Raw genomic sequence first — 144,179 nt, 5'->3', positions numbered from 1 at the left:
GTCCAAATCAAAACACCCTTCTAGAAGTAAGGTGAAAGCAAATATCTGATTCCCTAGGCAGTCCCCAGAGATCAGGTGTTAGTGTCCTGTGGCCTTGGAGTAATCCAGGACATTTCGTTTCTCTCTTGCACCATGTGGACATTGTGGAAACGGGACACCTAATGGGAAGCTGGGACAGAACTAATAAGGACCGTTGTGGCAAACAGTTAGGAGACCCAACTGAACCTGTCATAGCCCTCCACAAAGGCCTGCAAAGCAACACCAGTTTTTGCCCGAAACAGCAAGACCTAAAATTTTACTACTGAGTTGGACAGATTTCTATAACATGTATTCCTCACTTCCCAAAGTTGTCTTACTACTCTCTGCCAAGGCCCATATAAATTCCCATGAAATATGTAGAAAATAGGCTGGTTACTACATTCAAGCTGGCCCACCAAGTGCGGAGTGCCGTCCCAGAGGAGTCCTTCCCTCTTTGAAGTGTACTTCTGAGACATTCCCACAGACCAAGCTGCTAGTACCTGATGTGGGAAAGATACCTTGCCTCTCTTCTCCATGCAGGCATTACCATTTCAGGCTAGGTAACTGAGTAGCAAGGGATACAGATGAGATGGGACGAAGAGGGAAGGGGTGAGGGGGAGCCACACAGTGCAGGGAATGGTTTGCATGCACATTAAGCCCCATTTCTCTATTTGAGTAGGGTTTTCCATATTAGTTGTGGGCAGTACTGTCATCTTTTCAAACCAGATCAGCTGGCGTGCTGGCTGGTAGGAAAGGGAGGAAGAGGCAAGCTGAAACAGCTGCAGGGCACTATGTACAAGCTACCAGGAGGCTGGGTATGTAGCAGTGTTGAGTAACCTAGAACATCTTGGCATCAGCTCTCTGCACAGGAATGGGGTGTATCTGACAATGAACTACTCAGCAAGGTACTCTGCAGCCTTCTTTCTGATGTAACAAAGCTCAAAGCTGTATCAAAGAGCAACATGGAACAGTGCTCCCTTTGTTTTTGTCCCTATAATCAAAGGAAAAGCCTTTCAGCAACTAGGTACAGTGAATAATATACAAAAGGAAACCCCTCTGACTAGAAGGCATTCAGGCTGGACAGGATACCTTCAGGGATCACTATATTCTTTGGAAATTGGGTATCTTTATGTATTTAGGGATTAGTTTTCCTGTTCATGCCACTGTTGTGTTGGCTATTCTCCAGACATTTTTTTTCTTTTCTTCTTTTTTTTTTTCCTAAGCTATCATCATCATACAATGACATGGTCACCTTGGATATGGAAAGACTGATTAAAAGCATTTCTGAAGTCAGAGCCATTTCCTTTTAGTATTTAAAGAAGTGGAATAAATTTGTTTCCTGGATGCATGAAAAGTGAGATGAAAGCCAGTTTTCATATTATTTCTATACTGTGAATGCACATTCAAAGTATTCAGGTTACCACAGTAGCTTAACTCTGAAGCTAACACAACAACCACCAGTCTTTAAGGGAGAAAAGACATATTTTTATGTGCTGTGACATTTTTAAACTTGTACAACATTGCAAATGTAGGTATTAGTTCTCACAGTCTGGTGTATTTTTAGACCTCTAAAAATTTTGGGTTCAGGAATTGCCTTCTTTCAACATCTTGCCATGTCATGGCCTCTTCTCTATAACTGCAAATGTTTAAAAACAAACTTTATTCTCTCTGATTTCTTCTTTCTGTTGAAAAGGTAAAATGAAAAGTAATGGAGAGGGGGGAAAAACCAAAACTGTACATGTACACATTAATAAATACAGGCAAAAGAACTTCATGTTCATTTTTCACCAGGGACTACCTTGATTAAAATTTATTCCTGAATTTCTGCTAGCATTTCTAATTCAGACTATGACTCTCTGTGACCTGCAGTGATAGCAAGGCTGCAGACCACTTCAAACTGTGAATTACTTTTCAATCCAGTGACGAGACTTTACATTTACACTTAAATATGATTGTTATGTAGTTGGATTTTCCAAATGGAATTATTAAAGTTGCATAAATTTGTGTTGTGTGTGAACATCCAGGACATATTTCTTGCCGTACTAGAATTTCAGTAACCTGTTAAAATAGCTAGAGAATGTATTGTCTGCAGTATATCTTGAAAAAGCAACAGAAAAGCAAAAAATCTTAGAATTTTAGAGATTAATATATTTTTAATGTTTTAAGTCATTATTTATGGTAAACATTTTCAGATGGTTTGCATTCACTTTAATAGCTAGTTAAAAGAAGGTTTCCAGCTGAGCCTTTATTAAGCATGTTTTTGTTTGTAGCAAGATTTCTTCTGATTTAATATTGCAACTGAAATTGCTTGATATCCTTCAGTGTCTGTGATTGAATACAATTTTGAAGACAGGCTTTTGTATATGTTTTAAAAGAGAGGAGGGATACCAGTGATAGTCTGGGAACTGGAGGGTGCAGATGAAAGAAGGAAGAGGGGAGGGATGCGAGGGAAGATTTTATTTTCATAATTTATTTTTAATGTCTCCGGCATGGTTAGTTTGATTTTTCCTCTTGTGTTCCAGACCACAGGTGTTTCCCATTAAGACAAGTGAACTGACTTTAACAGTATCCTGCAGAGCTGTGGGCACAGAATACCTTCTGTGAACTGCCAATAATTATTTGTGCTGGCTTTGTTTCTGGAGATTCTACTTAAATTGGTTCAAAAGCTGGTAATCTGTTTCATCCCTGAAGATTAACCCCCTTGAAAAAAAAAAAGGAGGAAAAAAAAGGTAGTGTGCTCCACATAATTGAACAGAATAAAAGAGCACCAGTAGTATCTTTGTTAAATTAGGGAATGATTTTTAAACTGTGATAAAAGGAGACTTTGGAAGAGCACTCAATATGTAGCACCACTATTAATATAGCTCTAGCAATTTCCTCAACTGCCTACACTGCAGACAATGGGACCGGTGATAAATCTAAACCTGACAGGACCTAAAACATTTATTATTTACAAATGCTTATATTATAAAACACGCTGACTGCAACATCAGCTCCAAGTAGTTACTTAAACTATAATTAGGTTTACAAACCTCATGCAGCCTGCCATCTCTAGGGCAAGACCACATGGACATTTGTCCACTTATTTCATGGGTCTTTGCATCATACCTTTCATGCACTTCGAACGCCTATATATAGGTGTGAGTTCTTGCACTGCAGGTTTTGTATCCAAGTTACAAAATGAGAAATCTTTCTTATTTTCACTACTCTCCAACCACAGTCCTGATGATAGTTTCAAATTTCTCCTGAAAGCTTCAGTTCAGCAAAACACTTGAATGTTTTGCAATGTCAGGGCCTATGAGAAGTGCTGCTTCATAGGAAATTCTCAGAACCTTCCAGGATAATTGTCAGAAGACCAAAGAGGACAAAAATTGATTGCCTTTATAAAATGCATATTTAGATCTGTGTAAAGAGCTAAATCTTTTAATTTAACTGCCTTTAATATTTGTCTATGACATCTCAAACCACCATATAAATGAACTTGGAAGATGAAACCACATTATGAGCCAGCCATTTAAAAATCCTCTTCACAACCTTCTCAGTTATACTTTCACTTTGAGTTTGGCACACATTATCTTGCACAGATAATGCATCTAACCAATACTCAACAATCAATCTGTCTTCTACTATAACATGGGCTACTCTGCATGGACATGCAAATTCCTTTGTCATCTGTATGATTTGCAATGAATAGATTAAAGAGGGAAATTCAGCCAAATCCTGATCCCATTGACATTGAATTCAATAGGAAAATAGGTTGGAGAAAAATGCTATTAGCTGATATCTATTGATATGTAAAAACTAATTCAGTCCACCTCTGCTTTGATGTTTCTCCTAATAAATTTGAGTGCACTTTCCACAGACAGATAAAAACAGAGTGTATTTTATCTTAGAATTAACTATTTTGCAGTCATTTAGCCCATATATCGCATACTTTTGCAACTTTTAAGAACTTCTGCAATAGCATAACTTCACACGAGCACATACAGCATAACAGAACCCACAAGTGGTATTACCTTGTTGGTCTCCAGAGAACATGAAATGAGCGGTTGACAAGCACACTGAGTTTTAAAAGGCAAAACTAGTCATGAGACATCATTTAATAATAAGGGGTTGAAAATGTAAAATAACATAAAAAGTGTCATTGATTTCCTCTTTTCTCTTCTACAATCAAAGAGACAGAGGTTATGGATACGCTGCTGTCAGTTTTCAAGAGTGAGATAGCTTCAACCGCAGGCTCAGACATGGCGACATGTCTCAAGAGCCCAAGGGCAAGGCTGTCTTCATGCTGTCAGCAGTGTAAGCATTTAGACAAGATGCTGAGGTAAGACTTGGACAGAGAATAAATTGTATCGCAACGTGGCCACCCCAAACCATACAAACACAGACCAGGTGGGACAGGTCACCTTGGAAAGCCTGAGCTATCTGTAATCACACTAATTAAGATATTGCAAATAATGTTGCTGCTAGTAGTGCTAGTACTATTGTCCACAGCAGTGTCAAGCCTTTTATGAACTCTCAAACTCACTGAAGCAGCTGGGTAAATGCCCAGATAGTTTGCCCAGAAGAATACCTGTGTCATCATTCTTCTCCAGACTAGCATCTTTAAAGGTACTCCAGATACATATACACAGTCCCCAGCCATCACTGTCGGTATGGTTTAATCATACCGATGTATTTCACTGCTAAGATCCTCTTCTAAAAGGTGATAGTAGTTCTTGAAGAACACACTGTGTGCAGTATCTACTTTGCAGAAAAAGAAAGCTTTTTCAACTAAGCATCAGACATTTTTTACAAGGACCTGAAACACAAATTAGAAAGGCCTATAAGGACATGACTATATATTATGTCCAATTATTAAATGCTTTTTCTGTCAGGTTGAGTGCACTTTCATTGAATGATTTCATACATTCCAGTCCATCCATCCATAAATTCTTCATATCTGAGGTAGATTACATTTAACACATTTTAAACGGTACAGCAAAGACAGCTAGTATCTCTATAAGGTAACAAGAACAGATTCTGTCAAGCCACAAACATACTGATATGAGCAAATAGTCCCTCTGTGTAGCACTAGGCTCATTTCAGAGTCACATCAGCTTCCACTTGTTTCATGGTGAATACTGCAATTCTAAAAGTAAAGGGTCAAGTCCCTGATGGAGTCAGCTGTCATTCTAAATATAGTACAATTGTGTTTTATTAAATCATGATAATAAAACAAAGGGAAGAGGAGAATAAAGGAAAATGAGAAAACCAGTGACATGGGTTTTAGAGTGAGTCTACACTGCCATTTTCATTTGACTCATGAGAGAGCTTAGGAAGCACACATGTCCCTCAGCCCCAGCCACTGTGCTTTGGGTCACTTCTCAGAGAGGTCTCAGGATGTGCAAACTTGATCTCTTTCAGGGGAAACTCATCTGGAAGAGACAATCCAAGACTGAAGCGAATGTGATCCACATTCTCATTCAGTTCACAGGATCAGTCTAGACCTAGTGCGAAACAGTTTCCTGAAACACATTCAGGAGTTTTGTTCTTCAACCCACTCCTGCTGGGCTGCACTACCTGCTACTACTCACGGAGCCTTACTAACATCTCTGACTCCCCCGCAAAGGAGAAATCGGTCAATTGCTCTGTAAGTTTTCTGATTTTCATTTTCATGGATACAAGTCCATTCAGCCCATGAAAAAATATTTCTGAAGCTGAAGAAGACAAAATATGATACACCAATGGGTTAATAAGCAGAAAGCAACAGGATACCTACAGCAAGCTGGGTCTTCTGCTGCTGTAAATCAACTTCCCTAGGTTGACTTTAGTGGAGTTACGCTGATTTACATTATCTAAGGATATAATGCAGGATATTCCAGTAATTCAGATGCTGATTTTATCTAGAAGTATGCATATTATAAACACATGTCAGGGCCCTGAGGGTACTTCTGGTAACATTATTGATTCTTTGAGAAAAGCATGCTGGGGTCGCTATAGTTTGCACACACATACATTTACATTATTAGAATTTAAGACAGCTCATCTGGAGCTGAATGTCTTTTCATATCTTGACGAGTGTCAATCACAAGTAACAAACTTCCAAGTAGTATCTAGCAGCTTATAACAACTGATAACCACAAAAGTAATAAAGAATGAAACACAAGGAAATTAAATTCAAATAGTTTTTACTACTACGCACACTATTTTTATTACAGCAGCAACATCCCCAACCCCTTCCCATCACTTTTTGCTTCTGCTTTTCTATTCACCTACAACCAATTTAACATCTTTTTAAGCAATATACCTGCAGAGGATTTATATAGACACCACAATATTAGAGCTTTAAGTTCTCAGTCAAAATCCACTGAAGTCATTGAAATTTCTTTTAACTTCTCTAGGCTTTGAATGACTTACAGTACTTTACTATGTGTAAACCACAGCTGAAGACCTTTAAATTTGATGAGGACACCTCATCTTGCTGTTATAAATATGCTGATATAACATATTTTAAAGTGTAGACTTATACCAATAAATACCACAATGTAAATGCAGTTGTATTGTGTGAAAGATTATACCATTATAGTTATGTCTCTTCTCATGTAAGCCAGGTTGATATTAAATACCTTTATGCTGACATGATTGTGCCTGCAATGGTGGTGGACCATGTTGTCCCCTGTGCCTCGGCCCTTTACAGCCATCCAGGCTGGGGATTCAGCTATGGCAGAGTCCCTGCCTCTGGTTCCTGGCTACTACCACACCACAACACTGAGGCACCTGGAAATGTAGAAAACATGCTTAAGTGATTTTTTTTAAGATGAAAGTTGAATAGTGTTATAAGAAGATGAATATTCCAATTGAGGCTATAGGTTAAGGAGCATATTTGAAGGATTTTTGGAGAATCAGTTACTGTGGTAAAAGAGCTATTTAACATAACTTTATCACTATTCCGTTATCAAAAGACCAGGAGTGTGATGAAATAACTCACAATATGATTTAAACCCCAAGTAAGAGATCTCATATAAAATGAACAGAATAACTATTACAGCTTTGCTAGCATGCAAAGTTTCTGTCACTTAAGTGACTGATTTCCCAGGGCTTTCTGGTCTTAAAAGTTGGTAGAGACATTATAGTTTTATTCATTTAACTATCCATCAGCAGTTGGAAAATTTCAAAGTGACACTTATTTTGGCTCCTATTGATCACATTCTTTTCACAGCTATTACTTGAATTTCCTTTACAGATTTTAATAAATTTATATGAACATTGAATCTGTGTCAAATGTGACCTGGGAATGACCCTAAAAATAATGAAAATCAAAACCATTTCCCTATTTTCCTTACTAGATTTTAACCAATTACTTCAAAATGAGCTCCCTCCAAATGTTGGGGTTGGGGTTTTTTTTCAGAGTTAAAAAAAAATATCTCTTTGTGTCATAAATGATGAAATGGACACACAGTGAAAATGAAAAGGGCACAAAGTGCCAATAGTAAACAGAAAGCAGGTAGCATATTAATTTTGTCCCCAGTAATATTTTTCAAGTACTTTTTCAGGGATTATATATCTTAAAGGGCAAATTCTTACTTTTTGCATATGAAGCTCATTACATAAATTGAGTTTCTGGCTTGTCGATTATAAATAAGCTAGCAGAGAGGAGGGGGCAAGGAAAGAACAGGGGAGAAGGAAAGGGAGATTGGCAGAAACGTGCATATTTCCAGAGCCAAACATTTGAAGGAGTGTTTTTTATAGTTCATCTGGGACAATACTGGTCTGTACACTTCCTTTGGTGTTTGGTGAATTGTTTTTTTTTTTATCTTCAAGATTTACACTCTCAAACAAAATATTTATAAAAGGAGTCCCACTTGTCTGGTTTGAAAAAAAAAATGCTAAGAGCTCGGTTACCAGAGAACAGTGTAATGAGTTCAGAAAACATATGCTTGAAATTTACTTTAGGTTTGCAAATTTTACATAGATTTTTACCCTCTGGGAGTAATGCAAGTACTTCACCTTCTGAATTAAAAGGAGAAAAAGGTTGCAAATTTAAACTATACAAGCTGATAAAAAAATTGTGTTCATATAGGAGCCTGACAGATGATGTCTTGGATCCATAGATATCCAAAAAACTGATCAACATTTAAAGTTTTTAATCTGTACACAAAATATGTTTTTTTAAGTCATCCACCAGTCCAGTTTTCTACTTGGAAGATGTTCTCAATAACATTTCAATATGATTGAGCAGGACAACCAAACCTGTTTTCTTTCCCGAGTTACTATAGCACCTCAAGCTCGTGCTCAAACCATCTACTCAACTTGGCGGGTACTAAAGCAAGGGCAGGTCTCAGCTACCATACTTTCTCTAGGCAGAATTCATGTAGGCATGCCAGAGGTGGTTTTAAACCAGCTGGGTGCTCAGTGGTCAATTGCCATCAGTCCAGAACTCAGACTATGCCACAGCCTTTCCTCCCCAGCCCTCCAAGAGCTGAAAACACCCTCATATCATCAGCCTGAGCTAAGCTCAGCTGAAGTACCCTGCTGGCAGTTCCCAAGATAACTAGTTTAAACTTCAGATATAACACACAACCAGCAGCCTCTGCCATGGCTGCATGATGCAAATATTCAATAAAAATACATCTAGCTTAAGCACATGCTTAAAATTAAACAGGCGTATAATATCTGCAATGAATTAATATGTAAAGGTCTTAGTTTGTATCCTTAGCTCAATAAACAATGACATCATGTTTTCCTTCTCCTTTAGAGTAGGAGGAAGCTCCTAGAAGGACAGTAATTAGAAACAACTGAAAAGCATCCCCAGCTGTAGTTACGATGACTGCTCAGTCTACTGTTGCATGTTTCTAAGACTGGAGAACAAATCCTCATCCAAAGGTTAGGCATTATCTTCTAATGGTTTTCAATCTATTTTATATCTTTCATCAGCTGAAAAGAGAAAACCTGGAGGAGTCAAACAGAAGAAAAAAAGAAAATAACTATGTGGGAACAGCTAATCTGAGGATAAAATGGAATATTCACAATGCAGGGTCAGCTATCTATTTTTGGGAACAGACCTCAGGCATATGCTACTAAAAATGTGTTTGCAAATTATGGACTTTGAAAAAAATAGAGCAGATTAAATGTACAAGTGATAATTTCTAGTGTGATTCTCTGTGAGAAAAAAAAAGGCAGAATTTTACACAACTAGTAGGTGTTGTATTTGCCCATGGGGAGACCAGCAGTTGAGAGAGAATTACAGTAGTCTAGCTTCCAAAAAAAAAATCCAACTGAGCTGTTTGCTGCTCTTGGCATTTTAGGTTCATTGGAAATGTTTCATACCTCATCATCAATAATGACAGCAACAGAAAACAAGTTCGTATCATAAGCCTTACTAATGACTTTGTTGTTACTGAAAAATAAGGGAAAACTGGTTTTTATAAACTGGCACAAGCAAAGCTGGACAGAGCAAAAGGAAAATGAAAAATCATCAAATAGATAAATTAATTTCTAAAGTGCTAAGAGTTTACAGCTATGCATATATACTATTTTCATTTATGTTAAGCAAATTAGATAATCAGCACATATCTGAATAGTATAGATGGAGCTCCTACGGTCAAATGCCAAAGTTCCTCCAATCTTCCTTGTAAGGATCTCTGTCCCTTTAAGGCTTTCGCTGAAATGAAATGCCTCTGATGCCTTCTAACAAACATTTTGCCAATCAGCTGGATATGTGTTAATCAGCCTTAGTGAAAGCATGGCTTCACTCTCTCACACAGCCTCTTTCCTCTGATGTTTGTAAGCTAACCTGTTGTTTAATTAAGGACTTGTCTTAGTTATAAGCTCAGACACTGACTTCTCATTAATCACTAGCTAACGTAAAACAATTCTCTAATCATTCAGTCTAGATTCTTTGTCATCAAAGGACCTCACTCTGTTATGATAATGAGTTTTTAAATAACTTGGAGCTCTAACACCAAGACTAAGCTGAAGACCACCCGAATGGTCCCAGAACTGTCAGATGATAAGAGCATTGGGTCTCATTAGTAATCAAATTGCCATTAACATTTTTATTTGTATTTATATTTGTATTTTTGTCCATTCAGAATAGTGCAACATTTCCAATGGGGCAACAAACTCTTGAAGCGAGTTACACATTTCCCATCCTGGGCTGAAATCAACTATAGTGTGTCCAGGATTTCAGCTCAGTTATTTTGCTTCTGATTCTCCTGAGGTGCTTGCATTTTCCAAAGAAAAGTAACTTTTGTATAAGTGGTTAGAAGAATTATTGCTTCTAAGGGTAATCCTATCTTTTTGACATAGCACAAAAATGCCCTACATCCTTTAATATGCAGGTTTTTAGATCACAGAGGTTTTTAATATTCCTTCATAATATTTCTGATATTTTGATTTCAGTAATTTACCTGTTTAAGACCTAAAAGAGAATTCAAAATACAGGGCATTTATTGATGCTAGCATAAAAATAAAACATAATCAGAGAAATAGAAACAAGAGTTGTCTAGTATACTAAAATCCAGCATGTATAGTAAAACTTAAACACTGGTGCTATGCATAAGCTATCAAATCTAATTCCAAGGCAAGCATTAATATCACAGCAGCTGTTACAGAATACAGACAAAAAAGAGACTGCAGTACAGGATAATGCAAAAATGTATCATTTGGATGAGCTAATAATATATTTATAGCCTGGAACTGCTATGGTCCTGCAACCCTAGTTGATCACTGAGAAGTCTTTTCTGATGCTAAGATGTGATCCTTCAGATCAAGACTTATCTAACCTTTATGCTACTTTTATTCCTAAATTTTCCTTAAATAAAGGAGGTATTTTGCTATATTCTATGTGACTGTATTAGACAATGTGAAATTATTTTATTTTTTAAATTTGATTCACACAAGAATAAGTAAGGAGGAGAGCCTCCTAAAGCTGTAGGACAATATCAGCTCAAGTCTATACAAGTGGTGTTAGCAAATGATACATTTTCATACTATCTTGTGAGACAGTACAGATAAAGAATGAATATTACATGTTTCTTAACACTACAGATTTATAATGTCAGAATTGAAGGTCAGTTTCTCTTTCCATTATAAAAGTCATAATTTAGGAATTTATAATAGCTGTGCTTTAATTTGTGTTGAACTGCAATTTTGCAATCAACTTCTCCAAGATGTTGCAATTAACTTCTCCAAGATGTTGCAATCTTTGGGAGTTTTGCAATTCTTTAGACTACTTTCCTCAAGACATGAAACAGTTAGGATACAAGGCTGATCATCTGAAAGCACCGTTTTGAAGGCCTTCAGTAACACAGTTACACAAAATTTATGTAATCGTGGCAGCAGCTGGTTCTGTTTCCAATTTATAAAAAAAAAATTAAAAATTATAAAGGGAGCAGAATACTGTCTCTCTAAATGAAAGACCTGCCTATGTCAAGTAGATGCTTTTCAGTACGTTAATCTAACAGATGAATGGTAATAGCGCATCACACAGATTCATGATTCCATTCAATGAACAGAAGCAGTAGTCTAGAACCATTTGAATTAGGAGAGTAATGCTGGAAATACTGACCACAGAATCTCACAATATTTCTTTCACATCAAATTCAGGTAACAGTGAACAAATCCCTCTTCTTGCCTAAGCCATGAAGTAAATGTAGGATCCCATCCTGCAAGCCATGCCCACAGCATTGCTGAGGGCAGGGTCAGCAGGATGAGCACAGAGGAACTGCCAAGAGAAGGACGTTTCAGTAGAACTGGACCTGGGGCTCAAAGGCCACAGCCACTCTTCCTGTGTCTGACTGCAGAATTCGACCATACGCTATTGAAGTGAAGGTAATGTAGTACATAGGCTAACAGCTAACTCACATTCAGCACTCTGTTTTGGTGATGGTAAAGGAAACTTTGACCTACACACATATGTAATGCTCACATGACATGCAAACCTTCAGGCACCTTTAAAAAGTTATAAACAAAATATATTTTTTTATGCCTTCAGGCAGTTCAGTAGAGAGAGGCACAATAACTACCTTTGCAATAAATTCCTAGCAGTGTTTGATTTCCTTCACTGGACAAGATACCCCATTCCCATGTGAACACAAAAGATACATGTACATTTAATAAATGACTTTGTTCACTCCTACAGCTATTGGCATTTACTCTTCCTGTTGTAAAATCAGAATGGAAATGGGAAAAGGGGCTTGAACTGAAATATTAAATGCACTTTTTCAGGGGATGTTTTGTTGGCTTTGGTTATATCTCCATATACCCTGATGTTTGGGAAACTTGGTTCATATTATTGCAAAGAGTATTTGTTCCCCTTCAATGGGGTTCAGATAGAGGTTCTGTATTCTCTTAAGTACAATAAATGTCATGATGCTCTTGGGTGGTTTTCCATTGTATGTGGTCCTGTACACCTCTTGCCAAGTTTTGACTGTACAGCCAAGATTTTTGGACAGGGTTGCTGGGAGGAGGCTGACTGGATAACTCTCTTCTGCTGTGTGTTTTCGGAAATCAGTTCTAGCTTGTTCAGTTCAGGCAGCAGAAGGGTAATCTATTATATTTGTAGCTGGAAAACATAGTCTCATATTACCAAGTATGACAGATTTTCCACTGTGCAGTTGTAGTTCCTTTACCTACCTCAAACACTTCTGATAAAAGACTGCATGTCATGTTTCAAGACTAACTTATTCCATTATTAGCAAGCACATTGTCTTTAAAATGTAGAATGTATGTGCTATTTGTCACTTCTAATGAGGACTGAAAATTAATTCAATTGTCTGTCTATATTCTGTAATTACAGAAATATGTAGAGTTTTTACCAAAACTAATAATTTTGGAGTAAAATAATTTATTTTAGAGTATAGCAATACTTTCCTCTCTTTTACTCATGTATGAAAAGTAGCTATTCTCCTTAACAGTGTGTACTTGTATGGATCTGCTGACTTCATAGTTCCATCATAAATTATGATAGCTCTGATTTGTCTTCACTTCAAAATTTAGTCTGTAGTAAAATGATATGGTTATGTACTACTGGCTGCACAAAATGTAATTATGTCTAAATTCCCACTCTTGAGATTTTAATGAAAAAGCATTCTTAATCTGTTCTATTTTATGCTAAAATATTTCCCTAATGATTGCAGTATATGCAGAATGTAATGTAGATACACATGTATCCCATTGTTTAACCATGAATGATGTAAATAGATTGGTAGTATTTACAAAAAAGTGATGCAGGAAATAAATTTGTTTACTCCAGACTAAACAGAAACAAGGAGTCCCAACTTAGTCCCATATACATACAAACGTGCACAGATGTAGAATAACTTGAGACAGTGCACACAAAGAAAGGGCTTTTTGCCTTGATCTATTTTATGTGCTATTAGGATTCAGTTATAAAACTATGTATTAATGGTCTTCACTTCATGAAAGCATATAAAAGAAGTTCGATGTACATGATATTTACCAAAAAGTACACAGAACATAGAAACATACAAATATGAAAACACAATGGGAACATAATGTAACAATGTGAAAACATCTGAAAACAATTATAACACTAGCAAGCAGGGAAATGTGTCATTCCTGCCTCAGCATGTCTAGTGGGGACTTTTTGGTTAGCACTTGAAGATCCACAGACACATCTGTATGCAACATTCCATGCAGAATCTACTGCTGAAACGTACAGGAGAAGTTTTGTGTAGGCATGTCTTTCCACCTGTCTGACAAATATCTGAACTTCGTCCCAGTATGCCCACCTTAAATTATGCTATAAACATTTAATTAGGGCTTTAATGACAGTATACATCTCTAAAACACTGTTTACATGTCTCTGGAAAAAGCCCATCCATTCAGAAAGGTCAAATAATAGGAAATCCCACATATGTGATGATTTAGTCTATTTAAGTGCTGATGTCCCATTTGATCATACCGCCTTTTACTTTCTCCATGTTCATTTGCCCTTCAGCATCCAACCCCTCAGCTCTGCCTCAGACCATTGCTTTGATCCCTGCTGCTTCCTGCATGCACCCTCCCAGCTCTGGGTACCTTCTTCAAGAACAGGAAAGCCAAACAGCTCGCAGAGTCAGAAAACAGCGAGCAGCCAAAGGCCTTCCTTGTAGTGAACCTTGCTGAAAAGATCTGTACTTTTTTACTCTTTATATATTTTGACTAAGATGTTCTAAGCCACCACGTGGCCACACAATATTAGCAATGAGAAGGAGGATTTATTAGGTACTAGACATGATCTCAGTTTCAGGTAATCTGAAAACAGTGCAGCCATAGTTCTCTTGCTATTAAAATCCAGGTCATAGCAAATAAGCGGTGGAAGGAAGGGCAGCAATTTAGGTGAGGGGAACTGAAAGAAAAAGGCATAAAGCAGAAACAAGAGCCAAAATTGCAGATTCCAGCTGGAAATTTATTTCAGAAATCCTGCTACACAAACACTGATTCTTTCTGACACTTGTTAGTCACAGAGCACTTTAAAAGATTTTTTTTTCCTCTCTTTGCTTATCTGAAGTAATATTAGCTTTAATTATTATAATACCAATGGTGAATCATTGCTTATATTTTAGAATTGGTAATTTTAAAGCATATTATTTAACATCTATTTATCTGTACTTTTGAAACATACTTCCAAATATTTTTAATGTAATTTAATCTTCCCAAATCTCAGTTTCACAGTTATCTATAAAAAGACAAAGAGTTATGCTACCACCATCATGTTCTCATACAGGGCTTGCATATATAAGGATACTAGGCAAGTTAATATGAAATTACCACAGTATAAATTCAGAGTCTGATAACAATAATGCCTTATTTGGACCTTTTGATTCCAAAGCAAAGATGCCTTTATGCAGATTAGGGCAATCCACTTCTAAAATCCACACACTAAGGTAAAGAAAAATAGCCTTTCCTGAATAGCTATTCGACACTAGCCATACTCTACTTTTCCTCACATTTGTAAGCTCTCAGAAGTCTGATCCATGCTTCTGTAATAAGGGACATTAGCAGAAGATGTATTCACCAGCAGTGCAGCCTGACAACATCACAATATTGCATTAAATGCATTCAGAAATTAATTAGTTATGAAAATGGGTTTTCACAATTTTTTTGAATGATGCTTGTAGCCACACAGGTGCATAAATGCCTTTAAAAATCTGTCTTAAAAACATCTACTGCTGGTTCCTCTGAAGTAGTCATAATGCTGTAAAAAATTGCTACTGAATTAGCCTTCAGAGTTAATAAAGATGAATACAGCCCTGGTGGAACACTATCACATAAAAAGGGGTCTACCTCTCATAAATAGATATATATTCTTCACCCTCAATACAACAGCATCCTTTAGAGTAATACTATTGCTGTGCTATTAGCAGGTGTTTTGCATGAAAAGTGAGCATAATAGGCATTAAAGTAATTGGATCCCAAGCAATCTCATATTATGAAGAATACTCTCCCAGGGAAACTTAGGCGCACATCTACACCTAATGATGAGCTCTTTTTAACATTCTGTTGCATTCAAAGCATTCAAGTCGAATACAGTATAATGGCTCCATGTGATGAACTTCTTAATGGCTTCCATGCTCCAACTTCTCTCCAATATCCTCTGGAGTTGGAAATTTTCAGCCTCAGTCTAAGCTGTAATCCATGTGTCTGTTCCTCTACAAACGTAGTGTTATCCCACTCCGGTTGTACCCATACAATTCCAATTGTTGCTAAACTTGCAGGAAGGCACTGATGTTGACATGAAATGTTTCAAATACATTTGGCAAAATCCAGAAAGATCTATGGGTATAGGACTCAGTGTTTCCTACTATTTGAATCTTTTCAAGGTTGATTAACAATGATGTCAAAGAGTGCTCACATTTAAGCTTTTCCTCCAAAGTAGACTTTTAAAGAGATTTCTTTCTGCATCTGCTATCTTCCACTGTGAGATCATACTGCAGCCTTTCCACTCAGTCAAAACACTACAGAGCCCTTATCCCCTCTTAGTCTATTTGCTTTCATAGAAGTTGTGAGAACTTACAATTTTTGATTCTCATTTCTCTTCTTAATGTGCTTGAAATTGGCTGGTGATTTTAAAAGTTAGTAAGGGATCGTACATAGATATACACATCGAGTGATTGTGGATACATAGGAAAAGAGACTAAAAGCAAAGCAAAGGAAAGAAGACATACAATATACAGATGGACTCAATGGAGAAACACAAACTACCTTTCTATATGCAGATTTTGACTTTCCTTTTTGGACCAAAGAGCTAGCAGTTATTAGGAGACTACTGATAGAGCTCTAGAAAAGAAATGGATCTCTTGAATGAGAAGCAGATAACCTTAGCAGAAGAAGAAATGTGTTTCTATGACCATACTTACATTAAACTGAAAATATTTCTAGGCATCACAAAAATTAGATAACAGTCTGCTAGTAACAGCAGTAGTAGCAAAACTGTAAGAACTGCAAGAAAAAGAAGCAGCATTAATGAAGACACTATTAGTAAAACAAGTTCAGAAGGGAAAAGAAAAAATGAGAATGGGGAAGGAAGTGGCTTGGAAAGTCTAAAGTCCTATTTCACAGAACCGAACAATGACAGAGAAGAAATAGTTGAGAGTGATGGAAAAGTCACGGTGATGGAGATCACAGAAAGAAAGTAAGCAATATTGTACAGGTAAAACTATGGCTGGAGAAAGTGAAGTGCTTCAGGACGACAAGTTTAGGAGTATGGAGTTTCTGACTACAAAAAATGGCCCAGTGTTGAATGCAAATGAATGGAAGGGAATGTGTGAGATTTATGAGTGAGTATTGATAGACATGCACAAGACAAGACTTTCAGCTGCTATAAATCCAGGAAAGTTCAAACACGTGTCTTAGGGCAGCTCATAGCTGAAGCTCCAACAGCACTGCTTGCAAAGAGGTTCGTGCACGCTGTGAATCCACAGTTACCACCTGGAATGGCAGGTAGCTGAATGCATGAGAACAGCCTTAACCCAGGGAGAATAAATATAACAAGGTCCTAAGTGTAGAGTGACTCTTCTTCCACACTGAGTTTCATAAGGCACTTTTCAGCTGAGAATCCAGGCCATTATTCTTAATTGCATATAATATAGAATTTTGTAAATAAACTAACACTTTTCAAAATCCATAGCGCCTGAAGTTTAAAATAAAAATATGCTTGACTTACCAAATCATTAAAGAAAGCTTGTGAAAAATTAAACTAGTTTTTATTTATATAGTATCATAACTGCAGTCTAGATTTTACTGCAATAAAATATACTAAACATAAAACCAAATCCCTGTCCAGAAGAACTTATAATATAAATAACAAATACAATAACTGGTGAAACATACCAATTTTTCATGCTTAGATATTTCAGAAAAACAGCCAAAGTAATTTTATAAACTTTACAAAACAACCCACCTCTGGGATTAAGAACAAGCATGAGAAATTTCAGCTGAAAGAATAATTGTTTCGGAAAGTTAGTGGCAGCTGAAAATGAAACCAATAATGGAAGTGCCTTGTCGACCATAACTATTATAATGGTAGCACAATGCTATAATGAGAAAACACCTAATTGTTTCTTTGTCTATTTGTTTCTTAAAAGGTCTCCGGAAAGATGGATGAAAGACAGGAATCCAGCACCTTGCCTTGCATAAACCAACATAGATCCATGTTAAATAAGGCTGTTTGAAAACCATATTGCAAAATTTACCTAAGAATTTTTTCAAGCACTCAGCTTTAGTACTCCTAATAAATATTTCCTGTCCCATTTTAGATAGTCCAAGCTTTCAAAGCAACATGCTGAAATTAACTCAATTTTTAACTTGTTTTATATGACTTAGGGATTTAATCAGATAAACACTTGCTAATGAGGAAAGCCAAACTGATGAAATCATATCACCCAGAATCCCAACGGATAAGCTTCTCAATGCTTCCCAGATCTGGTCTCCTTAAACTCTCCTTAAAATGCCCAAGTTTCTCCACATTTTAAACAGTTTCAAAAATTTCCATACAAAAGACGACCAGTTAGCAAGTTAGCTAACCAGATTGTAGTTAGCACAAGTTCATTTGTAAGCAGAATGACATGGTGGAATTTCTTTTCTGAATTTGCCAAGGTATATTCTCCAATATTATGGTTGCCTTAACTGCTTTGTTTTTGCATATAATGTGCACTTATTGTCTTTTATTAATCTGTGTATGTTCTGTTCTGTAAAGGTTAAAAACAACCTTTTCCTGCTCTGTTAGCTTTTCTCCTTCACTTTTGCAATCAGCTTACACTAAGATGTACAGATATGGAATTTCTATAATAGACAGGCTTTAAATGTCGCCTTTTTCTTTGTCCTTGAAATAAGATTGTTTTTTAAACTCTTGTCAGTTTTGAAGGAATAAGCACTGTATTGACATTGCCTCAGCCTAGAGCCTGTCACCTGCCGCACGTGGGTTCGAATGCCAGGGGTGGCTGCGGAGCAATGCTGCAGCTGAGGGATGGGTTGCCCCTGAGCACCAAATCCACAGATCAGCTGTCCAGGCACCACATGGGATTGTGGCACCACAGTTCTCTGTATTGGTTCAAGTGGTGATGGACCTTCATGAACAACCTCACTCTTCAGTAAAATAAATGTTGAAACTTGCAAAACAAATGGCATTCCAGGAAAAATTCTTATGCATGAATGTATTTCCTGATTTGGACAAAGGTATGGATTGCTTTGACATTTTACAAAAATTTCTTAACCAGGATGGAAAGCCCTTTGGAAATACCTCTTTTTGTACAGTAACTAAGTTTAAAGTAGGTGCTCTATACTGGCAAAAATATGTATAGACAATAAAAGGACAACATTCTGGAGATACGGAGAGCCTATGATATTCACAGATTTCCATAGAACTTGCAAAAATCAAAAAATTTCAAGACTAAACCCTGACTAGCTGCAATAATGCAATAGGTCTTGAAAAAGAACAGAAATTCCCAAAAGCATATCTACATTAAAATGTTGATTAGATTTCACTTTTATTTTTAAATAATGTTCCTGAATCAAAGAAAGTCCTGAAGCATTTTAGTGAGAATCATTACCAGAGTGGAAGGACTCAGTGTTATGCAAGAACTTAACATTTTCTTTTGTCCAATGAGATCATAGTGGATTTACTTACTGTTCCTAAAATTTAGGGGAAAAAAAGTTTAGCCAAAACTAAATGTAAATGCTTTACCAACAAAACATATTATCCCTTAGAAAAAACTATGCACCTACTGTGGCATTTTAAATTCTGTATCCAATCTGCTTTTTTTTAAACCTTATACTATTCTAAATCACTCTGATATTGTTCAGACTGTGAGCTCTTGAGTTAGAGACTTCCATTTGTAAAGAATCTAACTCAGAATGATTATATGTTGCCTTTAGGGCCTCATAGAATAATAATAACAAGAACAACAGCAAAAATAATAGCAACATTGACAATCAATCTGAAATCTAGAGTAGGATATATAAAATTATTATAAAATGGTTTTGACACCCAGCTGTAAGTAACATTGTTTTTAAGAGTATTATCAGCTGACGCATATATTTTTATACCTATAGCCTATATCTCTGCTGCAGTGGGCAGTCACAACCATTTGTTCTCATCATCTCCCCAGCTGAAATAAAATTTGATAGAAAACATTTCTTCGGGGAAAAAATAGAGATACAACATTGTATGTACAATTGCATAAAGTTCATAGGGAATTTGGTCTGCTATGAGTTGCTTAAAGAATGGATGGTCATTTTATGTAAATCTGGCCTTTTACAGAGTTCAACTAGTAAATTTCATAATGAAAGATGCGTTCCTACAGGTGTGAAGAAACAACTACATGTGCACAAGGTCAAAGAGAGGACAGGTTCTTTATACTACCTTAGTAGTACCTGCTTCATACTGGCAAATTACATCTGCCTGGCAACAACAGTGAACTGTAAAAGTAAAATACAGCACATTAATGTGATGAAGTTTATGTTTCCACCATATCGAACATCTTCATTAACACTTCTTTTCACTGTGTGTATCTGAGGGAAGAAAGCAATTAGAAAGCTTCAGATTTTACGTTAGAGCGGGGAGTGTTTGATCAATGGTTTTACCCATTGAATAATGCAGATTTATCCCAGCCCAAACTATTTAAGAAATTTATGTCAAAGTCAGTTAATAGTTTCAACTAAAAAGTAGTAATTAGTGAACAATTTACGTTTTGTTTCAAAACAGTATTTTATGAGAAGATAAAATTTTTACTAAAAAATGCAAATTAGACAAGATATTACATTCAAGCTATTTTCTCTGCTTTTCATTTCAAAGAGAAATCTGGAAAAATGTCTTGTTTTAAACATTCAGTTCAGCCAGCAAAGTGAAACAATCAATTATTCACACAACTCTATTTACTAATACTCTGTGTGGAGGAGTAGATTGGATGACTAACCTTGTTTGTTCCCACATGACGCCTCCACTTGCTTACATATCTGCTGAGAAATAGAAACCTTGAGCTTCCAACGTCTCATAGGTTTTGACCTGACTGTCTTGCAGTAGCAGTATGGACTTTGTAGAGAATGTGGCTGTACTGAAATGAATCTGTACTCTTCTCACTTGCTGTAAATACTATTAGAAAGGAAGGTTTCCATAGTAATGAAGATAAGCATTTGGAAAGACACATCACCATTTCTGAGGAAAAACACTGAGTTTGACTTGTATAAGTCTTTTTAAGTTATGTTGAAAGCCAGTTTTCTCTACAAATATTTCTACTTCATATACTATGAAGGCACATGAAATTTAATGATTTTTGAGGGGATGAAGATTCCTTTTTGTGCAGTTTCTGCATCACTTCACACATACATGAACATTGTATGGCAAGAAAAAAAAGAGATCAAAGAAATCCAGCTGTAGCCCAAGAGCATGGACACAGATTTGACGTAAATGTCTGGGATGTAATATAGTGTACCTGTGCAGTGAAACATTAAACAGAGTAACTAGATAGTAACACAAATGTGAAGACTATATGGAACTGTCATAATTAATAAATAAACTTTGTAAAATATAAAATAATTCTTAGAAATCCAGACAAGATCCATATGGGGGACAAATTAGCATATGACAGGTTTTCTAACCTTTACTTTACTCTGCTTCTGCTCTTGGCCACTGCTGTATTCTGGATGACATAGTCCTTGGATCAGATCCTATATTCCTATTTTACTCTCATCATACAAACCATGTTTCACAAAGTGAAACAATAAAATAGAATTGACTGCTCAGTATGGTATCATAAAGCCTGTATAGCTGTAAGACCTAACAAAGATCTCAAGATGTCATAACTTTAGTTGTTTACCCAAATATAGTCCCTTTGAGGACACATTTAATTTTTATACCTTATTTTTCCTCTGTCATGAAAAGGCTTTAAAATTATCTAAACCTAGAGGGATGGTATGAACATCAACACACACCCCAGTCAAAATGAACCATAGAGAAGACTTGCTGAAGTAGCTTTGTACGAGTTCGGAGCCACAGGGCATTTCTTACTCATTTTTTTATGTAAGTGTTTGTGTAGTTGCTTGTTACCCACTATCACACAGTGCATGAGCAACTGCACGTGGGACTGTCCAAGAGGTATCACTGATTATTGAAGGTAGGTACCTTCATAAGGAAGATATTGAAAAGCCAAACCACTGACAGCTAACTGAAGTATAGTTAGCTTGTGAGTTCAAATAAAACCATTACACTTTTTAACACCCATTATACATAATATGGGTAATCACATGAATGTTTGTAGGCTTAGTAATCCTGATCACTAAAGACTGCCAGTCTATATTATCATTATTTGAGCTGTGGCAAAGAGTGTTTTCAGTCTTAATAAGTGATTGTATCTCTACACACAGAACAGAAAAGGCATTTTAAAGTACTCTCTATTCTTTTTTATTCCTCAGACTATCTGGTATGTTAAATAGGCTCCAGACACTGCTTTTTCACCAAATTTTCTACTGAATAGAGGAGTATGATATCCTACTGTCCAGGAAAAGTCATTCTTTTATATATATACACACTTAGTGAAAAGCCCAAAGGTAGGACAGATGAGATCTTACGAAAGCAGGTGCTTGTACCCTTTCTATGGTGACACTAAATTTTTATAGATGAATAAAAACATGTATAGAGATATGAAGAAGCACACGAAAAAAAAAATCAACCTCACTGGAAAATTATAACAACAGTGAGGACATAAGGAATGAGGACTCAGAGAGGCAAAAAGGTGAAGTAATTGTTCCTAGCTCACGTTGTAGGTCTTTGTCCAAGGCAGGAGTGATGAGTTCTGATTACTGAACTACCTCTCACTCTTTCTTTTCCATTTTAAAGCCATTAGTACTAGGAATATGTCCCACACTTATCAGATGAGTCTCTGCTTATCTTCATAAGACCTGTTCTAATTTCCCAGTCTTAGGAATACTTTTGGACAGCTGCTACTTTTCTAAAAATCATCCTTTTAGGAAGCCATGTCTGTCTTTGCTACACAAGAGTAATATTAACATCTTCTTCTCCACCCTGGGTGCACCTGTGGTTTTTAACCGTGAGTATCCTAGTCAGACAGAAATTTTTCCACATGACCTGAAAGCCCATAGTTTCATGAGCCACAGTTTTTCAAATGACACCTTATATTGCTGGAAAAAAGTTAATTTCCAGCACTCACTTTCAGCTCTGGTATGTCCCAAAATAACAGGCTTTAAAACCATGACAAGTTTATGCCCAAAGAAGTACGGATTAGCGTGTCATTTTTTACAGCTCCCTCTGAGCTCTGCCCTGGTGGGCTTATTGTAACTAAGGCACGTGGCCTCCCTAGCAAGCAGAAATGAAAAATAAGTCTCTGCAAAAATAAAAATCTACATAATTCATTTTAAAAGATTTTTTTTTTTCTGGATTGGAAGTATTTTATCTGGAATATAAAATGGCATGTTGCTGTAAAATGTATATAAAAATATACGTTTGGGACAAGCTACACAAATGTGTATGCCTTCACCACCACAGAGACAAATCTCCCTGGATTCTTCCATATTCCTCATTTGCAGTATTTGGTAAATATTTACTTAAAACTTTTAATATCTAGAGGTACTTTGGGACATAACATATCTGCATTTAAACTTTAATTCCTGCTGAAATCACTTCAGGAGTGTAAGAACCTTGAAAAAAACATTGTCCCTATTTTGCAAAAGATGCAGAAGAAATATTTTACTGGGATCCATGAAGATTTTACTGTTGACACCAAAGACAGACTGTCAGGGATTGTGTGCGGCACTAGTATGAAAGGAAGATGGACACAGAAGAGAAGCAAACATGAAAAGAGGAAAACCCAAAGAGAAGTAGAAGAGAACTTACAGAAGAACAGAACGTAGAAAAAGAAGGCAAAGTGGAAAACTACAGAAAAGTGGATAAGGGAAAGATAACGATTGTGTTCCTGGCAGAGAAAATATCCTTGCCTCTGGAGTTTTAGAGATGAACAATAAAATCATTTCCCAGTAGCCTTCAGAGTCCTATGCAATAATATGACATTTTTCACAACAATACATTTCAGGATGCAGTAAGAATTAACGTTCAGCTCCGCTTAAAAATATGAAATCGAGGGTTGGGAGCATGGGGAGAACTGAATGCCACTGGACCCAACTAGCTATTCTTTTATTGCCTTTGGTATTCAGATGACATTTACTCTTACCCTTTTTTAAAATCCTGGGGGAATAACTGAATTATATATGCACATATATATCCAGTACAGAGAGCTGAAAAGTACAGTTTGCCTTCAGGGCCTGCAATTAGGGATTTGCCAAGTCAGCTATATGCTGCCGGGGAATCAAGGAAATCTCCATTAGAATGCCATTAGGACCTGCAGAAAAGGTCTGCATTTCTTAGTCCCCTTGCTCTATATACACTCTATTATACTCTGGAAAATTTCCATATTTTTGCAGAAACATTCCTCCTTAATGAATATTATTGCAAGTTCTTATAGGTTTGTTTAGATCAGCATAAATGCCCTTCAGTCATCCTACCTAAGGTGGCCCAAACTGGGCAGTCATCTAATGGGTCTGGCAGCCTTCACTATTGGCATGTTGAGCCCTTGGCAAGAGTGGGTTGAGGACGGTTCACGCCGAACTGCTGAAACAACCATCTGATAACATAGCAATTTTTCAAAAAATGCCAGTGAACAGTCAAATCAACATTAACGCTTATGCTAGATTTGCCTGGTTTGCTCTCTGACCTCCAAATAGAAATATTTGTTCAGAAACAGCTGGTTGTTCTAATCTCCACATCACTGTTGTGTGAACCTTCATACAAAAGGCATAAAGGGAGCAATAGAACAAGAGGAAAAGAACAGAGCTTGATCATTTCTTGAGAATTTTTATAGTGATATTCTTGGTAATTGTAATCTGTGCTTGGTTTTATTTCACATTAAGATCTAGGAACCAATAGGAAAGATTGAAATTGCTGCCATAAAGTATAAAAGGAGTTTTTCATTAACTTGTAAAATAAACTTGCAGAAAGTGCCATGTAATTTTTTACTCACTTGGAAATTTTGGCAGCACAAATAGGTAGTATGAAGTCCATGTGTGGTAACATGCATGCAAAATCACACATGCATATGGATTCTATGTACATGTTACATCTGCACAAGTAAAAGTTCCCATGTGATCAGAAAGGGTTTGATTAACTGGAACTGGTGAAAGTACTGACTGACCTGAGACCTCAATGCTTTTTTCCCTTGATACAAAAGGGGTTTGTAGAATAAACTACTAAACTTTTGTAGAATAGACTACAGGGGCTAGACATCCCTGCTGTTGGAGGAATCTCCTGTGGGAGGAGGTATCCGGACATACCAAACTTGGTATTCAATCTATATGAACATTTTTTTTCCGCAGCATTATTTCAATTCATCTACTAGATATTGTTACATAATATATTTCTATCTTATTTAGTGCTATTGTAGGTAACACAATGCAACATCCAGGGACTTTCAGCTATTCTTGCAGAGAATTTTGGAGCAGCAGCACAACTTGGATCTGGCTGTTCTAGCTGCTTTAGGAAGCCTGCCGCTCGTTAGGAATAAACCAAAACACATGAAAGGCACTTGGCATAATCTAGGAGGATTCCTGGGCACAATCTAGGTCTTCTATGAATACTACAAGTTTATCATGGGGTAAAGAACAGTGCCTCCAAAACCTGTCACTTCAACAGTTCTTAGGAAAGATACAGAATAAAAGAGTCAGCATTTTCTGGTCACTTACCAACCGCTTTCCTTTCAGGGTGAATCTAACCTTTAATATATAATGCGTATTGTGCAATCTGCAGAGTTTTTTCTTGATAGCTTTAACGATTCCCTTCAGTACTCACATACCTGCCAAGATCTTTAAGAATGTGGAAGGTTTGTGGAAAGGTAGAGGATGAATTTCATGTAAATTGTATAACAGATTCAAGCCGTTCACCTGAATCATGTAAAATGTATGAAACTGAGAACTGTCTTACATAAGTGATGGCAGAGCACGGCACTGCATCTTGGAGAAAGTTTGGCTGAAAGAATGGAGTGTACCTAGAGATCAAACATCATTATAAAGAGGTAAGAAATCAAGTGTTTTTATATTTCTTTTTCCAAGTTTCCCAAATGCACTAATCCACAATTCAGACTAACGGCTTGTAAAGTTTCCCCTTAAAAAAACAAAGCAGTTTTGAGTTGTAGCGGCATAAAATAGTGTCTGAAACCAATACATTCCATTTTTATACTTGCATAACTTAGAGACAATTAAACTGACTTTTTTTCCCATAACCTAATAAAAAAAAAATCCAGTCTCAGTTTAAAATCTTTGCCTGCCAAATGCAAATCAGAAATTTTTTTAGGACTGAGTTATGAATCCATGAAAATAGGATATATAACAGAAACCTTCACAGTCCTGTAACTACAGAAGTGCTGAAGAGGCACTGGTTGGAATAGAAAACATCATCAGCTAACTTACTTCTTCATTCATGTCTCTTGCTAAGTGTTTGGTTACTGTAAATGCTTTAGATTTTGTATAATTTATGTAAATTATTAAACACCTGTTCTCTTCCCATAAAAGAAGGATATGGAACAATTTCTTCGGTTTAATTGATTCTTGGCTTGAGTTGTCATTATTTTCTCGGCAACTACAAAGAAACCGTAGTTCCCTAATGGTCAGATTTTGTTGGCAAAACACAGATGTTCAGAATCTACCATTCTAAAACTGATCTATTTTTGGTAATTTTGTTGAGAAAATATCATTAAAACACAATTAGTGAGTCAGTGGTGAAAAACAATGACAGATAAGTTCTCAGCGTTTGCATTCCCCTTCCTTGCAGATGTGATACTACTGGATAACACAGTTTGGTTGGTTGTGTCCTACCTATCTGAGTTTTATGATGCATCTATCAGTAAATTGCTTTAATGTGTCCCTACCATAAGCTGTTATCTGCTCTGTTTCCATCAGGACAGTGCTTTTGGGAAAGTACTTAGGAGAAGGGAAGCCTGTAGGAGAAGGTAAACTCTTAAGTTGGAGGTCATGTTATTAGTTAAGAAAGAAGATGACATGTTTCATATACAACAATTACTTTTGCCCTTTCTTTGTCAATGAGAGAAATTATGATTCTGTCCATATCGTCTTGCAAACTAAAGTAGTTGTATGTGCTCCTCTCTGAGCCAATTTTGAGAGCCTTCTTTTCAGAAGTGCATAGCTGCCAATTGCCACGCAGCACAGGAAGAAGAGTGTAATCATAACCTCTTCACCAATGGGACCATTTCAGGCGGTCATGACCGCTAATAAAATTCATCCTACCTGCTTACTGGACCCCTTTCTTTCATTGTGTTCAGCTACATCACCTGAGATGGGCAAACTACCCTTGTGGCATCAGCGAATGGGGAACTGTTGTTTCTCAGCACTCTGCATGGTGCCGGCATGAGATTTGCAGTGGACTCCCTGTAACTCTGAAATACAAAATGCACAGAACAACAAACACAACTTATTAAAGCAATTAGATCCATTCACATTCTAAGAATTGTGATACTCATAATCTTTCTCACAAGCTTTTAGCTTTGTAAGTTCTCAAGGATGAGGTCAATTTCTCATTTAATTACTCAACCAGTTTGTTCTGTTCTTTATTTCTGCATACTGACATTGGTTTTGTTCAATTTTCTAAACTTGCTGTAAGACATGATATGTTATAGTTTTACTAATAGAAAAATAATGAATATTCAAATTAAATTATATTTTTATTACACTTGCAAAGTTCTCATTTGGGGGTTTTTAAGTTTGAAGATTTGAACCAGCTTGTAAATGTCTGACCATTTGTTGATTCTGGCCTCCCACGCTGTTAAGTACTCTGTGGGAATGTACAATCTGGAGTTCAGCTGAAAAGGGGTAATTTTCATACCCATACATTACACTTGTCTAACAAACAGAAATCAAATGGAATGCACTGCACTCAGAGAGAGGGAGCACAGCGATTCAGTGTGGTGATGAAGGCTGGCACATGCCAGTAGGCTCCATTATTAGAATTAACCTGATGTAGAGGAGAACTTGGCCTGCCTTACTAGAGCATTGCCAGCCCTTATGTTGAATACAGAGGGTAAGATATGACTAATTTGAGCTTTATCGAAGTTTCATTCTGCTCTAGCTGAAGTGGACTGAACAAGGGAAAGGCAGAGAGGTTCAAATGAAACAGAAACCACCATATTTATTGCAGTAAGCCAAATTTAAATTTTCAAGTGTTTTCACTTCTATCACTTCATGGCCACTTAATTTCCTGAATCCAAGAGGGACTAGAATAAGAATCACAATATTGTAAGAAATTTCTTTTACTAAGTCAAAACTGTGGTAGACATCTGAAATTTTGCATTAAATGTAGAGAGGAGAGTCCTGATCTAGCACTGTGTGGCATTCATTCTCAGGGACACTAGTTTATCTTCCTACAGCTGTGCTTTTATGAGTCACTGTGTCCTGAGCACAGAGCCTAATATAGGAATTTGGTCTTTCTACTCTTTGCACAGCACACAGAATATGTTCAGATCTCAGCACATATGTGTAGACTCTTTTAAGCTTTCCTCCCATGCCAGCTGATTGTCTTCAGTTTGACAGTAATCCCCTTCCCTAGGACTTAATTCCTGTCTTTAATGTGGAATGAACCTGAAAGCTGGAAGACATCCTCTTTACTTCTATAAACAGCTGTGGATGAATACAATTTACCCTGTTCGACAGTTTTTAAAAAGGTTCTCCGTGGTTTTTATTAGCATTATTTGAGTAACGATGACTCCTCAATTTTAGCTAGCTTTAATGTTTGCATATTAATGTATTTGAGATGGTAAGAATATGTTAAATATATCCCAATAATCATTAAATATAAAAAATGTAAATATTGTATCATCAGAAAAGACTCAAGGCACAGTATCACGTATGTAACACTTAATGCAGCACATAACAGAAGACAAATAAGATATTCAACAAACATAAAAACCACAAATGTAATAACATGTGTTGCAAAAACTAAGCTAATAAGTAAAATTAAGGACTCATTTTGGTGCAAGTTTTACCTGTAGCCCTTGCGAAAACCCCTCTTTGCTTCCACTACGATTGGTATTTTTCTGTGTAACTCCACTTTCTGTAATTTCATTGATGACTTCTGCCAGGCTGAGAAGGGGAAGGAGACGAAAAAAGGCACTTGCTGGTATTTCTAGTATACAAAACCTGCTCCTAGCTAGTGGCCTCTAGCATCAAACTGCACCTGAAAGTATATTGCCAAAGCAATATCTTTTCTCTTGTCTAGCCATTGGAGGTGACCCAAAAATAAAATATGTGCTAAACAAGATACATTTTTTATTGTAATGAAAATTATTACCTTTCTTCATATCTGGATGGCATGGGCGATGTTATCTCTTGATAGGCAGAAATCTTTCCTACTTTTCCAAATGAATTTGTCTGGGTCTGCATAGTCCTTCATTTGAGACTGTAGAGGACATGCGCTGGACAAACATATATGAATCACTTTGCTTCACACTGAAGCAATCTCGACTGAAACACAGCAACTGTTTAACAGAGCACAACACTATCCATTCTCTCTGACTGAAAGAATGAATTTTGTATTCATCTCTCTCTGAATACAGATCTCTCACACATACACGCAGCTGTGTGCGTTATGTGTGTGCACACACATCGACAGCTCTGCAAGTGATCTTAACAAGAATCTTTTTAACACACTCAGAGTTTGAACCAGAACCTCTCTGGTTCTCAGCTACACTAGAAGTACGCAAAGAGCTAGCAATTTAGCACAGTATGCCTTGTAATTAGTTTAATCATTGTCAGCATGTAACTATAAACCAAATACCAATTAGTTGTCTTAGCGCATCGATGGTATTTTTCTTAGTTGTCTTTTGAGTTGAGTTTTCTGTGGAAGTAACCTGGGGTCCCCTGTGGGAAACAGGAAGGCAACTTACCACATTTGTTAAGATGTGCAAATACGGGAGCTACTAGGTGCCTGTTATCAAAAAGCAGGTATGGCATCATTTACAAATCAGCAAAAATGGAAGGATTAAGACATTTAGAAGGGCAATTCTGCAAATGTTTGACAGCAGTGAGTGAGAGACAAGGCTGACTGCAGCACTTGCTGCAGGATCTGGGGTTGGAACTGCTCCAAAGCTCAGGGGTTTTCTCATGCACGGATCTGATTCAGATCCTTCTCCGGTTTTAAGTGGCTGAAGGTGATTTTAATAATGTTAGATTCTCTGGGTAGAACAGAATAGCAGTGCTTAAAAGGGTGAGAGAAAGAGAGATTGAGTCATCTTCTTACACTAGTGTAACGTACGACTGGAAATAGTTACCATTCATTTCCAACCTGAGCCTGTCTCCTCAGGTACTCTGTCACATCTTTCTTTTCTCAGGGTAATACAAGATTATTGCAGTCTGCTAAGATAAACAATGCAAAGAGATTTACCCAAAGGGAATTTGACCGAGCGTAGTAGCAGTCTTTGGTGGCACTGCCAGTAACATCCAGGCACAGCACAGCTCTTCGGATGTGAGAAGCCATCCCAAGCGCAGCAGCCCGGTGAGCCACCTTGGGAGGATTAAGCAGCCCCTGACACCTCTGGGAAGATCAGCCAAGCAGTGGAAGCGGTGTCAGTGCTTGAAAAACTGCACAGCTGTCTTTCAAAGGACAAGGGAGCTAGAGGAAAAGCTGCAAATAGAATAACTATTCAGGGATAGATTGATGGGGAGTGAAGGTCACAAAATGGTTATTAAGAATGGAAGTTGTAACAGCAGCAGCAGAAGCAATTTTACCTGACCAGAACAGATCCAAAAATTGGCCTTTATGTGTACCAGCCCAAGAAATTCTCTTTACCTCCTTCTCATTTGATGGGCAGAAGTTAGGAAAAAGAAATGGAAGGGATTTCCCTAGAGACCACATGTTTCTTCTCCTCCTACAGCAAAGGGAAGAGAGTTCTTTTCATTTTGTTGTGGTGCAATAAATGCTTAAAAGGACCAGCATTAGGAGAAAAAAAGTCACTTCCAGTCATTTATGATTTATGCTGAGACAGTACAATGCCAGCATTTCCAGATGTTCAGAAGCCTGCTGGAAAACAAAACAAAACATATTTCCAAAAATTCCCGGGGCTACAAGTGCAAATCTCATTCACACTCCTGAGATCTTACATAAACAGGACCTTGGTGCCACCACAGGGCTGCTCATAAGCACTCACCTAAGTGGAGGAAGTTGCAGACCTGCATGTCCTTTAAGGCTCTTCAAGCTTTGTAAACCTACAGGCCAGATACACAGTCCATGTCAGTGAGCTGTAGCTCCCACGCTGCTCTAAACCTGCTTGGCTCTAATTAATCCTCAGTTCAAATATTCCCTAATTCAACTGTTCCCACTTACACCCACTAAGGATCTGCCTCTGTTCGTCAATGGGGAAAAATTCCTTTAGGCTCATCTGTACTGCAGGTTTTATATTAAGCCTCGCATTTTCGATCTGTAGGGAATTTTGCCTGTGTCCTGCTTTATTCCAAGAAAACTACATTTTGGTGCCTAATTTTTGTCTTGCAAAATGAGCTTACCGCAAGAAATTTGAGACAGTTTGGCCATGAATTTATTTAAAAGCACTACTAGGTAAACTTAGATTTTTCAGTGGGCATATACACCGGGCAGAGATAGTTCTTCTAGTATGTATGCATGTGAATTCACACATACACATTCGTGCCTGTATATAAAGATATACTTGAGGTCAGCACAAAGACCACAGAGCACCTATCGTTAAAACCACAAAGTGAAATTAAGCTTAAGGTAGTGCTTATAACCTCTTGCAGTCAGGCTGTTTATTTAGGTCCACATGAAGGCCCAAGTCTGAAAATTTGTCACCAATATATTTTCCTTTAATACTGTCATCCTTATTCTAAAATATTTAGATGCATATTTAAATGTGCCTTCAGTGGCCACAGAGAGAACAGGAATAATGAAGTGGTTTGAAGGTTATTAGAAGCACTCTTAAAAGCTAGAGAAATGACAGGACTATTCATAATCATCCCCTTGCATGAAGCCATTTGATTTTGTGGTATGAAAACTACAAATAGTGTTTGTGAACAACACATCCTCAAATTTGGCACAAGAATATGTTCATTATTCCCTGTAAGTAAGACCCCATTATGAGTGATGATGTGTCAAAAGTCACAAAAACGTTGAAATTCTACTTCAGCTGAAAAAAAAGTAGTGCACAATGAATCTATGTGTGAAATGTATTAAATCCAGACTAGAATAGTATTTCTGTCTCCATTAGCAACAAGCACCCAAGAGGATGCAGTGACTGACTTAAAGAAAAGATTGTTTGTGATATGAATGACAATTTCCCAGAGACACACCAAAGTGGTGGCACAACTATTCAGCCTGAGTCTCCTCCCTAATTCCCAGTTCAAGTGGTGTTTCAAACCAACGAGGCAAGTACTGCCAGCCAACCATCTTCATATTATTTATTACTCTATTTTCACATATAGAACCTTTGCGTTAGGTATTAGCAGTGATTCAGTAGCACTGCAGTTTAAAAGTGTATAAGGGAAAGTTCACTCCAGAGACTTCACTTTACCAGCAGTTCCTCTGCACTTTTTCTCCTCTCTAGTAGCTGACCCGCCTATGATCCTTCTCACTATACTTGCCTCTTTTACGAATTTTTACACAGTTGTCTGACAATTTGGGTTATCCAAGGATTCATTTTCAATAAACAGTCATTTGAATGGGTGTAGGTTATCTGAGAAAGGAAAGTATAGTTCTCTTGGGGAAAGAAAAAAATAGAGGTGAAGTTTCCAGCTACAATAAAGTTATTACTTAGAAGGGAAGCATAAGAAATTAAAAGTTTCACCATACATAAAAATCATTGATTCCCTGTGCCTATACATACATGAATTACTTTTCATGGTACTGAAGTTCACTAACATAGATATAGGTCACTTGAATAAGTAAACAGTCCTTCTAACAACTCTCTGGAGGGACTAAAACCTCTGCTTCATTTAGGACCAAGGAGTTTTCATGTGCTTTTTTTTAAATCTAGCTTTAAATGTGCTTATCTACATGTATCAGAAAGCAGTCATGCTATTAATAAAGGATGTATACAACACTAGCTTATTTGTTCATTTATGTTCCATGCATACATGTTAAATAACTTCATTGATTTCCGTTTCTCATTTCTGTTTCCTCATTTCAGTTAGTTTTATAGCCATAACAAATTACATTTTCAGTTCAAAGTCAGAGTTTGTTTTCTTCACCCCCCCCCATTCTTTTCCCTTAGGTTTCCAAAAGTTTGCTTGTGATGCTGCAGATAAGCATTCCTAACATGTAAGGCCCTATTAACAGAAGTTCAGAACCAGAACATAAAAACTTTTTGTGAAAAGGTGCACTATAAATATGAACAGAAGTTTGACCGTTTATTTTGTAGGGAAAAAAAAATCCCAGATTGCAACTACCTAATATTTTGGATGCATAACTGTGGTAATGACTACATTTGCTTCTATAAATTGGAGTCAAATGATGGTAATTTCCATTTTCATGTGATCAGTCTTTCAAATTTGAAAGTCTGCGTTAGATAACTGCTTCAGTTCTCCAGAGTGAGCAAAGTAAATTACCAGAGAAGACTCCAAAATTGGGCTTAAGAACAACCCTGTAGTCACAGAGTAGCACTGAGGAGTGTCTTCTGAGGTACTTAACTTTTGGCATAGATGTGTGTGTATAGCAAAGGAACAGGGCTTTTGTCTAATCCACAGCATATATTTTATTTGTGGCTGATCCCTTTACTCCTTGTAATAGGAGCTAAATCTTCACACCTGACAGACCCTGACAAAGGCCAGGGGACTGAGCAGCGTTCAGGCTTAGCCTCTTCCACCGTGGTCTGAAAAAGCCCTGGCAATCCAGTGTTCTCACACTAAACCATTGCAAGGGAGTCCACCCAGAAAACCATGGGGAGTTTTTAGTCTGCTTCTCCCTTTCCACAGTTAGACCTAAAACTGTTGTTGCCCCAGGACTCTGCATCTTTGGGACCCCTGCACAAGTCCTTTTTATCAAACCAGGTTGAAATGGGCCCCCTTATAAACTTACAGCAACTGGGAACCTGAGCCAGAGAAGAACGGCAGTTAGTTATTAGCAAGTTCTTCCAAGGCAGCCTAAAGGGGATTGTCCACCAGTGTTTGAATATCTAGCTATCAATTCACTGCAGTTCTAGCAAGAAGGGTGAAAAAACCCCTAGTAAATGACTAACACATGTGCATAGAGCAGGACCTTAGCTCTAGATGTACTAATAACTGTGACTTTTTGTACAATTTTTTTTTGGAAGAGGTCAGAGGAATTTAACAAACAAGGTACTACCAGGCTTCCTGTTACTTGTAATTACAAGAATGGGCAATCTTTCATTTTAATAGGTCACATACTTTTTTTTTTCCCTTGCTAGCATTTCTTATAAGCTGACAACGGTGTTAAGTTAAAAAAAAAAAAAAAAGGAAACCATTGCCATTTAAAACTTTTAGACTAAACATTAACACTGCTGGTATGCTAGCAGAAACTGGGACAAATCCTGCCCTAACTCCAAGAGTGCAAAGGGCCAGCTAGAGCAGCATGATGCATAACAAATGAGCTGTCTGGAAAAGGTAGGAAAAGGATAGCAGGAGAAGGGGAGGCATTGCAGAGATGGGGAACGGTGTGAAATACAGTTCAAAGACTCATTGTACAGGGGTGTCTGAAAACCCTGTAGGTATTCACAGCTATTACTGCTTTCCCCCAGCAGATCTAGGAACAATAGAAATACAGAAAAATTTGCTGTTAGTCAGCTGGAGTAGTTTCTTTTGGGAAGTTTTATTGTGTTCTACTGGCTGTCTTCGTTAATCTTTCCATATTTTTTCCATGGAAGATCTGTCTTTGCTAAGCAATGAGGGGGTGATTTGGTGCTTTAATTGTATGTATCTCTAGATGTCAACTGAATGTGCAATTTAAGATGTAGATTGAGACACAGAAAAAAGACATTAACTTTCCTAGAAAAAAAAAACCTAATCTTTACTTTTCTTTAAGTGTTGATACATTCTATAGGCAAGGGAATACTAAGAGAATAACTGATGATCAGCACAGTCTTTCCTTGGTTATTACCACAGAAATACTGAGTATGGATGCTTCAGATCACACTAAAGATCTTAAGTTCTTCCTCCTTTTATTAAGACTCACTGATTGTTATTATTACTACTATATATACATAGAGCTTTGTTACAGTTATTTTTCACCACACAACACCCCCCCCCCAAAAAAAAAGAGATTATGCTGAAAAGCAGGGATAAAATAAAACTAGAAACATAGCAATTGTTGTACATTAAACCAAACAGGATCTTGTTATCATTGTGTTCTGTTCTTATGGCACAAACTGGTAGAGAAAACATTTTGCAAGCAATTGTACTTCTAAAAACTGTCATTACTTAGTACTGGTACTGAAACAATTATGAGAAAATATGTTACTGCTGTAAATAACTTTTAAAAATATCAAAGCTTTATTAGTAAGCCTTCAACAGTACGTTTTTAACAGGCTAACGTTAAACTCCTCACCTCAAGGAGACTGAGCAGCTCGTGGGATCACTAGACAGCTCTGTACGGAGCCCTTCGTTCCCCCACTCCCACCTCCAGCCTGCAGCCACCTGGCCCTGGCAGAAGCCCCCACCTGACAGCCCTGTGGACAGCTCTTCCCATCGAGCACAAGCGCTACCACAAGTAATTAGCACCCTCGTTTTCTGCATAAGCGGAATATGAAAAGACCAAAATGTTATTTAGCCAACGCCTGCTACAGCAGCAACCTCTGTTCCCTGCCCAGGTGTGTTTGAGGTCTCCAGGCCGTGAGCACCAACCTCCCTGCAGGTTTCTGCTCCCAGCCGACTCCTCAGCTCTGCAGGGAGGCTGCAGCCTGCTCAGCTTGTCCACACCATGAAGTCAGGCTCCAAAGCATGCTGGTCAGCTTCCAGAGGCTGGCTGAGGTGTTAGACCCCCAGCGGTTTGAGCATGGCTAGCGAGGGAGCTGTTGCAGGAGCAGTGGGGCAGCAGGGTTTAGGAGTACTGCGCTTACAGGGTCACTTCGTCTAGTCTCCTGTCATGGCAGGCTCTTGTGCAACAGATAATTAATTTAGCAGGGATGGCAGAGGAAACGGTCACTCACAACGGACCCGAAGAGCGTGCTGCAAAAGAGGGTGGGACGTGTGGGGTCAGGCTGACGGTAGTAACCTCTGCAGACAGGGACTGCCCCCCATCCCTGGTGTTTGCTGGCTCTCACGCTGCCGTTAGCGGTTCTGCCGCGGGCAGGAGGAGATGGATGTGTCGGAGGTCCTGCTGGAGACGCTCCTGCGTGACCCAGGCTTTGGACAGCTGCCCTGTATGCGAGCAGGCCTAACGGCAGTAACGAGCCATTCAGCTGGAGCGGGCTGCTTCTCATGGGCATGCCGCCACTTTTCTACCAGCGCAGACTGCCCCTACCGCCTCATAACTGGCCCTTCTGTAGCACTTTCTTTCTCAGTGCTGGATTTTTAGAATAAAGAGGCACGCAAACTCTGTGCTCTAAGGATTCCCGGGCTCTCTTCACACAAGTGCTGGGAACCCCGCTACCCCGCTGAGCATTTTATGATGTGGCCCCATACAGGTTTGACTGCCAAGAACAGCAGTGACAGCTGGTTCGGTGCTTACAGTGTCAGTACCGATTGCTTCAAACCAGAGAGGACGCTCACCACGAGGGCTGAGACGGAGCGGTGCGTTGCCTCCGCCTGCACACTACGCAATGTCAGTAAATCGCGATTTACTAGCGTTTAAGGCCTGATCCTACAAGGTGCTGTGCGCCATATGGCACGCACAGAGCAACCTCTTTCCACACGTCTCCTAAGAAGTCAGCAGTTTTTAACTTTTACTTTTCAATGAAAAATACTGCTGGTATAATAGACTAAATTTTGTAATAAAAAGTGAAAGGTAGCAGCTAACACAGCACCATTTAAAGCTGCATCTGGAATACAATTGCTGTCTAAAACCAATGGGGAAAAGCAAGATATGGAGCATCAGAAGAGGGTTTAGAAGGGAGACCTTTAAAAAAGAAGAATGTGTTATAAATAATAAACACCTATACAGTTGTACATGATATAAAACAAATTCTATTTCAGTGCCTTGGTGGCATTAATAAACCTCTCAGCTTTATTCTCCTGGTTTATGAGATCACCAGCACCCCTCTATGGAATTACATGCTTTTCCACCACAATGTAAAAAATCATTAAGACAGTTTTTCAATATTTTGTTATTGTTTGACCTACAGATTAATATGCCTCTCTAGAATTTGCATCTCCCCTATTGTCTTAGAACAAATTACAGCACAATAAATGCTGTCTGACTAGAGAGTATTGTGTAGCGTTTTGCTACTTGCAGTATAGTTATGACTGGCTCCTGCATCAGCAAAAATGATTAGAATAAAAAAGTTAGGTTTTAGGAGCTCTGAGATTGCAATGAGGTTATAGATCAGAAGATATTTTCTTGCACTAGTGCCCTTGGGCTCGGGAAAACAATCTGGCTGTTAAATGTTAATTGCTAAATTAGTGAAGCCTAAGCCAAATGGAGGAGGATTCTTTGGGCTGGAATGACTATGTTCATGAAAGAAAATAATCAAGGAGAGCTCTGTAAAATATTTTTTGCAAAATCTGAAAGAACACAAAATTACCTACATTCAGTATCAATTCAAGGTGCATTCACAGAAGGGTTTGCTTCTTTCTATTACTCTCACTTTGGGAAAAATGTTAGGAGTGCTTTGTAGTTATGCACTGAAATCAGGAAAAACTTGCTGTTTCACCTGGTTTTCATGTGAAACCCAGTAAACTTTAGCTCCTCTGACTTGGCTGTTGCTTAGAAAATGTGATCCTTTGTATGTCAAAATCATTTTCAGCCTGAGGATCATCAAATAACAGTTAGGAATTCTAGGAAGGGGAGACAAGTAAGTGAGAGCCTGGGAAGAAGTGATGAATAGCTGGGATTGTTCAGGGGAAAGAAGCAGTGCAGGAAGGAAGCCCAGGGTGTTTATATGAGCAGAGGAACTGGAACAAAAGCCAGAAGAGCTGGGAGAAGTTAGTCAGTGGAGCAGCAGGAGAAAAGAGAAAAATATTAGGGATTCTGTGAAAGGAAGGAAAAGGTGACAGTACCAGAGACTGTGTGCAAGAAGCAAAGGCAACTTGCACTTAGGAATCGGAGACCTGTCAGAGAGTTTGTGTGAGCGAGTGATGCACCAGCTGTAGTAGTGGGACAGGACTATTGTCACTAGGGACCAGATGCTTGGGGAAAGTGATGAGGAAGAAGCAACACATCTACATTTTGAGCCAAAATCACTGGTAAGTCTACAAAAAAAAAAATTCAAAAAAGTTTTAAATAAAAACAGGGGCAGCAAGCAGGATGCCGTTAAGCTGTTTGCTAATTGTAGATCTCTCTTTTGTGCTACAGCTGAGATATAGAAATAATAAGGAAAGTCACTGAAAAATTAAACACAAAGCAAGAAAATGAAACATGTATGGATACACAACAGTCCTTAACTACACGTGTTTAATGATCATAAAGATTTATGTATATTGCACACAGCTACAGTCATGCTCATGGGATGAATGATTTTCACAAAATAAAAACAGCTGTGGGGAAATTTTCTCAAACTGTAATAGTAACAATAAAAGCAGTAAAATTAAAAGACGTACCTTAAAATATTATTCAAGTTGACAGTCTGTATGCAACTATCTTTTTTATACCAGATACAGCTCAATTAAAATGCAATTATAAGTACAATATTTGCTCCATATTTTGTGCATGCTCTGAGAATAGCACCAAATACTCTAATATAAGTTTATCTTTTTAATGAGCTTTGGGTTATTCCATGAACATGTGTATCTTAGTAAGGACTGTGCATTATACCCTCTATGGGACATCGAATAATGGTTCAATGTAGAGATGGCAAAATAACTTGGATGGAGTGAAAGGAAGAAAAGTGGAATAAGAATGATGGAAATTTACATACAATAAAGTTTCCCAGCAATGTGATGGTGGGAAGCAATGTGACTTTCAAGGTCTGAAGGGAGGGGAGTTCCATTCCAGAGGTCCTTGGAGGCAAACAAAAGTCTGATTCCTTTCTACGCCAGGCTTGGCAAGGAAAATGATTTTCCTGCTTGCCAAAGTCTCTGAGATTTCTAAAATTCCCCATTCCTCCCTGAGATGAACATAAACCAGTTGGGGTGAAACAACGTGTAGCAGTGAAGGCACTTTCCTTACAGTAAGTACATGAATGTCACTCTTCCACTGAGTGACATTCACCCACTTTAGTGAGTAACTAAATCTCAAGGATTTCAGTAATTTGAGGCTTTAACACTTTCTTATTGGAGTTAGTCAGTCTTGCATATGTTGTACATATTTCAGGGCCATTAGGCAAGTATAGAACAGCAGGCAGGGTCACCTACAGAACAAGTCACCAAGGTCTGACTCCTTGCTCTGTGAAATTCTGACTTGAATCTTAGATCTTACAACTCTGATGCTTGTCCTAATAATTTGTTTATTGTGAGGTAGTTCACTTTTTTCTTTTTCCCTCTCTGTCTTTCTCTCTCCCTCTTCTACTGCTTTTCAAAGCTGGTAGGTTTATTCTCAGTAATCCACTACATTTTCACAAGAAATTATTTTGTCTTAAAAATCAACCATCTGAAAAATATTGTGATCATTATGAGGAATATAATCAACAGCAACTGCAGGAAATATCACTGTGATATATCACAATTATTTCTGTCTTCTCCTCTTATTTTTTTTGAAAATACATAGGGAACAAGATGCCTTGCACACCTTTGTTACAGCAACTGTCAGCAAAGGTTAACCTTTTAAGGACAGCCACTGCCTGTGTGTCATGAATTTTTCAATATCCTTTCTTTTTGTAGTAGTTCTGATCCTTTCTTTGTCTTTGTTTCCATCATTATGCCATTATTATAATCCCATTGAGGCCTTCTCAAGTAGAATTAGAACAGCACTTAATTACTGGAATTAGAAATGACAAATATCACAGTTTTTATCCGGTTGATCTTATCTAAGCTCTTCTGTTTATGAACTTGAATAATCTTGAATCAATAACTTCTAACATTTTCCAAAGACTTAAAGAGGGTTGGTTTTTTTCTCTCCTCTGTGCTTACTTTCTCCTTCTTTGTTCAAAGTAAGACTTTTTTTGACAGTATGTGCACTAGCTGGCAACTATGTCTAATTCTGCATTACTTCGTCTCTTCATTTTTCCTAGCCCTCCATCACTAATTCCTCATTTTCAACTTGCAGCTAACAATATGTTCATCCACCTACAATAAAATCATGCCAACTGTCTACTGGAGTCTCTCTTAATTCTACCTGTTTAATTCATGGCTATCTGGAACTTTTTATTTAGCTCTGAAGTTGGCTTACGTGGTCTGAATGGTTGCAAAGTTGTTTAAGCAAATATAGAAAAATATTTTCATCATTTCAGCAATTTTCATCATCGCTGCATGTGTTGCTTAGTTGGATAAACATGACTTGAGTATGGAAAAACCTGAGTGCTTATCTAAACTAGGCCCTGTACATTATTCTTTGATACTGAAATTGTGTGGGAGAGAAAAAAGACAGCACTGACCTAACCAGGTTTTTTTGTATTAGACATTTCTCACTTTGCTGCTTTCCATTCTTAAGTTGTCCATCCAGCATCTCTGGCATTAGCATGCAGTGATGCTATCTATTATTGTAAAGAAAATAACAGCAAAGTATTCTAAGTCTCTTCAAAGGAGAGAAATAAAATTAAAAAAAAAACCTCTGTGGTGAGGCAAAGTATAATATAGAGCTAAAACCATAATCTCTAAGGCTGAAACAGACTTCCTACTTTTAGATACCAGGGGGCCTGTTCAAATGACTCCAAGCACAACAGTAGGTCATAATTTAGAGCATCTGAGTTGCTTTAACATGCTGAAAAGCAGAGATGTCTGAGCAGATGTGTTGCATCTGTACTGTGTATTATTTCTGCTATTTTAAAACAGTTGCATTACAAACACAACTATGAAAATAGTCTGACTTTTTTTTTTCCTAAATGCTTCCAGTCTTGCATGTGTTTATTTCTTCTCAAAGGATTCTCTGAAGAATATCATTATTAGCCTTGCACTGAAATATTGTCTGTGTAACCCATTGTTTAGGAATATAGAATAATTTGAAGATGGTCTTATTTGAAAGCTTCACCTTCCTTTTGTTCTGGTCAGTATACTCACCTCTAGACTTTGTCTTCCTTCTCATTTGGCATGAAGTAAATTTCACAAAGTGTTAATTTAACAACTTATCAAAATCAAGTGATTGCTAGAGAGAACAACTGTATGGAGTACTGTGAATCATACTGCAGTGTTCTTCATAGTGGTTTCTCTCCTATTCAGTTTCACAAATATCTACATGATTTCCACTCCAGTGTCATTTTTTTCCCAGTTTCAGGAGCCATTGCTCCCTTGCTTCTAGACTTAAGATTTCTGTCCCTGCAAAGAGTAATTAAAAGTAGTGGTCTCTCTTTGGTGGGACTTTGGAGTTTCCATAGTTACTTTCCCCATTGTTTTAGTTTAGTTTATCACTTCGTGCATCCCAAATTCTGTTGCAGTCCAAGGCACACAAAATATTGAAAAGAAATAGTTATAGTTCATAAATATTCACAGCTATATGATAAGTGGGTAAAAAACACCTTCACATCATTTGTTTATGACTGATGGACAAATACAAAAAGGGGGCAGAAAGTAACTGGTTTAAAGAATTAATGCTATAAGAGAGGATGTTTAAATGAGCAGGTCATTAGCTGAAGGTCTGGTTCCAGCTCTCCCTCCATCACAGTCACAGTTTATTTAGGTAACTCTTACTGATTTCAGAGGGAATTAGGTACCTAAATACCATTGCAGATATGGTTCTGAGTCTTTCTTTTTTTCAATTATTGAGCTATAAAATGGGCATAATAGTACTTCCCTTGCTTCTCATACAGTTACACTTGGGTATTGTAAGGATGAGTACAGTGGAGAATATGAACTGCTCAGATACTACAGTAATGGGAGCTGTAAAAAAAAGCCTAAAATAGAAAGAAAACGATAAGAGTAGATCATGAAAGTCTAGTGAAATGGAAAAAGGTGGTGAGGGACTGCCATGGACCTGGGAAAAAGGTCTGGGTAGGCTAATGGATATGAATTAAGGAAGCTCCTGTGATACGGAAAAAATTTAAAAGACTAGGGAATGCATCTGAACTTCTGGCTTCTTATCCAAAATGAGTCCCAGACCACTCCCAAACTACAGAATTTTTTTCTCTACCTATTGCTAGTTTTAGTGAATAGATGTTTGCATCTATAATATTGCTTTTTATTCTACACCAACATATTCAAGTATAGAATCATATTACAATGAGAAATTCCTATTAAAGGATCACATTCTAAACTGAAAACATTATTATTTTCATTTTTTTCTATCTCAGAATCTTTTGTACGTGAATGTATTCTAGTAAATGTGTATATTTGTGCACAAAAGAGACATTTGTGAGAGACAGAGAACATTTCCTCTGCGTTTTGTGCAAAGAGAGGCATTCATCCTTCAGCTATAATGTATTTCCATTCTTACACATAATTGGCAATTTATGCACGTATTTGAAATTAATTTTTAAAGCATACGTATCAGCTTATAGAGTAAAGTTGCAGGAAGACCATTTGCACTTCTAGATCAAAATTAAAATGTATTTAATTGTTGGGGAATATTTTCATCAAGTTTAGATGAAGGAACTTTCCTATGAATATTCACAGTAAGTGACTAATGTATTTGTAATGTAGCACATAAAAATAATAAGACTTAGGTGATGTGTTTCATTGATATATGCAATTTGAAAGTGAGGCTTCATTCTGGTCAAACAAGTATGGAACTGGTTGATTTTTCCTTTGGCCAGATGTTCAAAACCCTTGGAAATTTTTTAAAGCAGGCTTTTACCAAAGCAGACCAAAGTTGCTGCTACAGCTATATTTTGGAAGAAGGCTTTTGGCTGTAGTTTGTGAAGTCCTGAAGGAAGAAATCTGGAGAAAACAATGTTTCTATAAGATGCAGGGTGAATTTCAAAACAAACTCAGGTCCCATAAAACCTTTGTGCTTATCTGTGAGACTGACAGGGCAGTATAGTCATCTATGATGACCAAGACACAATGATTCCTACAAAAAACTGCTGAGATATCACTTTTTTAGAGAGGGTACACCACATCTGCCAGTCATAGCTCACTTCCAATGCAACTGAGAAGGGAAGGCAGAGGGATTTACCTGCACTTCCCTTGTCCCTCCAGTTCTCCCTTTAGGAGTGGGGATGGGGGACATCAGGACATGATCTCTGCCCAAGTTCCCCCTAGGTATTGTGCATTTGCCTTTACAAGGCTGAAAATAGAGTGCCAGAAACAACCTGGCCTTAAAATGTTTGTCGTTATTTTGTGTTTAATTTCTGGTAAGTACACAACAATATTTTTGGTCTGCTATTACCAGTAAAAAGTTCCTGTGAAAAATCAGTCCAAAATTGTGTTATATATTCTCTTCCTAATTCTGTACTGCTCAGTCATTTACAGGTTGTCAGCAATATGGCAATCTGTTTTTGAAGGACTTCATAAGGTGTTGTGGATTTACATCTAAAGAACAGAGAAGCATTGTCAAACGTCTCCAAGTGCTTTGGTGGATTTCATGAGATCATGCATGGCAATTTGTCATTGCTGCATGTCAGCCATCAAGCACTGCTTTTGTATTGTTTTGGCTATTAATATAACAGCTTCCAGAGGCAATTTACAATCTAAAATAATTCACAAAGCAGCAGTGCTTTGTACCATAAAAATAGATGCCAGAGATAATTGGGCAAGGTGGTGTCATGTCACATGTGTGCAGTTCATTAATTAACTGCTTGAAACTGCTATAAAATAATAGCCATGTCATCAAGATGAAACTACAAAAGTGCAAATAAAATAAAAGTGCACTAAGAAAGAAAACAGAGCAGCTGTTATTAAAACATCCTCAAGTTACTGTTCATTTTTTACTGCCCTCTTCTCTGGTCTTTCTGGTGCCAAACCTGAACCTAAACTGGTACCCCAAAGACCCTTAGTTTATATTGTTTCTGGTGAGGCCCCTCTCCTCTGTGTAGAATGTAAAACCAATGTGAATTTACACTGTCGTGTTTTAAGTGCACAGTGATCCTGATCCACAACTGTGCAAAGCTTATGCTTGCAGATAATGAAACTTGTGCCTGGCAGTTGATGGACAACCTTCACCAAATATGACAGGGAAGTCTGGGATTTTATTCTTTTAAGGTCCTTTCTCTGGGGTCAGTTTCAATTTTTGGTCAGCAGTTACAAAGTCTTCTTGCCTGTAGATTCCTCCTGTGTCACATTCTTCTACCTTTTAAATACACAAAGCAAGAAAATCCAAGATCTCTACAGCCTGGTTTTGCACCCTGATGCTGAATGCTGAAACAACCACTGCAGAATCTACAGCAGCCCAAAGGCTGCTCCAAAAGTGCAGAGGCAGCAAAACCCCATGGGGGCTCAGGTCTGTGTCTCTCCTGTCTCAGTACCTCACTCACAGATCCTGACATACTCCCTCTCTGTTAGCAGGTTAATTGCTAATACTAACTTTGTATGCTGGAATGATGCCTCCCGCCTCAAAAGTCTGTGTTTGTCAGGGTTAATCTTTGGTTTATGGAAGTTTATCAGCTGCTTTAAAGAGAACAGCTGGAGTCAGAGCCTATGAAGAAAGCCTAATTTTTAATTAGCTTTTCCTACACAATATAAACTTTTTAAAATATTATAAACAGCCATTAAAGACAGAATATAGTCAAACTGTAAGAGCTACATATGGACATGAATTCCAGACTAGTATAGAGATTGTTTCTATTTTTATAGCACAACCGATGCACTGGCTGTGTTTAGGAGCCATAGCACTCATATTTATCCAGAATACTGTGAAGATTTTGGGTACAGGCACTGGTTTTGATGCAGAGCGTGCTCTGCCCAGGACTCCCCTGGGGAAGGAGCAGTCTGATGCTTCTCATCATCAGGACTTTTTGGAGTCTGTCATAAAGAGTAAGTGCACTGACATCAGTGGTCTTTGCCAGTGTAAAACACTACAAAGTAATACTGGCAAAGAGGAATCAGCCCCCCAGCCTACACAGTGACTTCTGATCTCAACTCCACATCATGTTTCTCTTTGCTAGCAAATTCTTATGAAATAAATACCATGTCTGTCTAATCAAAGATTTGTAGCATGTATGAGGCTTTAAGTACAAAGCACTCTATTTTTTTTTTAAATTCACTATTAACTTGAATTATTTGGATTAACAGAAGGGAAACGAATCTACAGTGACACATGATGATCTGAGAGTGATTATGCAGTACATGTTAAAGAAAAGTAGATAAGTGGGTTGTTAGAATTATTAAATGTATTACTAAATGAGACCTGGCACCGTGTGATGGAAATGAGAATATCTGGGTAAGCAACAATGATGAATTTCTCAGAATTATGCCATACTTTAGCCTGTTTGATCTCTTTTTATCTTCAAATTTAGCTTTGTAGAGAATGCTTCATGAGGCAACCCATCATACCATTATTGAATATTTGGAAAAAAAAAAAAAGTAGCCTTAATAGGAGCCAAGGTTTTTCAGTGATTGTTCATGAGCTTAAAGAGATGAAATATTTCCTTGTCAGTGCTTATTCCACACCTGACATTTCTCATATTTGATCAGTTAATGGTTATTGCCCACTATGCTACTTTAAAAGGTCAGATAAAAAAGGGTTGTTAAGTCTCCTTCAATTGAGAGACATACAGGAAAAACCTGTTCAAATCTATATATCTCTCTTTTGAGAGGCATAGATATCAATATTAGCACTTATCAAGAACATACTTAAGATAATACTAGCAACATGTCTGGATGCTCTCCAAACAAAGATCTATGATGTAAGATTACCACATGTAATATTTTGCTCTAACTCATTTGAGTTAGAGTAAGATACTGAATTCAACTACAAACATTTCTTCTGAATTCATTTGCTACACAGCTACACAGAGGCTGTTCTAGCCAGACTATTTATAACAAAGCTAGAGAAGAAAAGGCTTTCCCAAAATTACAGAAACTTTTCCAAGAAAGAGTTGTTGAATATATTTGGTGGTTTTCCAGTTGTAAAGAAAAAACACAAAGATTTGAACATTCAAGGATCTTAATGCAAAACATGTATTCTTTCTGGAAAATGTTCTGACCATTTTTAAGAAAGGAATATGGAGATGATTTCTCACACAAAAATGGATACAGCTTCAAGGGATTTTTTTCATTCTTGTTGGCGCTGTTGTTCATCTGCATGCTGCATTTTGTTCTAAAAGGAACAAAATCAATATTTTTTTAAACTTACTTTGGCCTACATGCAAGGATGATAAGCTCTTCAGAGTCCTCAAATCTACGCAAGTGCTGAGAGCCATTCTGTCCCAATAGCTTCTTCCCAAAGCCTTAAGGACAGAAAATAAACAAAAATCATGGAACCAAGTGAGCAAGCACGTTAACTCTCACAATTCAACTGCTTTTCGTGCAAGCCATCTCTCATATTCATTTATAATCTAGCTATTTCCATTCAGAGAAACATTCATATTTATTGGTGAAAGAACTTTTTCCTGGTGTCATAGATTTGACAGAAAAGCATTTTGCTCTCACTGGCAGCCTTTTCACAATTTTCTGAGTAACATTAATTGACTAGGTTTCCTTGTGGCTTTGCCAAAAGAGCTGCCCTAGTCTGGGTCCAAAAGACCCAGTATTGCTGTTTAACTCTAGATTCTTATCAGAATAGGCTAAACCAGCTGTGAAATAAAAAACTGAAGTAATTATCAAAATACACAAACAGCAATAATGAATATTGAGTATCGAAAACAGAAATACAGCATCTGTTCGTCAGTGAGATGAAGAAGCAGAGCTTTTTGTGAGGCAACAGGGCAAGATACCCCAGGTCGCTCTCTGATGTCAATGATGCATTTTTCAGCAAGTCATTGTCTTTGTGGATCCCATCAGCTCCCTCCTGTGTATACGTCTGTCCCTGATGTCCTTCCCAGAAAGGAAGTTTCATTTGCTTACCTTCTTTTGAAGCCCACTCAGCTATAGAGTTCGCTGCTAAATGCTGATGTTGTATGAAGAACTCCCCAGTGTTGCTGTCGCTGTTATTCCCATGAGGATCTTATGTATATTGTCTTAGTCAATTCTGAAGTGTGACTGCATTGCATGTTAAACTGATAGGGTATAAACCTCCTCAGATTTCTTAGGTTTTGACCCAGGTAGGATTTTAATCTATATCCTCACCCAAAAATAATGTATAGGAAGTGTAAAAACTTGGAAATGTGCAGTGAATATGGAAGTATTACAGAATACTTTGCAAGCTCTGGGTTCAGCAGAATTTGCAAGTATACTATGGGGTTTGTGTTGTAGTTCCCCAGCTGAGACACCAATTCCTTTAAACTGCAGACAGACCTCTATTTTATGAATATAAATAAAATGGTACATTCTCACACTGGATTAGAAATTTTGCATGTATGACCTGCTACATACGTATATATGGATGAATCCACCCACTGCTAACATCTAGGTGCTTCTGGAGAGAGAAAATGGCTATAATTTTGCATTTATAGCATTGAGAGAGTTTCTTTTTAAAAGCAAAATTGAAGAAAAAGGCCAAGAGGTCAATTTGTAGTATTAGCACAATTTTATTATACTTCATTATTTCATATCTCTCCATGATGCCTCCTTTCATCTATCTCCTTTCTCAACTAAATAGGTATAATTGTTCTAATCTGTTCTTATATGAAAGCTTTTCTTTTAGCTGTCCTTCACTGGTACTTTTCTTACTATACCCATTTTTAAGATGGGTTAACCAAAAGTGAACATAGCACTGCAGGTAAGTACCTTCTTTTTATGTACTGGCATGTGTAATGGTTTAAGGTTCATACAGGATGTGAGTAAGTCAATCAGTCACACATTTCCCCTTGTTCATTTTTTCAAAATTCAGTCACTTCAGGACTTCAGATATTCTGAAAAGTGTGGAGGTAATGGATTAGCCCCAGCTCTACCAAAGGGCTTACTGAAAGGTAGATAAATCTTGATCAACAGAAACAGACTTGGTCTGTCATCTGGCTAATTTCTTTTCCCTATTGAAAATTGGGAATATATGTATATATTACATATACAACTTAGAATATATGTATAAATGCTAAAACCAAAACACAAGTAATGTGAGGTTATAAACATCATGTACCTAGTTTAATAATTGGTTTATTTGAAATATATTCATCTGCTTGCATTAACCCCATCACTTTCCTTTGCAGATGTATGGCATCCCTCCTCTGCACAATGAAGTATGGTACAAAGGCACATGAGCAATACTGGCCTGCCCCTACCTACATTAATGAGTCACTGTTGTGCAGCTTACTGTAACTTTGAGAAAACAACCACAGTTCAGAAATAGCTTTGCTTACTGGTTAGGTCTTACTTGCCCACATGCATGACATATTGACAAAGGGAAATTTTTCTGATTCTGGCACTCAAACACTCATCAGGCATTTCTCACTTCAATATGCTCCATTGCAAACAGTCCTGACTCTGGACCTCAGACCAAGTACTGAATGGCTTCCACTTTACTGTAATAGCTCGGCTTTGAACATCAATGGACTTCCAACTTCTTCTGTCTTCCTGTGAATCCTTCTCCAAATCTTCATACTACAACATGCTCTGATGTCTCCTGAGAGACTGTGTTTGAGCCGACAAGTCCTGCATTACTTGGAAGCCTGGCTGTAATGTATTGCACTTCCACGGTGCATTAGCAGAGTATTGCTTTCTGAACAGGGAATGAAGCAGCTGTTAGGAACATGAGTTTCCTTTAGTCCTTATTCTGTAGCTGGTCCTACAAAGGCAGGCATGAAGCCTGACCGACGTCTTACTGAAACCAAAGGTAAGTTTTTTTCCCCTAAATATGAGTAATAGTTCACTGAGAGGCTGAATACAATGCATACGGCACAAGGCTCCCATAAAATAGTACTCATAATCAACATCATGTGAAATATGCTGGAGTCAAAAAGACTAGTTCATCAGTTGTGAGCCAATGTACAATGCAATCAATATTAAAAGCAAGATTTCGCAGGGAAGTATCCAAATCCAATCATAAAGTATACCAGGCAAAGAGGGCATCATGATGTTTGCTCAAACCCAGGACCTAGAGCCATGTATGGTATGATCCCATGCAGCAGGAATTTCTCACTTGTTTCTCTGTACTTCTTAACTGTGGAGCTCACAGCCTAATTCCTAATCAAAGGATCCTCTTTACTTGACATGCCACTTTCTCTTTGTCATTGTAAATGTATAAGCATACATGGCATTCCTTAAACAATTAATAACCATCTAAAGCCTCACTTCAGCCTCTGTGGCTGGTTGGATTTGTTCACATTAATCTATATTGCTGTCCAGTTTCCATCTCAAATTCCCTGTGCTTGTTCTGTCATCTTTTCTTTACAGTTTGAGCCCATACATCCCACTGGTACTATTCATCTTGGTTCACAGTGAATGATGGTCTCAGCATTACATTCTTCTTGCCCAGCTCTTTTTCTTCAATGCAAAACAAAACAAGACAAAAATCCCTTTTCTTCTATTAGGATTGTGACAAACAAATGATACAACAATTGGCGCTATACTTCCTTTCTGGCAAACATCAAGAAAGTGGGTGCTTGTCAGAGCTTTTGAATAACAAGTTACCTGTCACACTTTCAATAATAACCCTGATTTCCAGAAATGAAGCAAATGCATCTCATTTTTTAAGTGAGGTGTATTAAGAGATCCACTGGATAACAACCAACTCAAACTGGATAGCGGGACCATATGAGACCTTGTGGCACATAAAGAAGAAAGTAAAATGGTGGCTGTAGTAGTTTGTGATCTAGTTCAGTACAAATTCAGTCTTCTCTCTAGTTCAGATGAAAGAAATATGCTCTGCGTTCATTATCTCATGTCTATTCATAGTTGAGCGCATCATCTGGAAGAGATGGCACATGTAAGCATATCACACTCTAGTTTATACAAACACAGTACACAGGGCTATTTGACATTAATTGGATCCACCCAATCCTCACATGGAGGCCAATTTGGCACAAAGAAAATTTGTGCACTTTTCACATGCAAGACTGGAATTCTACATCAAGTTGATACAAACAACATTCACTAATTAGCAGCTTCTGCATTGTCACCTCCAAGATAAAAGTTGCCAAGTGCCCACCCTCTTGTCTCAAATTACTCTTTGGCAGGCAGCGTTGCAGGCAACATGAAAACAAAATCCCCCTCCAAATTGCTCCAAGGTGACTTGTACCTAGAGCTCAGCAAAACTGCCAGTTTAGACTACAGGGAATCTCCATCTATGATGCCCTCATCAGTTTTACCTTGCAGAATTCACTTTAAATTAAAATAGAAAGTGAAAGAGACGTGCATATGAACTAAAGCTTAACTAGCCAGTTTTATTTTAAGTAGCACAGTGTAATGGCTCTGTAAAGGACAGAATTGCTGTAAAACAGTTTCAGATTATTACACTTTACATAAAAAAAAAACAAACCAGGAAGAACAAAGCTAATTAGTTTGCAAAGACAGAGGCATGTTAGTTGCTCAATAAACATTCCCTTAAATAACATTCACACAGACCTTTTGACATACCATATCAAACAAAATGTAAGAAATACAATAATTAGGAAGAGATTCTAAATATAGTGATATTATCCCTTCTCTCAATTATGTCCAAATTTTTTTCCTTCGATGGACAAATTACAATGAGTCCTGAAAATTTCCCTGAAAAAAAGCATATACAAAATCTTACACAGAAAAGACAAAAATGGGAGAAATATAAAGGCCCTTGCTTGTTCTCCACTTTAACTGTAATCTACTTGTAGGGGAAGGGAGATTCTACCTTTTTATAATGACTGTGTAGTAGCTACACAATGGTATCATAGTCTGGGATTGGCATTTTTATATGTGGTAGCCATCATTATTAAGTCACACAGAGGTGCTACTACCAACTCAGAAACTACAGAAAAAAGTAGAAAGCTACGCTGCTTCACACAGTCACTGCTTGTGTACACCAGCATCAGCTACATTCCTTCCCTAATAAGACAAAGCAAAAAGGCACCTAAGGAATATAGTCATCTTGCAGAGACTGTGGGCAGAAGTAAAGGCATAAAAAGTTCAAACACATGCAGATAATTCAAAGGAAAACTCTGTTTCAGGAGTCTTATGCAGACAAATTTATCAGACAGGTTTTTTTATAAATTAACTATTCTGACAAAGCTGTGGAGATTCTGTATGTCTCCCCAACATGTTATCAAAGGTAAACTTGTGTTCGATCATATATGGCAATTTCACTCTCTTCTGGAAAAGGACAAAAAATGAAAACAAAGAAATAGTCATGTGAAAATGACATTATCTGGGCATACTAAAGTGTTGATTTCTACCTACCCAGAGATTTCTAAGAAATGAGAAATGAGTTGAGGTTGAATCATCAAGGAAAATGGGGTTATGCAAAACAGAAGAAGAGAGTTCACCAACACAGAGGATATTCTGCTGTTCACTGAAGAGTCTCTTCCTGGATATGCTCATGCTTATGGAATACACCAACATACTGCATAAAAGTTTTTTGCAAGAATTGGAAGTAACTGTCATTTTTCTATTTCATTCTATTAATATGATTTTTTTTTCATTTCTCAAGATGCAAGTGTATTAAAACTCTTACCATTGCCAAAAATCACTTTAACAAGACTGTTGTTAATAGTTTGATGATTTTTTTAAAAAATCAGTAGCTTCACAATGGCAATAAACTTTTAAAATTGCCTATTTTTTAAAACAGTTTAAAATACTTAGCATTTCAAAAGTATCATTTGTACTAATAATACATCTCAACCAAAAGCGAAGAATAATACAGGATTGCCTTGGCAGTTCCTTTTCATAAGAAACTACCAGGTAGGGCTAGACTGAAATTATTCTACCCAAAACAGTTTCTTAAAATATCTCGGCAAAAAATCATAGAGAAAATCTTTTGTCTTTTTCAACTGACTTTTACTTCAAGGGCAATTCTGAAGGCTCATAAGCTTTAGATAGTTCACTTACAGATACGCTTTATCCTAATGAAGGTAAAATTAGCTATATTCAAGGTTTTAACTGATAAGAATGTCCTTTGCTAACCTTACTCAAAGTTAGCCCTATGCAGCTTTAACAAGGTAAGCAAATGAGGACCAGGGCTCTTTCATGGCTACCAGGGAAGGAGGATACTTTCCCAGGGGATTTCTACAGTCTTTCCCTGACAACCGGACAATGTAGGTGCTATTAGTTGTGACCCACAGAGGCAGCATCTATAATAGCAGTGCCTCAATTAGCACTATCAGGGTATGCCAGCTGTTTTCTAAATCTGGAGACTGATAAATGTCTAGATATAGTTATTTTCCTGCTCCCTTGCAATTCTCTAGATGTGTTTTTAAATGTGAACTTTTGCATATGTACATATCATATAGCTACCTGCAAAACAATAGTTACGTACTACTGATTTCGTTATTCAGAGGTGGAAAACAATTGAACAAATAATGTATATTTCTATGTGGTGTATGAATAAGTGTCCAGAGGAATGGATGGATAGGTGGACGAGTGGATTCATGAACAGATGGGTAGATACCGTACAATGTACATTTCTATGTGTAAGTAAAATAAAATTGAATTGCCTTCTTAAGGAAAAAAAAATAGAAGAAATGGACTGAATGTCATCTGTCTTCAACCAATAACAAAAACCTTAAATGAAGCCATCTCTACAAATGTAGTGCAAATAATAATAATAATAATAATAATAATAAAAAAGACATGTTTAACCTAAAAATCTCCATGATCTCAGGTGATTAGATGCTTAACAGACCTCGGTTAATCCAGCCTCCTAGCTGTACTTCTTTGTTCCACGGCACTTTTATTCCCTACTGTTGTATGAGGGAACTTAGGTTTGATTTTCAGCACTTGACTCAACAAACTTTTCCCAGAGAGAAAGCCATTCCATCAATATGGAAGAAATACAATAAAGCCAAGAAAGAAGATGGATGATCTGTCAAGCAATGAGAGTCTCTTCTCCTCTGGGAGAGTGTACCACTTCCACAGTACTCTCCATCCCTTCCTGATCAGGGACCTGGTGTCTGGGTCACTTGAATCCAGTGTTATTTAATATAAAGAATAATAATAGGTATTAATCTCATGTGATTAATGCATATGAAATCTCACATCATATTTATTAGGAGTGCAAATCATGAATTTCTAGCCTAATAAGAAAGATTAATTGAATCAAGTGTTTAATTTCCTCTCTTCAAATCATATCTTGATGATTCATGAATTCCATAGCAAAGTCATTTACATTATCATATCATCAGGAAATATAGTTAGTTGTTAGAAAGATAAGATTGGGAGGTTAAATCCTTAAATTTCAAAAGACCTTATTTTGTTCAAATGCAGGGAACATGTAATGGGCACAGTGAGCTGACCAAGACAAAACATTTGATCCTATCAGAAAAGCAATATCACTTGTATTTTCTGTAACATGAAAGTATGGCTTTTTCAAATCACTCTGACACTGCATTGAAGTCTCCTTGTTCTTGTACTGTGCACACCAGGAAGTTTAAAATGTTAAATAATCTCTGAAACTGCCCTAGAAACTCAAGTTAGCTTATTAAAGTTTTTTGGTTGGTTGTTTTTTTTTTTCCCCCCATGTTTGAAAAACTTCTTTGTTTCACTAAGGGCAAATCTCTTGTGTTTTGTAACGTTGTTATTGAACAAGTTTAATGATTTGCTGAGGACCTCATCTAGCGGCATTACCAAGCAACATGAGATTAGAAACGTATGGTGATGTAGGCTCTCCTAGAATAAATGAAAATATTTTATTCAGCTACCAAGAAGGGTCTCCTGAGATCAAATTAGAAGCTAGCTGTGAAGGGAGATGTTTAGGCATGCTCTGGAATTATTTATCAGCATTTTCTGCTTGTGTGAGAATAAGCAGACATTAAGTTTAAATTAAACAAAGGAGAAAGAAAACAAGGTTTTTTTAAGTAATTTGACTGCTAATGATATTTCTGAATTATTCTCAGTTTAATAGTTTAAGTAATTTGCAATGATAATAATTGTTCCTGCTAAAGCTCCAATAGTGTCAATTCTATCCTTGCTGAAATGAACTTTCTACCAGACCCTTAATGGACAAGTAATTGCAAATTTATGGTGGGCTTTGTTAATTTCAAATTTGTTTTCTTCTTGACATTTCTTTTAATTTAATTTAATTTTATTACATTCATCAACAACTAGAGAAACTGACTTAAAAGTCCATTATAAAAGAATAAATGTTTGGGGGTTTTATATTGCACTTGTTTATCTTTATTTATAATGAGTCTGTGCTTCCAGATAGAACAGAGGTAGTTTAATTACTAATTTTTAACAGTAATGTGTGCTTTCCTCACACTTTTTCAAGATAAATATGTTTTAAATTCTTCTCACCCAGCTAGAAACTCTTACTGTGATTTTATTACTCAGGTGCTATAATCTGCCCCGCAAAATATTTGGAAAACTATGAATGTGTTTAAAAGGGAATACTCAGGGGGCTAAACTTAAGCATTGTTAAGTCTGTAAGACAAATGAGTAGAGAGGACAGCTGGTCCCTAAAGGAAAATACTGCTGTAATTTATATTGCAGATACTCATCATGAGTGAAATGCAACTCTCTGAAAAATCTTGTTCTAGCTAATTGCAATTAAAATTTCACCCCACACTTTTCCACAGAGGACAGCTATCTCAGAGTTGTAGCTTGCTGGTATTGTCAGGCATGACACCAATAAAACTATTTGAGCTTCTCGGTGAGTCTCCGTTGTCAGGATTTGCTGATTTGCCCAGTCAGGACGTTCCTTAGGGTAGTGCCACCTCCCGCACGGCTGTAAGAGCCCTGAGATGGCTGGCGGGGCACAGCAAGCCCTGCCAAGGGTCCCCTGGAGGCAGATACCATGCCTTCTCCTGCAGGAATGGGACACCAGTTGGGCACTGCTTTCCTTGTCCTCTCCAGCCACGGCTTAACAAGTGTTCATGTTCCGTGCCTTTTTTTACAAACTACCGCTGGATGAAACAGCCTTCCCAATCACATAGATGTATATTTTTTTTCTCATGCGTTTGCAAATAGCAGTACAGGAAAAGAGACCTCTCTGATACATGTAGATGTCACATGGCATGACAAGGGATTCGCTGTACAGCTGTTATTCTCAGCTTATTCTTATCTTGCTGTAGTCTCTTTTTGGTTCTGGCCATGGATTAGGATGGGTTGTGTGCTCCAGTAGAATGAAGAGACTGTTCTTGCTCTCAGAAACTTGCAGTCTGACACTGGTCAAGATATCAGAGAGACATCGATTTGCTCCATAGAGCAATGTGCTATTAGAAGCTGTATCATATCTTCAGTGTGTTTTCTTAATGCCTGATTTCAGCCTCTATCAAATGTCCATGGCTAACTTAAAACCATCTGAAAATGAAGGTATGTACTGGAAAAACACTGACAGTCCCTCATGCACTAATATAACAGAATGAACAGACTCCCACTTGTTCTTGAGCTCTCCATTTTATGAGGGAGAAAAGGAGAAACATTTCTTGGCTCAGCATCTCCTCCTCTGCATCGCTGCCAAACGAAATGCTTGACAAGTGCAATTTTACAGCACATGTTTGATGTGAACATAATGTCACCATGTTTGGCATTAACAGAAAAGTTACTGGGAAAAAAAAAGGTAGCAAAAATGTTTTGGTTTCTTGTGTGTCCCTGCAGTTTTCTTCCTGCTCTTATTTTCTTTTCAGATTTCCGTGAAACAAATGTTGAATATCTCAGAAAAGTAAGGATGCTTTGTGGCTTCTGCCGAAAGTGCAGCAAGCTGGTAACGTTTGCAGGCTGCGGCACAGGCGTCCGCAGCAGGAGGTCCACCGCAGCAACTGCCTGGTGCCACGGCTCTTACAGCCCCAGCAGGGAGGCCAGGAGTGACCCTGTGAATGTGCTTCAGACCTCTACAGGTTGTCCTTGAAGGCGTTAGACTAGGTCCACCTTTTACTGGAACATACTGGCAGGGCAGGGGGAGCTTTTATGCTGCTTCCCAAATTGTTCTTCTTTCTGCCCAGAACTGACCTACTTTTGCCCTGCAGAACTATCATTCTGGCACTTTTCACAAGCACCAGAGATATGCCTCTGCATTACACAAGTGCACATGTTCAACAAAGAAGAGGAAAAATCATCTGTATGACCTAAAACTTAGAGGTGAGGTCATAACTTTTAAAACTACAAGCCCTGCACATGTGTAGGCTGCTCTGCACTGTGGTTATGACTCATAAGACCTAGGTCAACCTTTTTATTTCCTTTATTTCACTGTATTTATGAAAGAAAATATGCATTATAAAATAATGTGGTATGAAGTTCTCTCTTCGCTGAATCCATGACCATTATATCCAGCATCCTTGTGAGCATAAGTAGCTCAAATGAATCCGAAGGTCAGAAAGGCTCAAAACCTGACATTCCTGACCCAAGTGAGTATACGTATAATTTCTTTCCTACTCCCTGGAGCGGGGGAACCCCCAAAAACCAGCCAAAGACAGAAAGAAAGAAAACCTGAAAGATTAAGCCTGCTATACGAGATTTGCCTCTGTGCTATTCACTAAATCCTCCCTTCTCAAGGGAAGGAATGATCCGATGCTATGTACATTCCTACAAAGCCATTCTAAGAAACACACCATTTTCAGTACTGTGCAGATATTGGTGAATGTATTTAATGAACCCTCTTCCTCAGATGAAATAGTGAATAAAGAAAAAGCTTAGGTCTTGTGGAAACTGCAATAAATTTAGCTGGAATAGTTTTGGCAGTTTGTCTTGTCCAGCATCAGTGACCCTCATTCTCATCTCAGAATGCCAGCTGCTAAAAATTTGGTTCTCTCATCTTGACTGACATAACTTAATAAAACCTTCCCCACCAGCCTTCTCTGTTCTCCCATCTTCCCATTCCTGGGAGTGTCTGTATAAAACACCAGACAAAATTATCTCCAGCTACTCCGCTTCAATCATATCAAATCACTCCTTGAATCTTTTTATCAATTTCCTTTTTATTTTTTTTAACAACATCAAATTCAGGATCATTTCCTGCTTGAAGTCCCACAAAACTTCATTATAAATCACACAATAAAGCTGTCTCTTCAGTTTCATTTCTGGATATTTTTTTTTAATTCTTTCTTCATTCCTGTTTGTTACTGCATTTTTTATTACATTCTCTAATGTGCCTTCTTGAGGCTACAATGAACCAATTCATGTTCTCCCCACACCCACCTTTTATCACCTTCTAATCCCCCCATAAAACTTATTTTCTCACAGAAATTCCTATCTTGTTTTCCCTGAAAAATAATCTTGGCATACCTTTCATTATCAGCACCTGCCTTTGTGAGGCTTGTCTCTAGGGCATGAGAGGGTTTCTCTAAGCCCTATATATTTGCCATCATATGGAAGTGATTGATGATAATAACTGTAGTTTTTACATACCTTACTTAACTGCTTTTTTGATGATGCTCTTAATTTGGTAACAATATAAATAAGATATGTCCTTCTCTATGGATTCATTACTGCAATACTCATTAAGAGTTTAACTCATTTATTAGAAGCAGAGAGCTGTTTACAGGTTCTGTCACTGTACAAAACAAATAGTATTGAATTATGCTCAAAAAGCTCCAGCTCACAGATAGATATGGGATACTTCCAGTAACATGGGTAACATATAACCCATGGTTTCTAGTTGGGCGATATTCCTAGAAGAGACCACCGATGGTGGTAGGAGTGATTTCCAAAAGGTACTGAGCAGTCACAAGTTTTTGTGTATCACTAGCACAAATAGTGCTTAGTACCTGCTAACATCAACGCTCCTTACATCACATGTGAAAATATGAGCTAGGATATTAAATTGTGTCATGATATGCTCAATTTAAGTGAAAGAAGCCTGTGCCAGAAGTTCTCAGTTCAGTCTGTAAATAGGCTGGGAATATAACAGCATGTGAACTTTGTATTATTTCTCACCCATACTTGTTATTGTTTCCTTCTACAAATCACAGTTTCCTATTAAAAGAAATTGCCTTTACCTTCACAACTGCATAAAGACATCTTAAAAAAAGAAAAAAAAAGGGGGGGGGGAAATTTGGGGAACATATATGCTATATTGCAGATTTGAAGCACAGTTATATTTACTGGTTGATTAGTCCCTTCTTCTGCAGTATTTTTTATTTCTTTATCTCTCCCCATTTTACTTTCCCTGCCCTTACATAAGACCACAAGTTTTTCCCACTAGGCTGCTTGGTGATCAAATGTGAGATTTCTATAATCAGAACAAAGGTGGAAGGAAATGTTCCTTTTTAATAACCTACATCCAGCCAAGATGCAGCCTGAAAAACCAGTGTCTTAAGTGTTAATTCACCAGCAGAAGGGCTGCTTCTTTATCCTCTGCCTATGGGGGACAGGGCAAAGCCTCCTAATTGGACAACTAGAAACTTCAGGGATGTGGAAGAGGAACAGGTGAAAATGTAACTGATCATTATCTTCAGCCAGTAACTGGCAAGCAGATGCTCCTGAAATACATCAAAAGAGTTACTCAGAAACACAGGGCTTCCTGCTCAGGGGGAGTAGAGTAGGTTGTCTTCAGCCAGAAGAAAGTGATATACAACTACGTTTAACTTTGTTTGCACTCGGCAAAATTTATGAACTTTGACTTGTCAGGCAGGACAAGACCTGGTAAACCAAGTGATCATTTTCCTTTTAGCCTTGCATATTTTTTTAAAAGCTGAATTAACTACACTCAGTCTGCAGCTGAGGTAGTTGGATCTCAACTATTGCACAGTATGTTTCCTTACCTGATGCTGTAGAATAACATAAAAGGAAGGTCTGGGACACTGCGTTATGCAAACGTAAGTCCCTGGTGTTGTCATTTAGGAGACTGCAGATCTAATCTTTTCATTTTCCTACCTGGTCACTTGTTTTTCCTCTCTCTTCTCCTAAACTCCTAAGTAACAAAATGAAATCCTTTGGAAAGAATTAGCATTTGTATCACTCTACTGTTTCAAAGTAGAAACACAGTTTGTCTATACAGTTGCTGCACAACACATGCTGACAGAAAAATCCTAATGAAAGATGATAGCAATTAACAAGAATTACCAATGTTAAATTCCTTTGCCAGAGTGAAAGAATAGATTTCTGTCTGATAACCTGAGAAGAACAATATCCAATTTGTGAGCATTATCCAGTCTTTTGAGAGCTCTGAAGCTGTAGGTTTTTTCTCTGAGTTAATTTTAAAGGAATACCTGACATTTTCATAAAACCCTGGTCATGAATTTTAATTTGGGCTTTTTAAAAAAAAACCAAACACATTCGTCCTCATAAACTATCACTTTGGTGAGTGAAAGTGGGCAGGTTTCCCAAGAACACACCTGAAATCTGCCGGTTTGCTCCATGTTGACAGTGGGATGATACAGGTGTAATAAAAAGAGAAAGACTTAGCAAGATGACTTAACGCAGACGCCTGTGACCCTATTACTGAACCAGGCCCCAACTTTAATAGAGATGTTGTCACCATTGTTTGAAAGGCTGATCTAACACTCCAGTTTGCGTAAGAACTGGACAGGCTAAGTAGCTCATTGTTATTCTTGGCTGGCACTCCAGTACACTGACTCCACAATGAAAAACAACTTTGCAGGACTGTAAAACATCTCAAAAAGAAAACTACACTCAATTAATTGTTCTGACTCATACCAACAAAAGCAAGAAAACGTAGAGCCAAAGAACTTTCCCTAGTCTGATTTTTCCATGTTGTGTCTGGGTATTGCAAGGTTTTCTAATACAACAAAATGTTCACTGAAGAGCCATGATGTATCATTGCCTCTGGGGGGTGAGCTAAGGGAAACTCATATATTAAGTTTCCAGTTCTAACAGAGCCAGAATTTAAGTACAGATGAACCTGTCACTACACTGTGAAGGAGCAATACAGGTTTAAGCCAAATATACTTGGCTTTCTTTGGCTGGGTTTCAACGAATACTGCAGGCAAATTTGCTACATGGGGTTTCCCAGCTCCAAGTCCACATAGAGATTTGACTCAAAAAAAAGCAGATCAACCCAACTAAGGTCAGTCACTTTGGTTATGAGCCCATGCCTACGTCTTTCAGTCTTCCGGTAATTTTTGATACAGACAACCTGCGGTGAACCTACCTGTCTTTCTGGAACTTCTTTATGATGTCCCAGGGACATTCATCTTTCACTAGCTTTTGAAAAAGGTCCAAAAAAATAGTTCTGCTATCTCCCAGGTTATTAGCTACCACTAATTACTCATACACACTTTTGGCAGCTGCATTAATTGCACACTCTCACTATCCTCCGACATCATTAACAAATTTTAATATAACATCAAGAAATATTCTTGAATAGCTCAAAGAAAACCAAAGCTTCATCTGCACGTGAGGCTTTTTCACCCAGAAACATATGGAAACGTATGAAGCATTGGGGAAAGGGAAGCAGAGAAACACACTGTAGTTTTAGCAGGGATTTATTTTGAACTTTCTGTTCTGTTTTCATCTGCCTGATAAGAGCATAGAATGCTCAGGAGCAAGCAGTGCTTTCAAGAATCAGAAAGAGCAATTAAATTAATGCTTTTGTCAGAGCAATAATAAATGTATTATTATTATATAGCATGGCAGTATCTAAAAGCCCCAACCAAGAATATGGCCTCATTTTGTTAAGCCTTGGAGAAAAATATAATGATGCTCCCTCCTCCCCGCCTCAAAATGTAAATGGATAGAGCAAACAATATTTCAGAAAGGAAGCTCTTATTGCTGTTTTATAAATAAAGGAATGAACCATAAACAGACAAGATGAGTTACCCAAAGTCACAGGAAACCTGTGGCAAAGTGACTGAATATGCTTCCCCCAAGCCATATGCCCTAACTACAAAGCTATCCTTCTTTTCCAGGCAGCAAGAATTTCAAGTCATGCCACTTCTGATAAAATATGCAGACTTTCTGAATAGGAGTGATTTTCAATTTACTGATAGATTAGTAAACAAATGATTCTTGTGGACAATTTGTAGGCTATTTTTAGAAATAACAAGCATTGAAATAACCAATTTTTCACTGCAGACATAATCTATACAGTATTCGAATATGCATTTATAATCCATAACTATACAATTAATAATAGTAAAATATATTTCAATAATATTTAGTGCATCCGTAATTTATAGAGCTGTAAATGCAGATTTATAGCCAGTATGTCATGTGCTGGTGCACTGTCTGCATAAAAATGCATGAACATTTGTGCTGTAACAACTCTGTCAAAAGAACATCATGGTGATCATTTGGCAACACGTATATGTTGTCTGATGAACTTTGCTATAATTAATTATTACTGCTAATGAACATTTGATTAAATTAATTTCCTAAAATATACAAATGATTAAGTGAGAATATGAGAAGATTTACTGCACATACTGATAATGGTAAATTCTATGTGACATTTTCCTCTGTTTAATATAATGAAATAGTAAAATTATATACCTTTAAAAAAAGAATTTCAAAAGAACCTTTTGGAAAGCTCTGTTCTAATATACATACACCCAGGAGTAATTTGAATGAGCTGAAGATAACCACAGTGCTGACCCCTGTGATACATTCCTGTCGCTATAAAATACTGCAGAAGAATTCTAGCAGAACAGAAATAATACCAGAGTGCTGCATACTAACAGGAGCTGTTGCCTTCAGTTCAAATTCAGGGCTTAGCTTAGGGGAGCTTCATCCCTCTCAAAACACTGGTTGAAATACAGAATACTGGTCACTTGTCTTATTTTTTAAGCTTCTTTAAGTTGACGCTCTTCGCTGTACATTGCACTACAGGGTTTGTATCAGCAATGAATGCAAGAGTGTATTTTCACTGAAATCAGGACACATAAAAATAAACAACTTGAAACAACTCTGTTATTTATCTCTTACATTACAATCATTAAAATATTGAACTGGTGCTGGGAATCAATTTGGTTTTGTTTCAAAATATTGATCCTAAGATTGTACTAAGTAGATTTTTTGGGTTATAGTACCACAGAGAAAATTAATTTGCTTATATTATATTTTACAACACATAAAGCACAAATGTTTCCTTGCCCTCTGAGACTGCTAGAAGAAAAAGAAATCTCCTTTATGCTAGTCATTGCAGCACAGTTTCTGCCTGTGATGATGGTGATGGAATGGAATGGATGGATGATTACTGGAATGTGGTGGCAAAATACAAACCCTAGAAGCCATCATCTATCTCTTCAACACATGAGTTTCTGTCAGCAAGGACCCCACAAAGTTCTCCCAGCTGGAGCAGTCATAAGGCACATTCAGAAGCTCTCCCTCACTTTTTCATAGTCACCTGATACTGAACGCCTTTGTTAATAGGCCAAATGGGTCAAAAGTTTTTTTGTGGAAGGCAGAAAAGTATAGTCAGAAAGACAGTGTGATCACATGAACCACTCTTCTTTGAGAAATCAGGATAAAGTGATATTTTTCTGTGGTATCTGGACTGCACGTCAGATTTAATATATGAATATTGCTCCCTGTGTAGGACTCATTGAAGCTTAGCTTGCATGGCTGCTCAAGATAATAAGTGGACATAATCCTACATTTGGCTTTCAGCAATGCCAATAGCATCCTGTTATCTTGTTTGATGTTAGCAGTAAAGTGAAATAAACTAAATTTCAGAAGTAAATCAATACTCATTTTGACAATAAATGAAATTTATTAATAACTGCATTTAAAAAAATAAATGTACAAATACAACCCTCAAGAGAACACAGAGAAGCTGTGATAGTAACATGACATATAGGATACCACTTTAAATGGTCAATTATGTGCTTGACTTAATTTTGATTTTGTACTTCTGTAAGAATGTTGAACTTTCTGCATGAAAACATTATGTAGAATGTAGAGTTTGTAAGTATAGATTGTTTTTTATAATAAACCTATAATTTATTCTTCTAATGAGTCTAAACTCCACCAAAAAAAAATCAGTGAGTGTTTAATCACCAACAGTTTTGCCACTTCATAGGAATGTGACCTGCTCCTTAATTTATCACATAGCCACCAATACTTTGTACTTCTATAAGGGCTCCTTGCTGAAGTTTCCAAATCTTTTACAAGTATCAGCAATTTAGCTTACCCTATTTTCATGCATCCAGTGCTTTACAATCTTTGTGTTAGAGGTTACAGAAAAGAGACACTAATTGTTAAACTCTTTGCTTTAAGTTGCACAAGAAGATTGATAACAGCTAGAAGCAGAATTCACGTTTTGTGACTTCTTGTCACATACCTTAGCTGCCAGTCTGTTCTAAAATGTTGGTTCAGGAAATATTAAAAGAAAATGTTTGAATCTGAACTTAATCGAGGTGTAGGTATGGATGCTTGTCACGGGTCCACCTTCAGTTTCTCGCTGCCCCTCTGTGGGTGTGTGCTGTCTTTCTCTTAACTTTAAGATCAACTTTGGGCTGTTAGTGTCTAAATACAAAGCTCTTACTCATACAGATAAAGCATTCCCTTTTCACACACAGGCATTCTAATGTTTTTGTGATAGCTTCTGAGTAAGGCCCATAGTATTTCACTGTCAGTATGGAGAATCCGTCTACTCAGAAAACGGGTGGGTGTTTGTAGCCCTGTGTGTGTGTGTATCACAAACATTACAGCCTTCGCATCTGTCACACCTTCAATGATTTATATAAACTCCATTATTGTGGGGAAAAGAACCCAGAAATTACTGAAGTACTTTAATTTTCCATACAACACTTCCCCACTCATTTAACTAAAGGATGCAACAGCTATTGACATACTAACTGTGGATCAAGAGGGTTCTTGTAGTTATATCTCTAATTCTGTCCTCTTAAACCTAGCAGGAGATTTGGATTAATCATAGTGGCATCAATGATATAAACAGACAATTCATCTTGAATCATTCAATAATCTTCAGTAAATGATTAATACACTTTTAATCACAGAATACCTGGTATCCTTCCAGTCAATACTTCTCATAAGCTTAAAAAGATACATTACTGCAAGCTACACATTGGATTCTGTTTTGTTAGATCCAACTGAAAATGTCTTGGGTTTATTTAGGAAAGGAAATTTAATGATTGAATTTTTTCAATCCAGGGAGAAATGATTGTGTAATGTTTTGCTGATTTTCTTCCAGCTAGATCTAATTGAATATAGAAAATAGATTGGTATTTTTATTAGTGGAATCTTTATTAGGTCTATCGTATCTGAACTAAGTAAACTCTCTGTGAATTCAGGGTGAGCATGGTATTGTTCTTTCTTTAGGGCATAGCAACATTCTTTTAGGGAAGTTTGGCAGTCATCCATCATCAATGCTCTCCTTGGAGGTTATCATGCATCATGGAGAAAGGGCCTGCCCTCTCCCTACCAACAATATTTGCCTTGAAGGAGAAAATCCGCCCTCCCCACAGCTCTAACTTTCTTTCTCTGACAAATCCATAGTCCAGCAGGAAGTGGCAAGGTGCCTATCGCTGCCCTTTTTGAATATCAGACCTCTGGGCATTTCAGCTTGCCACTATACCATGAGAAATGTAGGATGAGGCAGGAGACAATGTAACTGAAATGTCAAAGGTTTGAGTTCAATTTGGTTTGAAGGATGGCTAAAGGCTCAGATCACTTCTTGTTTTAACCAAACTATTTGTAATATACATTGTCACTTTGTTGTTAGGAAAGCATGTGGCATTTGGCTGGTCCAAACAGAAATAATACCTACCCTAGGTGCAGAAAACACCCTCTGCACTAGAAAGTAAGGTTGACATTTTTTTAACTAATTCTGTATTTTTTCTGTCTCTATTTGGTCCTGGTTAGACCACAACTATGAAAATATATATGCCTCTCGGTCGCCACTTCTTAGTGACAGCTTGCTTTCTTAGAAAACCTTAAACAGAGAAACACATACATATTCTGCTCTCTCCTGAAGACTTCACTTTTGTTTTTCATGATTCTTCTCTTCTTTAATCTCAAGTAAGTGTCACTTTACATCCCTGGCACAGCGGGTACCATGAGTCAAGCTTCTCAATGCTACCACAATACTGAAATAAATGTGCATATTTTGCTCTCTACTCAGGGAAATACAGTGTGCTTGTCATAGCATTCGGGGGGGGGGGGGTGCTTGTTTGAATAGGTGATGTGAAACAAAATACCTTTTAAATAAGACAGAGGCTGCTAGATAAAATTTATTAAATTATACTACTGATTAGTGAAACTGTTCATTTGATCCAAAATTCTATTTGTCTTTCCAGAACTAAAAAAAAAGTGAGCTAATAAATTCCCTTTCTATTCATCGTGCTCATTACTATGCACTTTTATCACTAATATCTAACTGGCATCCTGTAATTGGGATGGTTTCATTGGCAGACTTACTTAGAGGAAATATTTCCATTTGGAACAGCTAATAAATTGCCAAGAAAGATATCCAGGTTCCTTAATTGTTTCCAATATTTTCTCTCAAATCTGCCCCATCTTGAAAATATATTTCAAAGTATCATCACTGTGCAATGACACTCTATTCAAAACTGGAATATGCCCAATTTTTGCCCCATTGGTTGGCAGCAGGATTTTAATGGCTGGACAATAAAGGTGAGAGGAAAAAATACTTTTATTTTTCTTCCATAATATCAAATAATGCAGAAATGCTCATATTACAGCATATTAGATACTAGTCTGATATTCAATTACACTGGATAGTGAAACTAAGATTTTTTATTGTAGAGCCTATAGTTATTCTCACAAGAGAAGTAGTCTGTCCTCTACAAATTATCTCCTCCATCTCCAATACTATAGTAATGTGGTTGACTCCACTTCCTTGAAACTTAATCCTTAATCAGATATTTTATTTGTTATCTAACCCACCGTCAGTGAAATCTACATTAAATGTCATAGGTATTGAGACTTTCAACTTGAGGTTAACACTTCTCAATGTATTTAACTTGGCAGTGTCACTAATGAGTTATCCTGCTGCCTGGACACAAGTGGAAAAAACAGTGTACATATAGCAGGCAGAGCCCTCAGCTTCTCCTGCTGCCTGAAGGGCTTGGGTAAAACTCAGCCAGGCATCAGGGAAACCCTAGTTCTTCTTCAGCTGATGACAGAGAGCTGGGAGGAGGACAAATGTGACTGCCAGGGGATATTGCTCTTGGGGGTGGAAACTTGAGCCAATTTTTAGTGACATTAAAAGTCAAATCCAGAATTACAGTTTCTTGTAGAGCAGCTGCTGTGTATTAAAAGGAAGTCAGATAAAGACAAGGAAATTTCCTGAGCATCATGAATTGGTGCAGGCTTTGCCAGACAAGGTAAGGCTGCTGCATTGCAAAGGCTAACTGCAGATAATGGTTATTCCTCTGGACCTAGCTTTTATTTTCTCTGTCTCTCAATCACATGCAAATGATTAAGAGGAAACTTTCTCATGCCTGCCTTGTTATGTGATCAGCTTTCTGAAAACTACTTCATTTACTTTAAATAAAAAATGTAAAACTAGGTTTCTAAGAGTTTGTGTTCAGCATATGTCTTTTCCTCACGTCCTGCAGCATACTCTCCCTCTCAGCATTTGTCCCTCCTTGCAGAACCAGCACTGCTTTATATTCTCAGAGATTCACACAGAGATTTCAGAGACTTTTCCAAATCTTGCCTGATTTATCACCCTCTCATATAGCCCAGCACTGCTGAATACTAATATTTGTGACAAACTCTAGAGCAGATACATGTTCTACTTTGCTAAACTCTTTTGCAGTCTTCTTAATATTTTTATTAGCTTGAGCAATTCCACTCTGAACTGCCAAACTCTTCCTCTAAGCACTTTGAACACCCTTGTTACCTTTCCTCTCTTTCAAATGAAATCTCATTGTATAAAAATGATAATTTATTTTGTTTCTGCAAAATTTATTTCAATCAGTCCTTCAGAGTAGATTATTCACTCTCCATATTCTTGTGTTGTGTTACTGTTGCTTTTTAACTTCTTGAATACTCATATAGAGTACAGAATAACTAGGTTTTATGATTATGGACTGTCATTTATCGCTCCATGATAATGGTAAACAATCCCTCAAGAATCATCGCCTAGTTCTATTTTTTCCGTTATGTGTGTACTTTTAGTAGTCATAGGCTTATGCATTTGGTATAACCAGAAGTATACCTTTAGTCATGGTCTCCAAGAAAATTAAATCAAACAGGGTCATGTATACCAGCCTCATGTAAACATGTAAATTTTACTTCACCATTTTTGTAAGTGTTTTCAAAAATCTTCTAAATGTTTGCCGAGTCCCATTTACTCCTTTCTTAGTTTCACATTTCACATGTTCCTTGCTGAGTTTTGAATTCACTTTCAGCAATATAATACATAAAATAAACCCAAATTTTATTGTATCCTTCCTTTTGATAACCCATTTCTTCTGAGTTCTCATGTGTTTGCTTACACTTTCATTAACTTAAGTGCCATCAGATCCCCAATTCATTGAAACAGATGTAAATCCACACTTGAGATAATGCTACCAACATGTTGTCCTTATCCAAGCATTGTTTTTGTTGTGGCCTGCTTTTTGAAGATGTTTTACCACACTTTGAGATTTTCATGTGTCAATGTACTGGAATGCAGAGGTGAGCTCTGCCTGGGTAATTTCTTATTCTTCTTTTTATATACAGTGCACTCCATTTATAACGCCTTCGTCTCATCACCTACACTTTTTTTTTTGATCAATTAAAGGCCATTTCTGATAAGTAGTCTTGAATTCAAACCAAACCAGAGCAATAAAACATTAGTGGTCTGCATGAGTGCTGGACCTGGTCATCTACATTATAATCAAACTACTGACATTTCTACTTATCAAATATTCCTGTTGCTTCCCTTCTTATCTAGCAATTTATGTGGAGAAAGAGTGATTCACACCTGAAGTGTCTAGCTGAGAGAGCAAACTGAAACAAGCAGACACTTTGCTGTTCCCTCATGAAGGTGGAATACGTGGAGAGTATTTGGATTATATGCTCCAGCTTGATGTAGCCAGAGCTGTGGCAAAGGAGGAACAGACGGAGGACACCTAAAGGGTGTAAAACTGCCTGAAGCCTCTCAGCTCCCACAGACACCGCTGCTGCTACCCAGTACATTTTCTGGTCCTGAAGACCCAGAAGTAACCTGCAAAGAAAGAAGCCCAGGCTTCAGAGGTATGAGGGAAGGTAAGCTCTGAGAAGCAACCTGAAGTCCAACCTTTGCTGTGCCACCTGTAGCTGCAGAGTCCCTGTCTGATTTTTTTTGCCTCATAATGGTTATGAGGCGGCACAATAATCTTGCTAGAACTCAGTAAAAAGTTCAGTCTTCCTAGGTTTTATGTGCAATGGGCTGTTTTCAGAACTGTTTATTAGTCTTATCTAAGGCAAAAATCCCAGTATTTCAGTCCCGGAGTCAAAATTTTTAGAGGTTGTTTTTTTTTTTTTCACATCTCAGCCCCTATTTTCCACCTATTGGTGAGTTCACATGTTTATGTTGGCCACAGCAATATTATTCAGCCTGTGGAGGGAACCATAGAAAATATTTGTATATGAAATGCCTGTAGCACTTAAAGAAGGCCCCTTCTATCAGCCACCCAGAGAGCCCATATCTGTATACATCCATCTTTGGGCATACACATGAAAGGGTGATTTTACAATAATATTTGGAGTAATTATACTCTGCCAGACTCAAAGGTGGTATAAGCAGGTGTAGTTCCATTGACTTTACTAGTATCCACTTAACCACTTGTGGGCTTATTATGCTTAATTTCAAGGCTTAGTAATACTGGCAACAAAATGGAAGCCTGTTTTGCCTGCTCTGAAAATGAAGCATTGTTAAGTGTCTGCCTAAGTCTGCTCATGTACAGCGCACACACACCCCCCGACCCCCTGCTTGCCACCCCATGGCTGTTTGTCCTGCCGGGACAGCGATGATTGGTGTAGCACAGACAAACTGAAGCAGAGAGTCTGTGAAACCTGTTCCCTGACCTTCCCACTGTGGCTCCAGGAATTTCAAGGTACCTGAGATACTGTGTAATACAGGCTACATTGGGAAGGAAATTTTCACTTCTAATTAAACTATTTGTTCTGTGGGTATCAGTCATTAGGAGTGTAGTCCTTTTACAAAGTGAGAGTGAAGTGGAAGCAACTGGCAGGTTTAAGAATCAAAGCTATCAGAGGTTACTTTCTCATTGAGGAGCCAAGATGTTTCTTAGGAAATTATCTCTGTGGGTTAGGACTGTTGTTAGTAATTGCCTACGCCCAACAAAAAGGACAGGTATGCAGAAGGTATGTCACTAATTGAAGAGGAAGAGTACACAGATGACTGGAAACCTATGAAGCTCTCTTGGAGTCCAGTCTTCCAGGATTGCCTTTCCTAGGTTATCACTAGTCACAAATGGGATTTAACAGGCGCCATGTTATAACTTGCTTTCTCTTCATGCCCCATCTTCATGCCCCTAAGAGATATACATTAGAGAGACAATACTGAGGAGAAAGCTACATCCAAAAGGCCACTAAAATACAGCAGAGTTCAAAAGAGAAGAACAATTTTGGGAAATCATTGCTCTTTGTTGCATAACTACCTGAAGTGAACAGGCTGAGATGAAATATCTTCATGTCTACTGATCACAAAAGACAATCTATCAACAACTCTGTAAGTCTGTCTGCTTAACTCCTTTTTTTTAAGTTATGTTGATGACTTGCTAGAAACAATCTGAGCTAATTCTTTTTACATACAAGCAAATGGCAAGTAATTACACAAACTGTGATTAAGAAACTGCTGGTAATCACTGGAATACAACAAGTAATGGATTAAAGTGTTTCCAACAATTTTAAAAGGTGTGATTTTTCCCTGTTTCATTCCAGTCCTTTCATTTCATTAATATGCCATGCTACCAAGAGGGCTAGTCCCATTTCTTCAACTGGATTGGGTCCTGTCATGTGTTCTGTGATCATGCACATGAGATGCATGGTCCCGTGAGCCTACACATAGTGATACACACATGTTTTAGTGGCCCAATTAAGAGTTTAAGGTCATTTTCAGATGTTGGTTCAGATGTATCTCAGCAAATCCTCCTCGCCCTTGATTGCACCTTACAGGTCCATTTAGCGTAATTTTCCTGATTCCACAAATAACTTCCTTTACATGACCTAGTTTAAAGCTAGCCAGGTAGAAAAGCAAATGGCAAATGAAAGATTATTTCACATCTAATGCCTCCATAAATGTGTGTACCTCTGATATAAAAAGCTGGGTTCTAATTTACTAGAAAGCAGAGGCTTGATCTTGGTGCTATGCTGGGCAGTGTGCCAATCCACAATTTACTGCTGGCCTATATTAATGATTTGTGAGGTAACAAAGTACACTATTTCAAAATTTCATGAGAGTTATAAGGGCCTTGCAGGGACAAAAGATTTCTGCAATTCTTAATCATCATTCTTTCATGGTTACATCCAAAATCAATATTGTTTTTCTCATTATTAAGAGAAGAAAAAAACTGAAATAACAAAATAATACCAAGTCTTAAGCCATAGTGCCATGTTTTTGTTGGCAGTATGTCATACTGAAAATTATTTTTAAAATTCTGGGCAATTTGTAAAGTGCATTATAACATGCAACTTGATACTCTCTATATATCTATATATCTACTATACATTAAGTCTACACATATAATTTCACTCTGATGAGATAAACAGACCTTTCCACAAGAATTCTTTATATGCTGTACATAATGCAACTTTTACTATGCAAGTGGTACTTGCTACACAGAGCTTTAATAAGAAGCATTGTTTTAAGGAGAGCAATTTACATTAAACTGCTCAGGACCAAAGTTCAAAATCTGATGGGCAAAGACATATAGATGAGAACAGATTTTCAGCCAGTCAGCAGCATTTCATCTGCACATTTTGACCCAGTTCTTTATCCAATTTTCATACAAACAGATACAAATTCTCCATGCACAATCTTATATACTTATCCTGGCAAAAAAAACCCTTAAGTATAAATGCATGTGATAAACCGTGATAAATTAGAGCTTTTTTTCCCCTGCTATATCAACAGGCCAGGAGCTATTTATTCAGCTGTTTGAACCTGGCAGAAATTGCCTTGTAGAATAGTTTGGAAGAAAACCTGCTAATACTATTTTTGGGTGTAATCCTACAAGTATAATTTTACTTACTGTCTACCCTTTTTTTAGCTTTCAGTCCACATAGCACACGCTGACTGGAGATATTGAGAAAACACAGGCTGGTTTCACTTGTTAGGAACAACAAATCAGTGTAGTGTCACTCATCTACTCTTTAAGATGCCTATCCCAGATGAGCATCCTTTGTTCTGCTTTCTCCAACTGGTGGAAATGGAAAAACCGCAACAGTAGACCTGTGCAAGGTTATTCTGAGAGGTCTCTGTTTCCCCTGTTGCAGAGCAAGGGCAATTCACCTCACCCAGTGATTGCCTACCATTCCCCATTTTAGCCATGCAGATAGTCTCCCAGACAATGGCACAAGAAGGATTGCTACTGTACAATACCTACTTTGACTAAGAGGTTAAAAGTTTATTAAGTTGTGATTAACTGTGTAAAATGTAACACATTATAAATGTATTATTACAGATTTTACTATCAAAAGTAAATTAAATTGGAACACATTAACTTAAAATATATTAAGCAGAGATTGAAAAAATATAAAAATGACTACTAGTCATGTTCTTAAAAAAAAGGCTGTCTAAAGCAGCAGAAATTGAATTTATGATACTTGGGAAAAGAAATGTTCTCATTTGTGTGGCAGTTTGGTTACAAGAAAGGTTTAAAATGGATGTGGATTCAGAATATAGTAGATCTTATGGGTCTAGTATAAATTAAGAATTACAGTGTTGTGAAGCCAGAATTTGTGAGATTGGAATGAGGTGCCGGTGCTGTGAAACTGCATTTTTCAGTGCTATAATATACCAACTTATTAAACCCCTATCCCTGCTCAAGTTTAACTTCTGAATTCTGAGCCATGTGATCTTGGTATCTGTTTTCTATGAATCTGTGAATAAGTCTTTTGTTTCTATTTTTCTGGGGGAGTAGGAAGAAGAGAAAAGAGAAGGGCTGTGAAATGCTGTAAAAAAAAAAAAAGACTAAATTACATACATTTATTGTTATTTATACATATATAAAATGTCAAGATAATTTTTAGCCAATGTGTCTTGCTGACAAGGAAGAGAGATTAGACTCCACAATCAGATGACAAGTATGAGCTTAATGAATCATGGTTACAAATTATTAATTATAGTTTAATCGTTATATTTTAACAAGTTAATAGAAGAGTAATTCTAAAAGAAATTTTCTTTACAGGTAATCTTGAATTACTGTGTATGAATCATGATGTAGGAACGACAAATATCCATATGGGACTTTAAGGGAACATGATGTCTTTCCTAAGACTAAACTACTAAAAGAAATCTTTTTTATATGTATTATATTAACTGCCAGACTAAGATTTATACAGGAGATATATATATATATATTTATACTTTACATAAATTGCTAGATGAGGTTCTGTTATTTTTCTTTGCGTTTCTTAGTACAAATAGGAAAAAGTAATCTAGGAAGAACTATCAATAAAGAGCACAGACCCTTATTGTACTCTGAAGTTCTCACGCTATTTCTAGTCATTCCCTAATCAGCATCATTGGTTGATGGCTTTTGTCCATTTTAAGGCACTGAGATTCCCAGCTTTGTTGATCTTGTGTCAAAAACCTAACACTTAAAAAATGGTATAAATTTCTTTTGGCCAAAGCACAGATAAGCCCTACCAACCTTGGTGCTGGGGTGATGGATGTTATTGTCTAGATTTCTGCTGTCCTGAAATTGTAGCCCATTTCAACAGTATCTCTTTAACAGTGGCATTAGTTGGAAAAAAACTAAACTATCCACAGTCTCAGTATACAAATCTCAGATACTACTTCTAATGTACTTCCAGCAAGATTCAGGACAATTTCTTAGTTTAAAATGTTCATAGAATTTATTTTTTTTTTAAATGCAACACCCTGCTGTTCTGTGTTGCACTACCTGTTTAATACTTGTACATTGGTAGATCCATAAATGCGTTCAAAATATCACGTATGGATGGAGGACAAAGTAAAATTTTAGAGCAAATCCCTTCAGATATTGAAAAATTGAGGTATCTTTCTTGAGAAAGAGACAGAACTGTCTCCCCGCAGTGGGTGACTGTGTTGGTTCAGTAACCCAAGAAAAATGGACATCCCCTTCTCATGGTGGAGAGAACATGAGCCTGATCCTAAAGAAATGCTCCTAAAGAGAAAGTCTTCAGAAACTTTGAAAAAAGTGGGAGCCCCTCAAAAGGTCATAAAGCAAACCATTGCAATGCATCTTTAGTTGATCCAGACCTAGGATTCTTTTCTAATTCACACATTATTCAGAAACAAGCTGTGTATGACAAGAAATTAAAGAGGAAAAGCAACTTTGTGCTCTTTACAAATATGCTCCAAGTAAAAAAACATACAAACAGATTGCAAAACACATTTAAGTTCAGAAGATGCAGACTTCCAGAGAGACATGCGGATAGAGACTTGTAAAATAAAAGTACTTTTCTTCAGTAATTATCTTAATTGGCTCCTATTTTTTTTAAGATCAACTTGTGCTTCTTTTTTGTGATTTTTTTTCTATTTAGTCTTCTAGTATAGACTTGGAAAATGACTTTCTAAAACACAGTGCTTTAATATTTAATAACATTTTCTGGATTTACATTTCCAGGCCAATGTATGGGTTATGTCCTTTTTTTGTCTAATTTCTCAATTGCCTGAAATTATGTATTATGTTATAGATGCCCAGTGAAGTAAAATCTTTGGGAGTCACCAGTGGAAGACACAAGATGCATATGAAAACTTAAGTTCAGCCACCTTCACTTTTCCTGAAGCTTAAAAGGCTGAATTTTCTTTGATAAATGAAAGCTATCAAGATGCCACCTTTTTACTGAGACACCAAACCACCAACTTAAGTTATTAAAACTATACTTGTCACAAGAGTATAACTCATTTCCTCATCAATTTGAGAATTCTTGCCCATTCACGTAATGTTTAATGGAATGTAAAGACTGTTGGAAAATGCTTTGGCTTCTTTCCTTCTAGTTAAGGAAGGAAGTTTCCTTTTGAGTTTCTCACCATAGTCCACCAAACCTTAACTTTCCAGCAGAACTAGTTTATAATTCTAATCAAATTGGGCATTCTCCAACACTGCAGTTGGCTATCATGTTGGCTATCAGTTGGCTACTACAAACTGCCTTAGATGTGCACACACTTCAGCGTGACCAAAGTATTAGTAAGTTTTTTATTGAGAAGACATCTTTACATTCATTTAAACTGAAATCCTTTAGGGATTCTAGAGGCAGACACTATATAAATACTTGCATGATGTTCCTTTAAATCATTTTTAAAAGAGAAAGGCCATTTTTATTTTGCAATAATTGTTGCAATTCTTATTTTTAATTCGGACAATCTCAAACAGTGGCTTATAAATCACAAAGATCAGCAGAAACTCCCACCCCACTTTCTACTACCATCTTCAGATACCACACTAACTTCTCTCACTCATCACAACATCTGTAAGTCTTCACTAGATTTTAAACAAATGTAAATTAATTTCACAGAACTCAGTTTAGGTAAGAGGAAATTTTCCACAGTCCAATATTAATAACCACAACAACTGATGACAAGAGTATTTCTGTTCTCATGAAATTTCTGTAAAAATGCAACACGTTCTACAGACCTGTTTTTAGAAAGCTACAAGAAAAAATGGACATTGTAAATAAAATGTTAAATCCTTTTAATCTTTCAACAGACTACTATAAACAATACTGTTTCCTAAAATATACTTATTGTCATGATATCTATTGAAGCCCATTATTCATGAGGTAACAATTGTATTTTTCTTGCTGCGTGTATTCTTTAAATTTCTCTGGGGATATGTGTTTCATTCCAAGTATGACCATAGATTTTATATTAATAAAAGGGACTTAGCTTTCTCTATATATCTTTCCCATCATGTAAATTTTCCTTCCACTGTTAACCATTTAACCATTTCATGCTTTCAAAGCTTAAAGTATGTCTTCTTTCATTTTGTTTACAGAATTCTATGCCTTAGACCAGAAAAGTGTAATGGAAATCAAACCTCCCATTTACATTTAATATCAATGCTATTTTCCAGACCAAGAATAGATTATTTGCCCACCATTATGAGATCCCTGATCTAATGAAATATGTATATGCATATAAAGAAGATGGAAAGTCAGCACAGGTGTACACCTTCAAGTTGAAAAGCAAAAGTTCTTTGTGAAATGTCCGGCTACAGCTGAGATGTCTGTGTCAGTATTATAGATAAAAGGATAAAATCCTTCAAGTAAGTTAGTAGTTCTAATGATTCAAGTGGCAACTTGCAGAGCTGGTTTTCATTCAACAGAGTTCTTGGTCTTATTCTGGTTTTGTAAATAATTTACTGTATGGTTATGGAAATATCAGATTCTCCATATACCAGTCAGAAAATGCATATTATTTTATTTATAACAGTGTTTTTACAAGGCTCACTTAATTACAGCCAGATTTTGGCAATGTATTGAGTAGCCCCAATGAGTTTATTGAGCACTTGCAGTGACCCCTTGTAGGAAAAGGTGCTATTAACATTAGGAAAAGTGGCTCAATTGATTCCTCACTGTTTAGGAGATCATTTGAAATTCCCCAGGTGCTAGATAAATGCAAAGTTATATGTCTGTTATGTACAGCTTATATGGACTATGAGAAAATAATTATCATGCAAAGGGTTCACTAACATGCACCCTGCCTCCCATCAACTTCATTAAGTCCCCGTGTGGGAGCAAAAGGCTTTAATTTGCAGATCCCTCTGAAGAACTGGGTCTTTACAAGGTAATCTCAGCATACATCATGTTTTCACCAATGAGTTTGATGGAACATAAAATAAAATTGTGGTGACAAGCAAATCCATCAATGGCACACCCAGTAGATTCCAATTACGTTAATTAGAGTAGACTTTCTAATGAGTGGAATGTCAAACACTGGATCCTTGCCCAATGCTAATCATTCATTCATTTTGCTGCTGGTTCTAATTCACGTTATGCCAAGGAGGTTTCATACATTCTGACACCAAACTATGAGCAAAGTGCTTCTGCTTTAGAAATAGAAATAGATACACAAACACATTTGACATACTAATTAAATGTGCCAGGGTGCAAGATATATTGCTAAATGTCATTCTGTCCCAATAAATGCAAGCATCAGCCAAGCACAGAAAGGGTGTAAAGCAGTATTTATAATAATTCCACAGCATAAACAACACAGTGACAGTAACTAACCTGTTATTCTGCGAAGTCTACTGAAGTAGCATCCAAATAATAAGGAAAAATCTTGGAGGTAAACCTATCACATTAAAAGGGTGCTTGAAATAGTAGGGTGTATCTGAGTATACCAAAGCCATGGAGTGATAACTGCATGAACACTAACCTGATATTCAGCTAAATGCTTTGTATATGATCTAAGAAAGAGAGTTCCAGAAAGATCCTCTCCAGAAATATAGACTGCTTGCATTCAGGGAAAATGTTCACCTGCACCAGTAGCTGTAAGACATAAAAAGTTAGCTGCCATCTGTTGATAATTAAGCATGTTTGAGCTTATTTTGTATTAGCTTCAATGACTAATGAGGATGGATGTGTACTAGGGCACCCAGCTGTGCACTGGAGAGACAAGCACAGACACACGTCCCTGTCTTCTGCTGCTTCAGCTGTAAGGACAGGAGCCTTCCCCAGAGCAGGAGGAGGGTAGATGGCAGTAAAATCCCAGTTCACTGCAGGTACTCTTATCTCTTGAGTTCACTTTCCATATTTGCTACCTACTTATTGCACAGAAACTAACTAACCACATTTTCATGCTCTGATGCAGAAGATTATGCCTTCAAATCCATGCTCAGGATACAGGGATGCACAGGTAATGAGTGTCTTCAATATGGTGTGAAGGGAAATTGTTCAATGCTTCTACAGCCTTGAATGAGCAGTTGGGTATTGATTTGGTTCTCATACACAGTTTTAAGTACCCCAACCTGTTAACACAGTTTTAACTTAAGCAGTATATATATGGTCTATACTTTGTCTGGAAGGAAGGAAGATGAAGCTAGATTTTCTGTCAAGTTTACGACAGATTAAAGTCATAGTCTTTAGTTACCCTGTAGATACTCTCCTGATTAATTGTGTTCATAGAGCTCTGGTTCCTCAGCTTCTACCCTCTCATGTTAAGTGATGTTAACAGTACCAAGCAAGATGGAAAGGGAATCAGCGACGGCTCTGTAAGGTGATATCCCAAGACACTATGACTGCAGTAATGTCTAAATATTTATCAGACACAAGACCTAACAGGATAAATTCCTGGTATCAGCTGTGTAATATACTTTAATAAAAAAATTAATAATAATAATTTATAAAGTCTTTTAAAAGGTATTTAAGATCCGTGGAGGTGCTAAGAAATAAACTTCAAGCTATAATGGCTTTTCAAATTCATGCTTATTATGTAAATCATTATACAGTGAATGAGAACAACTCCATTCTGTCTAAATTTATGGATGGATGAACTGATTTATATAAAATAAAAATCTGTCTGAACTACAATCCATGCTTTTTTTCAGGTTTGTCTACTTTTTATCTGTTTATTTAACTTGGACAATGTATCATACAGGCAGAAAAATACCCTTCACCTCTTCACTTCATAATCAAAAAGATAGATGCCTAAATGAGCTCCCTCACTAAAAAATTCACAAGCAAATTATTTGAAGGATATTAGAGGAATAACACAAGTGATAAACAGAGTTTGAAATGTTTTTAAACAGAAAACAGGGAGTAAAGATAATTTCTAAAGAGTTGGTTTTCATTTCCCCATTTTTCAGCCACAAGAATTCAAACATTTTGTTTTCTTTTAGGTTTTCAGACTTTCCTTTTAAACATACTTTTTAAACTGGAAAAAGAAGAGGAAAAGTAAAAGGGAACCTTTTGTGTCTAATAAGAATGTACAGAGTTAAAAAATTCTTGATCTACTTTAATAATGACAGCAGCGGAATATCACAAACAAATTGGCTAGCTCTATATTTGACATACAAAGACAGAAAATTAAGAAGGCCAATATTTTGTGAGATTTCAAACTTCTGTTCAGACATATATCTTTGGGGAAAGTTTCCAGATTATCAGATATTTATTTGAGCCCTTTTGCAGTTCATTCACTGCTACCTCAAAATTCTTATGTATAACGCATAGCTTTGATCTGTAACTTACAGGTCTGAATTAAGTGATGCTACTCAGTCATTGCAAAGCCGTAAGTAAATGATCACGAATCACGTGAACAGGCATTCAGCTCATCTGAACTCATAGAAGCCAATTTTGAATAGCATGCACGGTGCCCTTCTGCTGAAGGTCAAATTCTGACTGATGCAAGAAAGTGCATGAAGTCCATAAAGCACAGCAGTGCCGCTGAAGGAGATCATCAATTCCCCCACATACGCAGCTGCAGCTTTGCAGCGTGTTTCAGGTATGAGAACATGCTCTCATCTTCTTTCACGGCATGTACTAGGAAGCTTGTGGTCCACACAGCTACAGTGTCCCAGGACAGGATGAAAAAGAAATGGAAAGAAGCAGGAAAGTTTCTTGGGTTTCCTCTCACCCATAATATGGTTTATCCTCAAGACATGCCATGGCTCCTCCTCACACATGATTCTCTGAACTTCAGTTCTGCTGGGACTAGTAAAAGTTTGACAAATTACAAGAGTCATTCCAGAGGGACAAATGCCCTAGGAATTTATTTATTTATTTATTTATTTTAAGTGTGTACTAACAAAGAACATAGGTTATGTTTTGGCTTTTCCTTTCTAAGTTATTAATTCTTTCTCCATGTGCTATTTTGTTGCCAAATCCCTTCCTTTTCTGTCTTCCTTTCTTTCTGTTGCACATCTGATATCTGCCCTCCCTTTAACAGATCTGCCTCCTTTTAGAAGATCTTTTCACAATTTTTCCTTCTGTACAGATGAATTCCTGCAAAAAGGAAAATGGAACATACTAAATAATAATCCAAGGGATCAAATTTCCTGAAAAGTGATGTGCAACTTTAAGGAGTTGCAGTGGCTTTTTCTCTAAATTTGAACTGGTATGGAGGCAGAATTTGATTACAACAATAATCATCAGTTCAAATTATGCAGGTTTTCCTTTCCTTTTTACAGGAACAAATAATTCTTTGTAGAATCCATTGACAAGTGAGGTTGGAAGTCAAACTGAAGACATTAATAAAAATGGGCAGCAGACCTTGTACTAGTACAAATTACTGTATTTTTACTGGATCAGTGGAGAGATGTCAAAATCTATCACATGAGGATCTTACCAGCCATTTTAAAACCATCAGTTAAGAAAATAATCACTATCATCAATCAATTACAACAATTACAAAAAAATTTTAGTAGTTTCTACAATAAAGTCAATTAGAAAGGTGTGACTATAACATCTTACTACAGTTTTCCTATTATTAATCCACAGATAAGTTTAAAAAGTTCTTTAAACTTTCAATTTATTATTATCCTTTTTATATAATTTATTTCATATTATTTATGAGATTAATAATAGTAAAGCATTATAATTCAAAGCAATTTTCATTCACTTGTATTTTGCAAGGATTGAAAGGTAAAAATATCACATAAAAATTTGTTTCAAATGTTTTGGTAAATGAAGGATTAAATCAATGATTGTTTAGGTGCTCCATCTATTGCATTTAATTTATACTTATTGACTTTGATGCATCATATAGTGCACTACATTCAGATATGAAATTACCATTGCAGCCTGAAAAGTTCATCTTTTCATGGGGATATCTTCACTGCCTAGAAGCTACCACTTTGGTTAACATTTCAAGGATGAGGTCAGCAGTCTTCCCAGATAAATTCAGAAGTTAGTACACACTGCTAAAAAGTCATGCTTCCTCAGAAAATGCTTATAATAGACATATCAAACACACTGAATGATTTGTAATACATGCAAGGATCAGTGGGTCACATTAAATAAAAGTAGATTTAGTAAAATTGTGTAGCCTACACTGTATCATAAATTATTAAAATTAATGAACCTGATCCCCTCTGAAGATTACTCCATGGCTGACACTGGTATAATTTCATTGATATTAATGATTCACTTCCAGTTTCACAGTGATGTAAAACTGGAATAATAGCATGATGATTCAGGTCTAATACTATTAAATTAGCTGCGCCATTTACATTAACAGATGGCAGGCAAATATGTCTTCCTTCGTTCATTCAACCCAGGTGATTAGGGACTTCTTTTTTCTGTCCACTATTATATGGCACATTAATCTATATGTTTCATATGCACCTATATAACAGCTTTTGGTTCCTGATCTTCAGAAATATAATTTTAGTATGGTGAGAAAAATTAGAGATTGAAGGCTGGGATGGAAGTTGTGTCAGAAGTGGAATGAAAGTTGTAACCTGAGCTGTAACACATAGACCTCTGCCCTCTCTGGGATAATTTCCTACCCTGGTGCGTGCCTTTGGTCTCAAATGCTGTTAATAAACTGACTGGCCTTCCACTGGGCCATCGCACTCTATGGGATAGGCTTCAGGCTCTGCCATTGGATGGCACAAGCCCATCTGACTGTGCTTGTTGGAAGTTCTCCTCTAGGCCAAATGGAATAAACAGATCTAGATTTACATCCACTTGCTGCTTCAAAATTCAGTGAGTGAAAGAGCAACACTGTCAGGGTGCACTGATGTTTAAGCTATTACTCAAGCTAAATCTAATTAACTCATTGCAATATTCTGAGCACAGGGGTTTTTGCACTTAAATACAGGCAAGCCACGTGTTTTACTTTGAAAATTTCAATAAGAAAGAAGTATGACGCTCATGCCTCTGTCACTCATCCACACCATAGCTGTTCAACATGCCTAAAAATCTATTTTATAAGTAAAAAGTCCTGTGACTGAATATAGCTCGTAGTGTGAGTACCTTTGACATAAAGCTTTGCTTTTGACATACTCTAGTTCTTTGAGGTTGCAGTATTTTTACTGACGAGAATAGCTTTTAATCAACAAATGAATACTGTTACCTACAATTATTTTATTCTTACCCTTACTATTTCATTAAGATATATTAAAGTGGAGTGGAGAGAAGCCATTATATTGTAAATACTAAAAAAGCTATACAGCCAAAATTAGTATCTTTTAATAATATATGGCATTGAAACATGGCTAGTCTCAATACATTTCCCAGTTTATAAACATTTAATAAGATACTGTTTTCTTCGAAACCTGGTACAAATATGTACAAAAATACTTATAGTTTAAACCTGATCATTGGAACCGGAATCATTAGAATGTTTGCACAAAACATTTCCTTTTTGTAATTCCAGGTGTATAAATACACTACAGTCATCCAAATCTGATGCTTACAAAGGAATATGGCTTGTTCAGTGAACAGTTTATGTTCTGCAAGTTGGGCACCTTTAGGGCACCTAAGTACTTGACAGACTATCAAATAGTAATGGACTTCCAGTGAAACCAACTGGAAAGCTTACATTTAATTAATTTAGGTTTTGTTATGTAATAATGGAGTTGCAGTGAAATTTCAAAATTTCTTGAGAATATGAAAACTGATTATACCATTCAGAGCAACTGTTTAAAAACATTTTCACTTTAAAAAGTTTCTGAAGTTCTGAAGGTGCTGAATTAAAACTTCTTCCTTTCTCCACTGCTCTTTAGCTAACTTTTCTTGTTAGTTATATTACTGTTAAGTTTTCATTATTGTTCATTATTTGAATATTCATGTTCATCTTTCTAATACAACTATGGTATTTGTTGGATGTCAGAAAAACACAGTGCAATAACACTTTCATTGTAATACAGGCGTGAAATAGATGTGCTGTTATGCAGAACTCTGATTAAGTTCTGTTGCCCTTTTAGCAAGTAGAGTAGTGTAGCACTGCAGCTACTACAGTTTTCCTGTCTTCTTCCCACCCATTATATTCTCAAGTTTGTTCCAAGCAAAAGTAAGTAAACTTTTGTTTACAGAGAAGTTCGTTAATAGCTTTATTAGTGTTGGGACAATTTACCTTTTTTTTTATTGTTTCTGGAACTCCTGTGCGCTTTTGTTTTGTCTTTGAATGGCCTCAGGACTAGCCTCACTCCAAATACCAGCAGAGGCAGCAAGTGAAAGTCTGTGGGTTTGAACTGCTGGTGAAACAGCTGACACTAGAGCAAATAACTATGGTGATGTGATGATAGATACCATGGTATTAAACTGGTACTTGATTGCATGTGGTTGAAATATGAAAGAGGAGAAAATCATTATCCAGAAGAGAGAGAGTGGTTTATTATGTCCAGACTTGAATAGTTCTTCACCAAGAGCGGTGCCGCAGATATGTTGCTGGCACAGTACCACGCAAATTTATTTCTTTGCTAATAAAGAGCCTTTGTGTTTTGTTGTTGTTATTTTTTTTCTTTTTATTTGAAGCATCACTAGCATTATGTAAAAGGAATGATGACTGTGTTTTAGACTTCCTTTTGCTGATAAATTGTTTTATTTTTTTCTATTCATAAGTTGCAATACCTGAATTTCTGTGTAAATAGTAAAACCTTACTTGATATATAATAAACCACAACTAGAATCACCTATCAAAAACAAGAAAAAAAGAACCTTTCAAAAAAGAAATGGAAACCTCAAATTTCCTGCAATTTGAGCTATGATCTCATTTCTCCTTGAAAAAAAAAAAAGAAAAAAAGACTTTTTAACACTCACGAGAAGTCAAAACTTGGCCTCTGTCAGAACAAGGAAGGAAGCAGATTCCAAAGATAAGGAAATATAAGGGGTTTGCCAGAAAAGGGCTCCCCCTGCAATACCTTGTCATCACTGTTTCATTAAAAAAAAATGCCATTATGATATAATATTATTTCTAAATTTAGCTTAATCATATGTACCTGCCTTTTGCCTTCAAGAATAACTTTTAAATGTTTGTTCTCTTCTGATAAGCCATTTCTTTAGAATTGGGACACCATGAAATATCTTCAGTTAGGTACTTGCAGTTTTAGCTGATTGATCTCATGCAATATCAAGTAACCTGAAGTGCATATGTTGTGTCTCAAAAAACATCCTTCTTTCTCTAGCAGCACATAGCAGCTGGCATTGATAGCAAAACATCTGTACTCCACCCAGGAGTCAGTGTCTATGCCACACTCTGAATTAGAGTGTTAAGCACATTCCCTGTTCCTGTGCATGTTTATGTTATAGACTAACTAGATAAATGCATAAAGTATTCACTTCACATGTGACTTCGACTATCCAAAAACCCTGAGTTTTGTACCTTTCTTTTGGAATGTATTTTAAAAGGCCAATAGCATTGAATAACGGACTTTGCACAGCTTCTTTCAAAGTAGAACCATTTTCATTAGGATTTGATCTGCTGCTAGAGGTGTTCTGTTTAAATAGATAAATCTAATAAAAATGAACTTAGGAAATTTGCAATGTTCTTGACTCACTTTTGATGAAAGGAAGATAGAGACTAGAAGACCTATGGTGATATCTTGCTCCATAGCTCACAGAAGTTTTGAATCCTGTTTAATCCTTAAGTTTGTTCAATGCTCTTTTTCTCAGCACAGCTTTGCTTTTAACATCTGCCTTCTTGACAGATTCTCCAAGACATTACATCGTTTCATGCAACACAGAATATGCACCCTAAGGGTGCCCAGAAACCCTCTTTGCTTACCTCCATGCAAGGTACAAACTAGTGTTATAAGTCATTTAGTTTGCAATGCCTTCTATGTTATGAACATCATTTTAGTGATTCTATTGCATAGCCTGTATACATCTATTGCATCTTAAGTAATAAAACTCTAAGAGCACACAATAGGTAGGTTTCTCCTCTTATTATAAATCAAAATATATAAAAATTCTGCCATAATTGAAAGCTGTACATCTTTAGGCAGTTCCTTTCAGTAACAGCATTTTAATTAGGGTTACATATACCCCAACCCTTCTCAAGGGAACATCTTATTTGAATAATAATGAATAATGCGACTGCTCTCCTGAAAGCAAAAGCCTTGGAAGCTGACAGTACTGTTCCTTTCTGTCTTTTAGATTCTAATGCTGATTAAAGTCAAATTCCAGTCAGAGATAATGCTCTAGCTTTGGTAGTAACATCGTTGGGGGGGGTGGGGGTGGGGGTGGTGGTGTCAAAAAATTAATATTTTGCATATAATTCACAAATACTCATGCCAAAGCAACTGTGTATTGTGGAGAATCTGGAGAGGAAGAGTTAGGCTGAGATTCATCCTCTTCATAACAGAAAACAACTGGCTAGTATAAATCTTTCATGATTTAGATGTGTATGATGAGAGTTACCTGAGTATAAAAGGGGATACTTCATCTTATCCTAATATGAAGATAGAAATATACTCAACTGCAGACCAATTATGATGATATTCAGGTATTTTGAAGTCTGATGAATAGGAAACATTGAGCTGCACTCATGTGATGATTAGCTTCATTGAGTTCTACTAGCAAATGTAGTACTTAACTTCAATCAATGCAGAGGTTAGGCAAAGGAAGTTTATTGTATTGATGGATTTCGTAAGGGATATATGGAGCCATCTGGAAAGGGGTCACTCTTATGAACCTGCTGAAAGGGCTGGCACTGTGGATTTCATAGAAAGTAGCCACAGGCTTCATCAGATTGCTATACCTGAATCGTGAGACAGCTGCATACTCTCAATCTTACCTTACTTACAGACTGCAGTGTACAATTACTTGCAAACAATTATTGATTCTGTTAAAAATAAATAGGAATCTATTACAGGGGAGACTGCTGGTTCTAGTGTTCAGAAATGTTTTATTGCCTTCCTGTTGAAATAGTGATGTCTTGCTCCAGGAAAATTATAAGCCTAGGGAAAGAAGTGTATGCTACATCTTTGGGGAAAAAGGTCTGGGGACTGCATCACTATTAGAGAGATTCAAGATCAAAATTATGGGCTAATATCTGAAAATGGGAATCACAGGCAGCTGAGAATCTAAAAGAAATGGCAGGGCAGTTTAAATGTTTAACGGCTTAAAAGTTATGTACATGCAGCTAGTCAGCCTCAAGCTTTTGGGAGCTATGAAACAGTATGTCTTTGTAAGGCAAAAAGACAGGGAAAAGGAGATATCTATGCTAAAGCTATTATCATTATTAATCATTCAGATAATTATATTTTCCTTTAGATTTTTTATTCATATTGTAATGAGTAGTTCATAGTGTTGTTTATGTAGTTAACACATGCTTGGAATAACCATTAATAAATCTCACGGCTAAGTGGTGTTTTGCAGATTTTGTCTTACACTAGACACTTAAGTACGCTGCATTTTATCACTTCCTAAATACTTATGATTTTGCATCTGGTGCAATTTTCAAATTATATCTTGTACAGAGTCAGGTTAGATCAGTATTTATATGACTAACATATAAGGAACCATTAGACAGAAAGTCGCCTAGAAATAACTAATTTTACCATCAGTAGTTCTTTTTCCTGCCACCAACACTGAAATGCTGCCCAAGCACACTGCTGGGAGATGCAGTGCTTTCCTCTTGAAATCTCTGTCTTCTCTGTAAGGCATAACCAAAGTCAGGCTCTAGGCCACTCCGCTTTGGAGTCAAGCTAAGCTTCCTCTTTAACAATAACAGAATGTCAATGATCATAAAAACTGAGTCTGTCAGACCAGTTACTATGGTCAAATGTTGTATAGCGCATTCTGTAACAAGAGGGAAGGAAGCTCTCATGTACCGCTGGGAAAGGCAAATATAGGCTTTCTGTACTATCGAGTATTCCTTCTAGATCAAGTACAGGCTGAAGCTGTGATTCCCCACTAGAAGGCACAGAAGCCTAAGCTCCTCATCCAGAAAGGTTTTTTTCTTTTTAATATTTTTCTTTCAGTTTATCATTATGAAAAGACCTGAAGAAATCTTTTGAAGCATATATGCTAGATCGAAAAGTATTAAATTAATAACATGATAAACATTTGATTGAGTGCAACCTGAGCGACACAGTTCACACAGTCATAAGGTCCAATAAGATGAGCAACAGGAAGGCAAAAAGGCAGTATACAGTTAGAGAGAGACTTCAAATTATTTAGCTAAGTTCAAGAGTAATTACAACATGAAGGCAAGTATAGTAGCCAAAAATTAGTTTTATAAATCTTGGTTCACACTTTAAATTGTACTAAGATGCACAGACTGGGGTTAAAGAATTTATACACTTCCATTGAGAAACGTCTCTACTTTCCTAAAAAGTCCATTAATAACTTTTCTGCTTAACATTAATCCTGTTTATATAAACTGCATACATATAAAATTTTTCTGTATAATTTCAAATACAGCACTTTTGAAGGTAATAGGTGCATTGGAGTGGCAAGAACTGCAAATAAAAGGAGACTGAAATCAGAAATAGATGAAAACACAAATATTGCTACATCAGCAAACAGGCAAGTGCCAGCAATTCTGGTTAATCAAGAGAGTTGTCTTTATATCTAAAAGACTAAATGTAGGTGTTTTAAGGTACTTAGATGCTATGAGTAATAACACAGTGTAATCGTGGATTCTTCTTGAAAATGAGAAGTAGAATTTGGCACAATAAATTGATTAATCATCTTTTAAAAATATATAAAAAAATAATAAGGTTATGAAATCCATACAGTCAGTTTATTCTTCAAAAGGTAGATGGTTCATCTGTCGTTTGGTTCTAAATTAGAATTTTTGTTTCAAATAGGTTGATGGTTGCAAGAGGATTTGACAATTTCAGATGCAACGGAAACTTCTGATGGCACAAGGTTGCAGAGAGAATTTCATTCTGCACGAGTGAGTGAAATTGCTTTGTATAACCCACTTAACATGCTACAAAAATTTGCTGCCATAGTTCTTGTGGGACTAAAACCATAGCATATCTTAGACACAGAGAAAACCCCCCAAACTGGGCACATGTGGCACCGTGAGAAGAGCCTTTCTATTCTTTAAGCACAAACTCGCCTTTCAGTCACTCTGAACTGCTTTTCAGCATTTCAGAAAGCCCACAACAACTCGCAGTCCACACAGAAGGAAAAACTACAGCCTGAGTATAAGGTGCAGGCTTTAAAAATCAGGGAAGCACCTTAATTACTTCTAAGATAACTTCTATCTTTAATAAACAAAATAGACATGAAAAGGTGCTACTACATTATTATTTCAGTCTCAAAACAGAGGTTTGATCTAGTCATTTCATTAGCCCATAACACCAGGCTGAACTATGTGTTAATCAGCTTTTTCAAAGCCTCCATTTTGGGGTAAATGAAATTCCCTGTTCATTGGCTAAGGCAGGCAGGGTTTGTGTAGGACAATGCTTTGAAAGTTCCCTACAAACCCAGGTCCTTTTAACTTTCAGATTTCCAACTTCTTTTCAATTCTTAGGCCTGCAGCATTGTAGCTTTAATTTATGTTAATGAATGACTGGATTATGCTACTGTTGCCAGAGCATCTGATATGTCTGCATCGCTCCTCTGTTCTGTGACAATGCCTTCAGTGATTAGCTGGGCACATTTAAACATTGTTTGCACTGATGTATAAACTTCTGTGAGGCTTTTAAGCAAGAAGATAGTGGCAAAAACTTTGAGTATGTAGCAGACGGAGAGCCAAGTACAACGCATCAGTGGCAGATTAGTCAGCACCGCTACGCAGTGGAGAGAGAAAAGATTAAACATTCTTCATTTGCTAGTTATGTTGGAGACTGTTTACAAGTAGGAATAACCTTCAGGTCTCTCTTTTCAGTTTAACTCATTAATTAGTAGTCACATCTGTTTAATCTATTTGCATGTTTAGATTCTGTATTACATTGATTTGCAGCAATTTCTTCAGCTCTGTCACATCTAAACTGTACTCACAGAATATAAACTTACACATGTTCTGTTCCATTTATTTCTTTTAGATTTCCATTGATCTCCCCATTCTTAGCTAGGAGGGTAAAAATCAAGATAATGAAAAATTTCTGGAATAGAGAATTTAGTTCAAGTAAGTAAAAGGCTCCACTGGGCTTTCTTTCTGTTATCCTCTACTTCTCAATTAATGTTAATTTCAAAAGTGGATGCCATGTATTGTATTTTCAGTGTTTTGTCCTGCACTTTTAAACAGAAGCCAACAAGAGTTGTTATCCAGTCCAGCAGCTAGTGATCGATGACAGATATAGATTCAATTTGCCTGAGACAGGAAGAAAGGGAACCTGAATCTCCTACTTCCTCAGTTGCTGTAGCAAACACTAATATACTAAACTACAAAAAAAAAAATCCTCCACTGCCAGTGTTACAAGCACTTGTCAACGTTAATTTTATTTGAGCCAAATTCATTTATTTGTGTTACACTAAGAAAGAACTTAGCTGCAGTCTATGAATGTCTGTGATATGTAAAGCTTGGTATTTTCGTCTGTAATTCCATCCCACATCCTTCAATGAAATCCAAAAATTTTTGAGACTTTTGCCACAGGTGTCACTTGGACTGTGATCTCAACCCTGTTTCATGTAACCCAAGATGCAGCAACTGGGACTCCATGTGTGGGGTACTGTAAGTGGGCATAAATGCTTGCAAGAATCACATTTTCCAAAGGTTCCAAGTAGCTTAGGAGCCTGAGTTTCCTTTTCAAACACAGTTTAAGCACTAAGGACCCTTTGATTCACAATTAATGGTCCCTGAGCCATTTATGAGAAAATATATGAAAAAGATTTGAGCATGGCAATGCAACATACCCTTCCCGTCCAAGCCCAATGTACTCAAAATTTGGAGCTCATCTAAGAAGGAAGTGTGAGGTCAGAACCCCTCTTTTACACATTAGTTACTTACTTATGCCAAACAAAACAGTTCAGCATGAGATGTTTAGAAACACCCAGTTGAGACAGTCCTGGGCTCAACAACAAGGAGTTTGTGATTTGGAAAATAAGCACCACCCCCATCTCCCACGGTACTGTGTTAATTACATTGGCAGTTGAATCAAAGACGTCACAAGCATAGGCATGCATGCACACACAAACACTCACAAAGCCTATCAGTCCCCCAAATCTGACAGATTCCAGCATTTTGCCGTTCTGTTTCATATATTTTGAACACTTATTTAATATATCTTGCAGTTAAATACCTTATTTTCTAAATATCCTAAACAAAGTACATCTTAAATATGTTTTGTAAACTGTGAAATATGTTGTTTTGCAGTCTTTCTGTACTTAGAGATTTCTGGATTCTTATCTCTCTGTGTAAAGTATAAAGCTTCTCTGGAAGTCTATGGAAAAGCATCACTTTACAGCAGCAAAGAAAATAGTTGATGCAATGGATTGTGCCCTCCAAATTTTTGCATATCTTAAAACACTCTAATTTTTCCTTCAGAGAATTCACAGCTCCATCTTCAGTAAATGAAACAAGAACTGCTTACTAATACTACTGACAATATTTGTTTGAGAAACCTAATTTAATAACGTAAATGAAGTGGAAGTAGCTCTTAGCAAATATATCCCTCAAAGGCTTTAGAATGAGAGCCAGCCTATAGAAATAATATTTCTCTGTAGAATGACAGTTTTAAAATACTGCAATGATTTGTAGGGTAAGCTATTAAATTGTACTATTTGTATACAATGGTTGCTCTTAACAGTCCCACAGCATCTATTTGCAAGTAATTACCCTTACTGTGGTATTTGCCATGTGCCATCAACTTAGCTTACCATTACCTCTACCGGTAAGTAATACAGCTAGTGAACTCTTGGGTAAAAGGTAAATGTTGAAAGGTTTCATTGTGGACCACCATGTGCAAAATAACTGAGAGTAGAAACAGATAATGCTGATGAGGTGTTTTAAGACTCCATTGACCTTATATCCCATTTCTTAAAAATTTTCCAGTGATGTAAATAGCAGTTGTTCCATACCTCCTCTTCAACTCTTACTCTGTTGGCACGGTCATTGAATATTAAGAACACATGGCTCCCAGACTTGGGGACAACTTCTGCTGTGGCATGCTTCAGGAAAACAGGTTGTTTCTTGCTGCCAATCCAGAAGGGTTTTCCAACCGCCTTGTAAACTCAGAGTCCACCTATCTGCCACAATGGAAACCTGAGACTCTTCAGTTTGCTTTATGGTACATATTATTATTCTGTGCACAGATTCACAGAGCAACAGTACAGGCTTTTTCTAGAAGGACATTATAATGTGAGTCAGCTACAGCCATGAATTTTATTAACTTTTTTTGTTAGGAACTGCATTAAATGGCAACACTAATGCACAGATGAGCTCTGCAATGTTCCTATTCCAAGGCTGAGCAGATGGCTGTTTCGATGTGTGCTTGCTTTCATGTTCTCCATTTCATGCAGTGTTCCTTATCTTAGGCAACCCACTTATATTTATGCTGCCGGAGAGCCTTTAAACTTGCTGGAAGTTTATGGAGTAAAGGGATGGTATGGTGGAAAAGCCAGAGGGAAAACTCAGATAAGACTCTGGTTGTGCTTTCTCCTCTACTTGATTAACTCAGGAAGCTGCTTAGATTTCCAGTTTCTCTTGTGGCAATGGAGGAACTAATTTGGTAGGGAAAACCCAGCTGAACCCTATTTCAAAACCAGAAAAAAAAAAGGGGTCTACAAATTTCCAGTAACACTCACTTTCTTTCTCTCCCAACATAATTTTTGTTACTTTTTTCCCTTTTGCTTTTTAGCTCTGTACAAACACCCAATTTACATCTAACTGTAAAATAATTTTTTGAAGGAATAAACAATTCAAACAGTAGGAACTACAAGTGCACAGGTCCTTTGAAAAGTAAGTCACTGATGTTACAAGAGAGGTATTCAAACTGAACCACTGAACCTTTAGAGGCCACTGTTCTGTTCCCATTGCAGCTGGTATTTTCCTTCTAATTTGCATTTAAATGCAGGCAGATCCAGATATTCACTCTTCTTCCCTTGACAGGCTTCTATTGCAGGTGGTGCAAAATGCCCAGCTTTTTTTTTTTTTTTTTTTGGATCACTTTCCAACCAGCACTCTGACATGCTCCGGAATTAGGGAGCTTTCCCATCTTCCATGTGGCCCAGCCTGTTCCCTGCTAACGGATGGCTTTACAGCAGGAAGCCTGTGGATGAGGAGCTGTTACTTTGCCTTATTACCCCAGCACCTGACTGATTGCTGTGACATGAAGTGGTCTGGTGCAACTTGCATATGCTGCCAACTTGTTAGTACAGACGGAGGCTGTGCAAGTGCTATGGGATGAGAGTGTTATGCAGCTCCCCAGAATCTGGCTTTAGTCAAAATGTGGAAATCTGGACAGGCTGCTAATTACTGGCGGTGTCTGGTTAAACTGTCAGGATTTGAAAGTAGAACTTCAGCCACAAGGAAATGAAATGAAAAAAACCAGTGTCAAACCATGTTAAATATAAAGTATGCTTAAATGGTAAACAGTAATGCTTCAATTTCGACCTGTGATCACTGTGCACTGCAAATATTGTACTTTATTTCCTTTTTATGCCAGTTGAAGAAGGAGCACAAGAATGCAATCGTTATGAGATTCAACAGCCAAGGAGGAGCTAGCGAAGGAATCAGTTACCAGTTCTGGATATTACTATGATTCAGTTTAACTCGAAAGATACTCTAGAAAGACATGCATCTTTCACTGGAATGGGTGTCCACCATTCTCACCAGCTTTTTTATGCCATTAAGACTTTATATCTGAGAAGAAAATTTTCAGATATTCAGAAAGGAATATGGAGCAAATCAGGAGTAAACAGTGCCTAACTCCCTTTGCCTGAAACATTTCTCTGGCTTGAACTCCAGCCAATGAGTAGTTGTTGACTGACATTTGGCTTTCCATTTTCTTTAAGCATCAAACTCCCAATTTCTCTTTATCCATTCTGACACTCATGGTCCTCTCAGTCACGCATACCTACTCCCCTTTGCTTCACTTCCTGCTATTTCATACAGATAAAAAAGAAAAAAAATTCACAACATCTTGTCAAAGCCTGGAGAAATTAAACAACTTGCTCAAGTTATGAAAAGAAACTGATAGAAAAGCTGAGTCAAGAGTCTAGGTCCTGTGCCATAATCTCCATTTCAATTTCTCTCCCTGACTTACATGTATATCATATGCCATCAATATGCATAAATACTTTATTTTATTTTAATTTTGAAATATTAATTTACTGTTTTAGCATGGCAAGTTTTCAGATGATCTTTTTCAAGCTGAACATCATGGATATGAGCATTAGTTGCACAGTAAGAACAGACTGAAAAGGCTAAAGGCAGTGCCAGTGAATCAAAACTAACACCCATTACGATCCATATTCCTTTCTATATAAGGAGGACAGTCTTTTATATGAGCTAAACTCCTCGAGGTCTTGTTCAGACATGAAACCCAATCAGCCAAAAGTAGCAGGGGGAGTAATGCCATGTATTTCTAAAACTCCCTACAGCTGGTTGCACACCCTTAGTATCACACATACTCAAGCTTTCACAGCCTAATTTAGCCTCTTTTTCATTTTAATATTTTTAAATCCAACTAGAAAAATCATATCATCTATGCACAGCAGGATGTCCCATTATACGTGAAATAAGCTTTACTGGTATTACAGAAATGACAAGTTCATTCTTGACTCTATGTACAAAGCATAATTCAGTTCCATAAAGCTTATTGCATTCAGACAACCCAATAGCATATGTGAGCCTTATGTTATTCTGCCCTTTCACAACATTTACAAACTGATACATATCTCTTCAAGAGGATAAATGTTTTCCTAAGTCAAAAAATGTCAGCTTTAGCTTGGACTGCATTAGCTCTATTGAGTTCTTCAAATACACACCAGGTTAATGAAGACTAAACCATGGTGGGCTATGCTTTTTGATAAATATTGAAGTGCTCTTTGATCCTGATAACCCACAAATGTTCAGCATGAGTGAGTTTTCACGGTCAGCATGCAATGATTTTGATATTTGACTTAATCTGTAGCCCAGTGTGGTTTATTTTCCTTATCTGGTTGGTATGCTTAGAACAAGAAAAGGCAGAGAATTAAAAACAGCACAGTAGTAGTGTTCAAAAGCCTTTTTTCTTTTTTTCCTGTTTTGCAAGAATTCTGAGCCAAGCTGACCCATGGCTTAAAGACATCTCTATATACAAGTCTTTGCAAACAAAAATGCACTGTGGTGCCCCTCCTTTACGCTGGACAAACTATCTCCACTTTTGCACTGGGGACTACAGTTCAGCTTTTCATTCACTCAGTGGCTTTGTATCAGGCTGGGAATTAATAATAACAATATTTTGTACTTGTATCAGTGCTTATATAGCACCTTTTTATCCCAGGCTCTCAAAGCACTTTACAAACATTAATTAATTAAGTCTCACAACAGCCCTGTGAGGCAAGGAGCTATTAGGTGAAATAATTCCTTTCGGTTTCTTGCCTTTGCCATAGGGAAAAGAACCAGCATAAAGAGCTTAGTTTGTGCCAAAAAAATATAGCCTAGAAATAATGCTTGCAGGGCTGTACGTCTCATCACTGCATGAAGCAAGTACTCAAAATCCTTATGCATTAGCAGAACAAGGAGCCGTACCACAATCCATGAGCTGATGGAGAGGCAGGAGCCAGTAGTCTTCGCTAGCTGAGCACAGTGCCTTTGTAGGCACACAGGTTATTATTTTAATCATAAGAAACAAAAAGTGAGAGCTTGTCTGCTAAGTTTTCTAATGCTCTTGTGGATCCTTAGTAACAAAGTATGACTCCTCAAACGGCAGTTAAGGCCAACTGGTACATAATTGAAAAGAATGAGAGTTGCCATATCTCTAGGCATGAAGAATTACCAGCACAAGCTGAAGTTGTTTCCTGGATCTGATAAAATTAGCAGTAACCAGGTTATTATATAGACGAGCCAAACATGAAAGAACACAAAGATAAAGGATGACAGATAAACATGTGACAGTGTTGTTTAAAAAATGAACACTAATATTTCAGGCAATGAGTTCAGATGCTGAAGCACAAAACCTCAAAAATAATACAGTGATCTTGACGTCTCATTTAGGGGCACCTTTGGTGGTTTCAGGATTTTTTTGCCATTCTAAAGGGGCAGACAGGGGAAACAGAGATTACAAAGAAAAAAACAGACTTACAGCTTGCAAAAAAAACCAAAAACCTCCAAACCTAGACTTATAACTTGTAAAAAAAAAAAAAAATGTCATCTGAATTCAATGTTTAGCCAAGCACTGTTTATCAGTGTTTCATTCTGTGCACTAAGAACATAAATGGTTTCTTTTTTCCCGGGGCCAGATTTGGATCACTAACTTGAGTTGGGCCTGAGGGAGAAACACAGCATGTATGATGAGCTGATTAATTACCAGAAATCAAATGCCTTGCAGTCAGGAGCAACGTGCTTGAAAGAAAGCACTAGTACTATAAAAGTGGTGCATATCTACATGCATGCATGGCCAGGCAAGAACACCATGGGGATTAGATTTCACTGTAGCCTGAAACAAAGGATTTAGGAATGATTGTTTATCCTTGACAGTGTGACCTGTGCCAGTCTTTATTAACAAGGGCTTTCAGTATACGACATTTAAAGTAACAGAACCCTATTAAATAAACCTCAGGATTTTACCTTCTTAAAACATCACTAGGATTTCAGCTGCTTTTCAGAAACCGTCGCAGTGATTCATAATTAAAGGTTAGGGTATGTCTTATTTCAAGCCTTGTGTGCACAAATATAATCCTTTTGAGTCTGTCTCTTAGGAAGAGCTCATTTAAAGTGGAGTGCAAATCTACCAGGAAGCCATAAATGACGGTAGAATCATATTAAATATTACAAACATTATATTGGCTAGCTTGGAAAGTTGCTGAAAAATAACAGGATAATAGGATATAGGTCAAACCGTTTTAGTAAATTTTCCCTGTCTCTGAGAGTCATATGTATATGTATGCAGATGCTTAGTAGTATTTTATGTTTTCTGTACAGGATTATTTCAGAATCACTTTCTCAATCATGAAACTCAAAGAAATCACAAACTCACTCACACCTTCTAATATATCATTTCATGCAGTCCTCCAAAACAGAGAGTCATCTTGTCTGGGTGGGCTTTAATAGATGATTTAATATAAAACATTGTTAGACTGCTTTAAAGTGTTCTGTTTACAGTTGCCTCTTCTGGTATTTGTTCCTTTCACTACTTGCTTGCCAGACAATAAAGAGTACATTGTCATCTCACCAAGAGTATTTCTGCAGTTGGAACATTTTTTCCTGTACCTATGAACTACCCTTTGAACCAGTAAATGTTTCAAAATAATATGGGTGCTGCAAGTGAGGCTGTGGCAAGGATATGACAGGCTGACTGGGAAGCAGCAGAAGACCAAGCTAGATGATGGTTTCCTAGTTACAAACTGCAGTTAAATAACCCTGAAAGAAATTTTTGCCTAAAAAAACAGTGACAAGCATGATATGCTCAGCTGGATTCATTTAAAATGAAAACAACTTTTCTTTTTATTTTCTCTTTTTTTTTTTTCCTTTCCCGTGTTTCTTTGTCACTTAAGAAATATCACTTAAGAAAGGGCATTTTGTCCAAACCTTCCCATTTCCCTCTGCTATATGATCTAAGGATAATGAGCAATTTTAGATAGCTGTCAAAGCTCCCCATCTCTCTTTCTTTTTTTATGCAATAAACATTTATAGATAAATGTTATTTTTTTTTCTGTCCTGATGACATATTTTAAATGGCTGATTCTGAAAACAAAACAAAATAACCAAACTGTACTGTAGCCAGACACAACTGAGAACATCATTCATTTTTTCAGTATTGCGTGCATGTGTCTTGCTTTCAGCCCCCGTGACCAACATGTTCTTTGACCTGAGCTGGGAATCAACACATTTTTTGAACTTCTTTCCCCACCTGGGAGGAAAGAAGCATTCAGCAGAATTAATTTGGCAAGTTTCTCCACTAAGCATGTACAGAAAGAAATGAGAGAACGGGGAGTTCCTTTGGATCCCAAGGTCATGGTTCCTTGAATTCAGGGACACTGGGAAAGTTGAGGACAATCTTGGTTTTCGCTGAAAGAAATTCAAGAAGAATACCACTGCAAGACAGCTTTGAAAATTATTATTTATACCTCACTACTACACATGTACCACCAGGTATATCTTTTCCAAATGAAAGCAGTTCTGTATGGCATGGTGACATGTATAGCAAAATATAAAAAAATCTGAGTAACAACTGGCACCCCTGCAAGTGAGGGTGGTGAGGCACTGGACCAGGTTGCCCAGAGAAGCTGTGGATGCCCCATTCCTGGAAGTGTCCAAGGCCAGGTCGGATGGGGCTTTGAGCAACCTGGTCTAGTGGAAGGTGTCCCTGCCCATGGTGGGGGGGGTGCTGGAACTAGATGATCTTTAAGGTCCCTCCCAACCCAAACCATTCTATGATTCTATGATTCTATGTGGAGCAGTCATAAACACCCTCCGAAATACTGGACAGTCTCCTGAACTCAAGTTACATTGTCAGCTACGCAGTCTGTGACCACGAGCATGGTAACTCTGTAGTATCACCAACAACACTGGGATGGTAATACTGACATTAATTCTCATAAACCACTTGCCTTCTTCCTTAGCTTCCCCTTACACTGGTGGAAGGATAATAATATCGTAACACCACTTGGAAAAACTATGAAATAAATGGAAGGAAAGCCTTCAAACATCATGGGACAACATGCAAACAGAGAGAGAAAGACGGAGAGAGAGAGAGGTTTCTCCCCCCACACCAGCTACAGCAGTGTTGGGGTACAGAGCTCAAAATCTTCAAAGCAGAAGAAACCTCTTATCTAAAGATATAATTTTCTTCCCCAAGAACTGTAATGCTAATCCTATTAGCATATTAGTGTGTGATCATGGCTCTAGAGTTACATACAACATTCATACCAAATTTGAACATACTGTGAAAGCAGCTGCGAGGGCTTGATGAACTCAAGATAAAAAGGGCCATATTCATGAGCTGCCGGCAGCGGCGGCAGCCCCACACTAACGGGGAGACAAAGCGGAGAGGAGCCGGGGCTGCACAGCTGCGGCTCCGGCAGGTCACCTTGAGAGGCGGGCTGCTTTCACCGGTGGCGTATATCGGGCTGCAGCAAGATCTAACACTCTTCCTACCTCGTCGGTAAACATACGCTTAAGACCCTTTCCCCTGCTTCGGCATCTCTGTAATCCAGACTCCAAGTCCCTTGCGAAACTGTGCCACAGGTACAAGGACTGCAGGAAGACAACCTGAAACGGGGCACAGAGATAAACATCTGTATTCACCTCTGTGTCATAATGTCATGCAAAGTCAAAGTCTGCCAAGATGAAAGGCAGATGTGAAGTCTAAGATAGATAGATGTGCAACAGCTCTCACTGGGGTGGGGAGGGGGGCTGCACACAGCCAGCAGTAGCCTGCGATGACCTTTATTGAAGCAAGTATTTCAAACTTTAAAGAAACAGTTCCAAAAAAGAATAAGAAAACTTCTTAATACATATTCCACTCTTTTTTTGTTGTTGTTTCCATTTGTAATTTAAATGTCAATAATTAAAACTGTTAAATGTCTATCTTGGTTCTCTAGTTTGGATACTTTTATTCTTACTACCTAAACAGCTGTAGTGATGATGCTTCCCCATAGGAGTTTGATGATGGAGTGAGTCTTTGACTCATACCATTAATTACAGTAAATGTGGAGATTGCTTACAGCTCAGACATTGCCTCCCAGCCACCACCCTCTTCTGGCTCCTCACCACCATCACTACCACTTATATTTTTTGGCAAGCAGCCCATTTCATGAAACAGTCCAAGTGTGAAACTGTGGCACTCATCTTGAATTTCTTCCACTGTTATTGTGTCACTTATCTCCTGATAAGAGTCTACAACATCAGCTAAGTGAAATAACACTTGTTATTCTTTTTTAATACTTCTTTATTACTTAAGAGTGGGAACACAGAAAAATAATACAGAAAGTGATTTTAACCTTTATTATTTCTCCTTATTATTACAGAATTAATATGTTGAATCCAACTGGTATTTTATTCACTCCCACAGGCTTTGTATGGCAAGTGTCTGCTATTTCAGAGGAAGACTCTGTAAAGAAGGCATTTTCAGGATGCCTTACCCAAATGTAGGGGTTTTCTTCTGCCCTCTCCCTTCCAATACAATCCATCTGAAACAAGACTTATAGATGGTTTACATCTCAGCACTATCACTTTGGATACTTTCACCATCCAGACGATTTTTTTATTTGTTTTTAATCCTGCTAAAACCAATGCTGCCTTTTGGCAAAGAGTTCCATGGTATAATTCTTCTTCATTGTGGAGACAAATATTTCCATTCCTCAGCTTTGAATTTCATCTTTTAACTGAATATCCCTTTGTCTGTGTAATATGAGAAAGCCAGAGCTGAATATTCCACTCTTTGCTCTCTATGCCATATATTATTTTATAAAGCTTTATCTAACCTCTTTGTATTTATCTTTTCTCTAAAATAAACAGTCCTATTTTTTTACTCTCTTCAGCGATTTTTTCATGCCTTCAGTTATTCTCACAGATCATTGCCAACTGTTCTCTATTTCTTCTTTGCATCAGCTTCTTCAACAGAGGTGACAAAAAGTTCTTACCATAAGGCTTGTCAATGGTTCATATAATGACATGAAATATTTGCCACTTTGTTTTCTATAATTTATAGATACTTAAATACAAATAAGGGGGGGGGGCAGGGGTAAGTCTTGTTTTATTTTGTACCTGCACTCTTTCTTAAATCTGCCATGTTTATATATGTTTATATGATATATGCATATATGATAACATCGACTGCCTATAGGTCTTTCTAGAACCTGCTAATTTCAGATAAAATAAAAGTTTACGCTTTATTGATACAAAAAAAATGGAATTGCATTTGGAGCATTGATTTCCACAGATACAAACTGTCGATGCTGTTTAGCTATATTGGGCTATAAGATTAAGAGAGAGACCGACATTTCAAAATTCAGCTGAGAGGTACATTTCAGTAGTCGCGTTCATACGTGTCTCATCTTTTGGCTGCCTCCTCTTCTCCCCACCTGCTGCTATGGCTGGCTGCCTGCTCCGGTGCTGGCGAAGCCCTGGCCACCGTGCCACCACGCTGCCGTGCTGCCGTGCCGCCGTGCCAGGCGATGGAGCCGGCAGGGCAGCGCGCACCCTCTCTGCTGCAGTAGGTCCTTACTGATGTTAACGCTGAAATATTGGCTGCGTGTGCCCCTTTAAACGTTGTTACACTTGCCTGACCTTTACATGCCAAAAGTACAAAATGGAAGCACGGGAAAAACTTGAAACACAAAGAGTAAAGTGCAGTTCATTACACAGTGCTTTGACCTTGAGAAAACAGCCAGCTAATGGAAGAGGACGTGCCCAAGAAATATCCTGGGATTTCCAAGCCCACTGGCACAAGCTGCAGTCATAGAAGGACAATTACACCTTCTAGAGAGATTATAGCCAGCATAAACCGGAGTCAGGCATGTTTGCCTGTAACCCTGTGCACTATTGAACCAGGCCGACTGGATTTGAAAAAAACTTTAAGACGTACCTGGATTCGCTCACGTGCAGGTACACACGTACACACACACGTACACATGCATGCACCTATATTCACCCAGTCATTGCTGGCTCTGTCACCTCCTGGTTTGCTTATACCAAAAGAATGAAACAGTGCTTAGACAGAAATCTGATTCTCAGTTTAATTGTTCCCCCTTATGTTCTGCAGGATATTTCTAAACAAAGTTCTGCTTGTTATCTGCTACAGCTAGTTAGCTGTATGCTACTCCATGCTGTTATCTTATCCTATTTATTTAAAAATGAATTCATCCACAAATATTACTCATGTTATAGAATCAGAGAAGCCTAATCAATGTGAAACACCTGTTTATATTTCTCACTATTTTTATTATTACTTCAACTCCACTGTATTTGAAAAGCTCGTATGCACTGGCCACTGTTTTTCTTTTTAATAATTTGCAGCCTAACTGCCTAACTGCTCAGTTTAAAACTTCCCAGACATCTCATTAACACTAACGCTCCCAACTATGCCAAGCCCAGAGATTGTCAAGGTCTCAGTGAAAACAAATGGACTTTTTCAAGAGAAAGGTCTGTAGTTTTTTGCCCGTCTTCAAGAAGAATCAAAAGTCTATTGAAAAACATTTCATGGAAAGCTCCAAACATTTTTCTGCATTCTTGTCACTATGTTCATCGTTTGCTTAGTGATACCAACCATTGCATTAGCAATGGTGGCTATGTAAATCCCGAGATTATTTGGTCAGATATACTCCTCTTTTCTAGTATTCCCTCTTGCTCATTTAACTAGTGACTTTGAACTCCACACCATCGTGACTGGGCACAGTTTAAATAACAGGCTCTGTTTCCATATAGGTCATGTTGACATTAAAAAATTTGATCAATTCTAAGTAAAATATTTGTTGTTTCCTGGGAAGAGACGATAAAGTCCTTAGAGAGAAGTTATTCATCCAAGTAATCCTATTTATTTCAGTGGAATTGCTTGTTTGAGACTGTTTTGAACAGAGAAATCGGTCTACAGCATGGCCCATGGTGATTATAACGAATTTTTTTTATATTATCACAATTTCAAGTATCATGAGAGGGCAAGACTGAGATTTTAGGAGAATGCTGGTTTTATTCGTCATTGCTGTGAAGTGTGACACTACTTATGAAAGCAAAATAGCCTCCTTGGCTATCATGCAAAAATTCTCCTTTCTAGGGGACAAGGCAGATGATAAAAATTTGTGCAGTTGCTAGTTGCTGTAATGCACTCGGTTCCCAGAACTCACAGTTTGCAAATGAAGCTGTCCACTGGCCATTTTCAAATGTAACAGCTTTGCAACTCGGGGATTAAATGGAATCAATAAACGTTTGTCTGGGAGACAAAAATGTACATGCACAAGCAGAGATGCACAGACTTTCACATGTGGGAAAGTTGTTTTCCCGGGACCATCCACCTGCCTGATTAAAAGGCTGGGAGGATTTGCCCCTCCTTAGAGAACTTGCTGATAACGTGTAAGTTACTCTGACGATTAGTAAAACTTTTTAAAAGAGGAAGTGTCTCTCACAGCCTTCACTTTCCTGCCAGTTTCTTGCTAAATGTATTACAGCTGGCTATCATCTATGCCCTCAAAAAAAAAGGCAAAAAAATAAAGCATGCTCTATTATGAGATAGGGAAATGAAATGGTTTTCTTGTGCGTATAAGAAAATATCTTTTACAAAAGAAGGACAAATCTTGTTTGCACACATCTCAAGTCATGTGTCTATGAATCTTTTCTTACATATATATACATATATAGATGTATAAACTTATCTTAAATTGATACCATTCTAATGCTTTCATCATATTTCAGTGTTAGTGAAATAGATCTACAGTGAGGTTCCTTATATCATATGTTTGAAGTGACTTAGATATTAACTAATCTTCAAAACACTTTGGAAACTGAGGCTGAAATTTTAAGTCAGTGTCAGAGCCTGAATTAAGCCTGAAGAGCTAATGAGAACCTTTAGACCAAAGGAATTAAGGAAGTGCTTTAGTGCGTTTTCTCTATAGGAATGGACTTAATTGAAGTAAAGCTGGAGTGGAGGTATCTATCCTCTTCCCTGGTCTACATCCCCTCTATCCACTCAAAAGACTTATTAGTTTGGGAATGAATTTAAAACAGATAAAAAATATAGTCAGCTTGAAACTGCCACATTGATTAAAGCTGTATGTTTGTATTTTAAAATATACAGAGTAAAAATTAAAATATATACCAGTCTCAATAATTCTCACTTACTTACCACATTTCTTTTGCAATTTCTCTACTGCCCCAGCTAATTGTTCCTTATATGCAGTTAAGCATGTCACTCCGCATCATTCCTCTTTTCAATTTGCCTAATCAAATATGGTGCTTTCTCTTACTGGTTTCTGTCTGTATTGAAAAGATTTTAATTCTTTCTTCAGTAACATATCGACCACTTGAGTCCAGTACATACCAGTCAGGCCTCAGTGATATGTTGACAGTTCTTCTACATTTTACAAAAAACTCTTCACATACTGTGATAAGCTCACCTAGGAGTACATTTGCTTACATGATGCCGAAATCTGTTAACTGCTTGAAAGGAAAACAGTATCTAAAATCTACATAAATAAGTAAGCAGCCCTTTGTGCTAGGTGCTGTACAAAGCCTCTCTAAGCTGAAGATCTTGCCATTCAAACAGAAAAGCAGGACCAGGTAAAGGGGAACGGATGGGGATGAGATGGAGAGGAGACGATGGTAAGAGGATGAAATTGCCTGATGTAGGGAAACTCCATGACAAAGGCAGGGACAGTGTTCCCCCAAATCTCAGCCTAAAGTCTTTGCAGTGTGATTCTTCTTCTACACCTCTCACATATCCCTCGTTACCTTGACCCCCTTACCATCGCTTTCTAACAGAGGTGCTCTTTCAGTAGCTCTTTCACATAAGGAGTCAGAATTTCCTTTAATGGGAATGAAAACAGTTTAATTTAAGTTGTCAAAATACAACACAATTCAGAAGATGAATTCTTGTGTTCCCCAACTAACATTCACCTCCTGAGTGCCTTATAATTACATTGACAGTGAACCCTGGGAAAGGATGAAATTTAATAATATGAAGGGTGTGGGGGAAATGAGCATCAATTTGTTAAATACTGCATTTTCTCTCTGGATTTTAACCTTTGGAGAGTACAATGAACATGTGAAATGTGATTGCAAAGAGAAGAGTGAATAGAAAAGCCTATTTAGTTAGAGTACAAAATCATAGCTGTATTTAAAATTCCTGAAGCACTCCAGAGTTCTGGCTGCAGGATGTTTTCCCCGAAGTACCTAATGTAAACATAAGCCTGTTTATATTTCAGTAGGTGTGAATAAACTCAGCCAATACTGAGTGCCAAGAAAATGAAGCACTTTTTTTCCCCATCACAACAATTGATGTAAGTAATCAACTTGCTGTGTGTTGCGAATGAGGCCTTCATTCTGCTGTCTCCAATAAACAATATTAATGCATAAGTGTTTGAGAAGCTCAGAGCGGATAATTTTCTACAGAGAAAAATCTTCATTTCTTGGTGTTTTTGTGGTAGAAGAAACCCAACACAATGTTTCGCAAGACCAACTCCCTGATGTTGTGATGTCATGCAAAAGATTTTAATGGTTAATTCTTAATTGTGCCCATGTTATGAAAAGAACCATTGTGCCAGAGTGGCAGGAGGAACAGAGGTAGGGGAGTGATGGCTCAAAGCAAAGAATATCGTTTTAGTAGCCTTTTCTTTCTCTTGGGACACTACAGAGACAAGCCAGCCACAAAAACACGATTGAGCTTTTGATGGCACTGAGGGGAGAAGCTTGAGTGGGGGTGCAGGGCAAAGGCAGGATTTTTCTAACAAGTGAGGAGGCGATAGCATCAGGTGGAACAGAGTTCCCTGGGTTAGCAACAGCTTTTTTTAAATGAGATGTTTCTGGGGAACTGAAACATTTAATCTGTAGCCAAGAGCACAGAAGGGAGGTGGCTTTGTATTTTGTAAAAATAATGAAGCCATAGATCCAGAGCCAAATTTTGAAGAGGATTCTAAATGCTGTTTTGGGGAAAAGATTATGGAAAGAATTACCAGTAGCTGTTGTCACCTCCCAAAGCACCACCGCTGAAAGAACGTTCTGAATAGCTTTTCTAATCTTTTCTCTCATCCCTTTTTTTTGGATGAAGTCAAGCAGAATGTAGTTAAAGGCTCTATTTCCACTGAAACCTTCTGTGTTAAATTAGACCTTCTGAATCCAACCTTTCCCAGCAGACGCTCCCTTTCTTTTCTTTTCTTTTCCCCCTTTTTTTTTTTTTTACAGTAAGTAATCAGTGTTTAATTACTTGACTTTTACATGGTACAACCTTTGAGACCTTCCTGACTCGCTGAGTATTCAGAGGGTACTGTTCAGAGTGTTCAACAACTCCAATTGCCTTGTTAACTCTTACAATACAGGGGAGGAAAGGCAAAAGGTTCCAGGAGCTTTAACTCACACAGGTTCGTTACATGTCTTGAAATCGGGGACTGCACCGAAATCAAACATGAACTGACAAAGGCCTTTATGATTTTTAGCTCTGATCTAGCTGGATATGCATACATATTCATGCATACCCACTTTTAGTTTGCATTAGGACTTTGCACAACTTTCTGGCTTTGTGCAAGCAGAAAGCCAGGTTTCAACCTGTGTGGGCTCACACCCACTTCCACCCTCAAATTTGACTATGAGGTTTTGAGTTCAAGAAAACTTAAAATTGCAAAGCGAAACACCATCAAAACCAATGAGTTTTCTCTGGCCTGTTGTCAAAAATGAGAGGAACTGTACATTTTGCACACTTTTGGAATATGGCTTCATGGGAACATTTCAAAAACATTAATCATCCTTTCAGGAGACTTCAGGTCTCATGTTTTACATTCGCTCACACATATAAATCACAAATCTGGAACACCAGTTCTGATCTCAATTATATTTGACACAATTCTCTTGTCATCAGTTGGGTTAAATATGTTTTACACTGGGTCCCGATCCTATAAACAGTTTAACAATACAGCTTTAAAATTAAGCATAGGCATAAATGCTTGCAAGGCCATAGTCTCAGTGTCAGGCTATGAAACTTCAGTTTTCAGAAGGTAAACCAGTTGTTTTATGTGATCATTTTTCCAGTTTTCTTCTTATTGTTTTCTCTACCTATTTTTAGTTTATAAGAATTTCAAGTAATGTCACACTAAACTTCACCGGAAGCTTGAAACATTGCATTGTTTGACTAATTAAGACTAAAAAGTTTCTCTTGAACAAAATGTCATATCCCTCAATTATATCTAATGAGGAAAAACATAATTCTTAATAGGCCTCTTGTAAATTAAATAGCTCCTTTTGAAAATAAGTAAGAAGTGTTAATTATTTGATAGAAACATGAGCTAAAATCCTATTGAAATTTATATATTAATAAATGATTACTATCTAAGGAAAAAAGTTATAATTGTTTGAAAAAAAGGAACGTTTTTTCAGTTCAAAAAAGTTAATGCTTTTCTGTGATCCCTTATAGAAACACAGAAAGAGGAGATATTGTCATAGCACTTTTCTTAACTGTAGAAAAAATTAAGATATCGTGTTTCTGCTGTTTCCCAAAAGAAAATTTACAAAGCAGTACTTAGCATGCTATGGATATCGTAAACATGCAGAGGAACCTTAAAAGCAAATTTAGGAAATACACAAGTCAGCAAGTTCATAGCACGAAATTTACAGATGTTAACCAAAGCCATGCTGGCTTAGCTATGACATAGGTAACTCTTATTTTACTGACATCAGTTGAAACAATCAATGACTTGACCAGAAAAAATAGCAATTCAATGTAGTTTTTCGTTTCAAATTTGATTTTAACACTAACTGAAGAACATTTTGCCTGTCTTCCATTTCTCCTAAACTGTTGGAATTTGCAGTGGTTGTGTAAACGTATAATAATAATAATTTGTCTTTATACAATGACATTTTTTATCTGTATATGTGCACAAAATCTTTGAAATAAAGTCTTTAAGCTGGAGACTTGAATGTCACACTAGAGTATCCATGAAATGTGTTCCACTCATGCTGTTACATAAAAGCTTCTGGGGCTGGTCAAAGTTCCCTAAATCTCAAAAGAATTTCCTCTGCAATAAGGTGGAAAAATTTTTCAAGAGTTTCTTCATCCACTGAAGAAATTACTTAGTTCTCCTCCTTCTTCCCACCCAGAAGCAATATCTTCCAGGTTACTTTGCTATCTGCTCAGGATGGATAAGAGCAGGAGCAATTTAGCTACTCAAACAAGTCTGATTTGTAGTCTGAAAGTAGAAGTCATTAGCAAAATGCTATTTGGCTAGTGGCAGCTTAAACAGTGATATATGATTTTCACTCATTTTAAGTCATTTCTGCACAATTTCTAGCTCCTATTTAAGTGAGTCTAGGAAGTTTTCTCTGTGAAATGGAAAGATTTGTGCATGTTAAACGGGAGATTATAAAACATTGTTTTTGCAGCTGTCTGATTTCTTGTCAGTGAACACATTTTTCATTTACTTTCTCTTCTCTGAATTCTGGTATACTTCAGACACAAAACTGGAAAAGAATAATACAGTTTCTCGGTTTAGTCTGGTTTGGACCTTAAAATAACTTTTAGGAGAAAGCAACTGACCTAATTACATACACAGTGAAGGCACTAAAGTGCAGTATGGTCTGCAAAATGCAGTACGGTTGGCAAAATACTATGGACTTCAACCCCCCCAAAAAGCTGCAAAACATACTTGTAAAATTTGCTTTACTACAGACAGACACAATCAGGTTAGTAATAACAGTGTGGTCTTAAAAGCTAAAGGCAGCTATGTTTCAATTCAGGAGTTTGGAGGAAAAGAGAATGGCAGAGGGAAACCCCTGAAAAACGTGCCTTCCCATAAGAAGCAACTTTGTTTTCTGAAGGAAGATTAGTTATAATACCCTGGATGCTGTACTGAAATGCTTACTAAATAAGAATGAACACTGTACTTTAAAAACAAATCTAACAAACAATCAGCATATTTTTTTACGGTCACCCTTTTATAGTCTCCCTGAGAGATTTACAGTCTCTATAGCCATAAACGGTGTGACTGAGTGATCTCTCAGTGAGAACTGCCATGGTGCTGTTGCTTCCCAGCAGGCAGTCCAGTCAGATGATGTAGAGTAGGCGTAGGGAGACAGATCCCATTTGAATGCATGAAAAAAACATGATGCTGAAATTTCATAGCTGTTGTAGAGTATATTCTAGATGCCTGATCCTCATTTTTTACACGCTTGGAGCTTCCATTCAAATGTAATGCTGGATTTGTGCAAAACTGCACTCTGTCACTTGTTTGAATTTATCAGCATTTAATTTATGCCAACTCTGAACACACTGCAGGGCAGCACGGAAATCACAGGAACCGCACGTGGCTGATGACCACGCTGCTTTCATTCCTCTATCAGCCGGGGCTGCAAAGCTATGCACCCTGGCCTTTTGGAAAGGCAGAGGCAGCAGAAGAAGCACTCCTGAAATTTCTTACCACAGATGCCTCGTCTGTAAATTGGGACTAATAGCACTTCACTATTTTGAGCAGTCCTTAATGTAGAGTTCAGACCTTTCTAATAGATTCCACTCTGAGTCTCAAGTGGTTTCTCCTGTGTCCAACAACCTGCTTCTGCAAAAGTTGCTGACTAGCTTGATAAGGAGCTGGATTAAGCTATTTGTTATCGGCCTGTATTATACCCCAGATACTTATCTATCTAAGGTACTTATATCAGCACCTTTACACCTAAGCACTTCCCAGTCTGTAATGGAAAGTATTTTCTTTATCATAGTCCTGGAAATAGTATTCTTTTCAATTTATAGATGGGGAACTGAAATGGAGAGAGTAAATGACTTTCCCGCAGTTTTAAAAAGAATCCTGAGGCGGAGGCAGGACCTGCGCGTTGCCTAGCTGTGTGCCAGGCTGCAGCAACCACCACCTGGCAGGAGAAACAAGCGCACGTTGGGGGAGACGGAGGAAACACAGAATGTATTCTTTTGGTTATTTATCAGCCATATATCCAATTCCATAAATTGCCCTGATCAAAAGGGATGAGGGAAGCTCATTAAAACCAAGTTATTATTTTTGCTTTTTTTGGTATGTTTGGGATCATATCATGTCCACAACTGCATAATTTACAATTCCTTATGAAGAATATGAGCATCTTTTAGGAACATCTTTTTGTTGTAACCTCTAAATATCCCCTTGCAGGGGAAAAAACAAAACAAAACATACATCCAAGTAAAGTAAGGCCTAACTAATTCTTTTGCAATCATGTGTGCTTATGAATCCTCATAGAATTACTTTAAGTTCACAATATAATCCTTATTGTTTCTTAAGACAGAACTTTGCCTCAATTAGGGAAATTAACACTACAGTAGCAAGAAACCCCGTCTCTTCTTACCAGAAGCAATCACAACTGAAGAGACAAGTATTGCTATTTTGAAATATATTCTGATAGAATTTTGAATTATAATCAGAATAGAACCAACTATTTTGCAGGGATTGGTCAAAAGCAATTAACAATTAACCAAACATTAATGCCTTTTGTTCTAGCTGGCAATTAGTAATTAGCCACTGCTTGGGACCATATGTCACATATCTGCTATGGAAATTAAAATGACTGACAAAGGAAATTAGAGGGACTGGGGTCAGTGATTATATTGAGCCAACTGAGTATGGGCCAGGTTAATGCATCTGTATTGTGTATTACGTTTTGTGTGAAGTGTGCTTGGAGCTAAGGGAGAAAGCCCCTGCAAGGGATGGGAGGAGAGAAATAAAAATGCTCCTTTGCTAAATGCAGCAGTGCACGTGCAGAGGGGGCTCTCCTAGAGCGAGCAGGGAAGCTACTGTATGAGAATCAGGGAGAAGATACACTGCCAAGTCTACAAGGTAATAGCAAGGGAGAGATTTTTCTAGGGACTTAGTGAATACTGTGGAGAGTTTGGGCAGCCTTTAAAGCTACTGAAAGAGTGAAGGATTGGTCCCATGAGGATGGACTGACAGGGAAAAGATTGGTTTCCTGTCTTTCTTATTTAGTCTTTCCCTTGTGGCATGTCTGAGATTTCTTTATCTGAAGTGTTTTCTATCTTATAGTTTTGTTGTCTGTTCTTAGTGGCCTTTTGTTTTATAGCCTGGAAGCCATCTAGGTGTTTTATGTGCTTATTTTAAGGAAAAAGGGCAGGCACTTCCACTCAGAGCTCTGGCAGGCACGTGGTTCCACCACCAAGTTTCTCTGTGTTGGTTCATCTCCTATAGTTAAGCAGTGAGATAGTATCCCATGAGAAGTTACTCTCTAAAGAACCACAAAGGTGGAAGATTTTTCCCTGGGGTGGGGCAGTAACTTTCCCTTCTAAAGGATGATACCACAAAGACAAGAAAAAGTGAGCCTGACAGTGAGCAGGGTGGCAGGTGACTCAGTGAGATATATTTCATTCACCTTCTAAGAAAAGTAGATTCAATTCTATTACAAAATACCTTTTTTTAATGGTAGAATGGGCTATGAACTGTGAGCCATTCAGCAGAAATTTTAGTTCGATTCCTGCCAAAATTGGTTTTAAATATAGAAAGTGTTAAGTTATTCCTTACTGTAAATAGAAAATACAGTGGAGGAAAAAAAAAAACCTGGAAAAGTATAACATATTTGTGTCATAACTATTTAAATTATTGCCATAAATTGTATACCAGACTTTTGTTGTCTGAACTAACAGCAAGTAACTGATCTAAGGAAAAAGGAGTTTCTCTTTTATATCTCTTCTATCACTTCATATTAAATGTCCCTGTCTCACTGTGTTGCAGGGTAGCTCACTGACTAGTGTTACATTACAACATAGTCTAGGTGACATCATGTAACAGGACAATTGCGATTTAAAGAAAAAAATGGGGTTAAGATAAATCGGGTCTTACTACAAGGGTTGTTTAGCAGGATTATAAAAGGAAAACTGTTTCTTCAATTACAGTAAACTGTAGTCCATCCTCTGACTCTTCTCTGGCTGAAGGTGCAAAGAGAAGCATTTGCCCAGGCTTTGTTCTACAGAGAGATTCCTCTGAAGATGACCCTTGCACACAAACCAGTCCATGGCCACTCTCTCACTTACTGAAGTTAATATTAGCTGGCGAGCCTCAGCTTAACAGCTTATTCTTTCAAAAGCGCTCAGGCTCTGTCGAGACCTAAGGTGCCTGAGAGAAACTTCAGGTAGGAGCAATGATGCTTCCTTGAAGTGAAGCAGCCCCTGAGGAGAGCAACTCCTTTTTGCGGAGGATTACATAGCCCGTGCTCCTCTTTGCATCAGGCCAGCTGGGCGGCCTGGTGCTAGAGGTGGCACTGGGCATAACCCAGCTTATTTTGGCTAGTAGATGGATTGGCTTTGTGTCGGTGACCATCTCCGGTACCTAGCTGATACGCTGAGAGTATCAAAGGTAAATCTCACAGCGAGGCATCTTCAAAAGAACAGTGGGATTACTGCTGGCCTTGGCAGTGTGTGGAGAGAAGAGCAGGTTGGATGGGCAGGAGGCCCTAAGGGGGGGAAGTCCTCTAAAGAAATGTGCTGGAGAGCACAGAGAGCTGCCGGGATACGCCAGACCTCATTTGTATGATGGATATGAAGTAGTTGTGACATTTTTGTTAAAACATCACTCTAGGTAACCCTGGAGTGAGTGTGATGTTTGTATTCATGTTTGGAAATGTTTGTACAATGTTTCTGGGAGAGAGGGGTCATCAAAAGCTCCATCAAAGTCTTCAGCGATTGCAGAAAGGAAATAGTGAGAAAAGGGCAGTGGAAGAGTTTTCTTTCAGGTCTTCTGTGTTTTACAGTGAGAACTGAGAGAGGGTGTGGAGTGTCACTGATGTCTCCTTGAAATAACTATAGGCTTAATGTGCGGATTGTTAAGAGAAAAAGAGGGGAACGGCTGTGGTGAGGCTCACAGCAGCGAGGAAACAAAAAGTGAGATGGAAAGCAAGTGAGATCCCTTGGGCTGATTTCAGCAGTGGAGAGAAGGAATGCTGGAGGGGCCCAGCCGTCCTATGGAGCTCTGATCACTGCAGCAGCTCCAGGTAGATCCTGCTTAACACTTATGTGTTCTTAACAGGCATAGGAACTACAGACCCAGTGAACTATGTGCAAGTTTAATCAGAGGAGGAAGACCGTATCATCTCATATACCAGCATCTCTGTCCTGCTGGAATAGACTGGGGCAGGTAGATTTGCTAATCTTAATTATTCAGGTTTCCCAAGTTACTGGTTTTTTGTACCTCCCTCTCATTTGTACAGCTTCCTGATGATTAGTTCTGCTGAATAATCCCCTGGTTTGGAGGGTTTGTTGTGTTCTTAGTCATAGTTGGAACATTAAGAAAGGTTGCTCATTCTTGAGCACAAAAATAGTTTAATCTCATTTTCTTCCCTGGGTGTGGCTTGCTCTGTTATTCCAATTTTGTTAGGAACACAAAACATTGACCCCTTTCCTCTGTATTGTTTGGCACTGGGTACCGGTGGATCCAGCATTCTTCCACTGCTGAGGAAACTGTCTTGAGGCTTATGATTTTTTTAATAAAATATGTGAATAGTTACTCATGTAAATGTTCTACTTCAATTATTGGTGGGATTTCCATCTTCCTAATGTTATACCTAAGGCATCTTTCTCAGTTCTTTTGTATTTATCACTCTGTATTACATATAGAGAGAATATACATATTTCTCACTGTCATTTTCCATCTGTATGAAACAACACATCAAGCGCTGGTCAGCAAGGGAATAGAGACAAAAAAAGCATTGGCATCTGTTGACAAGTTTTTGCTTTCCTAGCAGGAACCTTCGATTGGTTTATGCTTTATTATTTCAATTAATTGGGCAGCCATATAACCCGAATATTAGTTAGCTTAAAATAATGTTGAGTTTATATGAGTCCCCAATTTTACCTTAAAAAGTGAAGTATTCTGTCAGTGATTTTACAAGGGTAGACAAGCATGAAATTAATTTTATATATTAGCACTAGGTAAGCTTGCAGCTTGCTAACATTGGTAGGAAAATTTACTAGAACTGTTATATAAGGCTGTGGGGATTTTCCCCCCTTCAGCTAGGTGAATTTCTTCAGCAATTCAAACCTCTAATAACTTTTTTAAATAGGGTATCTAAATTTCTATACTGGAACTTCCTAATCTAATTCTACTCTGCTGCCTTGTGTGTGTGTAGCTGTGATATAGAATATAATTTTGTATACATAATATTATTATGGCACTATATAGTTAGATTGGTGCCATGTTGGGAAGTTTAGGCTCACTGAATTAGAGAAAGCTTCTTTTACAGCTCAGTTTAGACTGTGAAAGTAAGGTTGGATAAACATGGAGGTGTTCGTCCACCATCCTAGTATATGGGCTCTTGTTTTAAAGCAAATGAACTGCCAAGACAGTAGAGCTCAGGATATTCCTCAGAAACAGCTGTTCCCCTCTTCCTGTGGATACTCAAGGGAGAGGTTTGTCTTCTGTGACTGATTTCTACCCACTGGATGGCTGGGTTCATCCTGACACATCCAGGTGTGGCTGATCCAGATTCTTGCATAAACGGTTCAGCCAGCTGCAGCTGGAAACGGCTCTACCTGAGAAGCACCATGTCTTTATTATATCTTTCTTCTCAAGTCATTCTTTATTTATATGATAGCCTACTTGCATGCATTCCAGTACAAACATTCTAGGAAATTGCTCTGCAAGTTGAAAGCCAGATTGTGTTTTTATACCAGTGCATTTCTACCATGATATATTTTGATAACTTCTGTCATTCAGCAATAAAGCAAGCGGGCCTAAGTTTAACAGTGGATCAAGAAGTACTTGTAACTTGCTATTACAGTGTACCTTTGAATATTTAATTACAGCACATAAGGACTTGTGATAAGTCTATGCATGGTACTAGAGGGCTTCTAATATAGTTGTATAATCTCATCTTTTTCTTTTCTCTTGAAAAGATAAAGTAAAATAATATTTTTTTCTGCCTTTCATTGTAAATTAGAGTTTTAAATGATGTGGCTGTCATTTGAATATGCTAATTATCCTATATTATTTTACAGACCATTAGACACGCCTATAAAAATGTGTCTGAAGTTCTAAGCCTTTTGATTAACTTGTTGAGACTCAGCATTCCCCAGTACTTGCTTAAGACTGGTAATTGGCATTCAGAGAGGTAGCAGAATGCACCTGCCATTCTGACCACTAGTGACCTTCACTATGAATTAACTGCAAAATCCATGTCAGGCAGTTAATTGAATGAAGCTGTGAACTTGTAAGTGGTAATGGTTATGATTAGTGTATAACATGCCATAACAGTAATGATGTAATCTTGGCCTCAAGAGACTTAGGGTTGAAGTCTTGGGGGTTTTATATGCCAAATTAAAGAGGGGATAAATGACAAGTGGGAAGTTTGAAAAGGGGAGAGAGGGAAAGGAATCCTTCTTCTCTTCTTCTCAAAGACTCTAAAGATAAAAATATTTAATTGGATTTGAGAGGTTGGTGAACTTTTTATTCCCATCAAAGTGCTTCATCTGTCTTTAAGGTAGAAAGAACTGTCAGCAGGCCTTTCATCTGGGCTAGGAGAGGTATTTGTCACTTGTGGTTGGATGTGAGGAGTAGCATTAAAATGACTGGGTTTTGTCATTGTTTCAGGGAGCCAGAGAACATCCATGGCTCACTGGGGCACATGCTGTGCATAGTATGTACGTGTGGACTGGCTTATATGCTACTTTTTTGTTGGATGCTTACATAGCCATTACAGTAACGAGATTAGTGATGCAAAGCTGCTCATGCTTTCTTTAGACTTTACATTTTTGTATACTGGTGACAAATATGAACTGAGCAGCCAGAAAAAGACATTTGGTAAGGATGATGTGGGTATATCTAAGCACACCCTGCATGCAAGGATGAAGAGCTTTTGTAAACTGGATGGATCCTGCTGGGCTTTTAGCTTTAGACCCCACAGATAAAAAAGTACTTGTCTTTTGTGAAATTTGCTCCTGACTCCATGCCCTGTTTATATGCTTGTTAGAATATGACATCTTGCAAATATACTCTACAAGGCATGTTGCTGAACCATTAAATGAAAGAAATGAAGCCTTTCATGGCTGTTGTATCAGGCCAGTAACCAGCCTGCTCATGAGTTGAAATAGAGCATATGTCCAGAAATGCAAAGGAAGGCTTTGCAAAGTGCTGCCAGTCTAGTTTAAGCATAAAATTCTCCGTTTAACAACAGTTGTACTATTGAATCACAAAAAGTGTATTTCAGAAATCTGTGTATTTACACTAACAGATTAATTACGTAAATGATATTAAATATGAATGAATTATGGGAACCAAATTTAACTAGAGTTTAAGAAGAGTAATGCAGTAATAATCTAGCTATTAAAATGGTCACAGATTTGCATTGCAGGAGTTATATTAACCTTACTAGTAATTTAGTGCATCGTAATGGACTTAGGCTTTCTCTTGGCAGTACATTTGAGACCTAGCTATAATAAAACTTGTATTCTGGCAAGAGAGGCTAAGACATAAGCATATGTCACCTTCATGTAGTACACATGAAAGCTTCATTTTTTGTTGTGTTAATGCATACAAATGCATGCATTGTGTAACATGACTAGACTGTATACCTGTATGTTTACACCAAAAATAGAAATTAAGTACTAGCTAACATGATGAATCCACTCTCGTGCATTGTAGGAGCACAGATAGCCTACGTTATTTCTACTTGTTAGAGTGAAGATGGAACTATGCCTCTCTGGATATGTTACTCTGAACATTTTTTTTAATTATTTTTTTTTAAATCCACCCTTTACACATATGGTATCATCATTTATATGATTCCTAATACAGTTTTTAGAGGTTTGTAATTTGCCTCTGATCTAGCATGCCAAGTATAATTGTATCAAATGTTTCAATTTTTTCCCCAAACATCTTCCTTGTCCATTATTTGATTCAAAAAGTATAAGGCAGTATATGGTTTTCTATGCTCCCACACTTATCTCCAGCTTTGTTCCTTTTTGCTGAAGCTATTGCAGTTCCATGAGGTCTTGGTGCATCTTGTAATGCAAGATCCTAAATAAACAGTCCACACTTTGGTCTTGTTTCTGAGTGAAATGAGCTTAGTGCAGTTATACTAAACGTCTTTTTTAAACCTTCCTGGCAAATTTGATTGAAACTGACAGAAGTTTTCAAAAATTATGGATGGAAAAAGTCAGTTAATACAGGTCTTGTGAAGGTAAGAGGCCAGGTAGAAAGGAGGGTCTATTAGCAGCTCCTTAGAGGGAAAGATCACATGGAGCCTATATTGGACATCACAGAATCCATAAAGAGAAGAGATTTAGAGATTTCCAGACCTGGGAGATGCTTCGGTCAGGATTCATGTTGGCTTGGACATCCCAATCAACTAATCTGTAGGAATCCAGGCTGTCCTATCTGCAGGTCCCAGAGCATCGTTTTCTTCAGTGGGTGTGCACATCCTGTGAGGGTTTCAGGGCCTTCCCTCCTAGAAGTGTGAAATTACAGCGGAGCAGAAGCTGAACATGGTAGGACCTTGGAAAGCTGAGAGCCATTCAAGATTGGGGCTAGAGGGCCACAACCAAAACTATTAAGATATTTAAAAGAAAATGAATGCTTCAGGCCAAACCTGAAAGCTTGAAGAAACTTTTTGGCTCTTTAAAGCATGGGATTCAGATGATTTCTTTCCAAAAAGATTCTGAGACAGAAGTGCAAACCTATTCATGGGTAACTCAGTGTCCAGGAGTCCCGTCATTTTTGACCTGTGTAATGCGTACACACATATAAATGTTCCATTTTTACACTCTGACAGAATCCAAGTCCATTACTTTTGTATGTTCAGACAAAAGTTTGGGCTTCCCTGCTTTATCAACAGACATGGTATGGTAAGTTTTCATATGGTAGATAATTGTTCTAATATTTAAATTTTACATCATTTAGGTATCTATATAATAGCAAATATCATAACTGTTAAATGCAGTGAGCTGACCTCTGGAGAATCTAGATCGCAACACTGATTGTAGCACTAATGCAAGATTTTTCAGAGCCAACATCTTTGTCCTTAGGATAAAGGTCTGTATTTGACAAAGTTCATTTTCGGATTAATTTCCAGCCCTGCACTAGAGTTTGAATCCCTGATCCTGATTCTGCCAAGCACTGAGCTCGCCATGTGAAGTTCTTCTGCTGTTGTCATTGGTGAGAGCCGAGGGCACTCAGCACCTGGCAGGAACTGGCACTTTGATAGCAAGCAGGGATATTGCAAAGCAGGATTAAAGTGCACTTGCTGACAGAGCTGTTTGAAGAAGCTTTCAGAGCACCTGCCCATGCTGTGCCTGACTCTAGACATTGCTATCAGCCCCTCAACCTCATTAGCACCAAATTCATTCTCAAAATTAAATAAATAAGAGACTGTGACAGCACTATTTATTTCCTGCAGCATGCCTAAGATATTCCCCAGTAATAAAATATAACATCTTACTGTTCTTTCTCCTACAGGATAACTTAAGGAATATAGTTGTTCTGGACGCATTGCCCCAGAACAAAAACAGAAAGAGTAAAACATTAAAAATGCCTGAAGTTTCTTTAGTTTTCAGTATAACAGTTTGCCTTTGTTTTGTTTTGTTTTGTTTTTCAAACCGAGAAAGCAGACAGGAAACAAAGTAAAATTTGTGGTTTGAGGCTTTTTCTTGTTCTGGGAGGGGGTTTTTTTCACTATATTTTGGTGGTGACCATTATTATCATATTAAATCAAAAGGGGCAAGAGAACAATACATCCTGTATACTTGGAATTGCTCCCTACCCTTTGGACTTATCTTTGAATTAAAAAAAATATTTCTTTGAACTGATGGATGAATTCAAATTTCTAGAGGCAAAGAACATTGATGAGGTAACTGGTTTTCTATAAAAACTTTCAAGATTGAGAAGAAACCTTGCCATAATAAATGAAACTATTTGGGCAGAAAGCAAAAGAAAAAGAAAAAAAAGAAACATGAAAAACTGAAAAACAACTACTTTGGGAAAGTCACTACTTTTCTGTAATGATGAATCTGTCGTTTAGGAATATTCCATTAATTTTTAATGAAAATTTCATAAGCACATTATTTTTGGTAAAAGGCTACTGGAAATATCTCTTATTTTAAAGAAAAGGGAGTCTATTCCACTGGTGACATAGTAACAGAGCAGTACTTCAGTATGTTTTAGTGGTTATCGCTGACCTTGGGCAAGAAAATAGTTATTTCCCAAATTAACTTTAGTATTCACTAGCAGCTTTTCTACCCTAACAAGAACTGCACCCTCTTCACCCTAACACATCACACAGCCACTTTCCATAAAACTATCCCAGCTGAGACTCCTACCTCAAAATCCAAAGTTTTGGTGAATTCATAACTGATTTGCTGCTGTTAACTGTACATCTTCCATGTAATTTTGATACTGTAACAATGAAGAACAGAATAAACTAGATAGATCAGGGAGAAGTGCATGAGGAAAACTGCAAACTTAATTAAGTTTAAGTTTCTTGCATAAATAGAGTGCCTCAATTTACAGATTTATTCTTTTTATGGCACCTATAAAGCTATATGTAGAAATAGATCATTGTTTGTTTCATGTCATTTGTGAAGTTGCTGGTGCATGTGTGTCCACTGACTGGCTCGACAGTTTCTGCACCATGACTGGATAACTGCTAGAATCAATTTAAATCAAATTACATGCATAAATCTAATTATCTGCTATTGTTTATGGAAGCGAGCCCTGAGGGATTTAACAGACAGGAAAGCAAAGTGTGAAAAAAAAGCTTTGAAGTGGGTGGTTCTGTTCCACCGTCTCAGCTTTCAGGTGTTCAAAACTACAGGAAATAATAAATAAATAAATAAATAAATCACTGTGAAACTCACACAGTAAATCATGACATCAGGCTTCTGATTGGTTCTTTTTATTTATTTTGTGTTACAATGCCACTCAGACTAAAAATTACTTGTTCTTGACTAGAACATATTTAATATTCGAATCAGAAAAATAACACACAGTTTTAGACTTCCCCTTCCATCTCTCCTCTTCTCCACTAAAAATATTAGGAAATAAAAATGAAATTTTAATTTTTACTCCATTAGTTATTATTTTAAAGACAGTTTTGTCACAATTTTGTCTCTTTTGAGCCTTTCACAATGTTATTCTTCTCATTCTGTGCTTTTCACTGATGTATATGATTTCAAATTCTTCAATAAATTAAGAACATCTTGGGGATTGTCTTCTAATAGTGTAAATCAGGAGTAAATCAACTGAAGTTAATTTAAAACAGATGCAATGGGCTTGAAAATCAAATCTTTTTCTCTACTGTATTATCTTTTAAACAAAGTTGTTGTTCTTGTTTTTTACTACATATGTTTATTTCATGTTTGCTCTGTGTTGATTAGATCTCTCTGGATGGGTAAGACAAGCCTACTCAAGTTATAACAGGAGCAGTGCCTAGGAGCTGAACTGATAGGAAAAGCTTTCCAGTCTTGCTGATGATGGCAAGTCTTTTTACCAACACTTTGTTGTCTGCTACAAGACACAACAGTTTTAGACAGAATTGCATTTCTAATTGGTAATATCTAATTAATAAATTCAAACCTGAGAGTACTAAAACCTCATGCACTTTATATGCTATTCTCTTGTTTTCTCTGAAGTTTTTTTTTGTGCTGGAACACCATACCATGAATGTTTTCATGAATTTTCCTGTAAATTACACTGCTTGCTATTCAGAGATTGCTTTGTTCCTTAACAACCTTTGAACTTTTTTCTTCCTTAGCAGACTGGTGTGTAGTGCTATAAATTACAGTTCTCATAAGCTGTGCTATTCTTCTTTTTTAGAGAATACTTGACATAGAACTCTAATATATGAATCTTAAAAGGAGTATAGTGTTTGCATTATTTTCTTTCTTGCTGCTTAGCAGAGTAGGTGTGAAACCAACACAGGAAAGACAAGAAAGAGGTGGTCAGCTGCTCTGGACATGACTGCTGATTTTTAGAGTTCTCTGAACTTTGCCATTCACTCGTCCATGCCATAAACAAACTTTTATTGTTCTTAAATACTTAGGTAGCTGTTAACAAAAATGAAATAAGTCATTGCTCAAAAAATGTCTGTAATGCTTCTAGCAAGGCTTTATCTTTATGACACTAATGATAATCCCTTGTGTAATTAACTGTAGAGTGGTTATGCATGCAGTATGCAGTCCATGACAAGCCTCATAGAAAATACATCAGTATTAGCCACAGGTGAATTCATTTAGAAAGATTAATGACTGCACCTGAATTTTAATGTCTGAAAAGGGATGGAACACTGAATCCTTAATTAAAAAGTTGAATGACTGGTATGGTTTGTTTAACATCGCAAATTTCAACGGGAGATTTTTATATTCAAATGAAGTCTGCAAAGGAAAACTTTCGTTAGAAGGTGGTGAAGTAAGGGTGAAAAGCAAAAATGTTTTATGTGCTTTGCTTTATGTAAATCGATACATGGATCAGTAGCTTTGATATGGATCAAATGAAGTATAATTATGGCTCCTCTCTGTTTACAGTGAATATGGGGCAAAGAATTCTTAAGAAATGCAAGGCATTGCTACACTCCTAGAGATATAAAGTTAGATGAGAAGAGCAGTAAAATTGACGAGTGATCTTATTCTTTTCTTAATGAGATGGTTTCCTTTTCATTATTATTTTACAAAGTTTTTAATGAAGAGAAAGTAACCTTGAAAAACATTGTTACAATCCCATTCCCAGAAGATGCTTAACTGACTTTTTTCAAACTCAGCTTTCAATTAGTAAGTTAGTTAAAAGTAATTCAGAGAACCACCATTATCAATGCAAACAGCATTTTTCAAAAATTTCTTATGTTTTAATATTTAATAAAAAGAGAGGCTAGATTTTGAGAGGAATAAATAATTGAAGTAGAACTCTCATACCTGTTCAGAAATGCTAATATAAGGGACATTCGATGGTACTGTTGTTATGCTGCCTAAAATACATCTTTAAAAACCCGCTGCTGACAGCTTTCAGTTAGTCTTAATCATGGGAAATCTATTCTAAAAACTGGAGCCCTGTTAAAGCTTATTTGAACAGCAAAATGGATCAGTGTTTTCAAAAGCAAGACTGTGACGTTTATGTAGTGACCTGACTAGATACTGAAGGTCAGTTGGTTTGCTGTCTTATTCCTAACAAATGAGAGTCACCCAAACTTTATTTTTAATGAGATCTCCTTCTCTTTAACTGCAGTACCAGACTCTAGGAAAACAAGTTTCCAAGCAAAAACAAGAAAACTAGTTCAGTCGAAGATTGTCTTCCTAATAACCTAATTATATTTCCCATTGCTCCACTTTTATCCACTCACAAAAGGAACATAGACCAAAAACTTTGAAACAAGACAGGCAAGAAAGAAACAGGGAATCAAAAGTCAAAGAAGGAGTGCCAGTGATTTATCCTGAGAAGCGCCTGTGACTACTACCTGCAGCTGTAGTGAGGCAGATTGCGATGCTCTTTAGCTGCAGCACGGTGCCTGCTGTACTGTTTTTACTGCCAAGCAGAAGCATGGCTTTATTCTTGACCACTTTCCAAGGAAGCATATTTTTAATGAAATGTCTTTAAAAAAATATGTACCTTCTTGTAAAGCTTCAAGGAAGAGAGGAGGCATTTGGAAAGCTGTGTGGGGTGTGGGTACATGTGTGTGTTTGTATGTGTGTATAAACACTCTTTCAGTTACTCATGTAAACTACCTGCAATATTTGCCAAGACGCAGAAAACTAGAACATTATATGTGTATACACATATCACATATACATGTGTGTGTGTGTGTGTATGTATATATATGTGTAATGTTTAAGTTTTCAGGTATATTAGCTGTTTGAATGCACAGTTGAAGAAGAATATGTATAATAAACTCCTAACATCTCCAGTTTAGAGTTCAGCTTGTTTATTGCTCTGTTTCCATAGTATCTGCTGCAAAACGATCACTGGCATATGAACTGTAAATAGTTTTGATACTCAAAGTTTAATTTCCTGGAATTAAACACTGACATCAGAGCATAAAAATAAAACTGGAATAACATGTTGAAACTTCAGGATCCTTGTCTTGATGAACTTGGTTAATCCACTCAGCAAAAGTCAATCGCAGGATACACCTTTGAGTGAGTTAAAGCAAAGATTTTGTTAATACTGGCTCGAATCAGTTGCAAAAGCTGTTATTAAACTTGTGACAAGGAAATACTGACTGACAGAAGCAGGTTAAGTCCTTGGCTATCCAAAATGTTTTGCATAAAATGTCAGAAGATTTGGGCAAACCTCAAAAAGTACAGCAGTTGTATTAAGCTCAGATGCTTACCTATATATTACGATCGAATGTGTTTGGGACTTAACCCGAAATCAATAGGATGCCTCCTATTGACTTCAGTGGAATTTGGACCATTATAGTCTGCATAAATAAGGTTAATAACATCTTCCGAACCAGGTAACTTTAAGCTCCCTATTTTTAGCTTTTCAATTTTAAGGAGGGTGGTCATTGTAAGAGGTAGGACTAGAATGAGAGCTTGTCTATTGGTTTGAATTATAGACCATGTCCTTTCCTTTAATTCTCTGGGCACTAAATGACTCTGGAAGTCAAAATTTAGGCTGGACAAGAAAATAAGCAGGATAAGAATTTCTAGGATAGTAAAAGAATAGAATGTGAAAACTAAAAATAACAATTTCAAAGTTGTTCAATTTTGCCTTGAATAAGCATTTTGATATTTCTTATTTTATTCAGACAATTTTTTTCATTACTATTCTGGGGATTCCATACGCTCAGGAGAAAACAAGCTCTTGGTAAACATTTACTCTATCAAAGGTCCCATATGGTTGTTAAGAGTTCCACGTGCAGACACACTCCTAAGGACACACATTCACACACATCCCACCTCTGCAAAACCAAACATCTCTGAACCCCAGGGCTCTCGCTTCCCGAAGGAGGCGAGGCAGATATAATATGGGCACCCTGTCTCTGTTCACTCTCTGAAAACTCTAAGAAATTTGCTCAGAAATTTCCCACAAGTTTCAAAGGTTTATAATGTCCAGAAGGTGACCATCCCACCTGCTTAACAGAGGCAAGGGTAAGTGTAATCTCCTTCCCAGAAACCATGGGGGAAAGCTCCCTGTTTTTTTACGGCAGACTTTCCATTCACCATAACAATGTTCTGGGTCTGTCTCAAAACTCTCATTCTCCTGTGAAGGTTTCCCTTTATGGGAATGCTCTTTCCTAACGCCACCCTTTTAACTCAGCACACCATATTTTGAAACCAGAAATGCTTTTAAGTTCAAGTTAGTATTCAGTTTAATGACTGGATGATTTCAGATTGCCACAGATCGCTTTGTCCAGTAAAATAATTTCACGTGTGGGTGTTGCATAAATATAACTGAAGTGATACTTTGAGAGAGAAAGAGAAACCATTTTATGCAGTTTATATCAAGTCTAGAGATCTAAAAACTCTTGGACAGTTGATGTCCTTAAAGAAGCAGTGGATAACCTCTTCAGGGTGGACCGCAGGCCCCAAGGTACACAGTAAATCCCCACATCTGCTGTAATTTTAGCCTGTTTATCCGGAAGCCAGACACATGCAGTGCATTAGTGGATCAGATCTGAACCACTTTCTTTGCTGAAAGAAGGAATGTAATGCTTTTCGCCCTAAACTGAGCTCAGTAGCGTGTTTTGGCTTAATCAGTACAATGCAAACTGTTTTTAACCCAATTTAGAGCTGTGGCTACAGTTGTAGTATCTAAGGGGTGTATCTGAAACAGTCATGTTTCTTGAGGTAATCACTTGAACAATACATAACCTTCGAAAGCAAAGAGAAGTCCCAGCTAAAAGCTATTTGAAAACAATGTAGCCCACAGGGCACCCTGAGATAAGCTGATTCTCCTTTCATTACTTCTTAACCATCCATTAAAAGCTAAGCGCTCTGCTCTGCCCCTGCTTGCACCCTGCGGATCCTGGAGGTTTGTGCGACGTGAATGAAAGGCTCTACCCCCATCTGTCATTCAGACTACAATTAGACATCCATCTTCAAGAAGCCAGGGCATAAAGAAAATATAGAATAGAGGGAAACAAGGGCTTACTTAGGGAAGTGGGAAACAAAGAACACATGGCCCACATAGGCACGGTACGTGTGTTTTCATTTCTGAAATGTTTTGTAGGCTTGGAAAAAAATTGGGTGCATAGGTTAAAGCAGTCCCTAGGCAACTTTAACTTGCACAACCAGCATTTCCTGAGCTGATCACCATCCCTTATCACTGACCTTGGCAATACTACAAGAATCCTATATTCTCACATATAAACTCTTCTCCGCAACTTCACCAACTTATTAGGGATAAACAGGCTTTACTTCAGCATCTGGCATGTGTGATTCATATCTACCTATTTTTCATTCAGCCTCCTCTTTCCACCTCTCTTTGGACAGTGATTGCTTCTCCTCCATTTCTCTTGCTGTGTGCTATATAAGTAAGTTTTCAAGAGATCAGTTTATTCAGGAGGGAAAGCTGACAGTGAATAATATCCAAGAGAGTGCAAGCTTATGTTACCCCAATTAGTCATGAAGAAGTATGTAGAAAAATATGAAATGGAAGGGACCTAGCTACGACTGGAAAAAAATCCTTTAGGTTGGGCTAAACTATACAGAAGATACTGTTACCCATTGTGTATTGTTCTCTACTTGATAATTGTTGAAGAAAAAACCTGTGTGACTGATACAAAACTGCTTTTTAAGCACCTCTCATTACATTTATAATTTAATTCAGAACACAAACTTAGTCAAATATGGATTTCCTTATTATTGTGAAAAAGTGTGAAAAATATCTTTGTGTATGCCTAAAAATAATATAAGCTGATTAATATTAAGGATAAATAACTGTGACTAGCACACTGACATTATATTAAAGACCATCTCAGTATCATTCTTGTGCCAGACTGTTTGTACACTCTATATCAGAGAAGCACATGGCTAGGTATTACTGAAAAATAAATTATTCTTACAAATGGTGAGATTGAAGTAAGCATTGCCAGAATGAAAATGCAATTCTTCAAAGATAAGTTACTCTTTAAGATCGTATACTTTAAGAAGTGTTTAGGTTTTTCTTTTTTAAGAGCTGTTGAAGATTTAATATTTCTTCTATAAGAGAATGTCTGTGGAAAAATCAAGTAGAGCACTTACTGCTAAGCCATTTCTCGTATAGTTTCAATGTCTGTTCTGTACCTTTTGTGTACCACTGAATTCATTGCCATTTTAGTAGAAATTGAGTATTACAGAAAACGAAGAGCAACATTAAGGTGCAAAAAATGTAAAGCATTATGTAAGCATTTATTCTATATGTGTATGTCCTGATTTCAAACATCAAAATAATTTCTTGACCAAAACAGACTGCTGCATCGTCGTATGTTTTATGTACCCAGCAAAGCTGGAGGTTTACAGTTTTCACATTTAGCATTAATACTCTGGGATTATGCAGCTGAAGAGTTGGACCAATTAACAACAGTGCTTTGTTTATATGGTGTTAAGGTGAAACAGTCCAGTGACAACTGTATTATTTCTTGCCTTTTCAGCTGTCCACACTTGTGCAATAAGCTCAACATCCTGTCAGGTTTCATCATGTATCCTCTTTATTATCACATTGTGTGAATCTGTACAGTTGTAAATTAGAATGACTTTTTTTTTTTTTTTTTTAAGTTGAATTCCTCATCACAGAGAAGATGCCATGGTTACTATGTCAATCAGGCATGGATAATAAAGTCCATAATAAGGGATCTCAGGTATGCTTGGTATCTGGCTGGAAAATTGAAGGTTTAGAAGTTAATGCCACCAGGACTGTTGAGGAAAACAGCTGCAGTGTAGGACCTGGTAATTTTTTTTAATATATTTTTTTAAGGCTCAAGGGGAACACATAAGGCAATATCTGTTACTTTAAAAATGTAGGAAATTTGATTGTTTCTCATGTACACACATTTCTATTATCCTTCAGAAAATTTCCTTTGAAAACATGATAGCAGGAGTCTGGTGTGGTTGATCAGAACTATCTAAACATGCCACCAGGTTTAGTGTGTGCATACTGTGTTTGTCACTGGGACGTGGGACCTGTTATATTTGTGATTTTCATAGTCTAAATTTTCTTTGAAAGGTAGTTAGCAGCACAACGGATCCCAGAGCTTGGCTTATGTTTGTTTTCATCAGTATGCAATAATACATTCTCACAGGATGGCTGTGTGAGCCTCAAAAGTGTAAATGCCATTCTTGCCTATGTTCTCATTCCAGTTGCTGAACCAGCTATTTCTCCTTTGAAAGAGCAATGAATCTGCTAGTTGTCAGCAATCGGAGATTTAGATGCTAACTTTTCCCCTTGTGTTGCTGTATATTGATCTCCTTTATCCTAATTTCTGTTTGTTTGTTGTTCGGTTCACTGTCTCTGTGTAAGCTAATCTGTTTAGACATTTATGTATACACATGGCTCTGGTTTAGGTTTGTGTTTGCTTTAGGATGGTAGAAGTTCAAGAGTGATCGAGGTGTCTGTTACATGGGGCAGACTCCCCGTTATACACACACCCCTGAGGATACTGTAAACCTTTGATAACTGGAGCTTCACCATTTGGCGTTTTTTTCCTTGATAATCAGATTTGCAATTAATTAAAAAAAAAGTCAAAAAATTCATAACTTGGGCATTACAGTCAGTTGGATTTCTCTTTATAGGATACCAAAAGACCCCCAAATCTTCCAGCTCATCCCCTGTCCCTCTTGATGGGTCAATACATGACTCCTAACTGCTCCAGGTCTTCCCTTTGGCCCATATGCCACTCCTCACTGCTGCTTCTAAGAGCTATTAAGGTCAATGTGTGTTTTCATTCTCTGCCGCCTGTGTATCTGCTAATTATCCCAGAGGTATAAAATAAAAACAAAGAAGAGAGAACAAATAAATAAATAGAATAGATTGAACCCCTCAATCCAATACGGAAAAAAATTGCTAATAATTCCTAGTAAATTGATGGTAATTGCTAAAACTCATAGCAATTTGTTTGCTTTCATATAAACAAATTACTAAAATATGTTGCTGTGACTTACATGTCCCCATTTCATCTCACTCACTAAATGGTTATTGCTCCACACTTTAAAACACTGTTTATATACAATTCTGTAACAACCTCACTGTATGACAAACTCACATTAACATCTCTAACTTGGTGTTTGGAGCAGTTGCACTCACAGAAGGTCTGTCTGGAAGGCCCCTAAGATCAATGAGAATTTTTCCATTGCTTTCAATATGCTTACTGTGAATCCCAAAGTGAAAAGTAGCTTGCAGGGAGCCTGGATATTGAGCAGGCTGGTACACACAAGTAGGAAGTGCCAGACTGTAAATTTCTGGGAAATGTTTTGGCTTCCGAGCCAGACTGCTGGGTCGGTGTGAAGCTTCTGCTTTGTGGTCTCTTGTGCAGTTGGGGCTACCAAACATTCAGCAACAGCGACAACAAAGGCCTGACCTCCACCCTAGCGCTTTGGCTGCCACAATATGGGTTCACCCCACATGAGTGAATTTTAAATTAAAAGAAAAAAAAAAACCCTAATGGTTCTTTTATGCACTTCAGTAAGCAGTTTTTCTTTTAAATGTGTAACATATGCTATGTCTATGTATTTTCTTCTCCTCCACTGCCCTCTCTCTCCTCTCCGTTTTCTAAGAGAGGGGAAATTTTAACAATTTTTCCTCTGCTGTGCTTGGGAACATCGTTCAGACTCATGCTGCGTCAGTCAAAGCTCATCACTCCACAGTCAGGCATATCAACTTAATGCTGCCACAAAGTTCCGACTTTCTCAAAATCTGAGAACTGAGTTTGTCAGCCAACAAACAGCATCAAATTCCTTGTTCCACATGTTGAATGATGAAATGTGTATACTTTATCTCTTTTTCTGGCTTCTAAATTCTCAGCAGTTCATATGCTTCTGTGATGGGAACTTCAAAAACTTCCATTAATTATTAGTAACCCTGGTCAGAGAAATTTAGCTGGAATCATATTCCTTTGGAATATTTAGCTCTGTCAACACAGTACAACGTCAGTTCTAATTTTGTCAGAAGTAGCTTTCAAAAAAAAAACCCTGGAATACAGTTCTGACAATGTTATGGCACTCTAATTTTAACAGATTTTATTTCAAAATGTTCTGTTTAGAATAACAAATTTAAAAATCAAAATCAAAGTTACTGATTTTTGTAAGTGAATTTCAGAACATTCAGGTTTAATGTCTTGTCTCTTTCTAAATTGAAAATGGTTTTATAAGACAAAATATCTACACGTGATCCAGGAAACTTCAATATACCACTAAGCAGAGAGGACTCTAATACGTAAATACTTTGTTGTATGGTCTGCCATACATGTTCATCACATGTCTAATATTTCCTATGTGATCTAAAAAAAAGGTAGAAATACTCTGGAAATAATGAGCTTGATATAATGCATTTGCAGTTAATATTTTGTTTAATGTATGCTATACAGTGTATTGTGGATCATAAAAGGAATGCAAATTAAATTAACTAGATTAGTCTAAATAAAGAACAAAGTCAAATGCCTATTGCTACAAAACCCAGGTAGCCACCAAGCACATTTAAAGATCCTAAAACATCCCAAAGCTTTTAGCATTTCTCAACCTTACATATTTTGCAGTGTGATTGTTTAAATTAAATATTTCAGTACAAAAAGGTAAATACACACACAAGCACACATTCACACACTACGAACATGAAATCTCACATCTAATGTAGGTTAAGTGGCATCTCTCTCTTCAAAAAGCGTTGTGCAACAAGATTTCATATCCATCATTAAAAATGCAAAAGGAAACAAAATATAGGAGAAATATACATCTTGAATACAAGTAGGGGAAGTTTAATAGATATCAGTTCCTTTCTTTGGAATGCACAGGTAACTTCTCTTATGCCTTTCTCAGCTTGTTTTTTAGTATCCTGTATGCTGCTCTGTCTATCTAACTTGCTACAAATTACTTTTAAACACTAGCTTCTAATAGTGACAGGGTTTTCCACATCCCTAAACTGAAAATTCCTGCAAACGTTAACTACTGATTCAATAAGCATGGGGTCTGCAAAACAATGCAAGCCCTAACTCTATTTCCTTCACATTGACCCTTCTCTCAGAACAAACTCAATTAATCCCACTGCTCCAGATTAAAACTTAAAAATTAAAATCTTTTCCCGATTTTCTCCCCCATCCCACTGGGGTGGTTGAGGAGTGAGTGAGCGGCTGCGTGGTGTTTAGTTGCTGGCTGGGGTTAAACCACGACACTGCCCCTTGAGCAATATTAATGGGGCCCCAATTCAAAACCCAGATTCTGTCTTGCTGTTGACTTTACTGGCTTGAGTGAGCCTCCTTGTAAAGCTTTGTGCTGTCCTCTGCTAAGTGTCCTTTGGCACATAAAAAACAAATGGTATGAAAGGAAGGTAAAATCTGTTTACACTTTTTTTTTTTTTTTAATGGAGCTAATTATAGCTGTTTGTTAATTCCTCTGAGAGGATCAAATTCTGCTCTCTAAAGGCAGCATAAGTCCACTGAAGCCATCTGAATTGCTCTTAATTCAGCCCAGGTAAATGTCAAAAGAATTTTTCCCCTTGGACTGCAATGGCACAATGTTAAATGTGTTAAGCAGGAAATCAGAATTCCAAAAGACAAAGAGTTAATTAGTACACAGCTGAATATATAAACTAAATAAATTATCCAGGACATATTGTGCCCAAAGAAGTGGTGCCAACCGTAGCTATTTTGAAAAGCTGTCAGATGGAGGCATTTGGTGGTTTGCATAGCAGATAGAGGCTGCCGAAAGCCTCCCTTGAGCCTGACACCATTGATGCTGTATAACCTTAACTGAGGTCCGATTCTAAACTCTTCTCTCTCTTTTGCTGTTGGCAGTCATGTCTACCTGTGAATAGACAAAACTCCAGATGTAGTAACTCAAAGTTGTAACCCCCCCCCAAACTGATATGTGATAGGAATGCTTAATATTGAAACTGCTTGGAAAGATTAAAATAGCACTTGTCATCTCTTTCCTGAAAAAGAAAATAAACCTGATTTTCTAAACTGAAGGAGAGAGACCTAGTATAATTATGTGACAGAGCGAGTACCAGACGCATAGCACCAAAGCAAAGTGTCTAAAACATAAAAGCCAAACAAAACATCCAAGTCTGTCTACTTTTCTTCTCATTTCTGTTGAAATAGTTGACGTGTACGCATAACCAACCGTATGTAGCACATCTGCATTCAGAGGCCAACTGTCTCTCTAAAAATAATTGTAATACTAATTGTGAGAATGATGAAGTCTGCTAAGACATACATACCAATGACATGAGTCAGCAAAAAATACATCCAGCTGTTCTGTCCTGTCCTTGAAAGAGGCCTGGCACTTGCACAATGCAAAAGTTCATCCCTTTTTCCTTTTTTTCTTTTATTTTCCTCAAGGACCACGGGTCACTTTCATTTTGTCCTTCTGAACATTAACTTCAAGGGATAAAAGAATGATTTCACTAGAACATCTCAAAAGAATTACAGTCTTGGGTTAAGTTTGGTGACTTCTGCTCTTTGCACCTCTCTAAGCTGTGAAATAGACCCTTTTCTGCTCATCTCTGTGCTGCCACCGTCTTTCCCTGCTGTACTGGCTCTTCTCCCACCTTCTGGCTTTTTGCCAATGCTTTCACATTATGTATTTTGCTTAAAATCGATAGACTATCTGGTGCTTCCTTAGGATGTATTCAGCATTTTGCTTTGCTTTGAAGAGTATGTCAACAGAAGGAGGAAGAAGATAGGATATAGTCAGGAACCTTGGATGCTCAAAAGACACTTTTGAAAAATTTCCTTTTCAGAGTTTATATTTTCTCTGATTTACTCTGAATGTTACTAATCAAAAGAACAAAATGAGAAGTTGCCATTACTCCCTGTAAGCACGACAAAAAAAAGCTCTGGAAGTAATTTTTTCCCTTTAAATGTTTATTTCATACTAAAAGAAACTAATTATTGTCATGTTTTGTGATTATTTTTAAATGTTATTAGAAATCATTGTCAGTAGCCTTTTGCTAACTGCAAAGTAGTTTGTAATGCAGTATTCCTTGGGAAATTTTGACCGTACTACTATGACTAGCTCTGGCAGTCACTGGCACAAAGCAAAGTACATCCCCAATTTTCTTATTTAAACCTGATGACACAATATATACCACTACTAAACCATAGGCTGGATCCTTAGGTGCTGTAAATTGAATTAATTCTCTTGAAGCAGCAGAGCATCAGAACCATTAATTTATTTTAACAAGCATATCATTAATTTATTTGTTTCCCTATTCATGGTCAGTTAGGTATTTCTGTTTTGTCAGTGAATTAGGAAATCACACATAAGATGTACACTTTCTGTGTGCTTCTTTCCATGTATTTCTTTATGTGTAAACAGAGTGTCTTTTCTTTGAGGACATACCTTTTCTGCAAGTTCACAGGGATGAAATAGGCCTTTTTATAGTGTTACCAAAATCAGAAGAGTCCAGACAGAGGAATTGTCCTTTCTCATACTGAGGACCTGACCGGGAGAAAATTGGTGGGTTTTCTGTAAGTGAGCTGCTTGATTGAAGTCGGATAGTTACTTAGGTCTCATTACATGTGGTTAGTTTGGCTAAGAATAGACACATTCAAAACCAGACATCAATGTCTTAAAAGCCACTCATGGGATAAACAACAGCTTCTTTCTGTAAGCCACTTAATTTTTGCCATCAAATTAATATTTTATTATTCCTTAGAGCCCCTGACATGGTCTTTATGGTTTCAAGATGTGTAACACACCATATACACAAATTCTAAATAGGGTCTTGCAAGTCCATTGAGAAAAGGCACTGGAACTAAATATTTTAGTTTCCAGCAGAAGTAATTAACTGTGTATAGTGTTGTAACAGTTTATTTTAAGTGAGAATGAGCAAGAGAATAAAAATATAAATAAATACAATTTCTGAATTGCTTATCTATAACATTGGCTTCTGTTTTCATCCGTAAATATCTTGTTTAAAGCTGTTGATTGAGTCCCCTGCTGGTAAGCATATATTTTATAGCCTAAACCCTTCCATATTTCACACAAGAGACTTCATAAAGGAGACAGATTTATAATTTTTTTCACTGATCTCAAAATTATCAATTATTTTTTATAGAACTCTTTGCATCATTTACCAAGAAGGTATTCGTGGCTTTATAGACCCATTCTTTTTTCATCAGTCATTCAGAAGTAAAAGATTTATGAAGTCAAATGTTTTTTATCATGCTCTGATTCATACAAACATGTTGATTAAAACTGGTGATGCTTCAGTCAAAATAAATGTTCACAGTAATGAATTTATAATTTTTAATAATGCAGAATAGGTGAATTAAGAAACAAGATGGCATGATTATATAGACAAAGATTAATATGGGCCAAAATTTTCAAAAAGGACCTTCATTAATTAATTTTGCTTTGTCATCTGTTTAATTCTTGGATATTTTTTCTGGATTATTGTAACTACTGGGAAAAAAAACCAACAAAACAAAACAAAAAAAAAACAACCCTGCCACATTTTGAGCAGTGATTACATCAAACAAGCAGAAAGGTAATGTATTGTTTGTTAGAAATGACTAAAACAGTTGTGGGCTAGGACATGGTAACAGTAACATACAAAAGGGTACTTAAAATTCTTTCATATTTAATACAAATCAGGGGCAAAATAATTAGCAACTTGTAAACATTGTGGGATTAGACATCCTCTTAACCTAAGTTTATACACATTTTGGAAAGTTTTCTGCCCAGCCGCAGGGCAGGTGCACTGATATTGATACCCTCTATGGAGGATTTAGTCAGGTCGTTTTTAATAACACCAATGGGATTCCTTTATGCCTCTGTAAAATGTGCTTCTGTAATAGCCTTTAACTAGCATTTACATGGGTCCATTTCTGTCTGGCTCCCAAGACATGTACAAGGACTGTTCACAACTTTGTACTCATGTACACGGGTCATTTTACATTAATGCGGAAGTGTATGTTTTTTACAGAACATATGACAGATACACGGTATAGCTTTGCTATCAAAAACATGCCAGGAAAAAGCAGCTACCAGTCTTGGTGGTCATTAGCAAATACCTGGATTAAATTCCATATGGAGGGAATCAGATTATCAAGACAGCTTTCTACAAATGATGAGCAGACTGATTATAGAAAAGCACAGAGGATTACAGGAGAACAACCGTATCAGAGCGAAAAAGAGCAGAGTTAGAGAGCTTAATCTGAGCTGAGTGGAATAGGCCAACTGCAGCCAAGTAGGGTAGGATGGCTCCATCAGAGCATAACAAAGTAGGCCAGTAGTGCTGGCAGTGGGAAGAGGAGTGTGAGCCAACTCTATCAGGAGGAAAAGAAGAGCTAAGAACAGTTCCTTTGATGAAGAGTGGAATGAGCCAGCCTCTTTAAAGAGAGAATCAGGCCACGCTCAGCAGAGAAGAGAACTGTACAGCTACAGCACTTAAAAAGCCTGAAATCAATATTACTTGATTGGAAAGAACTGTAAGTATTATGCCAGAAGAGGCGGCTTTAGGTTGGAAACAGAGTCAAAAACCATGAAGTACTCCATGTAAAATAGCTCGACATGCAGTATACCGTAGTGAGACACACTACTAAAAAGAAAGTGAGTGAAGCCATGCCTTACAGAGCTCTTGGAAATGTGTGTTGATCGATGCTACTAACAGCAAGATCAGTGATTCAACAAGTGCCACTCACTGTATTTACTTCCCATCAGTATTTCTGTCCCCTACTCTTTCCAATGATACATTGTGGAGACAGGTAATCACAGAACTTTTCAGGAATGATTTTGAGAGAAATAGAATCTAGTAATGCTTTCCATTCATTGCTAGGTATGATGTAAAAGCAAAGTGAGGTGATTGCAGTAACTGTTCAGTCACAGACAAACAAGACCAAGCAGTAAAGGTTTAAGGTAATTTTTTGACATATGTTAAAGCAAATATTTTCCGTTTTATACCTCAGAAGCTTGCACTGAAGTAGCAGGTAAACTCCTTTGAATGATGAATTGCAAATCTGGGACAAGCAGGTATCTCTGAATAGGTGTTGGGGAGATGCATCATGCTTCCTGTAAAAGAATAACAATTCATGCAACAACAGCAGAATAAACATCTTTGTGCTTTAGTTTAAATATCTTTTATTTTCCTTTATCAATTTCACCATTACTATGATGACAGCCTTCAGGTGAGAAGACTGGCAAGCAGTTCCTAAAGACAGGATGAGGCACGGCACAGAGCCGTCACTGACTTTCACGTTCTCCAGTGCATGTCTATTGGTCATTGTGGCCAGAAGTCCACTGGAGTATCTTATCAAAGGCAAACTAGCAGCTGGGAACTTGGAGGTTATTTTTTTCAAACAGAAATAATAACCCAGTGTTGTTATCGTCTGTTAATTTTTTTTAATTTGCACTTTATTCTGGGTAAAGAGTTGCCTTGTGAATCCTTCTGGAATGACAAATGGTGGATGTTTTCCTACTTCATCCTCTCCCAGAGCTCAATCTACGGTAATGGTAATGATTAATCCCTGAGTATTCATTAACCTTTCTGCATAATCCTGATCTAGGAATGACAGTAAGGAGGATTCCTTATAATAGAATGATGTAATACTCTGGGAAATTAGTCACTGAGAGTTCCAGTACAATAATGTCACATTATAGAGAGAAAATCACAAGAGGAGAACATCTTACAGTGACACAGCATGTCTAGGAAATGCTTTGGGTTACAGAATCAAAGTGTTTTCTACAACCCCCTGTCCATGTCAAGCTTTAATAATGCCTCTCATCATGACATTAGACAAATCAGGCTGAGTTTGCATTATTCTAGTAGCTTCAAGCCAGAACTGCAAATCCTGGTTGTGTCTGATAACCTCAGTTTAAAAAAAAAAAAAAAGAAAAGAAAGAAAGAAAAGAAAAGAAAGGTCTCTTCTAATTCTCTAGGGACTGCCTATCATAGGCAAATCACTTTCAAGAAAGGAGGTACAATTTGTGGTAAATTAACATTCCTGAGAGTGAATAGTGGCTGAATTCCGGTCAGAGAATGAAGCTGCCCTGGAGACTTACATGTGATGCTAAACTTCAGCATCCAGGCAACATCTGATGAAGTTTTGTTTTGGCCCATGGCTAAAAATAATGGTGGAGTCATAGCAAAAGACTCAAAACTGTATGCATGAAAGTCTATAAGAAAAAAAAAACTTCCCTCAAGTATGTACAGCAATTAGCAATAAAAAAGATGCATAAGAATGGAAAGATCACTTAGTATAATGTTTAACAGAAAATAAGTAGGAAGCACTAGGAGTAAAGAAACATGATAATATGTAGAATGCCCTTATGCTATCTCGATTTAAATCTAGCTTGAAAACTTTTCTATTTGCACTGACTATTCAGGTTTAGCTTCCTCTTTCCCCATCTTATAAAGGACTTTGAACTGACTGCTTGATGTTAAAAGCAGTATATAAACTGAAACTCTATTATGCTTCAGAGCAGATAAAGATATTGCAAATGCAAAGAAAAACTTTCAAATGAGACACACTACAGCTGGAAATGCAAACCACATTAATCCAAGAAGTTTTTGGTTTTTAGTTCTGCCAAAGTAAGAGGGAGGTCAAGGGCAAAGTTTTAAAGAATATAGGAAGGGATATGAAACAAAATCATAGAGGATAGTAAAATAGCTGAATAACAAATGAAAGCACACACTGTCAGATGAGTCCAAGAGACCAGGCAGGAAGCCAGCAAATATGGTTGCAATATTAAGACAAGGGATGAAAATCATCAAGAAAATTATAGACACATTAAATGTCTGTATGTGGGGAAGAAAGGGGGCAAAAGTAAGTGACACAGAGGGAGTCGTCAGATGAGTGCACGAGGTTATATTTTACAGCACGTGCAGAACACTTAGGGTTTGTCACAGTTCACATAGGGCAGCAATAAGGGCATCCTAAATATTAGATAAAATCTGGCCATATTGAAGTCAATGTGAGTTTTGACATTGACTCTAACAGAGCCAAGATTTCATTCATTAAGGGAGGACTTTAATACCCACCTCAATGACGTAGGAAAAAACCTATTGTTTCATTTTGTAGAGGGGAAACTTGGACTCCAGTAGACAAAAGGTCACATTCTGTAAAGATTTATTGCCTCTGTAAGGTCTAGAGACTTCAAATTTTAACAGCCATGTGTCTGGCATGTAGAATAAGATCTCAAAACAAGATTTAAGTGTTCAGCTTTTCACTACAATATTCAGGTGGAATTAGTTGGGTAACAAACCAAGAGCTCTGCCTTGAGCTAAGCCACCAGGAGAAATCTTACACTAGACATTAAGAAAAAGCCCATTTCATGGGATTGGTTTTTTGGGTTTTTTTTCATGAAATCTCCAGAAATAACTGGGAAATGTGTCTAGTTAGCTCAGGCTTGGCAGGACACAAACACAGTCACACAGAGTTTTTTCAGATCAGGAGGTGTTCGTGGTACACCAGAAGAAATGCCAAAGGAAACATTCATCAGGTCTCCGGTAGGTGGATGAGGAATACCTTAGGAAATACTAAGTAAAGAAGTCTGTAAACCAACCCTTCAAACTCCAGGTAAGAGGGAAACAATTCCCAGGCATAAGCATTTATTTGTATTCCTTGAACGAACTGTGCATGAGTTTTCTCTTTAAAGAGATGCTGGAGGACTTGTTGAATACATGTCATATTAAACAGTTATTGACAAAAACCCCTCTGAAATAAAATGCTGGGAGTACAACGTAGAACACTTCCCCCTTTTCACAGTTGAATGCCCTGCTAAAATTAAAAGCTGTTCTATCCCTTTTATTTTTACTGCTGGTGAAGCTACTCTTGCTGTATGTGCTGTTTGCATTATTTGTTATGACATAGTGTTATCAAGATAGGAGATGGATATTAACTCCAGAAAACCTGTTGACTCACTCATTGTGGTGGTTATGGCTTGTAAACATCCTGACATGTGGAAATGAACATTGCTCTGGAATTTAAGTGCTTCCTCATCTAGCTTTTGGTTTCTGGTGGTACTTGGAGAGATTTCCCATTTACCATAACTGTCCAAAGCATGTGCACAGTGCATATCTGTATATACCTAAAGATGTTCCAGGGAGGAAAAAAAAAAAGAAAAACTGATTTTTTTTTGGCTTATAAGGCCACAGATCAGAAGGGGGTTTAAGTACTATAGCGCCCTCAACCTTACTTAAGTCTCATTTTCAGTGTGTAAGGCATATAGATACATTCACTTTGCAACTGGTTGGAACATCAAAGTGCTCCAGCGCCCAGACTCTGTTTCAGCCAGCTGGAAGCTCACTCCGCTTCCCCTAAAACAAGGACTACGTAAGCACTCCACTTCATCCAAAATCACTAAAACTTTGGCTGCTGAAACCTTAGCTAAAAATGGCATGAGCCCAGTTAACTTTGGCTGAAAATAAAGGAGCAATAACAAGGTGTGTCCCATTACCTGAGCTGCAGCTGCAAGGCTGTAGTTGTAGATGGATGCAGGAAGGACGTCTGCATGTGCCTCAAGCATCTTGGACCTGTTTCTAAACAACATGCTTTTGATCTCCCAAAGTTTTTGCTCAATGTACTAACCCTCCATCTTCCTTACTGCTGGGACTTTCCTCATGACTATTTGTCCTGGAGTCTGGCAGCTTGTCCCTAGTCAGCTTGTGCATGAATTATTACAATGTTCCTACTGCAGGGATCAACAAAACACCCTGTCTTATTAAAAACATGATTTTCAAACTTATTATTTATGTATAGAATTGCGAGCTAATGTGTTGGTTTTTTTAGTCAGGGTGTTTGTTATATTTCATACACTCCATGTTCTGATTTTGTATCAGCCAGGGACCACTCTTTTGCAAGGACAGATCCTTTGTAAGAAAGAAACTAAACTGGCAAGCAAAACTATTTATTCTAAATCATTCTTCAGTTCTTGACCAGCTACAGGCTTAAGGTTGTATACCATAAACCATTGAGCTAGACAAGAGTATTACATATCACTCTGGAGCTGAAAATAATTTTTTTTTTATTTCTTTTCCCATAGGGGAAAAAAACCCACCTTTCTATTACTGGCCTAACTTTATGACTTAGATTTATGTAAAATTAAGTTGGATGCATTTTTCCAGATTTCTAACTGTTTCTTCACCTTTAACTACTATAATTAGAGCTGTATTACACATGAGGGAAACAAAAAGGTTAAGTACCAATACATTAAAAATAAAAAAAACCTCTTCAAAACACTTCTTAAATATGTAGAGCACAGGTTACATGAAAGTAATTGGTATAAAAACTTTATTCATGCTAACATTGGCCAGGCTATATAATTCACCTTAAGCTGAATCATTCAAGTCTTGTACTCTGAGTTTGACAGTGGTTGAGCAAATGTCAATGCATATATAACATACAAATAACCAGTCGATCAATCAGCTGTATTCACCGAGTGTAGGGTGTTTCATCATCTGCCTCTTCATATCTATTCTTATGAGCTAAGTCTTGAAGTTGTCCTTACCATCGGTACCACAGCTGTATTCTGCACCAACAACACAGTGACTAAGGTGTAACATAACCTCTGTAGGAGCAGTCTAGCAGTCTCTCCTTCTAAGACTGTCCCCAATTGTTGCTAGAAAAGACACAGAAAGATATGCAAAAACTGGAACATGATGTTATAAGACTGATGCTCGTGACCAATGCTCAGTTCTCCTTGAAATTCAAGTGGTTAGATACAGAATTTGCTCATGTTCTCTTGAAGATACTATTACAGTTCTAATGTGCTAAAAGTTGAGAGGTATCATAATGGAAAATCAGTTAAAGAAAACAACACATTTTATTGTCATAAAACCACAATATAACTCATAAAGGAATAATAACATTTTTAAAGATAAGAGTCTGTGAAATACATAAAGTAGCTGAAAGAAATGCTTTATTGGTATGTCATAGCCATTCATTGAATGGGTTATAAGCTTAACACCTCGAAGCAAGGCAAGTCTCCTGAGAACAAGACTTGGTTTTGCTGATCCTAAAGCACCTATGCCATTAGGAAATAAATCTAAAGGAAAAAAACCCAACAACTAATGATAAGACTGAGTGCACAGTACTTTGTATGTAAAATATATTCTAGCATTTTATACATAGGACAAGACACAGATATAAAATGTTACAAAAAAAAAAAAGAAAGGAGAATTGTATATTTAAAAAATAAGGGTAATAATATTTTATAAACTCAGAAGTACAGGTGGGCTACTGCATGCTGGATAGTCACTGTCAGCAACTAGCAATGTTGTTATTTATTTTAATTCTCAGTTGTGCCTTTAAAGATTCACGTCATTATTCTCACTAACCTTACTACTGCTAAAAGCTCTGCTCATCTGAATGGTGGTAAAGATTCAAGATTTGCGAGGTTTGGGTTGGTTGAGAAACAGATTACCTGCAGCATCTAGTTAAAAATTGCTTCTCCATTGTCTTTATATTTCTTCTTCCCCTGCCCCTAATAAATGGCTCACAAATATTGATTATATTAGATTGCAACCATGAGGCCTAAACAACTTTCTAAAAGGGATCCATCTAAAACTTTTATTGTAACCCTTAAATTTTATCGAGGCTTGTTTAGAGACTGCCTCATGAAGACCTATGTATGTTATAAGGCATGTGTTCTAGGAAAATGCATACAAGTATGTGAATAATTTGAACATTGAGTATACGAGTATGTAATCCAGCCTTCCAAGACCAGACTATAAATTTGCACAATTAAGAATTTGCCAGTGTCTCAAAACTGGTGTCATTCTATAGAATAGCACAAAAGGTGCTTTTTCAGTTTTGTGTGTAGTTCAGGCTGAAAAGAATATGCTTAAAATCATATATTTCAACAAAAAGGCATTCATTAGAATATTTCATTGAAAAGCATCTTATTACTAGAAAAGAATGCAATAAATCTGAAAAAAGTTTCCTCTGAAGAAAAATTAAAAGGAAAACAAAAACCTACAGAGAATTTGGGACCTGATGTGCAATGGGAAATGCATGTTTTTCACAGGCTGAAAATGGGTTTTATCTCTTATGGAAAGTAAGCAGCCATCCTTGTCCTTCAGCCTCTCTACCCCTTGCATAGTGCAGGACTTCTTAGTGTGGTTCTAACGTTTGGGAATTCCCAAATTCTCTAGAATTCCTTCTATTTATCTATGCCTCCCAATTCCTCCCATTCAGGAAACTGTTGTAGAAGAACAGAGGACACATAACAGGTTTTAACTAATGAAAATAATTAAATAAAGTATTAGCATTTGCACTTCTTTATCAGTTGTTCCAAAATGAGATAAGTAAATAAAGTTGCAGCCTAATTAAACCATATTAATTTTATCTTATCTATTTCTCCCCAAGTGTCCTGGGCAGCTGTACCTTACAAAACAGATATCAGAGATGCCTAAAGACTAAATTCTCGTTAGGGAGGTACTATTAAGCATGCTCCTTTTTGTATGCCATACAGAAAACTGCAAAATGCACTTTTACAACTTCTTCTGTAGCAAAGTACAAAGAAAGCACTATAGAATGAAAAGGTAAAACAGAATAAAGATATGTTGCCTGTTCACTGCTAGCATGAGATATTTCTCCAGTGACAAAAGCAGGGAGTCCCACATGGAAAAGAGGAGGCTGAGGGGAGACCTAATTGCTCTCTACAGCTACGTGAAGGGGGGTTGTAGTGAGGTGGGTGCTGGTCTCTTCTGTCAGGTGGCTGGAGATAGGACGAGAGGAAATGGCATCAAGTTGAGGCAAGGGAGATTTAGGTTAGATATTAGGAAAAATTTTTTTACTGAGAGGGTTGTCAGACATTGGAATGTGCTGCCCAGGGAAGTGGTTGAGTCACCATCCCTGGAGGTATTCAAAAAGCGAGTGGACAGGGTACTCCAGGACATGGTTTAGTGGGCATGGTTGATGGTTGGAGTCGATGATCTTGAAGGTCTTTTCCAACCTAAATGATTCTATGATTCTATGATCCTGTGGAACACTATTATTTCTGTGTTAACACCTCTCACTGAGATACCACAAATCCCAGCATATTTGGCATTTTCCTTATCATGCCTGCTGTAGTCATTACGTGCCTATATAAGAATCCCAAATTTCACTCTAAAAAAAATGCTCTTGCACTCATTTTGGGTTGAGAATTGATTCATGACTGTTCATAGCTTGGGTTGCTGGTACAGTTTCTAACCTACTTTAATGTTGTTATCTAATAACAATAAGGGATTTTGATAGCAAAAACAACAACTCAGAAGTGTAACTAGCTCACCCTACAGAAATTTAGTAGAAAAAACCATATTTCAAGAACTTACCATGGCTGCTGTTTCAAAAACCTGTGACTAGCACCTTATTTCATCCCCAAACATCTCATTTCAACTCATTCATCAAAAGCACTTACTTCAGTCTCAGTCAGCTGCAAAACCTTTTGAGGTTATCTTGCTAGTGAAGGAGCCTTCATATCCTGCTCGACTTGAAAAACACCTTTGCTCTTTACATACCGGAAGGTAAATACACTATAAAAATGCCAAGGCCTACCACAGTTCAGATATTTGAGAGCCTCATGAAGAAAAGACACACAGAGAACCTGAGTAGATGCTGCCCATGAACTTTTCAAAGAATGCAAGAACATAATTCTTGCCTCTCTGAGGTAGGCAAGTCATCAGCTTACTCCTAATACATTCCTCTCTTAACAAGCTTATAGAGCAAACCACTACAGAGAAGAGCGTGCTTTAAGAAGAGATGAACAGCAGCCCTGTTGTGCTGTGAATCTTCTCAGGAGACAAGGGCTATGCATGGCCTTCCTTATGGTGCAATGTAGCATTTAATATTAAAAGTAAGTGGCAGTGACAATATAATGAAAAATTCCTTTCATTTCTTTTATTTTGCAAAGCCAAGGATGAACAGATTTGAACAATGTTCCTAAGAATAAAGCAAATACCTAACCGGGCTCCAGAGGTGGCACCTTTATAGTAAATGTTATGTCCATCTTGAGATCTCCCCACTCATGAAGATAGGGGTTCTTACCAGAAATTATAACAGATGCTTACATTTACCAGCATTAGCAAATGCCACTTTATTAAAGACAGCATCGGAATGAACTCCCTGAGTTTGAATTTCATAAAGTTTGTTAAGTAAATATTTTTTAAAAGAGAGGGAGAAACTATGTTTTAATGATGCTCACATGTTTCCCCAAAGAGTGAAAGCTGATACGTGCAGGCGTCGAAAGCATTACATGCTAATTTCATTAAAGTGGGGGAGGGTACCTAGAAAAAGCACAAAAGTAAATGCTGTTGACCTCCCCGTCAAGAGACTGAAAAGGAACCTGCTCTGGGAAGCCAAGAATTTTTGCCTCTGTAACAACTAGGTAGGTGATGGCTGTCTTGGAAAATTTATGGTATCATTTTATTTATAGCAGATGTCCCCTAAAAGCAAGCAGTTTTGCTTTATGCTACACAAATCTTATGGATAATTGCAAAATGTAACATGGAGGTTCAGTAATGCTGCAGACATCAACAGTGTTTTCTAAAATGGATTATGAATGAAAAGAGAAAAAAATGCCCTGATACTGATCTAAGGCTTGAAGATAAAAGGTTAATCAAAACAAGACTTCTGCCGATGCTTTCTAGAAACTTCTTGTTTTAAGGGGAAAAGGTAAAAGCTGAAACTTTGTATGGAGCCCACTAATTAAATTATCATTTACCCGAAACGAGTCTTGCAGTTCCAATAAAGATGATCAGATGCCAAAACAAGACTTAAGTAGTATGAGTAGTTATGGTCAGAGACCTATAACCCAAGAGTTTATTTTGGATATGTATCTTTTTCAAGCAGGGAAACAGTCCTACTCACATGTCTTGCTCTACCTAAGTAAAACAAGTTCAAATCATCAATTCCATTTTCTTAGTGGAAGCCATGTGATAGACCTCCTGTTCATTTAAGCTATGGTGGGTTTTTCCCTAAGAAGGCATTGCTGAGTTGCATCTTGCAGAAATTTCATTATCCGAAACCAACTAAAAGAATCAAGAACAATTAAACCAGACATTGTACTCCCACAGAAAATTTTTACCAGTAGAGAGGCTGATTAATGAGGAATTGCCAACTTTCTATCTCAAAATTTTGATTTCCCATGTTAAACACTTTCCAGTTTCACATATAAAATTTAATCCTTCCAGCCCTTGGACATGAACAAAATTGCTGTTGATGGGGTGTTTGCTTCCCTAATTTTTTCCCCTGATTAGTGAAGTTCAAGTGGAAATAAATGAATTTTTTGAAAATTAAATACAAATGGACAGAAACAATACATCTGTGGATTCACTGTTCATTATGCATGGTTTGTAAGAATGTATATTTCAAAAAGAAAGTCATTAAAGTAATTCTGCTGTTCTGTTTTGCAGGTCTTCGTGACAGTTTAAGCAATAAATGGTTTAATCTCTCTGGATTGCAAAAGCTGAAACCCCTGACAAGGACAGGAGATTGACAGAATTTGTAATAATATATTTTTACTTATGTCACATATTTGTAATTTCAAGGACATGATTCACAATGACCCTATTGCAATGTTGTGTAGGCATTGTTCTACACTGATTTGCATTAATATCTACAGAAGAGTTTTCCTCTCTTAGTACTGCTTCAGAGGATATGCTTGTCATTAAAATTCTGGTCACAGATGTGGGTTAAAATATCTCTAACCTTTACAAATGTATTATGTGGCACTACTGACATAGCTTTTATTGCAGATAAAATCTATAACAAATTCTGTGTGTGACAGGAGAGGAACATGATTTTGTATTAAACTCAGATGATAGAGATGCATTCCTTACTTGTACTTTTAAAATGTTTTGGATATAGTAACAATGAGTTAGGTTTTCTATTCCATTGCAGTTAGAAAGCCATTAAATCTATTCATTTTGTTTTAGCTTTGGTATTTTAATAAATTTTTCCTAAACTGACTTTCAGAAGAGGACATAAAACAGTGGAAAGATTTCAACTAATTTCCAATCTAGGTTGAATCTATCAGAAGTAAACATGAAACCAGTTTATTAGGATGGACTACCTAACATCTATCTTGAAAATTTTTTATAACCTACATTAAACACAGTCCACAACCCTCTGCTTCTGTTTCCTAACTTCCATTGGTATTCACATGCCTAGAAGGATCTCATATTAATGTATTTATTTTCCACGTACTTTTTGCACATCCCTCTGTATAAAGAGCATCCCGAACATCACTTCGACTTCCTCATACATGCAGTAGGAAGGTAGTACTTTCCCTGTCGGTTATAGTGACAGTCCCCATTGGTTATAGTCACAGCGTTGTCATCCTGGATGTGTTTACACAAGGAAGTTGTACCAGTTCACAAACTGAAGGTGTGCATTTAAACTAGTGTTTAACAGAAATTATTCTCCGATAACATTTTTTCTGCAAGAAAAGTACCTTTTTTGCTTGTATCAGCTGGGGCTGATTCCACCTGTATTGCAAAATAATGATTGCCATTGGATAAGGTGACAGTTTCCATTGGTAGTTATATTGGCATAACTATCACCAAAATCTTACAACCAGATCTACCGCTGTAACGCTGTCACTAAGAATGGTGAGGCTATCGTTGTACAGCTGGAGGAGAGGGCTTGCTGCCGGTCGAGAACTAGGCATTGTGAGTTTATCGTTCTTACCGCATAGAGCTGGAGACTTCACTGGCATGTGATGTCAAACATGCTCTTTAGGATGAGCCTGTCCTAATGAGCACAGTGCTATACAGTCTTTCATTTCACAACATGGTAGACATCTGTATCAGAGCTTGTGACCATATTCATGCATTATCCATGTGGTTATATTAATACAAAAGCTTACTGATTTTTTTTTCCTTTTTTAAAGAAAAGACGGTCACACCAAATGACTGTTGCAGCTTCAGCTATCAGGGTGGACTCACAAAATACATTTGAATCTCATGTTTACTGGTGTGGAGAGGTGTATCTATGTTAGTGAATAATCTTTAACTACAATGTGTTTTCTTTGGGAAAAGGAATTGGAAAATGGGGGGAATTTGACCAAATAATAAAATTAAATTAGGTTTATTAAATTAAATTAACTAACAGTGGTTATGACATCTTTAGTTTCTACCCCAGGAACCAGGGTACAACATATAAGAAAACCATATAAGAAAATCCCATCCTAGTCACAGAGCTGGGCTACAAGGATGTGATTGGGGCAAGAGGGGCAGTTCTGATGTGAAAGCCAGTGCCAGAACTCTTCAGATCAGTGCAAATGGGCATGTGTGGACTGGAGAAATGCTTGTAAGGGGCAAGGAGGATTTCATTCAGGTGCCACCAGATCTCTGGATCTTTGATTCTCAAGCAATTTTCTTTCCTTGTACAGTCTCTAGCACCTTGCACATTCGGGAACAGTCTAGGGTTAGGGAGTAATTCATTGCACACTCAGGAAGGAATAAGCTCTTTGAAAAGTTGACACAATTGTCTGCGGACCCTTGGAGAAGTAGTCTGTGTTGACAGTGATGAAGATAGAGAGAAAATCGCACAGAGTTTTGTTACTTAGCAATACTTAATGATGAAAGGGTGTGGCGAAGAGAACCAAACAAAAAGCAATGAAAAGGTGGCATGGGAAGTTACAGAATTACTGAATTTTGGATAGGATGAGGGGTGGGATTTGGCTGATTAAGATGGT

This window comes from Buteo buteo, chromosome 10 (assembly GCF_964188355.1).
Source record: "Buteo buteo chromosome 10, bButBut1.hap1.1, whole genome shotgun sequence".
Taxonomy (NCBI): domain Eukaryota; kingdom Metazoa; phylum Chordata; class Aves; order Accipitriformes; family Accipitridae; genus Buteo; species Buteo buteo.
Note: the sequence above shows the minus strand (reverse complement) of the source record.